At 44.3% G+C, this 144,179-nt stretch overlaps 2 protein-coding genes and 1 long non-coding RNA gene across 6 annotated transcripts; 2 read left to right on the forward strand and 1 right to left on the reverse strand.

The window, feature by feature from the left end:
- The first annotated feature begins 16,625 nt into the window (after positions 1-16,625).
- Positions 16,626-96,773, forward strand: LOC125543430 (uncharacterized). Of its 4 annotated transcripts, XM_087546670.1 has the most exons (5): positions 16,626-17,228; positions 17,315-17,369; positions 18,138-18,956; positions 19,357-19,548; positions 19,879-20,200. In XM_087546670.1, exons 1-3 carry the CDS (start codon positions 17,018-17,020, stop codon positions 18,229-18,231), a joined length of 360 nt encoding a protein of 119 aa, XP_087402796.1. In that variant the 5' UTR covers positions 16,626-17,017; the 3' UTR covers positions 18,232-18,956; positions 19,357-19,548; positions 19,879-20,200. The 4 variants fall into 4 exon arrangements, with proteins under 4 accessions (XP_087402796.1, XP_087402795.1, XP_048562724.2 ...); XM_087546669.1 differs by having other exon boundaries at positions 18,138-19,548; XM_048706767.2 differs by lacking the exon at positions 18,138-18,956.
- Positions 37,969-39,245, reverse strand: LOC147979008 (uncharacterized). Its single transcript, XM_087516696.1, has 2 exons — positions 39,213-39,245; positions 37,969-39,075 (listed from the first exon to the last, which is right to left on the reverse strand). Exons 1-2 carry the CDS (start codon positions 39,243-39,245, stop codon positions 37,969-37,971), a joined length of 1,140 nt encoding a protein of 379 aa, XP_087372822.1.
- Positions 96,774-97,227: 454 nt separating the features above from the next.
- On the forward strand, positions 97,228-98,413 carry LOC147979009 (uncharacterized). Its single transcript, XR_015618447.1, has 2 exons — positions 97,228-97,761; positions 98,092-98,413. It is a non-coding gene; the product is annotated as an uncharacterized LOC147979009 (long non-coding RNA).
- The last annotated feature ends 45,766 nt before the right edge of the window (positions 98,414-144,179 follow it).

The raw sequence follows: 144,179 nt of genomic DNA on the forward strand, positions 1-144,179 counted from the left end.
AGCCGAAAGCTAGCATTCTTAAGGGAATATTCGGTCGATGACCTAAAAGATGATCTTTTCACTTATCTATTTATGCGCCCCCAGATGCTTTTTCCCGCGTCTTTTTCGCAAAATGGGCATGCACTTTAGGGCATGCCTCCCAGGGAAAGGGACCCCTAACGGAACTATTCTCCCTGGAAGATGTTTCTTACTAACCATGTAATATAACATAACTAGTCAAGCACTTGTCTGTTCACGCACTAATGACCCCTACGCCTGGTCTCCATGCATTCCCCGGTTCTTATATAACCGCATGGGAATTCGGACACACTCCGGACCGTCAGGTCCCGAGGCTGAAGCGAAAAGGTCGGCCATGACAAACGATCTACAATCCGGCTAGAAGGCATTATAAATGTCAATTAAATTACATAGTCATCCTGACTGATTGTATTCCTCTTCAATACCATCTAACGGGCTGTCTAATTTACAGTCCTACTGGGAATACTTTGCGGCCAATTCTACTTGGCCGTATACTAAGCTTACAGGGATCTCCTTCCCATCGGGCCCCACAGGACCGACTCGGCCATGTGGTTGGGGTCAGCCTTTGTGTACCGAGTCTTCACCATGGCCCAGGCCTCCCTAGCGCCTTGATGGCAGGCCGATATCTTCCACAATCGGAAGCGCCGCCGTGCTCCCTTTAGCTTCTCCGCAAGCTCTCCAAGACCTTCGGGCATGGAGATGGATGGCCACAAGGCCTGGGCGATGCCTTGCATCGCCTGCCGAACTCGCTTGAGCAGTTGCGAGAGCTCAGGAAGAAGGTCACCCGTCGAACCGGGCATCTCCTCTGCAGGACGACCTGTTAGCACACCTACAAACATTACTCTATTAGTCGACTTCCCCGCCGGACTTCTTTTCAAAGGTTCGATCAAGCACTTACTAAATATGCCGCGCCGAAGCCGTTGATTCTCCTTAACAGAGTCTGACAGCTGGGCACGAACAACTTTCAGGTCGACGCCCAGCTTGGTGTTGGCATCTTGGAGATCGTTCTTCTCCCGCCTCACCTTTGTCAGCACCTTCTCACCAGCCTTCAGCTGGCGTAGGAGGTGTTGCCTTTCCGGATTCAATCCGGCGCCATCTGCAATTTCATTTGTCAGATTCGCACCCATGCTGTGCTTCGCAAAATACTTATCTTTCGAAGTGTATATTACCAGAGGGGGTCTCCTTGGGCTCCCCTGCTGCGGCTAGTGCGGCCTCAAGTTGGGCTTTGCACTCTTCCAGCTCCTGGGACAGTAGGGAATTCTTTTGTGTAAGAACCTGCATAATAAATGATCCTTAAATCAGTTATTCTAACTGTTTCAAGTCTCGGGGGCTACTGGTATATATATATAATTACCAAAATTTTCTTACCCGTATGTCTTTTACATATTGCTCCGTGGCTCTGGCTAGACCATTTTGAGCGGCACGGAGGTACGCATCTCCCGAATTGAAGGCATCTAATGCCTCTTGGGAGAAACAAGCGTCGCGAAGAATTGTCCGGCGACGCCTGTGGTTCATGGCACTCTCCACCTCAGAGTTGGTGGCAGACAACCTGTCCACACCCTCCGTCGGAGGAGCGTCCGATGCGCGCCTTGTGCTCGCCTCCGCCTCCGGACCAGGCTTTGGAGCCTGGCTGGTGGAGGCGCGATTGGCAGCCTTTCCGGATATAGTCCGGCGAGGTTTCTTTGTCCTGAAGAGATCACGAGTGTTAATATGCCTTGAAGGTATAACACCTGGGATAAGGGGGCGCGCCATACCTTTGCGCTGACGCCTCGGTCCGGACTGCACCTCTTTTCTGCCCACGGGGCCCTGCGGCCCCTCATTGGCTTGTCACCGCAGGTTCGGCCTCCCGTCTCAAAAACCTCCCCTGCAAAGCTCGGTTGTAATCAGGAAACTGAAAACACGAGACGGTGGACTCCTATTCGGGGTATGGGGACTTCGTTCTCAGTTACTTCGGAGGCCGGGATTAGTCCTGGGTAATCGGCCGTAATGGCCACCAAGGCGTTGTCCTTGCTCAATTGATGGAACACTCCATCAATCAGCTCCACAGATAAGTCCGGATCCTCTTGAGAGGCCGGGTCGAGGGACCGTCCTAGGTCCTCGGGTTGTGGAGGAGGGCTGTTTATTTCTTTAACAGCCTGGCGCAGTTCCTGCGTTAAAGTCGTTAGACTGAATATTTAACAATGGGAATATAAAACGGATGGGCAAGTAAACCACTTACCCAGCTTGGGGGATTGTACATAGAAAATCCACCCTGTGGGTTGACACGGAGAAATTCCTCCTCTTCTCCCTTGTACAAAGCGGACAAGGTCTTTGTTAGGGCCGCAGCCGAATCCGGTCCCTTACGGCCGTAGCGGGTGGCGTCGTCCTCCCCATTGAAATCCCACATGGGGTGGCCTCTGTACTGTAGCGGCTGCACCCCTCGCATGATGCATGCGGCCATGACCCCGATCATGGTCAGTCCGGAATGAGCTAACAATCTTATCCGGCCCATCAGGTAACGGACGTCCTTGTCACTTTCCCTCTGAGGGCTCCGTGGATGCCAACTTAGGCGCTTCTTTAGTGGAGCACTGTCGAACTCAGGGAGGCCGATCCGGACAGGATCCGGCAGCGGGACGTCCTCTATGTAAAACCATTCCGAAGGCCAGTCCTCGGACGTCATCTTTGGGGTTCCGGATAGATATCCGGTCCCGGCGATGCGCCACACTTCGGCTCCGCCCACTCGATATATTGACCCCTTCTGAGAACGGGGCACAAAGCAGAATAGCTCTTTCCATAGCCCGAAATGAGCCTCAACACCCAAAAACAGCTCGCAGAGGGCTATGAAGCCCGCGATATGCAATACGGAGGCAGGCGTGAGATTGTGTAGCTGGAGGCCATAGAACTCCAGGAGCCCCCAGAGAAACGGATGGATTGGAAATCCGAGCCCTCTTATTAAATAAGGGACGAGGCATACCCGCTCTCCTTTGGAGGGATTAGGGGCACTCTCAACTTGCTCTCCGCCATTATAGATGGCAAGACCGGCTCGAACCGGGACCATATAGGCCGGGGGGGAGAAATCCCTTGGTCTGGAGCATCACTAGCTCGCTATGCGGGATGGAGCCTCTCTCCCAATATCTAGGCTGAGGGCTGGAAGGGCGAAAGGAGGAGTTGCGACGGCTGGCCATGGTGGTATGGACCTTTGTCGGATGCGCTCTGATGAACACTCGCGAAGGGGAGAAGGTGTGGTTTGGATCTAAATCCTCGTCCCCTTAAATGGGCGGCTCATTTACGCGGCTAGGGGTGTGGATGTAAAAACACTCAGACTTTTCATATTCGTTTGACACGTGGGAGACGGCCATTATTGGGCGTAGAAGCCGAGGAGCGCAACATTTACAAGAAACCAGACTTTATTCAACAGGTACACGGAATTTGGAGGAGAACCCGCCTTGTAATGCCGAAGATAATCTGCGCGTCAGACTCATCGTCATTGAAGCCTGGTTCGGGGGCTACTGAGGGAGTCCTGGATTAGGGGGTGTCCGGATGGCCGGACTATACCTTCAGCCAGACTCCTGGACTATGAAGATACAAGATTGAAGACTTCATCCCGTGTCCGGAAGGGACTTTCCTTGGCGTGGAAGGCAATCTTGGCGATACGGATATGTAGATCTCTTACCATTGTAACCAACTTTGTGTAATCCGAACCCTCTCCGGTGTCTATATAAACCGGAGGGTTTTAGTCCGTAGGATGACATACAAAACAACAATCATACCATAGGCTAGCTTCTAGGGTTTAGCCTCTCCGATCTCATGGTAGATCTACTCTTGTACTACCCATATCATCAATATTAATCAAGCAGGACGTAGGGTTTTACCTCCATCAAGAGGGCCCGAACCTGGGTAAAACTTCGTGTCCCTTGCGTCCTGTTACCATCTGGCCTAGACGCACAGTTCGGGACCCCCTACCCGAGATCCGCCGGTTTTGACACCGACAATGGCATTTTACTATAGAGATCTAAAGGCCTAGGGACCAAAGGCGGATTAGGGCCCGTAGAATAAACCGCCATATGGTGTGTAACTTGTGATGTAAGATAGGAAAGGGTAGAAACCGAGCCGGACACGTTTATGAGTCGGCCGGGATTCTGCAAACCACCGGGCGTCAACCTGTATATATAAAGGGACGACCCGGCGGTGGTTCAAGGACAGAAAAAACAACAACTCGAGAGCCAGGCAAAGCTTATTCGCTCCCTGGTCATCGAAACCCTAGAAATCCCATCACAACTGGAGTAGGATTTTACCTTCACCGCAAGGGGCCGAACCAGTATAACTCCTTGTGTCCTTTGTCCGCTTTAACCCCTTTAAGCTAACTACGTTGCAATGGATCCATGACTAAGTCCTCACACTAGGACATCTACCGTGACAAAACCACGACAATGCCCATACCCGATACTCAGTTCTCCTTTGCTGGTAGTGATGGAGTTGTTGATGGCGTAGTCTTGTCGTCCAACATCGAGCGTAGGAGGTGCTCCAACGTACAAACAATGCCCTTAAGTGCGGTGATATGCTCTTGCAACAGAATATTTTCACGAGTTAGATACTTGTTCTGCACCTGAACTATTTCAATCATCTTGAAAGCATCAGTTTCAGTAGGGGTAAGAAGATTGTAATGAGGTTGAAGGATGTCTTCTTCTTCTGCTGGCGGAGCTTGATCCTCCGTGGCCTTATTGATCCTATCATCCTTGTTGATCTCCCCGGGTTCTTTTCTCTTCAGATCTATCTTCATTAGCCAAGCATCATCGCCCTCATTGTTGGAGGAGGGAGACGACATGATGCCTGGCCTTGACAATTCTGGCAGAAAACAGCTTGAAACAAAAGCAGAGGATATTTGTGTTGTATGGTGGTCAAAACCTTCAGGAGGTTATATAATGAATTTTTACCGACCAAAAGAAGTATCGTGCAAGAAAACAGAGTCTGGAGGGCACACGAGGTGCCCACGAGGGCGCGCCCAGGGGGGTAAGGTGCGCTCTCCACCCTCGTGGACGCCTTGTGTCCTTCCCGGACTACTTCTTATTTTCCTATTTTCTTAAATATTCCAAAACGGAGAAAAAATGCTATTAGAACTATTTTGGAGTCGGTTTACTTACCGTACCACATGCCTATTCCTTTTTGGAGTATGAAACGTTCTGGAAGGTGTCCCTTATGTACTCCTCCGGGATTACGGTTTCAATAACATTGGTTTCAACATTTATGGGATTACCAGAGATATAATGGTTGATTCTTTGACCGTTCACCACCTTCGGGTTTGTGCCTTCGAAGTTGTTGATTTTTATAGCACCGGAACGATATACCTCCTCGATAACGTAAGGACCCTCCCATTTAGAGAGGAGTTTTCTTGTAAAAAATCTTAAACGAGAGTTGTATAGCAAAACATAACCACCTACATTAAACTCACATTTTTGTATCCTTCTGTCATGCCATCTTTTAACTTTTTCTTTAAATAGTTTGGCATTCTCATAGGCCTGGGTTCTCCACTCATCAAGTGAGCTAATGTCAAATAGTCTCTTCTCACCGGGAAGTTTGAAATCATAATTGATCTCTTTAATGGACCAATATGCCTTATGTTCTAGTTCGAGAGGTAAGTGACATGCTTTTCCATGAACCATCTTATACGGAGACGTACCCATAGGATTTTTATATGCAGTTCTATAGGCCCATAATGCATCATCAAGTTTCTTGGACCAATTCTTTCTAGACCTATTAACAGTCTTTTGCAAAATTAATTTAAGCTCTCTATTACTCAGTTCTACTTGACCACTAGACTGTGGGTGGTATGGAGATGCAATTCTATGATTAACGTCATACTTAGCAAGCATCTTACGAAAAGCACCATGAATAAAATGTGAACCACCATCAGTCATTAAATATCTAGGGACTCCAAACCTCAGAAAAATAACTTCTTTAACCATCTTAATAGAGGTGCTGTGATCAGCACTACTAGTTGGAATAGCTTCTACCCACTTAGTGATGTAATCAACAACAACTAAAATATGTGTATACCCATTAGAGGAAGGAAACAGTCCCATATAATCAAAGCCCCAAACATCAAATGGTTCAATAACAAGTGAATATTTCATAGGCATTTCTTGACGTCTACTAATATTACCAATTCATTGACATTCATCACAAGACAAAACAAACTTACGGGCATCCTTGAAGAGAGTAGGCCAATAAAAACCGGATTGCAATACCTTATGTGCAGTTCTATCTCCAGCGTGCTGTCCCCCATAAGCCTCAGAGTGACACTTGCATAGGATCTATTCCTGTTCATGCTCAGTTACACAACGTCTAATAACACCATCTACTCCTTCTTTATAAAGGTGTGGGTCATCCTAGAAGTAATGTCTTAAGTCATAGAAAAATGTTTTCTTTTGCTGGTATGTGAAACTAGGTGGTATAAATTTAGCAACAATGTAATTAGCATAATCAACATACCATGGAGCAGTATGAGAAGCATTTATGACAGCTAATTGTTCATCAGGAAAGCTATCATCTATAGGTAGTGGGTCATCAAGAACATTTTCTAACCTAGACAAGTTGTCTGCAATGGGGTTCTCAGCTCCCTTTCTATCAATAATATGTAAATCAAATTCTTGTAGTAGGAGAACCCATATAATGAGTCTACATTTAGCATCTTTCTTTTCCATAAGATATTTAATAGCAGCATGATCAGTGTGAACAGTTACTTTAGAATCGATAATATAAGGTTTGAACTTATCACAAGCAAATACAACTGCTAAAAATTCTTTTTTAGTAGTAGCATAATTTCTCTGGGCACTGTCTAGAGTTTTACTAGCATATTGGATAACATTTAATTTCTTATCAACTCTTTGTCCTAGAACAACACCTACAGCATAATCACTAGCATCACACATAATTTCAAAGGGTAAATTCCAATCATGTGGCTGAACAATAGGTGCAGAAATCAAGGCTTTCTTAAGTATTTCAAATGCTTCTACACAATCATCATCAAAGACAAAAGGAACATCTTTTTGTAAAATATTAGTCAGAGGCCTAGAAATTTTTGAGAAGTCTTTAATGAACCTCCTATTAAAACCGGCATGACCAAGGAAACTTCTTATACCTTTAATGTCCTTAGGACACTGCATCTTTTCAATAGCATCAACTTTAGCTTTATCAACTTCAATACCTCTTTCAGAAACTTTATGCCCCAAGACAATACCTTCATTAACCATAAAGTGGCACTTCTCCCAATTCAATACAAGATTAGTTTCTTCACATCTTTGCAAAACTCGATCGAGGTTGCTTAAGCAATCATCAAAAGAAGTTCCGTAAACGGAGAAATCATCCATGAAAACCTCAACAATCTTTTCACAAAAGTCAGAGAATATAGCAGTCATACATCTTTGAAAGGTAGCAGGTGCATTACATAAATAGATAGGCATACGTCTATAAGCACAGGTACCGAAAGGGCAAGTAAAAGTGGTCCTTTCTTGATCCTCTTTTGACACAGGTATTTGAGAGAAACCAGAATAACCATCTAGAAAGCAAAAATGTGTATGTTTGGATAATCTTTATAGCATTTGATCAATCAAAGGTAAAGGGTAATGATCTTTTCTAGTAGATATATTCAATTTGCAGAAATCAATTACCATTCTATAACCTGTAACAATTCTTTGTGGGATCAATTCATCTTTATCATTAGGAACAACAGTAATACCTCTCTTCTTAGGGACACAATGGACAAGACTTACCCACTGACTATCAACAACATGATAAATTATACCTACCTCCAGAAGCTTTAGTATTTCGTTTCTTACCACTTCTTTCATCTTAGGATTTAGCCGCCATTGGTGATCAACAACCGGTTTAGCATCTTTCTCCAATTTTATTTTGTGCTAGCATAGAGTGGGACTAATGCCCTTAAGATCATCAAGAGTATATCCAATAGTAGCACGGTGCTTTTTCTGAGTTTTCCATAATCTCACTTCTTCCTGCACTGAAAGGTTAGCACTAATAATGACATGATATCTCTTCTTCTCATCAAGATAAGCATATCTAAGAGTATCAGGTAATGGTTTAAGCTCAAACATGGGTTCACCCTTGGGTGGAGGAGGATCCCATAGAATTTCAACAGGCAAGTTGTGTTTTAAAATAGGTCGCTGCTTAAAGAATACTTCATCTATTTCCCTTCTTTGATTCATAAACATATCATTTTCATGGTCTAGCAAATATTGTTCTAAAGGATCGTTAGGAGGCACGGCAATAGAAGCAAGAACAATAATTTCATCTTTACGAGGCAATTCTTTATCATGGGGTTGTCTACGCAATTTAGCAAAATTAAAATCATGAGATATATCCCCTAAACTAATAATGACAACATCCTTTTTGCAATCTATCTTAGCATTAACAGTATTCAAGAAGGGTCTACCAAATATAATGGGACAAAAGTCATCTTGTGGGGAACCAAGAACAAGAAAATCAGTAGGATATTTAACTTTCCCACACAAGACTTCAACATCTCTAACAATCCCCACTGGTGAAATAGTATCTCTATTGGCAAGCTTAATAGCAACATCAATATCTTCTATCTCAGGAGGTGCAATATCATGCATAATTTCTTTGTATAAGGAATGAGGTATTGCACCCGCACTAGCACCCATATCACATAAGCCATGATAACAATGATCTCCTATTTTAACAAAAATAACAGGCATGCCTACAACTGGTCTATGTTTATTTTTAGTATCGGGTCTAGCAATTCAAGCAGCTTAATCACAGAAGTAAGTAACATGCCCATCAATATTATCGACCAAGAGATCTTTAACCATAGCAATACTAGGTTCAATTTTAATTTGCTCAAGGGGTGTAGGTTTTCTAGTATTACTCTTACGAACCACAGATGAAGCTTTAGCATGATCCTTTATTCTAGAAGGGAAAGGTGGTTTCTCAATATAAGCGGTAGGAACAACAGGATCAAAATTATAAGTGATAGTCCTTTCTTCAACTTTAATAGGTTCAACTACTTTTACTTCAATGGGAGGATGATATTTAAGCCACTTCTCCTTAGGGAGATCAACATGAGTAGCAAATGATTCACAGAAAGAAGCTACTATCTCATATTCAAGTCCATATTTAGTGCTAAATTCACGAAAAGCATCAATATCCATAAAAGATTTAACACAATCAAACTTAGGTGTTATACCTGACTCCTTACCTTCGTTGAGTTCCCAATCTTCAGAGTTGTGTTTAATTCTTTCCAATAAATCCCATATGAATTAATAGTCTTCATCATAAAAGAACCAGTACGAGAAGTATCAAGCATGGAGCGATTATTCAGAGAAAGCCGAGCATAAAAATTTTCAATAATAATTTCTCTTGAGAGCTCATGATTGGGGCATGAATATAACATTGAATTAAGCCTCCCCCAAGCTTGAGCGATGCTTTCTCCTTTGCGAGGCCAAAAATTATGTATATAATTACGATCATGATGAACCAGATGCATAGGATAAAACTTCTGATGAAATTCCAATTTCAATCGGTTGTAGTTCCATGATCCAATATCATCACATAGCATAAACCATGTCAATTCCTTTCCCTTGAAAGATAAAGGGAATACCTTCTTCTTGATAACATCCTCGGGCATACCTGCAAGCTTAAATAATCCACAAACTTCATCCACACATATTAGGTGCAAATCAGGATGTAATGTTCCATCTCCTGTAAAAGGATTAGCTAGCAGTTTCTGTATCATACCCGAAGGAATTTCAAAGTAAACATTTTCAGTAGGTTCAGTAGGTTGAGGAGCAACTCTTTGCTCTACTGGTCGGGGTGAAGATACCCCGAACAAGCCCCATAAAGGATTACTTTCCATAGTAACAACTGACAGTAAATTTCAGCACACTATATAAATTTTTCCTTACCAAAGGCACTTCAATCCCCGGAAACGGTGCCAGAAAAGAGTCTTGATGACCCACAAGTATAGGGTATCTATCGTAGTCCTTTCGATAAGTAAGAGTGTCGAACCCAATGAGGAGCAGAAGGATATGATAAGAAGTTTTCAGTAAGGTATTCTCTGCAAGCACTGAAATTATCGGTAATAGATAGTTTTGTGATAAGGTAATTCGTAATGGGTAACAAGTAACAAAAGTAAACAAGGTGCAGAAAGGTGGTCCAATCCTTTTTGTAGCAAATTACAAGCATGGACAAACTCTTATATAAAGGAAAACGCTCCCGAGGACACATGGGAATTATCATCAAGCTAGTTTTCATCATGCTCATCTGATTCGTGTTCGTTACTATGATAATTTGGTATGTGGGTGGACCGGTGCTTGGGTACTGCCCTTACATGGACAAGCATCCCACTTATGATTAACCCCTCTTGCAAGCATCTGCAACTACAAAAAAAGTATTAAGGTAAACCTAACCATAGCATGAAACATGTGGATCCAAATCAGCCCCTTACGAAGCAACGCATAAACTAGGGTTTAAGCTTCTGTCACTCTAGCAACCCATCATCTACTTATTACTTCCCAATGCCTTCCCCTAGGCCCAAATAATGGTGAAGTGTCATGTAGTCGACATTCACATAACACCACTAGAGGAAAGACAACATACATCTCATCAAAATATCGAACGAATACCAAATTCACATGACTACTTATAGTTATAGCAAGACTTCTCCCATGTCCTCAGGAACAAAAGTAACTACTCACAAATCATATTCATGTTCATAATCAGAGGGGTATTGATATGCATAAAGGATCTGAACATATGATCTTTCACCGAATAAACCGACTAGCATCAACTACAAGGAGTAATCAACACTACTAGCAACCCACAGGTACCAATCTGAGGTTTTGAGACAAAGATCGGATACAAGAGATGAACTAGGGTTTGAGAGGAGATGGTGCTGGTGAAGATGTTGATGGAGATTGAACCCCTCCCGGTGAGAGGATTAATGGTGATGACGATGGTGACGATTTCCCCCTCCCGGAGGGATGTTTCCCTCGCAGGACAGCTCCGTCGGAGCCCTAGATCGGTTCCGCCTCGAGACGGCAGCGCTTCATCCCGAAAGCTTCCTCTTTATTTTTTCTAGGGCGAAAGACTTCATATAGCAAAAGATGGGCACCGGAGGCCTGCCAGGGGGCCCACGAGGCAGGGGGCGTGCCCCCCCACCCTCGTGGACGGTGGGTGGCCTCCCTCTGGTGCTTTCTTCGCCCAATATTTTTATATATTCCAAAACTGACTTCCTGGAGTTTCAGGACTTTTGGAGTTGTGCAGAATAGGTCTATAATATTTGCTCCTTTTCCAGCCCAGAATTCCAGTTGCCAGCATTCTCCCTCTTCATGTAAACCATGTAAAATAAGAGAGAAAAGGCATAAGTATTGTGACATAATGTGTAATAACAGTCCATAATGCAATAAATATCGATATAAAAATATGATGCAAAATGGAAATATCAAGAGTCATATATTGGTAGCACTATTTTGACCTTCATATGCAATGGTCTTAGATTTTATTAACCATTCTCTAACCCGTTTACCTTGTCGATCTCATAGCACACGATCTATATAGCTAACTCGACTGCGATCTTTGACATTATTGCACACGGTTGGTTTCTTCAATCGTGTGCCCTATAGAGCGCAGAATTAATAATCGCACTCGAGTGTCCATCATCGCCCTTCTGTGTAACTTTGACATCATCACCACGGGTAAACTTATGACCAAAGTCTTTCCACACACTTCATTTTTACAAAGCTTTTTGCCAATAAACGCCCACGATTTGTTCCTCTTCTAGCCGACGTGTGGCCAAACTAGTTGGGAGGGAAGCTTGCGCGATAAACTGTGCAGTAAACTGCGCGGTAGCGCGGGAATAGGCTCACCGATGATACATTTGGCGCCTCTTCAAGCCCATGCGTGGTCAAACAGAACACGTGCGGTGCGGTGTTGTCAAGCGTGCACTAGAATCTTCTGCTATGAACGTCGTGACAAGACATGACGATTACAGGTCGGCCGGCCCCCATTTATTACAGTGGCCATTTAACCCTTGTGTCTCTTCAACCTTTCGTTCGCGACCCACCATTGCAAGAAGCACACCCACCATGACAAATTCTTAGAGGGTATCTTGCGCAGCTCCAATGGCGCTCCAAGCGGTTGCCCATAACGAGTAGTGATGTCTTCTTGAACTACGTCGGTATTTGCTCAAAGAGGAAGGGATGATGCAACACAACTACAGTAGGTATTTCCCTCCATGATGAGACCAAGGTTATCGAACCAGTAGGAGAACCAAGCAACACTACGTAAACAACACCTGCACACAAATAACAAATACTCGCAACCCGACGTGTTAAAGGGGTTGTCAATCCCTTTCGGGTAACGGCGTCAGAAATTGACAAACGGACGCGAGTAAGTTGTAATAATAGATAGATAAAACGCCAAATAAAATAAAGTGCAGCAAGGTATTTTTGTATTTTTGGTTTAGTAGATATAAAAATAAAAGTAAATAAAAGTAGATCACAAAGGCAAATATATTAAAGAAGAGACCCACGGGCCGTAGATTTCACTAGTGGCTTCTCTTGAGAAAAATAGCAAACGGTGGGTAAACAAGTTACTGTTGAGCAATTGACAGAACTTCAAATAATCGTGACTATATCCAGGGAATGATCATTACGTAGGCAACACGTGCAAGATTAGTAGAACGACTCCTGCCTGCATCTACTACTATTACTTCACACATCGACCGTTAACCAGCATGCATCTAGTGTATTAAGTTCATGGAGAAATGGAGTAATGCAATAAGAACGATGACATGATGTAGACAAGAGCTATTTATGTAGAAATAGACCCCATCTTGTTATCCTTAATGGCAATGATACATACGTGTCGGTTCCCCTTCTGTCACTGGGATCAAGCACCGTAAGATCGAACCCATCACAAAGCACCTCTTCCCATTGCAAGATAAGTAGATCAAGTTGGCTAAACAAAACCCAAATATCGGAGAAGAAATATGAGGCTATAAGCAATCATGCATATAAGAGATCAAAGAAGACTCAAATAACTTTCATGGATAAAAAGATAGATCTGATCATAAACTCAAAGTTCATCCGATCACAACAAACACACCGCAAAAATAGTTACATCATACGGCTCTCCAAGAGACCATTGTATTGAGAATCAAACGAGAGAGAGGAAGCCATCTAGATACTAACTACGGACCCGTAGGTCTAAAAAGAACTACTCAAGCATCATCGGAGAGGCACCAATGGACATGATGCACCCCCTCCGAGATGGTGTCTAGATTGGATCTGGTGGCACTACAAGAAATATGTCAACTAGTGACCTCCTCTTAGTGACCCTAGCTGAATTGGTCGTAAATCCACGGCCATTTCGCTTGGAAGGGCTCAAACCCTGAAATTGCTTACACCAAATGGTCACAAAGCAGACAAGAGGCACCAATGACCTTATTTCTACCTGATTACGACCAATATAAATGGTCATGAGGTTGTGAACGTGGATGCATTGGTACTTATTTCTATGACTAGGCGCCACCTCATCAGTTTTGCCTATGTGTCATGTCCATGTGTCAATTTTTGCCCTACGTTGTGAAGCAATCTATATTTCTGTCATTCCCAAAATTCCCAAAAAAAATTGGCATTCTTTACTATCCAAATCATTGCCTCATGACAATATTCAACTCCATTTGCCTGGTAAATCTTCCTCGGCAAATTTTCAAAGTTTTTGTTCAACTCGAACTGTTGTGAAGGAAGTACTAGCTAGGCATATGCTAATGAGCTGAATTTTTGCCACATCTTCTATATTCCCAAATCATTGCTCTCCACAAAATTTGAGCCCCATCTAATAATACATGTGAGTGTGGCTTCAACATTCATATTTCTGTCCAGTGTGGTACATTGCAAAGCAAGTGACACCTAGGATCCTCCATTTGAGCTTCAAATTTTCCAATATAGTGTTCTTAGTAGATGATCATCCTCGGCCAAAACTCAGGCCCATTGGCCATGTGCATTTCCTGTACCACTAATCACACACTTGGGGTGCTAATTCATGTTTGAGCATTGTTCGGTCTCCTCGTGAGATTCTTCGGTTGTTATTTTCTTCCAAGCATCTACCTGGGGAGTGCCAAACCTACTAGACATGCCTAGGCTTCCCAGAACGCATGGCAACACCACAGTCACGCAGTGACCACACGGCGGGCATGCGAGTCTACGCGCTTTGGAGTTGGGGCCCTGGGCCACCGTCCAAACCTCAACGTATCACCACCAAACCATGTATTTATGCTTAAATATATACTTATGTACCTAGAAATGATTTTTGGAAAAAATAAATAGCAAACTATGAGGCAGCTACAGTTCAAATTTGACCCGCTTCCTACTAAATCGGCGGGAATTTGTCTTTTTCACCAGAGATGGATCAAAGCTTTTGACACCCAACCATTTTTTCAATTGTGCATTAAACATGGCCTAGTATTTTAGAAAAATGATTTGGTCCAATTTTGCAACAAATATATGGTAGTTCCTTCACACAAAAAACTCATTTCGGGCACTCAAAAAATAGAAAATGATTTTTCCATGCAAAGAAAATGAAAAATGCCTTAGGCAACATTGTTCGGAATTCCAAGATGCACCCTTGTGCACAATATGAGATCATTTGAACAAACTATGCCATGAATGTGGCCATAAGATTGATCATTTGGCTTGAAAGCCATGAATCTTCACGCATGATAGCTCATTTCTGAGAACACTTTTTAAAAATAATTGCCGTGTTACAAGTTTATTATTTTTCCTGGAAACTTGGTCACATGTGATGACACAATGCGAAGGTTTTCCATTTTTTTAATTTTTTTTTGATTTTTTTATGCCCGTTTCAAAATGCGGGCAAAACGACGGGCTTGACCGTTCCTAGCTAGTTGTTGAATCTTGGAAACCTTTTGTTGTTTATCTGATTAAATAGATAGTTATGTACCTAGAAATGATTTTTGGAAAAAATAAAGAGCAAACTATGAGGCAGCTACAGATCAAATTTGACCCGCTTCCTGCTGAATCGGCGGGAATTTGTCTTTTTCACTAGAGATGGATCAAAGCTTTTGACACCCAACCATTTTGTCAATTGTGCATTAAACATGGCCTAGTATTTTATAAAAATGATTTGGTCCAATTTTGCAACAAATATATGGTAGTTCCTTCACAAAAAACTCATTTCGGGCACTCGAAAAATAGAAAATGAATTTTCCGTGCAAAGAAAATGAAAACTCCCTTAGGAAACATTGTTTGGAATTACAAGATGCACTCTTGTGCACAATATGAGATCATTTGAACAAACTATGCCATGAATGTGGCCATAAGATTGATCATTTGGCTTGAAAGCCATGAATCTTCACGCATGATAGCTCATTTCTGAGAACACTTTTTAAAAATAATTGCCGTGTTACAAGTTTATTATTTTTCCTGGAAACTTGGTCACATGTGATGACACAATGCGAAGGTTTTCCATTTTTTTAATTTTTTTTTAATTTTTTTATGCCCGTTTCAAAATGCGGGCAAAACGACGGGCTTGACCGTTCCTAGCTAGTTGTTGAATCTTGGAAACCTTTTGTTGTTTATCTGATTAAATAGATAGTTATGTACCTAGAAATGATTTTTGGAAAAAATAAAGAGCAAACTATGAGGCAGCTACAGATCAAATTTGACCCGCTTCCTGCTGAATCGGCGGGAATTTGTCTTTTTCACTAGAGATGGATCAAAGCTTTTGACACCCAACCATTTTGTCAATTGTGCATTAAACATGGCCTAGTATTTTATAAAAATGATTTGGTCCAATTTTGCAACAAATATATGGTAGTTCCTTCACAAAAAACTCATTTCGGGCACTCGAAAAATAGAAAATGAATTTTCCGTGCAAAGAAAATGAAAACTCCCTTAGGAAACATTGTTTGGAATTACAAGATGCACTCTTGTGCACAATATGAGATCATTTGAACAAACTATGCCATGAATGTGGCCATAAGATTGATCATTTGGCTTGAAATCCATGAATCTTCACGCATGATAGCTCATTTCTGAGAACACTTTTTTTAAATAATTGCCGTATTTCAAAATTATTATTTTTCCTGGAAACTTGGTCACATATGATGACACAATGCGAAGGTTTTCCAAATTTTTAATTTTTTTAATTTTTTATGCCCGTTTCAAAATGCGGGCAAAACGGCGGGCTTGACCGTTCCTAGCTAGTTGTTGAATCTTGGAAACCTTTTGATGTTTCTATGATAAAATAGATAGTTATGTACCTAGAAATGATTTTTTGAAAAAATAAAGAGCAAACTATGAGGCGGCTACAGTTCAAATTTGACCCGCTTCCTACTGAATCGATGGAAATTTGTCTTTTTCACCAGAGGTGAATCAAGGCTTTTGACACCCAACCATTTGGTCAATTGTGAATTAACTATGGCCTAGTATTTTAGAAAAATGATTCGGTCCAATTTTGCAACAAATATATGGTAGTTCCTTCACACAAAAAAACTCATTTCAGCCACTCGAAAAATAATTAAAAATAGATAGAAAGATCAGAAATGCATACGAATTGGTGATACCCCCCCACAGCCCAAACCCTAGATCAGATCCCCCCATCGCACCCCTCTCCCTGCTCCCAATCTCCCCGCCGCCGCCGCCTCCTCCCCGTACCCGCGCCCCTCCCGATCTCGGCGTCCTCTCCCACCCACCGCCGACCTCGCCATCCTCCTCACCCACCGCCGCCGACCGCGTCCCTCCCTCCCCGCATCTCCGGGCCTTGCAGCGCGCCGCCCCGATGCCAAGTCCCTCCTCGCCGTTCCTGCGCCGCCGCTGCTCCAATCCAACCCCGATTCGATTCCGGCCACCGCCACCCTCTCCTCTACTCTCCTCTATGGACCACTACGAGCGGCGATGCGCGGAGGGCGCTCGGGGGGAGGCAGTGGGGGGCTGCGGAACCCCTGCCTGACGATGCACTAGTCATGGGCATCGCTGCTGGTGCACGGCACCAAGCGCGTGGAGGGCCGCTCCTGGCCGTCGCCGGTCATCGGCTGCCCTGGATCCACGCCGCCTCCAAGGTGCCCGACCCCGACACCGTCGCCGCCATGGAGGACTTCTACCAGGAGATCTACGCCATCGACGGGGTCCACCACATCGACTTCCCACAGCACTACCCCGTCTCCTGCCTCCTCGGTCCGTATCCATCGTCTTCCTTGCTAGTTACCGCCGCCGCCGCTGTTCCTCTCAGCTTGCTGATGCCATTGCCGATTATTGCTTAGGATGCTTCGAGGTGGTCGGCTGCGTCCGGTCTGCTGGGAGGATGTGCCTCAATCAGTAAGACAACCTCATTCCTCTCCTATCCATGGCCTAGATTTCTACAGCTTGTCATGTCATGCCACTCAAAACATTGGTTAGGGCCTGTTTGGAATAGAGCCTTGTAAAACAGAGGAAAGCAAAAAAGTAGAGGAACATGATTAGCAGCTAGTGGCAAAACAGAGGAATAAAAACAATGGAAAGAAATGAAGGTCGCATGTTTGGTTATGCATGGAAACTTTTCCAGCGAGAGATATCTTACTAGAATATTTTATATGGCTTTGCGAGAATCCACATGTTAAACCCCCCAAGACCACCGATTGTATCTGTCAGTCGCAATTAGTATGCTGTCATTGGTTAGTTTCACATCCCACCTTGTCAAAACGCCGCTGATCATTGCATCCACCATATGCGCCTGAGACTTTGATGCCTGCTGTTTTTCTTCTTAAGTTGTCATTTAGTTCCTGATTGGTGATTTTAATCAGTAAATTGTTGGTCATACGAGTCAAGCTTGTGCTCAATGAAATGTTATATTTTGCTAAGCTTGTTATTTTCATACTAAATGAATGGTATTTTAGTAGGAGCAATATTATCTTATTGTGGATGACACCACCATCCTATCTACAACACTTGCTCTGGCAATTAGCAGAGAATGAATTAATTTGACAACTTCCAGCGGATGTTTATTATACTATTGAGTTGAATTCATGTACTGCTAGCTACAAGATTCTATAGTCTAGATACATGATGCAAAGTATGTTGTATTTACACACTTACATCCAACTGCAGTAGCGGCATGGGTGAGTTGAGGTGGGGGACAGAGAGGTTGTGTCATGCGGGTTCTGATCAAGCTTTAGCAGCACACTTTCTAGTGTTGATCTGAGCAAAGGATGATGCAAGGCTGCTCCTCCTTGTACTGCATGCCTTCATTGACTTGATTCTTTGACAGGGAGATATTTAAAGCCTTCACTTGTTCATTGTGTCATCTGCTGATTACTTTTTCTATTATTTTCTTGCAAAGCATGTAATGGTTTGGAGTAGTTGATCATGGCCTGATGGAACATTCATGTTGTTAGAATGTACATATATACACACACACACACACACACACACTATTACAGCAGCTTGTTGATCAAGCGCTTCTTTCTATCTAAATGTGTGCACAGAAGTTCAGTTACCTTCTAAAAAATTATTGGTGCACTATCTATCTATATATACACACTATTACAGCAGCTTGTTGATCAAGCGCTTCTTTCTATCTATATATATACACTATCTAAATTGTTTGCAACGGCATTATGCACATGAGGCAGGACTATACAAGTGAATTGTCACAGTAAGGTCCTTCCATGGATTTCATGTGGCTCCTTGAGTTGTAAGATGCAGCTCCAACATTGAATATATTTTGAATGTTTCCAAAGATACTCTCTGTTACGTTTACTTCAATATATACATGCATGTTACTGATAGAAGCTGGCTGCAGGAATCCGTATACATATATACTCTCTTGTACAGTACATTGCTAGATCACTCACTAGGCATTATGTAATACTACTAGGAGATATGGGTGAGGGACTAAAAGGATGATACGCTTCCATGAATTTATTTGTAAGAAGTTTTTCTTGGCTATGTACAAATCAGCCCAAATGAATTTATGTTCTTTTTTACTTCCAGAGTTATAGTGCACTCATAGTGTCATCACATTGCGTGTTCTTGCTGCATATACCTCTCTATTTGCTTAGGCAGACAACTACTTATGTAATATGCAAACAACAGCAACAGAGCTAGTGATGCTAATTCTACCTCTTGTTACAGAATCAGAATTCCTCTTGTTGCACAGGACAACTCCGTTTCCTCTTGTTATAGAATCAGAATTCCTCTGCTTCTTATGCTACTCTGCTAGAACTCTGCTTTTCTACTTGTCATATTGAATATACATGTTCTAAACATTATACAGTACTTTCGTTGTTAACTCCAAACAACTTGGGATCTTCTCTTCTGCATGCAGAAACTAGCTTACCAGTACACCGCCAAGGGGGCATGCCTTGCCCTGGTAGCAAAGAGGAGTGGAGCCTGTGGCAGGCCGCCAACCATGCCTTCGAGCTCGGCGCGCCGAACGTGATCATTCTCCCCGGGGACGTCGCATACCCCGACGACTACAACAGATTTGTTCAGGCCACAATCGACCACTACGGCCAATGTAAGTCAGCCCCTCTCCGTTACAACTAACCTGGTTTAACATATTTCTTCCACAAGCAGTCATTCATTTGGGTGTAAGATAGTTGACATTTACACTTGCATATGTTTGTCAGAATATTAATACTTTGCATGCTATGAGTAAAATGCTCTATTTTCTTTCATCACCTTCTTGTATGAATGATTATCTCATTTTAACTTGCTGGAGAATGAAAGCATTGTACTAGCTGAATTTGTCTTATCATTCTAAAGAAATTGTTTGTTTTTTGATTGGTTTGTTCATAATATATTGGCCCCAAAAGTTTTGATTCTTCTCTTCTGGTTCATGTAACAGGGCGACCGCGGAAGGCATGATGACAGTTCATATTGTCATTCTGTTAGTCCAGTGTAATGAAGGTCATGGCCTAGTCAAGTATGGTTGCCCATTGAGTCGTGCATATGTTTCATATGATTGGAGCAGGGGCCCAGTTTGTGCCAATTGTCACTGCATATGTTTAACAGTGATTCTACTTGTATAAGTGTTATTACACTAGTAGAATTTGTACCTGTGCGATGTCTGGAGCAGGATCCCAATATTTGTAGAGATTGTAACATTGATTGTCACTGTATACAGATTGATTCTGGTTGCTGTTACTTGAAGTATTCCTTATGTTTTATGTTTGTTGATTTAAATGTTGATTATTTATTTACTATCAAATCAAAATCAGAAGAAAAATGCATTGAAAAAAAGGGGCCCACTTACTAGAATTTGACCAATGGGACCCATCTAACTAGAGGATTTTTTTGAAAAAAGAAAAATAAAACTGTCTAGCCGAAAAGGCCATGGCCCAAAAATGAGAAGGCTTAATTTTTGGGCTTGGCCCATCTACCTGACCAAAATTAATATGAGAAAAAACAAATAGGCTGAATTGTTGGGCTCGGCCCATGTAAAACACCGAATCGGACCGGGCTGATTCTTGTGCCACATCAGCTTGCCACGCTGGATGCCTACGTGGTCTGGGGAGGTTGCTAGTGACCAAAAATTTGGTCATGGAACCAACGACCTTTTACATATCACAAAGAAGGTCACTAATTTCAGTTTAAGACCGCCAGCTTTTGACCTTCTGTTTTTGGTCACAAAAAGGTCGCAAATGAAAAACTATGACCTTTCAGCGGCCAATAGTGAGGGTCACAAGTTGACATATTTCTTGTAGTGTGGTTCTGGACTCTGCGGCGGCTGGAATTGATTTTCGTCAACTCCCCTGGGGTTTCTAGAATATTGGGGTATTTATAGAGAAAAGAGTCAGTTCGGGAGGCACCCAAGGTTGTGCTCCCCTCGGAGCACCCCCCAGGCGCTTCTCCGACCCACTGGATGTCTTCTGGTCCAAATATCCACAAAAAGTTTCGCTGCGTTTGGACTCCGTTTGGTATTGATTTCCTACGATGTAAAAAACATGTAGAAAAAAGCAACTAGCACTTGGCACTATGTCAATAGGTTAGTACCAAAAATGATATAAAATTACTATAAAATGGTTATAAAACATCCAAGAATGATAATATAACATCATGGAACAATAAAAAATTATAGATACGTTGGAGACGTATCAGCATGCCCAAGATTAATTCCTGCTCGTCCTCGAGTAGGTAAATGATAAAAACAGAATTTTTGATGTGGAATGCTGCCTAACATGTCATCTCATATTCTTTTCTTTGTAGCATGGAGATTTAGACTTTTATATTTTTCAAATCAATAGTCTAGTTTTGACATGAGACTTAAATACTCAAGCATATCAACAAGCAACCATGTCTTTCAAAATATCAATGCTAAAATAAGTTATCCCTAGTCCATCATGCTCAATCATTGATCCATTCATGAAACACACTCGCATATTAGCTACACCCAATGCTCAAGTACGATCATAGTGCCCCCTAGTTGGTGCTTTATAAGAGAAGATGGAGACTCAAATTAAAAATAAAAATTGCATAAAGTAAAATAAAGGCCCTTCCCAGAGGGAAGTAGGTAGAGGTGCCAGAGCTCAGAGTGAAAATTGAGAGATAAAAACATTTTGAGAGGCATACTTTTCCCACCAACAAAAACGACTTAGAGCTCCCAACACTTTCCATGCTAGATATATCATAGGCGGTTCCCAAATAGAAAATAAAGTTTATTCCTTTTTCAACCATACTTTCACTTTCCATGGCTAACCGTATCTACAGGTGCCTTCCATAACAACACTTTCTAGGGAATTTATTATTGGAAAACATATAGTAAATTCATGTTTCATTTTGGGACTGGGCATCCCTAATACCTTTGCCTTACTCTCGTGCAATGACAAGTGAATAAACATTCATCGTGAGAATAACACATCTAGCATGGAAAATATTGGCCACCCCCCACCGCCTCGCGAGCGGTACGAGCACACAAAAGAGAAATTTATTTTGAAAATTAGAGATGGCACATACAAATTTGCTTAGAATGACAAAAGAATACCTCATATAGGTAGATATAGTGAACTCATGTGGAAAAACTGGTTTAAAGGATTTTGGATGCACAAGTAGTGATCATACTTAGTGCAAAATGAAGGCTAGCAAAAGATTGAGAAGCGACCAACCAAGAAACGAATAATCTCATAAGCGAACATTAAGCATAATTAACACCGAATAATGCACCACAAGTAGGATCTAATTTCATTGCATAACTATTGACTTTCATGCTTGCATAGGGAATCACAAACCTTAACACCAATATTATTACCAAATCATAATTACTCATCAACATGACTCATATATCACATCATCATATCTCAAAACTATTACTAACAATCAAGTTTATTTTGTCCAATGATCTTAATAAAAGTTTTTATTATATCCTTCTTGGATATCTACCACTTTGGAACTGATTTTCATGTGTTGGTTTTGATAAGCTCAAACAAATATAAGTGAAGATCACGAGCATAATTTTTTTCTTTCTCTCAAATTAATTTAAGTGAATCAAGAGAGAATTTCTTGAAAATGTCACTAACTCTCAATTAAATCTAAGTGGAGCAAGAGAGCATTTCTTCAAAAATACTAAAGCACACCGTGATAAAAAAGATATAAGTGAAGCATTAGAGGAAATCCATAGCTCATAAAAATTTAAGTGAAGCATAGAGAGCAATTCTAACAAGTCATGGCATAATTTTGGTTCTCTCAAACAAGTGTGTCTAGCAAGGATTCACGACTTAAAACACCAAGAAAAACAAGCAAAGACTCAAATCATACAAGACGCTCCAAGCAAAACACATAGTATGTGACAAATAAAAATATAGCTTCTAGTAAAATACCGATGGTCGTTATAAGAAAGACGGGATGCCACACGGGGCATCCCCAAGCTTAGTTGCTTGCTTCTCTTTGGCTAATAGCTTGGGATGCCATGGTCATCCCCAAGCTTAGGCTCTTCTTACTCCTTATTCCTTCATCCATCGTAACATCACCCAAAACTTGAAAACTTCAATCACACAAAACTCAACAAAACCTTCGTGAGATCCGTTAGTATAAGAAAGCAAATCACTACTATAATTACTGTTGCAACCCATTCATATTTTATTCTTGCATTATATCTACTATATTCCAAATTTTCTATGGCAAAAACTCTTGAAATAAAACCATGGAATCATCAAAACAAGGGCACAATGCAAAGAAAACAGAATCTATCAAAAACAGAACAGTCTGTAGTAATCTGGATATCTCAAATACTTCTGTAACTCCAAAAATCCTGAAACATTAGGACAACCTAAGAAATTTGTATATTAATCTACTTAAAAAAGAATTGGCATTTTATCATGCTCTGGATAAAAATGAAAATTATTTTCATGAGCGTGAAAGTTTCTATTTTTCGGCAAGATCAAACAACTATCACCCAAGAAGATCTAAAGGCTTTACGTGGCACAAACACTAATTAAAACACACAAAACACAATCATAAAAGTAGCATAATTGTGCAAACACTCAAGAACAGAAAGCAAAAAGAAAAATAAATTTTATTCATTGGGTAGCCTCCCAACAAGCGCTATTGTTCCACGCCCCCTAGCTAGGCATAAGGCAGAGGATCTAAGTTTTGTCATCCTTCTCCAACTCTTTAATCAAACACTTAGAATTCTTCAAAAATTTAGCATAAAGTTTTTCAATGACAATACTCCTAGGAAAAAATTTAAAGAATTCATTTTTGCCCAAGGGATCTCTTATAACTTCAACAAAATCAGGGTGAATACCAATCATCTTAAGATCCTCTTTATTGTTATTACTAGAAGTTGCACCCCTATTCTTAGTAACTTGAGTAGTCTTGCCAATCTTTACGGCAGTTTTTTCAATAGTTTTAGCGGAAGCAAAATCCGTGCTTAAATTACTAAAGATTTCTTCCATTTTATCAATCCGGGACGGGCTTTCTTCAATTCGTTCATGAATTATGGTCCCCTTTTCTTTTAACAACTTAAAAACTTCTCCCGCTTTTGACCCAATCTTAGTAGAAAAATTATGCATCTTTTTATCCAAGTTTTCAATATGCTCTTCAGTAAGCATTTTCTTTTCAATATCATCTAATCTTTCCATGACATGCACAAGAGTCGAAGTTGTTTTATTAATCATAAGAGGTGGTGAGCCTACCAAATTTCCCATAGCATTAAAACCATCAAGAAAGGGACACATCAAGAAATTTCCATCGGTAATCATATCAAGGACGAATCAATACCAAGTGGTGATGCCTACATAAAAACAACGAAGAAGAACAACGGTAGATTGCTTACAGATAGATCTATTATGTGCATTGCAAATTCTATACCAAGCATCTTTTAAATTTTCTCCTCCCCTTTGTTTAAAGTTGAGAACCTCGTTCTCGGGGGTGCATGCAATAGAGGAAGAACTATCCATAATGACAATAATGGCAAACAAGATTGCACACAAAAACAGATCCGGCAAGAAAACGACGAACGAAAAAGAGGGCGAATAAAACGGCAAATTTTTGTGAAGTGGGGGTGTTGGGGATATAGCTATCAGCTATGACCCGCCCAGGAGGGGCCGGGTCAGCCCCAATGGCGGGTCACAAAGGAAGCCTAATAAACATTCACGACGATAGTTTATTAAAGATTATAGAAGGCCTAAGGCCTAGAGGCGGCTTAAGGCCCAATATTGTAAACCGCCGTATGTAAGGAAAGGCTTGTAAAGAAAGTCATGTAAAAGAAGTCACTGAGCCGGACACGTTTTATGAGCCGGCCGGGACTCTGTAGGCCACCAGGCCTCAACCCGTGTATATAAGGGGACGACCCAGTGGCGGCTTAGGGCAAGAAACAAGAGATCGATAACCAAGCCGGCGAACTAGCCTCTTGGTGTTCGAAACCCCAGCAATATTAACACAACTAGACATAGGCTTTTACCTTCATCGTAAGGGGTTGAACTAGTATAAAACCTCTCGTGTCCTTTGTCCCGATTAACCCCTTTAAGCTTCCTAGTTGTGATGGCCCTACGACTAAGTCCTTTTGCTAGGACATCTGCCATGACAATTCCATGACAGTTGGCGCCCACCGTGGGGCCAACGCACGGTGGATTTGAGTTCTTGAAGGGCAACTTCGAAGGTCTCAAGGGATACGTTGTGGGCCGGATGACCAAGAGTCGTCGCGGCAAGCTCTACATCGACGACGAAGGCTGGGGCCCCGAGGCCGGCTCAATAGAGTACGGGTACCGGGTCCCCTTCGGCGGGATTCATGTCTTCATTGGCCGGATCGGTGAATCGGGCCCTGAGCCGGACGTCTGCACCAACATCATCGAGACGGCTCAGCTCGCGAGGCCCGCCCAGGCCCGACCCGCTGTAAGGCGTGTTTTTGTGGGTTGCATCCATGGAGGTGAATACTCGGAGGAATCGGTGGATGGTGGTGAGACGACCATCTGTTCCAACGCTACATCATCAACAGGTGAGACAAATTCTTTGTATCAGCTGGAGGATGGCATGCTCGGGGGCTGTGCTGATGGCAGCAGTATTCCGGACCCCTTTGAGCTGCCGAATCGAGACGGAGTCTTCATGGCAAGCACTCAGCCCGGACAGAACTCTACAGCTGCAGCAGCAACAACCACCGGGTCGGCAGCGGCCGGGTCAGGAGACCCTGCGCGCCCCCCGGCACAGATACTAATGGATCTCACGGATAAGTTGACAGCTCTGTTGACTGTCGTGGTGGAGCCGGCGGATAAAGTTCAGCATGACGCGGAGGTTGCACGGGTACGCGAAGAGATGGTATAAGCCAAAGACAATTTAGCAGCAGAAGAAGTCAGGATGGCCGCGGAACGGGCGGCGTTGGACGCCCGTGCTCAGCAGCTTCAAGTAGAGACCTTCCGGTTGTCAGTGGATCTGAACGCGTCAAACGAAGTCATGAGGAGAAGGCATCAGAAAACTCAGTCACGTCTACCTCTGACGCTCGATCCTAGGAACCTTTTTAATATACTGGGGCCGGGACAAGTAACCTGCCGGAGGCAAATAGAATCGCGACGTCCGGAGCACCGGTTCAGCCGTAGACCGTGGAGCCGCCTCGCATATACACTGCTCCGCCTCATTATACGCCGACACCACCGGGTCACTTCTCCAATCCTTTGGAAAATCTCATTGCTGCGTCGGCTTGTTTGGCGACTCTCCCGATGGAAGGTGACTCCCCGACGGCAATCGAAACACGCAGGGTGAGAGAACTTCTTCAGACGGCTCTGGCGCAGCAGGACGCGTACTCTTACAGTCGAGACAGAATCCATTCAACACCTCGCCCGAGCCGAAGCCCAAGCTACAGTAGGCATATGGACTCAACTAATATGTCAAGCAATGCTCAACGCTGCAACCGGCCGCGTAGGCATGAGACGGTATAGGCTAGAGCCCTTAACTTAGCGGATCAGGAGAGGATCCGACAAGAAGTTGAGCGCGCGGTTCAACTAGCAGCAGAGCAGGCGGCTCATCAGATGTTTCCGGCTTATCCAGCAACCTCGGTTGAGGCAGGAGTGGCCACGAAAACCGGAGGTGACGGCCATACGTAATGAGCGCTTGCCAAAAGACTTCAAGGGGCCTCGTAAGGTGCCTAATTACACGGCTGACTTACAGCCTGGGGCCTGGATTGAGAGTTATGAGATGGCAATTGAGTTGTTGGAGGTCAATGACGCGGCAATGGCTAAGTATTTCACTATGATGTTGGATGGAACAGCTCGCACTTGGCTAAAAGGATTGCCCCCCAATTCCATCGGCTCATGGGCGGAGTTAAAAGCCCGGTTCATTCAGAACTTCAAGGACACATGCAAACAACCTATGTCAATCGTGGACCTGACTAATTGTAAACAAGAGGAAGGTGACTCCACAACCCATTGGGTGCGCCGGGTCAAGGAGATAATTCATTCATCTGATAAGATGGATGCCGGCTCGGCAGTCTTAATGTTGGAGAAAAATTTCCGTTTTGAACCTGTGAAGCAGAAGCTGGGGCGGCTTAAACGTGACTGCAATGACATGTGCCAGTTGATGGCGGCTCTCATCAAGTATGCTGATTCTGATAGTACTAAGGACCCTGTGTCTGATGAAGAAAAGACAGGGAAGGGAAAGAAGAACGGCAACGGCAAGTGTCACCAGCATAACCCGACAAATCAAGGAGGTAATAAATGTAAGGCTGACGAATTTGTGGCTAACACCAATGCGCAGGGAAACAATCAACGGCGCAAGGTTAGGCAACCCCCTCAGTCGGGCGGGTCAGGTCCCACCCTTGAGCAACTATTGAATGAACCTTGTCCAAGACACGGCACTCGGGAGAAGCCGGCCACCCATCTGTGGAAGGACTGTACAATCATGAAGGCGTTTAAAAATTCAAATGCATTTGATGGAAGTCACGGCCCTGGCGGCGGTTCAGGTGGAGGCAGCTTTCATGGCCCGGGCGCCGGCTCAGGTGGAGGCGGCTTTCACGGTCAGGGACATGTAGGTAACCAGGGAGGTTATAATCCACAACCCGACCAAGGTAATCAGCAGCAATCCGGATATCAGAGCAACCCAAAACAACCGAATATTGGGCAATATCTTGTATTTACCACTAGCTTGTGCAAGAGGGACCAGAAGCTTCACAAGAGGGCGGTCAATGCCGTTGAGCCGGCGATTCCGTGTTACTTACGGTGGTCAGAACAGCCTATTGTGTGGAGTAGAGAGGATCATCCTCCCCGGGTTGATAATCCGGGTCACATGGCCTTGGTAGTAGTGCCTCAGGTTGGTGGATATAAATTCACTAAAGTTATCATGGATGGAGGCAGTAGCATCAACATCCTCTACTATGAGAGATTTCATCGGATGGGGTTGACTGATAAGAGTCTTAAGCAATCCAACACTGTTTTTCATGGTGTGGTACCTGGCAAGTCGGCATACCCAGTTGGGAAGATTGAACTGGAAGTAGCCTTTGGGGATGAATATGATTCCAGAGCGGAGAAATTAACCTTTGAGGTGGTTAAGATCAAAAGCCCATATCATGCTTTGTTTGGACGGCCGGCTTACGCCAAGTTCATGGCTCGACCGTGTTATGTGTATCTGCAGCTCAAGATGCCGGGTTATAAGGGCACCATTACAGTACATGGAAGCCGGAAAATAGCCCTGGAGTGTGAAGAAGGAGATGCTGCATATGTTGAGTCTGTTTGTGCAATAGAGGAGCTAAAGTTTTATAAAGATAATGTTGCCCGGCAGACATGACGTCTTTAAAGAAGCCAACAACGGAGCATGAACCGGTGTTGAAATTCAAGTCAGCTAATGACACCAAGATGGTTGATTTTGTGCCCGGCGACTCATCCAAGCAGTTCATCATCAGTGCCAACTTGGATCCAAAATAGGAAAGCGCGCTCATCGAGTTCATCCATGAGAACCGGGACATCTTTGCATGGAAACCTTCTGACATGCCGGGTGTCCCGAGAGAACTCGCTGAGCACACTCTCAATATTGATCCAAGGTTTAAGCCGGTCAGGCAATTTCTTCGATGGTTCAACGAGGAAAGGCGCAAGGCCATTGGAGAAGAGGTGGCCCGGCTCTTGGCGGCCAGGTTCATTGTGGAAGTTTTTCACCCGGAGTGGTTGGCCAACCCGGTGCTTGTACTAAAAAAGAACGGCACCTGGCGTATGTGTGTGGATTACACCGATTTAAACAAAGCTTGTCCAGCTGACCCTTTTGCTCTCCCCCGTATTGATCAGATCATCGATGCTACGGCGGGTTGAGCGCGTTTGAGTTTTCTGGATGCTTATTCAGGTTATCATCAGATCAAGATGGCAGTCAAGGACCAGGAGAAGACAGCTTTCATCACTCCATTTGGAGCCTTCTGCTATGTGTCTATGCCCTTCGGGCTTAAGAGTGCCCAGGCAACTTATCAACAGTGTATGTGAAGGAAATATGCCCTAGAGGCAATAATAAAGTTATTGTTTATTTCCTTATATCATGATAAATGTTTATTATTCATGCTAGAATTGTATTAACCAAAAACATGATACATGTGTGAATACATAGACAAACAGAGTGTCACTAGTATGACTCTACTTGACTAGCTCGTTGATCAAAGATGGTTATGTTTCCTAGCCATCGACAAAGAGTTGTCATTTGATTAACGGGATCACATCATTAGGATAATGATGTGATTGACTTGACCCATTCCGTAAGCTTAGCACTTGATCGTCTAGTTTGTGGCTATTGCTTTCTTCATGACTTATACATGTTCCTATGACTATGAGATTATGCAACTCCCGTTTACCAGAGGAACACTTTGTGTGCCACCAAACGTCACAACATAACTGGGTGATTATAAAGGTGCTCTACAGGTGTCTCCGAAGGTACTTGTTGGGTTGGCGTATTTCGAGATTAGGATTTGTCACTCCGATTGTCGGAGAGGTATCTCTAGGCCCTCTCGGTAATGCACATCACTTAAGCCTTGCAAGCATTGCAACTAATGAGTTAGTTGCGGGATGATGTATTACGGAACGAGTAAAGAGACTTGTCGGTAATGAGATTGAACTAGTTATTGAGATACCGACGACCGAATCTCGGGCAAGTAACATACCAATGACAAAGGGAACAACGTATGTTGTTGTGCGGTTTGACCGATAAAGGTCTTCTTAGAATATGTGGGAGCCAATATGAGCATCCAGGTTCCGCTATTGGTTATTGACCGGAGATGTGTCTCGGTCATGTCTACATAGTTCTCGAACCCATAGGGTCTGCACGCTTAACGTTACGATGACGGTTATATTATGAGTTTATATGTTTTGATGTACCGAAGGTTCCCGGATGTGACCAAGGACATGACGAGGAGTCTCGAAATGGTCGAGACATGAAGATTGATATATTGGAAGCCTATGTTTGGATGTCGGAAGTGTTCCGGGTGAAATCAGGATTTTACCGGAGTACCGGGAGGTTACCGGAACCCCCCGGGAGCTTAATGGGCCTATACGGGCCTTAGTGGAAATAGAGGGAAGCAAGGGGAGTGTGGGGCGCGCGCCCCCAAGGCCCAAACCGAATTGGTTTAGGGCAAGGGGGGCCGGCCCCCTCTTTCCTTCTTCTCCTCTCTCTTTCCTTCTCCCGAATCCTATTTCAACTAGGAAGGGGGGAGTCCTACTCCCGGTGGGAGTAGGACTCCTCCTGACGTGCCCTCTCCCTGGCCGGCCGCACCCCCCTTTGCTCCTTTATACACGGGGGAAAGGGGGCACCCCATAGACACAACAATTGATCGTTTGATCCTTTAGCCGTGTGCGGTGCCCCCCTCCATCATAGTCCACCTTGATATTACTGTAGCGGTGCTTAGGCGAAGCCCTGCGTCGGTAGAACATCAACATCGTCACCACACCGTCATGCTGACGAAACTCTCCCTCAACACTTGGCTGGATCGGAGTTCGAGGGACGTCATCGGGCTGAACGTGTGCTGAACTCGGAGGTGTCCTACGTTCGGTACTTGATAGGTCGGATCGTGAAGACGTACGACTACATCAACCGCATTGTGCTAACGCTTCCTTTGGTTGTTCCATGGTTGTTAAAGCGCTAGTCAGCTCTTCTTTAGCCTTGGAAGTTTCTGCTTGCTAGGACTTGATATTTTCCTGAAGGTCGGCGACTTGAGATTCCTTTTTGCTCAGATCAGCCTGCAAGAGACATTTAATGAGTTGGTAGGGCATATTAACAAGTTATATACTTGGCACTTGGGGGCTAATGCATATTGCTTTTTATCAGCTGACATTTTAAAGTCCCAAGCACATAACAGATTATACACTTGGCACTTGGGGGCTAATGCATATTTGCTCAAGTCAAGGTTATGGATTTGTTCCTCCTCAATCGGATTACAACGATGATTATCAAGAATTTTGGAAGCTTCATGATAGAAAGATACCGATTCATCCTAAAGGTATAAACCGGTCCCTGGGGCTACACAAGCAAAAATTGCAAGATTCATACTCTAAAGTCCCGGTTCATCCTGGAAAGATAAACCGACCCTTGGGGGCTACGCAGGAAAAGTTGAAGTATTACAAAGTCCTGGTTTACGTTGATATCATAAACCGACCCTTGGGGGCTACTGGAATTGATATTGGAAATTAAACACAAGAGAAACTATTATGCAGAGTTAACAGTATTTACCACATATCGCTCTTTCACCAGGTTCACTAAACCGGCTTCATAGTCGCGGCTTGTGTACAAGCGGTTTAAAAACCCAGAGTGGATATCTTGGGCGCTGAGGTGGGCATAGCTTTCCAAATATGTTTTCCACTTGCCTTTATCCATAGCAGCAAATTCTTTCTTGGCACTATGTTTGGATAAAGTAGTGGGGTTGCCAGGAGTTGTGTAGCCTAAACCAGTAACGATGACATCGTCCGATTGTTCATCAGCCGCTTTGACTGGGCTTTACGGTTTATCTACAGCTTTGGCTGGACTTGGCGGGTTAGTAGCATGGCCGGTCAGATCATCTTCCATCTGTTCAACAAAGGTTTCATGATGTTCCGGTGGCGGATCATCAAGAATAGCATCAACATTCGCCTCAAACTGTTATGGGGTCTGTTCCGGTTTAGTGGCCGGGTTATCATCAGCCGGTGTAGTCCATTTGGCCTTTTTACTAGGCCTAGTTTTGGCTCTAAAATGAATGGAAATAAAGGTTAGTATATTCAACAGGTGCAAGGGATAAAAAGTTAAGGGTAGTATGCTTACCCAGGAACAATCTTAAGAGGTGGAAGTTGTGTCCCTATCGATTCGCCAGAGGATGAATGGGAAGTTCCCTGGTAGTTTGAGTCAGACGGATTAAGAGGTTGCCGAAAATAACCAGCCTTGGGATAAGATATGTCAGGAATGGATGAAACCTCTGGCCGGCATTTTCGAACCGGCGTGTTTGGTAAACCGGATGAAGTAACCACCTGGCCACTATGCCAGGTTGTGCGACAAGCTTCACGCTGCTGTTTCTTCAAAAGAAAACTGGGATCCAGATAAGCTAGAGGGTGTGAAAATTTTACTTTCCGGTTTGCTTGATGGGTTTTCTATGTTGGCTGAGGATCTGAACCGGAGGAAAGAATAATTACCTCTACATCATCAGCCCGGCTAGCTTCAGCGTCATTGCTACCTCTTGAGCACCGCGTTGGTTTTCCCTTGAAGAGGAAAGGGTGATGCAGCAAAGTAGCGTAAGTATTTCCCTCAGTATTTGAGAACCAAGGTATCAATCCAGTAGGAGGCTACGCGAGTCCCTTGCACGTACACAAAACAAATAAATCCTCGCAACCAACGCGATAAGGGGTTGTCAATCCCTACACGGTCACTTACGAGAGTGAGATCTGATAGATATGATAAGATAATATTTTTAGTATTTTTATGATAAATATGCAAAGTAAAATAAAAGGCAATGAAAATAACTAAGTGTTGGAAGATTAATATGATGGAAAATAGACCCGGGAGCCATAGGTTTCACTAGTGGCTTCTCTCAAGAGCATAAGTATATTATGGTGGGAGAACAAATTACTGTTGAGCAATTGACAGAAGTGAGCATAGTTATGAGAATATCTAGGTAAGATCATTTATATAGGCATCACGTCCGAGACAAGTAGACCGACTCCTGCCTGCATCTACTACTATTACTCCACACATCGACCGCTATCCAGCATGCATCTAGAGTATTAAGTTCATAAGAATAGAGTAACGCTTTAAGTAAGATGACATGATGTAGAGGGATAAATTTATGCAATATGATAAAAACCCCATCTTGTTATCCTTGATGGCAACAATACAATACGTGCCTTGCTGCCCCTACTGTCACTGGGAAAGGACACCGCAAGATTGAACCCAAAGCTAAGCACTTCTCCCATTGCAATAAAGATCAATCTAGTAGGCCAAACCAAACTGATAATTCGAAGAGACTTGCAAAGATAACCAATCATACATAAAAGAATTCAAAAAAGATTCAAATATTGTTCATAGATAAACTTGATCTTAAACCCACAATTCATCAATCTCAACAAACACACCGCAAAAGAAGATTACATCGAATAGATCTCCATGAGAGAGGGGGAGAACATTGTATTGAGATCCAAAAAGAGAGAAGAAGCCATCTAGCTAATAACTATGGACCCGAAGGTCTGAGGTAAAGTACTCACACATCATCGGAGAGGCTATGGTGTTGATGTAGAAGCCCTCCGTGATCAATGCCCCTTCCGGCGGAGCTCCGGAACAGGCCCCAAGATGGGATCTCGTGGATACAGAAAGTTACGGCGGTGTATTTAGGGTTTTGGCTCCGTATCTGGTCGTTTGGGGGTACGTAGGTATATATAGGAGGAAGAAGTACGTCGGTGGAGCAACAGGTGGCCCACGTGGGTGGAGGGTGCGCCTTGGGGGGTAGGCGCGCCCCCTACCTCGTGGCTTCCCTGTTGGTTGCTTGACGTAGGGTCCAAGTCTCTTGGATCATGTTCGTTCCAAAAATCACGTTCCCGAAGGTTTCATTCCGTTTGGACTCCGTTTGATATTCTTTTTCTGTGAAACTCTGAAATAGGCAAAAAACAGCAATTCTGGGCTGGGCCTCCTTTTAATAGGTTAGTCCCAAAAATCTTTACGTAATAATAAAGTAAATTGGGTTTCTTTCGTCCATCATGACATTTTTCATAAAAGTCCCTCTATTTCAGAGAAGTCAACCCGCAGTTCTGTTTTAAGTTAAAACGAACTATTATTTTCATATTTTACACAAAAGTCCATGTCTTTTCTTGAAATCAACCCGCCGTCCAGATTTAAGTCACACCCGAACCGTTATTTTACATTTTTCGAAAACCTCCCTGATGTTTTAGGTAATTCATCCGTGGATCATATTTAAGTCAAACAAATGCTTTTTAAAATCATCCATATCGTTTAAACCGTAACTCCGATTTGAACATGTTATATATGATATTTGATTAAAAAATATGTAGAATATGAATATGAGATTATTTTTACCTGTTAAGTATTTTTAAATATTATTTTGGAATATATTTGAGTCAAACCAAATGATTTTCTAAATTATCTATATCTTTTAAACCGTAACTTCGATTTTAACATATTATATATGAAATTTTATTAGAAAAATGTGTGGAATATAAATACAATGTTAATTTTACCTATTAAATATTTTTAAAATATTGTTATGGAAGCAAACTTATAATTTATAGCGCAAGATCCGTTTTTTTCATACCGGCGGTGATCCAGATTGCAAATAAACACCCCACCATAAAATATCGATAACTACACATGCAGACCTCTGAAAAATGTCACATGGGAAAACAACAGATTTCTCATCGCGAGAGTGAGAGAAAGCGAGAGAGAGAGAGAGAGGGAGGAGAGGGGGAGAGAGAGACGCCTTAGGATTAACCATATTCAACACATGTTTTTTTGTTTTGTGTGAACACCGAGGCCATCGCGGGCGAGAGTTAGTAGGAGGATAAGCGGCAACACAAATATGATGCCTCGCAAAAATAAAGGAGATGGACCTATTGTGGTCTTGAGTGATGGTTGTTGAGTTAAGAGCGTGTAGTGACCAGACCTCAAACAGTCTGATCTCTGTGCTCCGGTGTCATCCCTGGATCAGTAATGCTGACACCACACAGTACTCGGAGGATTTATAGCAGAGTAGCAATCACACACTTATTACATCGAGTGTCTCAAAAGAGAACTTATTACAATAAATATGGCTTAAGGCCATCTAATAATAATAACAGCGGAAGGCTTGGAAGATAAGTGAGTCCATCAACTCCAACGGCATCACTGAGTATAGAACCATGACCTAAAAACTCCTTAATCGTCGTCTGAAAAGTCTGCAACATTAACGTTGCAGCCCGAAAACGGGTCAGCACATGGAATATGCTGGCAAGGTAACACATAGAGAGTAATGGAATGCAACAGCTATACTATATGCATATTTGGCTGGTGGAAAGCTCTATGGTTACAGTTTTGCATAAAGCCAATTTTTCCCTACTTCAAAAGGAATAAATTTAATTACTATCATGGTGGTTGTTAAACATTGAGAATGGTTGACGGCATTCTCAATCCCAATTAAGCATCACCATTAACCCAACAACATTAATTTTAGAGTAACATGTTGAGATTCACATGATAATCCAGATACTAGATACTCAAGATGTCCATAACCAGGGACACGGCTAATCATGATTAGTTTGTTACACTCTGCAGAGGTTTGCGCACTTTTCCCCACAAGACTCGATCGCCTCCGTTGGATTTCTCGCACTACATGGTGTTTGAGAAATGGATGACCGAGACACAGTCTTTCAGAAGCGCTAGCACCTTACGATGGATAGACCGGTACACCTACTTTCCCCTACATCTGCTAGTCTACCCTGTAAGAGTTCGCACGACTTAATCAACTATGCCAGAGCCCATAATGGCTTGTGGCTGCACACGGAAGTTTCTAGTTTGAAAAATCTCATGATCCCTTTGAGCCTGGGTGGCGGTCCAAAATAAAACAGGCATGTACTGGACTACCCAGGTGCCTCAATCCACCCAGATGTGTATTTAAGTTGCCACCTAGGTAAACCATTAATTATCAATCTCACATCTATCATGGATTTCACTCACCCAATCCACGTCTACTAGCATAGCATGGCATAATAAGCAAACGTAGAAGTAACTCCCAAAGGTTTGATAATAAACAGGTAATAGGTACTACCTCATCTACTTCCCATCCCACAGTTTAATTAGATCCTAATCATGCAATGAGTGAAGATTGATCTAATGCAAAAAAAACTAGGTTGTAGAAAAGGTATGATCAAAGTGTTACTTGCCTTGCTGATGATCCGTGAAACCTAACAATTCGAAGTAACAGGCGGCGCACTCCGGGTACTCTATCGCAGGCAAACAAACAAGCATACAATAAATACTCATCTAATGCACAGGTAAAACTCAAATAAGAGATCTAACCAGAAGGTTCAACTTAAGAACTCCGGTTGGCAAAAAGAATCAAATCGAACGAAGCAAAGAAAGTCAAACGGCGAAAGAAAACAACTTCGTTCTAGTAATCTGAACCTAAGTCAAATTTTACAGTAGTAAAAACTTGTTTAAGTTGATTATTCGGGTAGAGGGTTTCGAGACGAAACTCCAGGCGCTTGAATCGTCTGATTCCGATAAACGAGCGAAAAGAAAAACTAAAACGAAAATCAGATCAGAAATCGCGATCAAAAAATAACCGCGGAAAAATCCAACGAAAAAGAAAAATGACGAATGGATTTTTTTTAAAAAAACGGCACGGATTTCGAGGTGCGGCAAACCTCGGGCGACGCGCGGCTCCGACGGATCGGTGGTGGGGCGGCAGCGGCTGGCGGCTAGGGTTAGGGTTCGGGCGGCGGCTGCTGGTGGGCTGGCTCGGGCCCGAGGCGCGGCTTATAAAGCCCCCCGGCCGGCAGAGTTCTGGCCGGTTACGGCCCGTAGTCGGTTGCGTTTTTTTCGCTCGAAAGAAAAATAAAAAGAAATACTAAACGGACTCCAAAAATCCCGAAATAAATTTTCCCGGGCTTCTAAAATCAAGCCCGACAAAGTGAACATTTATTTGGGCCCTAAATGCAATTTTGAAAAACGCGCATTTTTCCTAATTCAAATAAAAACAACAAAACAAAAAAACTCCGAAATAAAACTATTTGATTTTTTATTAAATCCTCAATATTTCTATATTTTGGGAAAGTCATTTTATTCCCTCTCTCATATTTTTGTAATAGAAATAATTGATGATAAAATAAATAAAATCAAATGATCCTATTCTCAAAATTTGAGAAAACTCAAATATGAAAATAACGAAATCCCCAACTCTCTCCGTGGGTCCTTGAGTTGCTTAGAATTTTCTAGGATCAAAACCCAAAGCAAATAAAATATGATATTGTTCGCACACGAACACGTCACCGTGTACGTCCAACGCCGAGGGTGATGCACCGCAGCTCACGTCGAAGGAGACCCGTCCGGAAGCGCGGTACGCAAGCAATCCGGCGGGTGCTTTTCAGGACCCAAAACCCCACGCGCCCGGGAGGGACCCCGTCTGGACGTGCGGTAGCTATGGGCTGCCCTAGGTCGGTTCGCCCGCCCCTAGAGCCTCGAGGATCGCTGCCCTTCAACATGAAGAACGAACGAAGAACGAGATAGAAAGAACAAGGGAGGGATGTAAAACTAGGGTAAAAAGTAGATGTGTTTTGCGATTGTGTGTTCTTTCAACGGCCGTCGCCCCCAACATATATAAGAGGCGGCTGGACTTCCCGTACAAGAAAAGGACTAAAAATTCCGTCCAAAACATCAAAAACCCTAACCTAACTCGGACAGGAATCTTTGGCAATTTTCGGATCAATCTTGGTCTCACCGATTAGTTGTTTTCGGTCCTACCGAGTGAACGTTGCAAACTTTCTGTAACTTTCTGTAATTTTTCGGATCAACTCGGTCTCACCGAGTTAATCAACTCGGTCAGTCCGAAATGACTCTGCAGCTTCTATTTCTGACCTTGTTTTGTCTCCACAGGCTGCATACGACCTCCGATCTAGACGTTCTTTATATCAAAATCGATCGTTTCGACGATACGAAGACAATCTGTCTAGAAACTTTTCCCATATAAGGCCATCTTGGGGGCGTAATCAGCCGAATAGTATTCTGAATACAAAATCTGAGTACTTCGAACACAACTTCAGCCTTAGAGATGAGACCGGATGACTATGGCCCAAATATCAAAGTTTTCCCTTTTGACGATACGGAACTTTCTCACTTTGAGCACTTCTCTATTTGAGGCCATCTTAATTAAGTTCTTGGCCGTGCCAAAATCTGGTGTCAACACATGCCCCCCTGTTTTTCGGCAAACTTGTGTGCCGAAAAATAACTTGCATGATGATTTTCCTAAGGACGATGTCAACACTCCATCAGCCATTCTATGTGCTTAGGGCGATAATTTCTATATCGGCCATGTTTAATTTCTTGTTTACATCATACCCTGGAACCGATTACCACCAATCGGCTTTAAAGAGATGGGAATGAACCCGTTCCTCGTAGCACTAAGGAAATCAAACTCCGAGAAGTCACGCCCTGTTAAGCAAGTAACATCCGGATGATTCCAATCCACCGATGTATCAGCCAAAGCAACACAAGCCGAATTATCCGCGTGAATGACTTCTACCTCATCATCGACCCATTGTATTAAGAATTGATGCATGGTAGATGGCACACACTGGTTAGCATGAAGCCAATCGTGGCCTAATATAACATTATAGTTATCTTGCACCTCGGCGATGAAGAATGTGGTGGCCAAAGTCTTGCTTCCCACGGTGAGTTCCATACACATCACGCCTTTGGCCTCTGTCTTTTCTTTACCCTCAAATCCATTAAGTACCATATTGGTCTTCATCAATGCATCATCATCTAACCCCAACTTCTTGAAGACCGAGTAGGGCATAAGATTTACCACAGCACCACCATCAACGAGCATCCTAGCAACCGGCGATCCGTTAATATGACCTTTGAGGTACAATGGCTTCAAGTGTTTCACCGGTTCTTTTGGCTTCTCGAAGATAGCGTTCTTTGGACCAAAATCCAGTTGAGCCACCTCCCCTTCTTCACCTATAGCACGAAACTCGACAGGTAAGTAATACACCATATTAATATCCATACCTTCCCGAACCGGCATAGAGTCATAATCCACCATCTCATCTTCATCCCCCAATGTGAATATTGGGCTCAAAGATTCCTCAACTGAAGGGGATGTTTCAGATGGTGTGGACGATGTAATAGGGGTTGCATCATCCTCTTTTGGTGGTGAATGTGTTGCTGTAGCTAATGTAAAAGCATCTGTGTTTTCTTTTTGTTTAGGCCTCCACACTTGTTTTGTGAGTGCCATGGGCCGAATTTCACTTAACAATTCGTCCCTTTGCCTCTCCTCTTTGTGCTCTACCTTCTCGTGGTTCCTCATGCGTTGTAATCTCCTTTTCATGGTCTTGGTTAAACCGGGAGGACACCACTTAGGTTGAGTATATTTGGGATCCCTTGGTTTGGCCTTGCTTGTGCTTGCCTCATGATCACTAACCATGGAACCCTGCTGAACAATAACAATATCACCATTAGAAGTAGCCAGATTACCAACAATCGGCCTTTTGATCTCCTTTTGCTTGTCGCATTCTGAAATTTCCGCATTAGATGACTTAACACGCCACACTTTTTTATTGGCCTTACTTGGAGAAATTTTTGTTGGCCGATTAGCACCATAGCTCAAACGGCCTTGTGTGGGATAATAAAGCCTCTCGCGAGCAGGCCTTCTAGGTGCTGCCCACCCCATATGGAAAGGATAAGGAGCCATTGGGGGCTGCCCCCATCCTCCACTAAAGCCTCTCATGTAATATGGCGCATAGAAGGGTTGTGACATCCATGGTGTCGGTGCCCATGACCCATATGTCCTTGCATATCGTCGAAACTCTTGCTCTGGAGGCAATCTTGAACGCTTTGAATGTGATGGCCGATTAGAGCTAGAACCGGCTGCTTGACTTGCATATTTGGAGAGCAACATATCAAAAGTTGGCTTGATTCTCTTGTTCTTAGTTTCATTCTTTTTCCACTTGCCAACTTCTGAATTCTTGGGCTTGATCAATTTAACATGAGCATCCTCTTGTACTTGTGGTTGCCCCCCGAGTGTGGCATTTTTTATAGTGATCTTCAACACTTCCTTGCCATCGGGTTGCTTCTCAAGCACAATCTTTCTTCCCAAGACCTTGTCACCCTCCTTGCTATTCCTGGGTTCACCAATAACAACATTATCTTTATTAGCAGATTCGGCTATGCTAGGCCGAATCAACATTTTCTTTCCCTCCAAGTCTATGGTGTTTATCGGGAAGGGCTGTTTATCAACTTGCATCTCAGCAAAATTCAATCGTCCGTCATTAATGGCCGATTGTATCTGTCGTCGGAAAACATTGCAATCGTTAGTAGCATGAGAAAATGAATTATGGTACTTGCAATAAGCACGCCGTTTCAGCTCCTCAAACGGCGGTATGGTGTGTGATATTCTAATCATCTTATCTTGCAAGAGTGCATCAAATATTTTATCACACTTTGATATATCAAAAGTAAACCTCATCTCCTCATCACGATTCTTGCGAATCGGCTTAAGAGCATTTCACATATAGGGTTTGGCCTTTGAGGACCAAACAAATTCAGTAGTATAGACATCAACCTCATCGTCTGAATTATCATCATTGTGTTCAACCATATGCATTCTAGGACGATCGGTTGCAGACCTATGGACCTCTTTACTTCGACTCTCTTGGGCCAAAGCTTTTTGTAAGACTTGATTAATGCTCGAAAACTCATAACTTTCTAGCCTTTCTTTAATGTGAGTTTTCAAACCATTAAGAACAAGATCTGCCAAGTCTCTCTCAGTTATCACTAAGCTATAACATCGGTTTTTTATATCTCTAAACCTCTTGACATAATCGGTGACCGATTCATCATGTTTCTGCCTAACCGATGTAAGATGTGACAACTTTAGCTCATTATCACCGCTATAAAAGTGATCATGAAACTTTTGCTCTAATTGCGACCATAAGAGAATTGAGCCATGTGGTAAAGCAGCAAACCATGAAAATGCGGTACCAGTTAAAGATAATGGAAATAAACGCACTTTCAATTCTTCTATGGAACCTGCTTCACCCAACTGTGCTAGATACTGACTCACATGCTCCCAAGTTGTTTTCGTACCCTCACCACTAAATTTAACAAAATCAGGAACCTTATAACCTTGAGGGTAAGAAATTGCATCGAAGTGTTCAGGATAAGGCTTTTGGTACACACGACTCTTTACTTTCGGCTCGTTTCCGAAAGTTTCTAGAAACAACTTATGCAAATCCTCCCTTAATTTAGCTAAAATTGGATCCGAGGTAGATGAAGATGTTTGTGGTAATGACATAGAAGCAACCTGAGTACTAGCTATTGGTGCAACTTGTGGGATGGGCGTCGAACCATAATTCGGCGGAAGACCAAACATGCCTACGCCTATGGGTGGTGTGACAAAGTGATTCGGCGTTGACGCCGTATTGGGCACACTCATAATAGGATTAGAGTATGTAGGTGCAGCCACAAGCTGGTTGGTTTGAGTAGGGTAAAAATTCAACGGCATATTATATTGTTGTTGCATAGGTGGTGCCGATGAAATAGGTAAAATTGGACTAGGGTTTTCAGATATACCAACAGTACCACTAGATGATGGAGGCATATTTTTCTGAGCATTAGCACTAGCCACAAAAGAATTGTATGCCATCACATTACCCTTACTAACAAGACTTTCAATCACAGCCACTTGCTCTGGAGAAAAAACTTTACTCACAGTGATTAGATCTTGTTCATCGATGAGGGGAGGAAAATTGGTGTTTCCAACCGGAGTGATGTTGCCTTGACGGTCCTTCTTGAAACTTGAAAGAAACGCTTCCAAATCCTCCTCCTCGCGCTTCTTCTTGAGCGCCTCAAAAGCCTCTTCACGCTGCTTCTTGCGCGCTTCGTAGGCTTGGCGATGTTCATCCGATAGTTCATCAAGACCGGGCTTAATGATGTTATCAGCGTCAACTTCTGAGGGCTTGGGGAGATTAAACATGGTTGATGATGATTCTTGATCTTTCGTCCCCAGCGGAGTCGCCAAAAAGTGTGTTCGCACACGAACACGTCACGGTGTACCTCCAACGCCGAGGGTGATGCACCGCAGCTCACGTCAAAGGAGACCCGTCCGGAAGCGCGGTACGCAAGCAATCCGGCGGGTGCTTTTCAGGACCCGAAACCCCACGCGCCCGGGAGGGACCCCGTCTGGACGTGCGGTAGCTATGGGCTGCCCTAGGTCGGTTCGCCCGCCCCTAGAGCCTCGAGGATCGCTGCCCTTCAACACGAAGAACGAACGAAGAACGAGATAGAAAGAACAAGGGAGGGATGTAAAACTAGGGTAAAAAGTAGATGTGTTTTGCGATTGTGTGTTCTTTCAATCGGCCGTCACCCCCAACATATATAAGAGGCGTCTGGACTTCCCGTACAAGAAAAGGACTAAAAATTCCGTCCAAAACATCAAAAACCCTAACCTAACTCGGACAGGAATCTTTGGCAATTTCCGGATCAATCTCGGTCTCACCGATTAGTTGTTTTCGGTCCTACCGAGTGAACGTTGCAAACTTTCTGTAACTTTCTGTAATTTTTGGGATCAACTCGGTCTCACCGAGTCAATCAACTTGGTCGGTCCGAAATGACTCTGCAGCTTCTATTTCTGACCTTGTTTTGTCTCCACAGGTTGCATATGACCTCCGATTTAGACATTCTTTATATCAAAATCGATCGTTTCAACGATACGAAGACAATCCGTCTAGAAACTTTTCCCATATAAGGCCATCTTGGGGGCGTAATCAGCCGAATAGTATTCTGAATACAAAATCTGAGTACTTCGAACACAACTTCAGCCTTAGAGATGAGACCGGATGACTATGGCCCAAATATCAAAGTTTTCCCTTTTGACGATACGGAACTTTCTCACTTTGAGCACTTCTCTATTTGAGGCCATCTTAATTAAGTTCTTGGTCGTGCCAAAATCTGGTGTCAACAGATATGCATGATGATCTAATGTATAATATTCCAAATTGAAAATTTGGGATGTTACAGACCTACCCCCCTTAAGATGAATCTCGCCCTCGAGATTCAGGTTGGCTAGAAAATAGGTGAGGGTGGTCTTTGAGCAAATCTTCCTCTCGTTCCCAGGTGGCTTCATCCTCCGTGTGGTGACTCCACTGAACCTTGCAAAACTTGATAACTTTGCTGCGGGTAACTCGGCTGGCAAACTCGAGGATCTTCACTGGTTTCTCCTCGTAGGTCAAATCGTTATCCAACTGAATAGTTTCCAAAGGCACTGTGTCTCTCAATGGTATGTCAGCCATCTCCGCGTGACACTTCTTTAACTGAGAAACGTGGAACACATCATGAATTCCTGACAATCCTTCGGGCAATTTCAACTTGTAGGCCACTTCTCCCATACGCTCCAAAATTCGATATGGTCCTATAAATCGTGGCGCTAACTTCCCTTTAACTCCAAAATGCTTTGTTCCCCGAAGTGGAGATACTCGAAGATAAGCTCTGTCTCCAACTTCGTAAACTGTCTCCTTGTGTTTAGAATCTGCATAACTCTTCTGTCTGGACTGGGCTACCTTGAGCCTATCGCGAATCAACTTCACTTTCTGTTCAGACTCCTTAATCAAGTCAGGTCCAAACAACTGACGGTCTCCAATTTCGTCCCACGACAACGGTGTCCTACACCTTCTTCCGTACAAAGCTTCGAAAGGGGCCATCTTCAAACTGGTTTGGTAACTGTTGTTGTAAGAGAACTCTGCATATGGCAAATTATCGTCCCAACTAGATCTATAATCTAGCGCACAAGCTCTCAGCATATCCTCCAAAATCTGATTGACTCTCTCGGTCTGTCCATCTGTCTGCGGATGAAAAGCTGTACTGAATTCTAGCCTGGTTCCCAAAGTTTCGTGCAACTGCTTCCAGAACTTTGAGGTAAACTGGGTTCCTCTATCTGATACGATACTCCTCGGAACTCCATGCAGACATACTATTCTGGTCATGTATATTTTTGCCAACTTAGCACTGGTATAAGTGGTCTTTACTGGGATGAAATGAGCTACTTTCGTCAATCGATCGACTACAACCCAAATCGAGTCATATCCTGAACGAGTCCTGGGCAATCCCGTGATAAAATCCATGCCTAACTTATCCCACTTCCATTCGGGTATCGGCAATGGTTGTAACAATCCTGCTGGCTTCTGATGCTCTGCCTTTACTCTCTGGCATACATCACAAACTGCTACATACTCTGCTATTTCTTTCTTCATTCCGGTCCACCAGAAAATATCCTTCAAATTCAGATACATCTTGGTATTCCCTGGGTGAATCGAATAGGGTGAATCATGGGCCTCTTGTAGAATTAACTTCCTGATCTCTGGGTCATTGGGCACATAGACACGGTCTTCAAACCATAGGGTATCGTGCTCATCCTCACGAAATCCTTTAGCTTTTCCTTCTTTCATTTTCTCCTTTATGGAAGCAATCTCCTTGTCAGTCTTCTGAGCTTCCCTGATTCTGTCCATCAAAGTTGACTGAATTTCCAACGTTGCTACATAGCCTCTCGGAACTATTTCCAAACATAGTTCACAAAGATTTTCTGCTAACTCCTTGGGTATTTCTCCCGTCATTAACGTATTGACATGGCTCTTGCGGCTTATGCATCAGCTACTACATTAGCCTTCCCGGGATGATAATGCAATCTCATATCATAATCCTTGATGAGCTCCAACCATCTCCTTTGTCTGAGATTCAACTCCTTCTGTGTGAAAATGTACTTCAAACTCTTATGATCCGTGTACACCTCACAATGATTTCCGATGAGGAAATGTCTCCATGTCTTCAAGGCATGCACTACGGCTGCTAACTCCAAATCATGCGTAGCGTAATTCAACTCATGGGGCTTCAGTTGTCTTGAGGCATATGAAACAACTCTCCCTTCCTGCATAAGCACTGCTCCAAGTCCTCGACGTGAAGCGTCGCAATACACCTCATAATCCTTGGTCTGATCTAGCAAAACCAACACTGGTGAGGTAACCAAGCGTTTCTTCAACTCCTGGAAACTAGCTCACACTGCTCAGTCCATTTGAACTTGGTATCTTTATTCAACAACTCCGTCATAGGCTTCGAAATCTTTGAAAAAATTTCAATAAACCTCCGGTAGTATCCTGCGAGTCCAAGAAAACTCCGGATCTCTCCAACGGTAGTTGGGACTTCCCACTTGGTCACGGTATCAACTTTAGTGGAATCAACAGCTATACCTTCTCCAGATATAACGTGTCCGAGGAATCCTACTTCCTTCAACCAAAACTCACATTTGCTGAACTTGGCATATAATTTATGTTCTCTGAGCTTTCCAAGTACCAAACGCAAATGCTCCTTATGTTCCTCTTCATTCTTTGAATAAAACAGGATATCATCAATGAACACTATGACGAACTTATCCAAAAACTCCATAAACACTTTGTTCATCATGTTCATAAAATAGGCAGGCGTGTTAGTCAGACCAAATGACATAACGGTATACTCATACAGCCCATACCTGGTGGTAAAAGCTGTCTTCGGAATATCCTGTTCTCGAATCTTCAACTGGTGGTACCCTGATCGCAAATCGATCTTGGAAAACACTTTAGCTCCTTGCAATCGATCAAACAGATCATTGATCATTGGTAGCGGGTACTTGTTCTTGATTGTTACTTCATTCAATCCTCAATAATCAACAACCATCCTTAACGATCCATCCTTCTTCTCTACTAATAGTACTGGTGATCCCCAAGGTGAAGAACTTGGGCGAATGTAACCTTTATCCAGTAACTCCTTAATCTGTTTCTTAATTTCCACCAAATCCTTTGCTGGCATCCTATATGGTCTCTTTGATATTGGCCCTGTGCCTGGCAATAGCTCAATCAAGAACTCAATATCTCTATCCGGTGGCATGCCTGGCAACTCCTCTGGAAATACATCAGGGAATTCCCTTACCACTGGTACTTCCTCCTGCACAACTCCTGTTAATGAATTTACTTGTGTCTTGTTTGGCGCATGCCGGGATACATACTTGATCCTTCTCCCTTCTGGGGTGGTAAGAAAAATTGACTTACTAGCACAATCGATGTTTCCTCCATACATCGACAGCCAATCCATACCAAGAATCACATCCAGACCTTGGGATTCCAGAATAATTAAATCTGTTGGGAAAACATGTCGTCCTATACTTAATGGCACTTGAAAACATCCTTGACTGGCCATGTACTCTGCTCCTAGTGAGCTTACTAGCATAGGTGTTTTGAGAACCCTAGTGGGTAGGCTATACTTTTCCACAAATCCCTTTGATATGTATGAATGCGATGCACCAGTATCAAAAAGAACGAGTGCAGTAAATGACTTACCCAAAAACTTACCTATTACTGCATCGGGCTGAGCTTCAACCTCCTCCACATTAACGTGGTTCACCTGTCCCCTGTTGAAAGGGTTCGGCTTCTTTCCAGAGCTTCCATTGCCGTTTTGGCCTTCAGGACATTCATTGGCATAATGTCCGGTCTTGGAACACTTGAAACAGGTGACTTGACTCAGATCTCTCTTGGCTAGGGTTGATGGGGTGCTGCGGTTCTGGCCATTGCTTCCTCCATTCCCATTACCATTCTTGGTTCCATTGTGATTGTGCGAGCTACCTACTCCATGGGTATGCTGAAAATGTCCTCCCGGTCTTGGGGTAAAACATGGCTTCTGCTGAGCTCCTGAATTATACTTTCCTTGTCCATACTTCCTCTTGCGGTTCTCAATTTGCTGCTGCTTCCCTTTAATCATAAGAGCACGGTCTACCAACTCCTGGTAGTTGTTGAAGGTGGCTACCATCAACTGCATACTCAACTCATCATTCAGTCCTTCCAGGAACTTCTCCTGCTTAGTTGCATCCGTAGCAACGTCATCTGGGGCATAACGTGCTAGCTTACTAAACTCCTCCACATACTGGCCAACTGTCCGTCCTCCTTGGCGCAAGTTACAAAACTCACGCTTCTTCATGGCCATAGCTCCTGCTGAAACATGGGCAGTACGGAAAGCCTGCTGAAACTGGTCCCATGTGACAGTGTCGACTGGGAAGGTGGCTGTAAAATTCTCCCACCATGATGCTGCGGGTCCTTCTAACTGATGTGCGGCAAACTTAACCTTCTCCGCATCTGTGCATCCTACTGTGGTCAACTCCCTAGCTGTCTTGCGGAGCCAATCATCTGCTACTATCGGCTCGGTGCTACTGGAAAACACCGGCGGGTTCAGCCTAAGAAAACGGGCTAAGTGGTCACAGGTGGTGGGGGGGTGGTGGGTTGTTGTTGTTGTTCCCCTGATTCTGATTCTGGACTAGCAACTGCATCAAGGTGTTCTGCTGCTGGATCAACTGGGTGAGCTCCGGCGGAAAGGCAAATCTGGGGTCACGTCTCGGAGGCATCTGAGGTTTAGAAGAGATGAGATATAAGAATAGAGGGGGTCTAAAGAGAAAACACTACCCATATGCACACAAGTCAAAAGCAAACAATTCACTTCATTCAATCAAACAAAGGCATACAATCGATCTAACTATCGCAAAGTGCTCGGACTACTATATTTACATGGTGGACTACTACTACTGATGAGGTGGCCTACTAGAAATATTCTACGGTTGTAGACTCCATGATATCTGCTCCTGCTTCATCAACATAGTCATCATCGCTACTATCTGCTTCCGAGTCGGTGCCGTCAATGATGATGTAGTCTTCCAGGCTAATCTCCTTGGGTTCTTCGTCTTCATCTACTGGTGTCGGGCCTCCCATAAATACTGCTAGCTTCATAGTTAGGTCGGCATTCTTATCCACCAATACTTCAATTTCTTCTTCATAACCTTCGCGTGTAGCCTTGAGTTCTTCCTCCAGTTCCTTGATTCTAGTCTTAGCCTTCTTCAGATCTATCATGTCAGCGCACATCTGATTCTCCTGTCGTCGAATGTGCTGGTTTAACTCCTGGATAAAAGCTGCGATTGATCTATCCTTCATGGTGCTAATCATCTCCCAGTGTTCATCTCGGCGCCCACAAATCTGGTATATAGTATCCTTAAGATCCTTGCGGTAGACTTCTCCAATGCGTCCCATGGCGATGTGAGCTGCCATGCTCTTTCCTAGACTCCAAGTTGGTGCATCAAAAGAAAACTCTATGGGCTCAGTGACTGGCATGAACGTCCTTCCTGGGATTTTAACTTGAATCATCCAGCGCTCTTCTTCAGGTAAAGTGGCATTGTAGGTTCCCATGAAGCTTGGTACTCCTATGTTCAGGTATCTAGTGACTTCCTTCAAGTGGCGTCCAAAGGGTGTATCTTCATCCGGTTGGGTGAACTTGTTCCTTGCATCCGCCATCCTAAAGAGTAGAAAAGATGAGAGGTCAGAAGAGAAGAGAGTGAGTAGTGATCTAGGTCTTTAGCTTAGTGTTCGTGTCCTACAGTCAGCGTGTGCTCTGATACCATCTCTGTAGCGACCAGACCTCAAACAGTCTGATCTCTGTGCTCCGGTGTCATCCCTGGATCGGTAATGCTGACACCACACAGTACTCAGAGGATTTATAGCAGAGTAGCAATCACACACTTATTACATCGAGTGTCTCAAAAGAGAACTTATTACAATAAATATGGCTTAAGGCCATCTAATAATAATAACAGCGGAAGGCTTGGAAGATAAGTGAGTCCATCAACTCCAACGGCATCACTGAGTATAGAACCACGACCTAAAAACTCCTTAGTCGTCGTCTGAAAAGTCTGCAACATTAACGTTGCAGCCCGAAAACGGGTCAGCACATGGAATATGCTGGCAAGGTAACGCATAGAGAGTAATGGAATGCAACAGCTATACTATATGCATATTTTGCTGGTGGAAAGCTCTATGGTTATAGTTTCGCATAAAGCCAATTTTTCCCTACTTCAAAAGGAATAAATTTAATTACTATCATGGTGGTTGTTAAACATTGAGAATGGTTGACAGCATTCTCAATCCCAATTAAGCATCATCATTAACCCAACAACATTAATTTTAGAGTAACATGTTGAGATTCACATGATAATCCAGATACTAGATACTCAAGATGTCCATAACCGGGGACACGGCTAATCATGATTAGTTTGTTACACTCTGCAGAGGTTTGCGCACTTTTCCCCACAAGACTCGATCGCCTCCGTTGGATTTCTCGCACTACATGGTGTTTGAGAAACGGATGACCGAGACATAGTCTTTCAGAAGCACTAGCACCTTACGATGGATAGACCGGTACACCTACTTTCCCCTACATCTGCTAGTCTACCCTGTAAGAGTTCACACGACTTAATCAACTATGCCAGATCCCATAATGGCGTGGCTGCACACGGAAGTTTCTAGTTTGAAAAATCTCATGATCCCTTTGAGCCTGGGTGGCGGTCCAAATTAAAACAGGCATGTCCTGGACTACCCAGGTGCCTCAATCCACCCAGAGTGTATTTAAGTTGCCACCTTAGATAAACCATTAATTATCAATCTCACATCTGTCATGGATTTCACTCACCCAATCCACGTCTACTAGCATAGCATGGCATAATAAGCAAACGTAGAAGTAACTCCCAAAGGTTTGATAATAAACAGGTAATAGGTACTACCTCATCTACTTCCCATCGCACAGTTTAATTAGATCCTAATCATGCAATGAGTGAAGATTGATCTAATGCAAAAAAACTGGGTTGTAGAAAAGGTATGATCAAAGTGTTACTTGCCTTGCTGATGATCCGTGAAACCTAACGATTCGAAGTAACAGGCGGCGCACTCTGGGTACTCTTTCGCAGGCAAACAAACAAGCATACAATAAGTACTCATCTAATGCACAGGTAAAACTCAAATAAGAGATCTAACTAGAAGGTTCAACTTAAGAACTCCGGTTGGCAAAAAGAATCAAATCGAACGAAGCAAAGAAAGTCAAACGGCGAAAGAAAACAACTTCTTTCTAGTAATCTGAACCTAAGTCAAATTTTACAGTAGCAAAAACTTGTTTAAGTTGATTATTCGGATAGAGGGTTTCGAGACGAAACTCCAGGCGCTTGAATCGCCTGATTCCGATAAACGAGCGAAAAGAAAAACTAAAACGAAAATCGGATCAGAAATCACGATCAGAAAATAACCGCGGAAAAATCCGACGAAAATGAAAAACGACGAACGGATTTTTTTAAAAAAAACGGCACGGATTTTGAGGTGCGGCGAACCTCGGGCGACGCGCGGCTCCGGCGGATCGGCGGCGGGGCGGCGGCTGGCGGCGGGGCGGCGGCGGCTTGCGGCTAGGGTTAGGGTTCGGGCGGCGGCTGCTGGTGGGCTGGCTCGGGCCCGATGCGCGGCTTATAAAGCCCCCCGGCCGGCAGAGTTCTGGCCGGTTACGGCCCGTAGTCGGTTGCGTTTTTTTTTTCGCTCGGAAGAAAAATAAAAAGAAATACTAAACGGACTCCAAAAATCCCGAAATAAATTTTCCCGGGCTTCTAAAATCAAGCCCGACAAAGTGAACATTTATTTGGGCCCTAAATGCAATTTTGAAAAACGCGCATTTTTCCTAATTCAAATAAAAACAACAAAACAAAAAAAACTCCGAAATAAAACTATTTGATTTTTTATTAAATCCTCAATATTTCTATATTTTGGGAAAGTTATTTTATTCCCTCTCTCATATTTTTGTAATAGAAATAATTGATGATAAAATAAATAAAATCAAATGATCCTATTCTCAAAATTTGAGAAAACTCAAATATGAAAATAACGAAATCCCCAACTCTCTCAGTGGGTCCTTGAGTTGCTTAGAATTTTCTAGGATCAAAACCCAAAGCAAATAAAATATGATATGCATGACGATCTAATGTATAACATTCCAAATTGAAAATTTGGGATGTTACAGAGCGTGTGTTATGTTTTCTCTCCCATTGCAACGCACGGGTTCTTTTGCTAGTAATATAAAAGTGAATAATAAAGCCCAATAATGTCCAAAACAGAAGATAATATAGCATGGAGCAATAAAAAATTATAGATACGTTGGAGATGGATCAAGCATCCCCAAGCTTAATTCCTGCTCGTCCTCGAGTTGGTAAATGATAAAAACAGAATTTTTGATGTGGAATGCTACTAGGCATAATTTCAATGTAATTCTTCTTAATTGTGGCATGAATATTCAGATCCGAAAGATTCAAGATAAAAGTTTAATATTGACATAGAAATAATAATAGTTCAAGCATACTAACTAAGCAATTATGTCTTCTCAAAATAACATGGCCAAAGAAAGTTCATCCCTACAAAATCATATAGTTTAGTCATGCTCCATTTTCGTCACACAAGAATGCTCTCATCATGCACAACCCCAATGACAAGCCAATCAAGTGTTTCATACTTTAGTAATCTCAAACTTTATAAACCTTCATGCAATACATGAGCGTGAGCCATGGATATAGCACTATGGATGGAATAGAATATAATGATGGGGGTTATGTGGAGAAGACAAAAAAAGGAGAAAGTCTCACATCAACGAGGCTAATCAATGAGCTATGGAGATGCCCATCGATTGATGTTAATGCAAGCAGTTGGGATTGCCATGCAACGGATGCACTAGAGCTATAAATGTACGAAAGCTCAACAAAAGAAACTAAGTGGGTGTGCATCCAACTTGCTTGCTCATGAAGACCTAGGGCACTTGAAGAGGCCCATTATTGGAATATACAAGCCAAGTTCTATAACGAAAAATTCCCACTAGTATATGAAAGTGAAAAAGCAAAAGACTCTCTATCATGAAGATTATGGTGCTACTTTGAAGCACAAGTGTGGCAAAGCATAGTAGCATTGTCCCTTCTCTCTTTTTCTCTCATTTTTTATTTGGGCCTTCTCTTTTTTACGGCCTTTCTCTTTTTTTATATATATTCCTCACTTGGGACAATGCTTTAGAAAATGATGATCATCACACTTCTATTTATTTACAACTCAATCATTACAACTCGATGCTAGAACAAAAGATGACTCTATATGAATGCCTCTGGCGGTGTACCAGGATATGCAATGAATCAAGAGTGACATGTATGAAAATTATGAACGGTGGCTGTGCCACAAATACTATGTCAACTACATGATCATGTTAAGCAATATGACAATGATGAATGTGTCATGATAAAAGGAATGGTGGAAAGTTGCATGGCAATATATCTCGGAATGGCTATGGAAATGCCATAATAGGTAGGTATGGTGGCTGTTTTGAGGAAGATATAAGGAGGTTTATGTGTGAAAGAGCATATCATATCACGGGGTTTGGATGCACCGGCGAAGTTTGTACCAACTCTCAATGTGAGAAATGGCAATGCATGGTACCAAAGAGGCTAGCGATGATGGAAGGGTGAGAGTGCGTATAATCCATGGACTCAACATTAGTCATAAAGAACTCACATACTTATTGCAAAAATCTACAAGTCATCAAAAACCAAAGCACTACGTGCATGCTCCTAGGGGGATAGATTGGTAAGAAAAGACCATCGCTCGTCCCCGACCGACACTCATAAGGAAGACAATCAAAGAACACCTCATGTTTCAAATTTGTTACACAACGTTTGCCATACGTGCATGCTATGGGACTTGCAAACTTCAACACAAGAACTTCTCAAATTCACAACTACTCAACTAGCACGACTTTGATATTATTACCTCCATATCTCAAAACAATCATCAAGCATCAAACTTCTCTTAGTATTTAAAACACTCATAGGAAATTTTTTACTAATCTTGAATACCTAGCATATTAGGATTATTTAAGCAAATTTCCATGCTATTTAAGACTCTAAAAATAATCTAAGTTAAGCATGAGATATCAATAGTTTCTATAAAACAAATCCACCACTGTGCTCTAAAAGATATAAGTGAAGTACTAGAGCAAAACTATATAACTCAAAAGATATAAGCGAAGCACATAGACTATTCTAACAAATTCCAAATCATGTATGGCTCTCTCAAAAGGTGTGTACAGAAAGGATGATTGTGGTAAACTAAAAGGCAAAGACTCAAATCATAGAAGACGCTCCAAGCAAAACACATATCATGTGGTGAATAAAAATATAGCTCCAAGTAAAGTTACCGATAGAAGTAGACGAAAGAGGGGATGCCTTCTGGGGCATCCCCAAGCTTTGGCTTTTAGGTGTCCTTATATTATCTTGGGGGTTCCATGGGCATCCCAAAGCTTAGGCTCTTGCAACTCCTTGTTCCATAATCCATCAAATCTTCACCCAAAACATGAAAACTTCACAACACAAAACTCAAAGTAGAAAATCTCGTGAGCTCCGTTAGCGAAAGAAAACAAAAGACCACTTCAAGGAACTGTAATGAACTCATTATTTCTTTATATTGGTTTTAAACCTACTGTATTCCAACTTCTCTATGGTTTGTAAACTATTTTACTAGCCATAGATTCATCAAAATAAGCAAACAACACACGAAAAACAGAATCTGTCAAAAACAGAACAGTCTGTAGTAATCTGTAGCTAGCACAAGATCTGGAACCCAAAAATTCTAAAATAAATTGCTGGACGTGAGGAATTTATCTATTAATCATCTGTAAAAAGAATTAACTAAATTGCACTTCCCAAATAAAAATGGCAGCAGTTCTCGTGAGTGCTAAAGTTTCTGTTTTTTATAGCAATTATGTCTTCTCAAAATAACATGGCTATAGCAAGTTCATCCCTACAAAATCATATTGTTTAGTCATGCTCCATTTTCGTCACACAAGAATAATCTCATCATGCACAACCCCGATGACAAGCCAAGCAATTGTTTCATACTTTAGCAATCTCAAACCTATAAACTTTCACGCAATATATGAGCACGAGCCATGGACATAGCACTATGGGTGGAATAGAATATAATGATGGGGGTTATGTGGAGAAGACAAAAAGGAGAAAGTCTCGCATCAACGAGGCTAATCAATGGGCTATGGAGATGCCCATCGATTGATGTTAATGCAAGGAGTAGGGATTGCCATGCAACGGATGCACTAGAGCTATAAATGTATGAAAGCTCAACAAAAGAAACTAGTGGGTGTGCATCCAACTTGCTTGCTCACGAAGACCTAGTGCACTTGAGGAGTTCCATTGTTGGAATATAGAAGCCAAGTTCTATAATGAAAAATTCCCACTTGTATATGAAAGTGACAAAACAAGAGACTCTCTATCATGAAGATAATGGTGCTACTTTGAAGCACAAGTGTGGTAAAAGGATAGTAGCATTGTCCCTTTTCATTTTTTGGGGGGGGTGGCTTCTTTTTTTGGCATTTCTCTTTTTTTTCTTTTTTTATTGGGACAATGCTCTATTAAATGATGATCATCACACTTCTATTTATTTACATCTCAATGATTACAACTCGATACTAGAACAAGGTATGACTCTATATGAATGCCTCCGACGGTTTACTGGGATATGCAATGAACCAAGGGTGACATGTATGAAAGAATTATGAATGGTGGCTTTGCCACAAATACTATGTCAACTACATGATCATGTTAAGCAATATGACAATGATGAACGTGTCATGATAAACGGGGTGGTGGAAAGTTGCATGGCAATATATCTCGGAATGGCTATGGAAATGCCATAATAGGTAGGTATGGTGGCTGTTCTGAGGAAGATATAAGGAGGTTTATGTGTGAAAGAGTGTATCATATCATGGGGTTTGGATGCACCGGCGAAGTTTGCACCAACTCTCAATGTGAGAAAGGGCAATGCACGGTACCGAAGAGGCTAGCAATGATGGAAAGGTGAGAGTGCGTATAATCCATGGACTCAACATTAGTCATAAAGAACTCACATACTTATTGCAAAAATCTACAAGTCATCAAAAACCAAGCACTACGCGCATGCTCCTAGGGAGATAGATTGGTAGGAAAAGACCATCGCTCGTCCCCGACCGCCACTCATAAGAAGGACAATCAAAGAACACCTCATGTTTCAAATTTGTTACATAACGTTTACCATACGTGCGTGCTACAGGACTTGCAAACTTCAACACAAGTATTTCTCAAATTCACAACTACTCAACTAGCACAACTTTAATATCACTACCTCCATATCTCAAAACAATCATCAAGCATCAAACTTCTCTTAGTATTCAGAACACTCATAAGAAAGTTTTTACTAATCATGAATACCTAGCATATTAGGATTATTTAAGAAAATTACCATGATATTTAGGACTCTCAAAATAATCTAAGTGAATCATGAGATATCAATAGTTTCTATAAAACAAATCCACCACCGTGCTCTAAAAGATATAAGTGAAGTACTAGAGTAAAACTATATAACTCAAAAGATATAAGTGAAGCACATAGAGTATTCTAATAATTTCCGAATCATGTGTGTCTCTCTCAAAAGGTGTGTACGGCAAAGATGATTGTGGTAAACTAAAAAGCAAAGACTCAAATCATACAAGACGCTCCAAGCAAAACACATATCATGTGGTGAATAAAAATATAGCTCCAAGTAAAGTTACCGATGGAAGTAGACGAAAGAGGGGATGCCTTCCAGGGCATCCCCAAGCTTTGGCTTTTTGGTGTCCTTCGATTATCTTTGTGGTTCCATGGGCATCCCCAAGCTTAGGTTCTTGCCACTCCTTGTTCCATAATCCATCAAATCCTTACCCAAAACTTGAAAACTTCACAACACAAAACTTAAAGTAGAAAATCTCGTGAGCTCTGTTAGCGAAAGAAAACAAAACACCACTTCAAGGTACTGTAATGAACTCATTCTTTATTTATATTGGTGTTAAACCTACTGTATTACAACTTCTCTATGGTTTATAAACTATTTTACTAGCCATAGATTCATCAAAATAAGCAAACAACACACGAAAAACAGAATCTGTCAAAAACAGAACAGTCTCTAGTAATCTGTAGCTAGCGCAAGATCTGGAAACCCAAAAATTCTAAAATAAATTTCTGGACGTGAGGAATTTAGCTATTAATCATCTGCAAAAATAATTAGCTGAATATAACTTTGCAAATAAAAATGGCAGCAGTTCTCATGAGCGTTAAAGTTTCTGTTTTTTACAGCAAGATTAACAAGAATTTCCCCAAGTCTTCCCAACGGTTCTACTTGGCACAAACACTAATTAAACACAAAAAACACAACCAAAACAGAGGCTAGATAAATTATTTATTACTAAACTGGAGCAAAACGCAAGGAATAAAAATAAAATTGGGTTGCCTCCCAACAAGTGCTATCGTTTAACGCCCCTAGCAAGGCATAAAAAGCAAGGATAGATCTAGGTATTGCCATCTTTGGTAGGCAATCCATAAGTGGCTCTCATAATAGATTCATAAGGTAATTTAATTTTATTTCTAGGAAAGTTTTCCATGTTTTTCTTTAACGGAAATTGGAATCCAATATTTCCTTCCTTCATATCAATAATTGCACCAATCGTTCTAAGGAAATGTCTACCAAGAATAATAGGACATGAAGGATTGCAATCTATGTCAAGAACAATAAAATATACGGGCACATAGTTCCTATTTGCAACAATAAGAACATCATTAATTCTTCCCATAGGTTTCTTAATAGTGGAATCCGCAAGGTGCAAGTTTAAAGAGCAATCATCAAAATCATGGAAACCTAACAAATCACACAAAGTCTTTGGAATCGTGGAAACACTAGCACCCAAATCACACAAAGCATAGCATTCATGATCTTTAGTTTTAATTTCAATAGTTGGTTCCCACTCATCATAAAGTTTTCTAGGGATAGAAACTTCCAACTCAAGTTTTTCTTCATAAGATTGCATCAAAGCATCAACGATATGTTTGGTAAAAGCTTTATTTTGACTATAACCATGGGGAGAATTTAGCATGGATTGCAAAAAGTAAATACAATCTATCAAAGAGCAGCTATCATAATTAAATTCCTTGAAATCCAAAATAGTAGGTTCGTTAACATCTAGAGTTTTGATCTCTTCAAGCCCACTTTTATCAAATTTAGCATCAAGATCTAAAAACTCCGAATTTTTGGAACGCCTTCTAGGTAAAGGTGGATCATATTCAGTCCCATCATTATCAAGATTCATATTGCAAAACAAGATTTAATTGGGGACACATCAATAACTTTGAGATCTTCATCTTTATTATCATGGAAACTAGAAGACCACGCTCTTGTAAAGGAATCTTTCTTAGCACGCATCCTAGCGGTTCTTTCTTTGCACTCATCAATGGAAATTCTCATGGCTTTGAGAGACTCATTGATATCATGCTTATGAGGAATAGATCTAAGTTTTAAAGAATCAACATCAAGAGAGATTCTATCAACGTTCCTAGCCAAATCATCAACTTTAAGCAATTTCTCTTCAAGCAAAGCATTGAAATTCTTTTGTGAATTCATAAATTCCTTAACACTAGTCTCAAATTCAGAGGGCATCTTATTAAAATTTCCATAAGAATTGTTGTAGGAATTACCATAATTATTAGAGGAATTACTAGGATAAGGCCTAGGATTAAAGTTTCCTCTATACGCGTTGTTACCAAAATTATTCCTACCAACAAAATTCACATCCATAGATTCATTATTATTCTCAATCAAAGTAGACAAAGGCATATCATTAGGATCAGAAGAAACACTCTTAGTAGCAAATAATTTCATAAGTTCATCCAACTTTCCACTCAAAACATTAATTTCTTCTATCGCATGCACTTTTTTATTAGTAGATCTTTCAGTGTGCCATTGAGAATAATTAACCATAATATTATCTAGTAGTTTAGTAGCTTCTCCTAAAGTGATTTCCGTAAAAGTGCCTCCCGCGGCCGAATCTAAAAGATTTCTAGAAGAAAATTTCAATCCGGCATAAAATTTTTGTATAATCATCCACAAATTCAAACCATGTTTTGGGCAATTACGTATCATTAATTTCATCCTCTCCCAAGCTTGTGCAACATGTTCATGATCAAGTTGCTTAAAATTCATAATATCATTTCTAAGAGAGATGATCTTAGCGGGAGGAAAATACTTAGAGATAAAAGCATCTTTGCACTTATTCCAAGAATCAATACTATTTTTAGGCAAAGACGAAAACCAAGCTTTAGTACGATCTCTAAGCGAAAAAGGAAATAGCTTCAATTTAACAATATCATTGTCCACATCTTTATTCTTTTGCATATCACATGAATCAACAAAGCTATTTAGATGGGTAGCGGCATCTTCACTAGGAAGGCCGGAAAACGGATCTTTCATGACAAGATTCGGCAAGGCAGCATTAATTTCACAAGATTCAGCATCGGTAAGAGGAGCAATCAGAGTGCTAATAAAATCATTGTTGTTGGTATTGGTAAAGACACACAATTTAGAGTTATCTTGAGCCATCATGACAAGCAAGCAATCCAACACACAAGCAAACGAGGAACGGGCAAAAAAGAGGCAAATAGAGAAAGAGAGGGAGGATAGAGAGAGAGGGCGAATAAAACAGCAAGGGTGAAGTGGGGGGAGGAAAATGAGAGGCAAATGGAAAATAATGTAATGCGGGAGATAAGGGTTTGTGATGGGTACGTGGTATCTTGACTTTTGCGTAGACCTCCCCGGCAACGGCGCATGAAATCCTTCTTGCTACCTCTTGAGCACTGCGTTGGTTTTCCCTTGAAGAGGAAAGGGTGATGCAGCAAAGTAGCGTAAGTATTTCCCTCAGTTTTTGAGAACCAAGGTATCAATCTAGTAGGAGGTTACGCGCGAGTCCCTCACACCTACACAAAACAAATAAATCCTCGCAACCAACACGATAAGGGGTTGTCAATCCCTACACGGTCACTTACTAGAGTGAGATCTGATAGATATGATAAGATAATATTTTTGGTGTTTTTATGATAAAGATGTAAAGTAAAATAAAAGGCAATGAAAATAACTAAGTGTTAGAAGATTAATATGATGGAAAATAGACCCGGGGGCCATAGGTTTCACTAGTGGCTTCTCTCAAGAGCATAAGTATTTTACGGTGGGTGAACAAATTACTGTTGAGCAATTGACAGAATTGAGCATAGTTATGAGAATATCTAGGTATGATCATGTATATAGGCATCACGTTCGAGACAAGTAGACCGAGTCCTGCCTGCATCTACTACTATTACTCCACACATCGACCGCTATCCAGCATGCATCTCGAGTATTAAGTTCATAAGAATAGAGTAACACTTTAAGCAAGATGACATGATGTAGAGGGATAAATTCATGCAGTACGATAAAAACCCCATCTCGTTATCCTCGATGGCAACAATACAATACATGCCTTGCTGCCCCTACTGTCACTTGGAAAGGACACCGCAAGATTGAATCCAAAGCTAAGCACTTCTCCCATTGCAAGAAAGATCAATCTAGTAGGCTAAACCAAACTGATAATTCGAAGAGACTTGCAAAGATAACCAATCATACATAAAAGAATTCAGAAAAGATTCAAATATTGTTCATAGATAAACTTGATCATAAACCCACAATTCATCGGTCCCAACAAACACACCGCAAAAGAAGATTACCTTGAATAGATCTCCACGAGAGAGGGGGAGAACATTGTATTGAGATCCAAAAAGAGATAAGAAGCCATCTAGCTAATAACTATGGACCCAAAGGTCTGAGGTAAACTACTCACACATCATCAGAGAGGCTATGTTGTTGATGTAGAAGCCCTCTGTGATCGATGCCCCCTCCGGCGGAGCTCCGGAACAGGCCCCAAGATGGGATCTCGTGGATACAGAAAGTTATGGCGGTGGAATTAGGGTTTTGGCTCCGTATCTGATCGTTTGGGGGTACGTAGGTATATACAGGAGGAAGGAGTACGTCGATGGAGCAATATGGGGGCCACGAGGGTGGAGGGCGCGCCTGGGGGGGTAGGCGCGCCCCCCTACCTCCTGGATTCCCTGTTGGTTGCTTGAGTAGGTTCCAAGTCTCTTGGATCATGTTCGTTCCGAAAATCACGTTCCTGAAGGTTTCATTCCGTTTGGACTCCGTTTGATATTCTTTTTCTGCGAAACTCTGAAATAGGCAAAAAACTGCAATTCTGGGCTGGGCCTCCGGTTAATAGGTTATTCCAAAAAATAATATAAAAGTGAATAATAAAGCCCAATAATGTGCAAAACAGAAGATAATATAGCATGGAGCAATCAAAAATTATAGATACGTTGGAGACGTATCAGTCATCCTGATAAGGTTCATTGTCAATGAGGTGTATGAAAAATGAACCAAGAGAATCAAGTTCTACCTTTGAGTCCGGATTATCAAGATCCTTGTCGAGGTTCAGCCCGGTGGGTTCGGATGCTTTCTTCTTGGCAGATTTTTTGACGACCTTTGTTTTGGGTCGAGGGGTCTTGGTCGGTTTATCCTAAGGTTTCTTCTTCCAAAATGGGTCGTCACCCTGTTAAAAGATTGGCAAAGGTTATAAGGAAGAGTTAAGAATGTCTGGTTTAAATTGGAGTTAAGCAATTCTTACAGCTGGCGGTTTATTCAAAACGCAGAAGGGACTTAGCCCTGTTTTGCTACAGACAGCCACCGATTCATCCAGTATCTTTTTAACAGCTTCAGTGATTTCAGCGTCAGTTAACTAAATGTCAGTCTGCCGTTGAGGATCTTTTGAGTCCCCTGTGTACTTGCACATTAAACCGGGGCGACGGCTTAAAGGAAAAATACTCCAAGATATCCACCACCGAACAAAGTCAATTCCTGTTAAACCGTTAGCCATAAAGGCTCTGAGCTTTGCAAGTTGTGGTGCATATTTGGCCCGTTCTTTTGCAGTCAACCTTTGGGGAAATGGATGTGTATTGGTAAGTCGGTGAGCACGATAACCCGGCAGAGGATTCTCATCATTAGGGGGAGTATCATTGCAATAGAACCAAGTCTGGTTCCAATCCTTAGGGTGACTATGATGCTTGGCGTGAGGGAAGCTGGCGTCTTTCCTTTCCTGAATTGAAATGCCGCCAAGTTCAGTATTGGTCCCGTCTACAAATTCGGTATGGCGGTTTAAATAGAAAAAGTCCCTGAATAGTTCAACGGTCGGTTCTTCTTATAGATAAGCCTCGCAAAACACTTGAAAATTACAAATATTGGACACAGAGTTAGGTCCAATATCTTGTGGGTGGATCTGGAAGCTAGCAAGCACATCACGAAAAAACTTTGATCCAGGAGGTTTAAAACCACGGTTCAGATGATCAACAAACAGAACTATCTCGCCATCCATGGGCTCAGGAGGATTTTCTGGGTCGGGGGCTCGTCAGTGGATTTCACTCTATTTTGGTAAAGCGCCAGTTATAACACATCCTTTCAGATCTTCTTCTGTAATCCGGGATGGAACCCAGTTACAAGCATAAAAAGTCTTGGCCATTTTTTGGACAACCTAAAGGAAGGTTTGTGCCGGGTTAAGATTCATGGTTAACAAGCATAAAGCATTGCAGGTTAAGAGACAAAAGGTATTCAGGCATGCAAAATTGTTAAACTGGAGGTTGATGCTATTATAAATGATAAAGCGGTTGGCGGTTTACAAGGGGACTAATGGTATATGGCAGGTTATTTTCTAAAAGATAAACCGCCTACACGGACAATGAGAGTATAGATCTGAAGCAAAAAAATGATTAAGTGAGGAAGAACAAGTTTCACAGTTTCACATTAGAATTTCAGATCTACCGCATGTCAGCAAAAGGAAGACATTTAGACCTAAAATTTGGTGCTGGAGCAGTTCATGAAGTTCTAGATCGGGCTTTTCTACATAAAAGAGATAATCTGATGGCAAAAGAAGGACTATCATTGTTATCGCACAAGGATATATCAGGTTTGGAATCTATCATGTAGGCTATGATGAAGAACAAGGGAAAAAACCACGAAAACTTCCATGAGCCCGTATGAACCCTAAACAGATCTATAGAAAGAAGAAGAAGAACTTACCAAAACTATTGAATGGCGGAGGTGCGTGAGCAGGGTCTGGTCCGAACAGGTCGATGCAGTGGCCAAAGTTGAAGCAGAGGTGAAGTCCGACGGCGGCGGCGGAGCTTGAGAGCTCGAACGACGCAAGGAAGATGACGAGACGAAGAGGCACGAGGGGAAAATGAAAATGACCCTCGGCCCTATTTATAAGATGAATGGATAAGTGGCAGGCACGAGAATCGAGGAGGTTGAAAAATGGATATGCAGACATGCAGACGCCTCGATTTTCGGAGATCCATTAAAGAAGATGCATTAAAAGATTTGGGTTCTGTGTAAAGTTAATAGCGGATGATGTCACGACAGGTTATCATGGTCTTGGAAGGTGACGTCACGGTGGTTTACAAGATTTTTGTGAAGATATTGAAGGCGGAATTTTCCTAAGTGTTGAAGATTGACATGAACAGGTTCAAATCAATCTGGGGCTTAATGTTGGGGATATAACTACTGAGTATAAACCACCCAGGAGGGGCCGGGTTATACCTATAAGGAGTTATCCATATTGAAGCCCATGAAGACAAGGAGCATGGCTGAGGGAGTCCTGGATTAGGGGGTGTCTGGATGGCCGGACTATACCTTCAGCCGGACTCCTGGACTATGAAGATACAAGATTGAAGTCTTCGTCCCGTGTCCGGAAGGGACTTTCCTTGGCGTGGAAGGCAAGCTTGGCGATATGGATATGTAGATCTCCTACCATTGTAACCGACTTTGTGTAACCCTAACCCTCTCCGGTGTCTATAAAAACCGGAGGGTTTTAGTCTGTAGGACGACATATAGAACAACAATCATACCATAGGCTAGCTTCTAGGGTTTAGCCTCTCTGATCTTGTGGTAGATCTACTCTTGTACTACCCATATCATCAATATTAATCAAGCAAGACGTAGGGTTTTACCTCCATCAAGAGGGCATGAACCTGGGTAAAACTTCGTGTCCCTTGCCTCCTGTTACCATCCGGCCTAGACGCACAGTTCGGGACCCCCTACCTGAGATCCGCCGGTTTTGACACCGACATTGGTGCTTTCATTGAGAGTTCCTCTGTGTCGTCGCCATCAGGAAGGATGCCCCGCCCCGTCTTTAAAGACGGCACCGTTGCTAAGGGAGCTTTGGCTGTCGGCCAAACCCTCCAACTAGGTGGTTTTCTTATGACCGCATGTTCGGCTTCTGCGCCGACGATGACCTCTCGATCCATCGAAAACAATCTTCATGTCAGCTCGGAACTCGCCGAGCAGTTAGATCCAATGGAGCTCTCCTCCATAAACGAGCTCTTGGGTCGCATCGCCGCCCTGGGAGTCGCTACGGATTACGACCAGATTGGGCCTAAACCCGATATGAGAGAGATTAACTCTCCCCAAGTCACCCATCACGTTGCCGTGGTAGAGGGACAGTTTGGCGACCCTTCATCTATCTTAAGGACTAGCTACGTCCGGACTCCCGATCCCTCCAAGCCGGATACCCGCGGAGGGGAGGATATCACTCAAGACCTGAACTTAGAGTCAGGCGACGGGCTGGATTCATTGGACAACATCCAGGAATCCAAATTTTCGAGTTCGGAAATTCCTCGGCCTCTGAGCCTCAGATTAGGTCAGGCTTTGGATTTAATTCCACCCACCCACCCAAACATAAGCGATCTATCCCAAATCAGGCAAGAGCCCGATGAAATAGTACATCATTACTGGGCCAGTTTCCTCCTGGTTAGGAACAGGATAAGGGACTACCGCGAGGAAGACACAATCTCAATCTTCGGCAATAATTGCACGGATAAGGGAATCCTCAATGCCATAAGTCACCGTGATATTACACGCTTCGCTGACTTAGCGTCCATTGTATGAAAGTACAGTGCGATGGAAAGCGCCTAGAAAACCAAAATAAAATTTTGGGACGATCCGGCCCTGAATACAAACCCAGTCCGAAATAAAAGGGTGCATCATCGCCATACACCCGGGTCAAACACCAAAAAGCAAAAACCCTCTACAGGGCATGGAACCGTACTGGAAGGATGGCTTAATGGACCCTGTAAAATTCACAGTACAGAGGACGCCACACCAACTCACAGCCTTAGAGCATGTTGGATACTCCGGCAGGTGGCCAAAATTGGCGAAGATCTCCTAATTCCGGAGGCCACAGAAAGCCACCCCAGAGACACCAATACGGTATTAACAGTCTTCGAGACTTTCACATCAAATAATATGCGAAAAAGGACACTCCGCAGCCTTGCCGAAGTCTACAAAGTAGCAACAATAAACCCAAGGAGTGACACGGCTATTACCTTTAACGCCAGTGATGAACCTAAATTTCGAACAGCCCGAGCACCGGCCGCATTGGTCCTCAGTCCAATAGTGGACGGCTTTCATCTTACCAAGGTACTCATGGACGGCGGCAGCGGATTGAACCTCATTTATGAGGAAACCCTTCAAAAAAGGGAAATAGACTGGAACCGCATTGAGCGAAGCAGCACAACCTTTAGACGAATAATCCCAAGTCGGGAAGCACGTTGTACAGGAAAAATCACACTAGATGTGGTGTTCGGCACGCCGGATAATTACAGGTCCGAAGAGGTCACGTTCCACGTGGCTCCGTTCAGCAGCGGTTATCACGCTCTGCTAGGGCGGGAAGCGTTTACAATCTTCCAAGCAATACCCCATTACGGGTACATGAAGCTCAAGATGCCCGGGCCTAACGGGATCATCACTCTCGCTAGTGATCCGGACATAGCACTCCGCGCCGAAAACAAGACAGCCGCACTGGCCCTCGAGGCACTATCCGAAGCCCTAGCAGCTGAGGAACTGACTGTGCTGCGCTCCACAGTGAATAGGGATGATGTGGTACTCGACAAAAGAACCAAGTCCACCTCCTTTAAACGGGCGGACGAAATAGTCAAATTCTAGGTCCATCCAACGGACCCCAATAAAACAGCTTCCATCGGGGCACAGTTAAACCCTGATGTAGACGCCGCACTGTGAGAGTTCCTACGAGAGAACTGGGACATTTTCTCCTGGCACCCTTGAAAGTGCAACTATCCCTAGGTGGTTTTGGTAATTCATAACAACATATAGCTCATTGAGCTAATGCTATTCCAAGATGATTATTTCAGGAAAGCTCAATGATTGGCATGGCATGGATACGAAAGTGGAACCCTCAAAATGCTAAGGACAATGGTTTGGCTCAAGCTCAAAAGCTCAAGACTCCTCATTTCATATTTTAGTGATCCAAGATCACATTGAGTCCATAGGAAAAGCCAATACTATCAAGGAGGGATGAGGTGTTGCTTAATGAGCCTCTTGCTTCATGTGCTTAATGATATGCTCCAAAACCCTCAACTACTTTCCCATATCCACATATGACCTAAACTCTAAGCCAAACTCGGTCCTACCGATTTTTCCTATCCGGCGCCACCGAGTTTCAATTGTCATTAGCCACTGCCAAACCCTAGCAATTCGGTCCTACCGATAAGGATCTCGGTCTCACCGAGATGGGGTTGCAAACTCTCTGTTTCCCTTTCGTAACTTTTCGGTCCCACCAAAAGAGCGAATCGGTCCCACCAAGATTGCAATGTAAACTCAGTGTTTCCCCTTTGTAACTTTTCGGTCTCACCGAGTTCCACTCGGTCCCACCGAAAGAGCAAATCGGTCCCACCGAGTTTGCCTGACCAACTCTCTGGCTAGCTAATTACCAAACTCGGTCTCACCGAGTTTGTGTAATCGGTCTCACCGAGATTATGTTATGCCCAAACCCTAACCGAATCGGTCCTACTGAGTTGCATGTCAGTCCCACCGAAATTCCTAACGGTCACTAGGTTTACATTTTTGGTCCGACCGAGTTTTATGATTCGGTCCCACCGAGATTGGAAAACTGTGTAACGGTTGGATTTTGTGTGGAGGCTATATATACCCCTCCACCTCTTTCTCATTCCAAGAGAGAGCCATCAAGACACACACATCATTCCAACTCATTTGTTCTGAGAGAGAACCACCTACTCATGTGTTGAGACCAAGACATTCCATTCCTACCATATGAATCTTGATCTCTAGCCTTCCCAAGTTGCTTTCCACTCAAATCTTATTTCCACCAAATCCAAATCCTATGAGAGAGAGTTGAGTGTTGGGGAGACTATCATTTGAAGCACAAGAGCAAGGAGTTCATTACCTACACACCATTTGTTACTTCTTGGAGAGTGGTGTCTCCTAGATTGGCTAGGTGTCACTTGGGAGCCTCCGACAAGATTGTGGAGTTGAACCAAGGAGTTTGTAAGGGCAAGGAGATCGCCTACTTCGTGAAGATCTACCGCTAGTGAGGCAAGTCCTTCGTGGGCGATGGCCATGGTGGGATAGACAAGGTTGCTTCTTCGTGGACCCTTTGTGGGTGGTTGCTTCTTCGTGGACCCTTCGTGGGTGGAGCCCTCCGTGGACTCGCGCAACCGTTGCCCTTGGGTGGAGCCCTGTGTGGACTCGCGCAACCGTTAACCTTCGTGGGTTGAAGTCTCCATCAACGTGGATGTAGGATAGCACCACCTATCCGAACCACGGGAAAAACATCCGTGTATCCAATTGCGTTTGAAATCTCCAAACCCTTCCCTTTACATTCTTGCAAGTTGCATGCTTTACTTTCCGCTGCCCATATACTCTTTGCATGCTTGCTTGAATTGTGTGATGATTGCTTGACTTGTTCCAAAATAGCTAAAATCTGCCAAGAACTAAAATTGGGAAAAGGTTAAATTTTTATTTGGTCAAGTAGTCTAATCACCCCCCCTCTAGACATACTTTCGATCCTACAACCCTTCAGACATGCCAGGAATCCCACGCAGGCTGGCCGAGCACAGCTTAAATATCCTAAAAGGATTCAAACCTATCAAACAAGCTCTTCGGCGTTTTTCCGAACCTAAGAGACAGGCCATGGGAGAGGAGCTAGCAAAGCTATTGGAGGCCGGATTCATCAGAGATATAAAACATCCGGACTGGCTAGCAAACCTGGTGATGGTACCAAAGAAGGACAAATCCTGGCACCTGTGCGTTGATTTTAAAGACCTTAACAAGGCTTGCCCAAAGGATCCCTTCCCCCTCCCCCGCATCGATCAAATTATCGATGCTACTGCAGGACATGATTCATTGTGTTTCCTTGACGCATATTCTGGCTACCATCAAATCAAGATGGCAGAATCAGACCAAGCCGCAACGGCATTTATCACACTATACGGCCCATTCTGCTTCAACACAATGCCCTTCGGGCTCAAAAATGTCGGCGCAACATATCAGCGCATGATTCAGACATGCCTGGCAAACCAGATCGGCAAAATAGTGGAGGCATATGTAGATGATGTGGTCGTCACAACAAGACATGTCAAATCTCTAGTAGACGACTTGAGGCTCACATTTGATAACCTCCGAACATACGACATCAAGCTCAACCCGGAAAAATGCATTTTCGGTGTTCGAGCCAGAAAGCTCTTGGGCTTCATTGTATCCGATAGAGGAATTGAAGCAAATCCAGCCGAGATCCGAGCTCTGTCGCAACTGGATATCCCAAAGGACCTCAAACAAATACAAAAGTTAACCGGATGCGTGGTGGCTCTAAGACGCTTTATCTCCCACTTGGGAGAAAAGGCCCTACCCCTTTACTGCCTCCTTCGGCGCACCGAACACTTCGAATGGACGGATGCAGCCACGGCCGGACTCGACGAAATAAAAGCCATATTGGCAACAAACCCAGTCCTGGCCGCGCCAAACATTGGCGAACCAATGCTATTGTACATTGCAGCAACACATCAGGTTGTAAGTGCAGTGCTCGTCGTCGAACGAGAAATGGACGGACACAAATTCCCCCTTCAAAAGTCGGTCTATTATGTGTCAACTGTTCTCACTCTGTGCAAATCACGGTACCCGCATTATCAAAAGATTGCTTACGTGGTATTCATGGCATCCCGGAAGCTACGACATTACTTTCAAGAGTGTTCAATAACAGTAGCCTCGGAAGTACCACTTAACGATATTATAAAAAACCATGACGCAACGGGCCGGATTGCAAAATGGGCCATTGAGCTCCTCCCGTTCGACATAACTTATAAGCCACGGCGAGCCATCAAGTCGCAAGTCTTGGCCGACTTTGTCACAGAATGGACGGAGGACGAACTCCCTAAAGAGTATGACACATATTCAAATTGGATCATGCATTTCGACGGCTCCAAGATGTTGGCCGGATTAGGGGCTGGCGTCGTTTTGACGTCCCCCATAGGAGACATAGTTCAATACGTACTCCAGATTATGTACACAGACTCCAACAATGCAGCCGAATATGAGGCCCTTTTACATGGTCTCCGGATGGCAGTATCCATGGGCATTCAACGCGTAGAGGTGCACGGGGACTCAAACCTCGCAATATCCCAAATAAATGGAGACTTCGATGCTAAGGATCCAAAAATGGCAGCTTACCGCAACGCCGTCCTAAAAATGTCACCTCGGTTCGAAGGGCTTGAATTTCACCATATAGCCCAGGAAAATAACCAGGCGGCAGATGTCCTGGCATGCATCGGCACAAAACGCGATATAGTCCCCCCCAACATCTTCTTGGAAAGGCTGTTCAAGACATCCGTAGTATGGGAAGGGGAGCCGAACAATAACAGCCCGGACCCAACCGCACTGCCCGACACCGAACATTCTGACACAATCGGAGGCTCTGCCAATGAAATAACACCTTCAGCCCACGTAATAATGGTCGTCATCGCCCCATGGACAGAACCATTCCTCGCCTACCTTACTAGGCAGGAATTCCCCGAGGACCAAAATGAGGCACGCTGCATAGTGCGATGATCCAAAGCCTACAAAGTCCACGAGTGAGAGCTTTATAAGAAAAGCACTACCGGAGTCCTTCAAAGGTGCATCTCCGAAGAGGAAGGGCGGAACCTCCTGGCTGAAATTCATGCCAGACTCGGCGGTCATCACGCTGCAGCTTGGTCCCTTGTAAGCAAGGCCTTCCGTACAGGCTTTTATTGGCCGATGGCCCGGGCAGACGCCCAGGACTTAGTCCAACGATGCGTCGGTTGCCAGCTCTTTGCAAACCAAAGCCATATGCCACCCACCGCCCTCCAAACTATCCCCATCACTTGGCCCTTCATGGTCTGGGGGCTTTACATGGTTGGACCCCTTAAAGGCGGAACCCACAAGCAAAAATACTTACTGGTCATGGTGGATAACTTCACCAAATGGATAGAAGCCAAGCCTGTTAAGACGGCTGAATCCGGACCGGTGATAGACTTTATATCCGGGGTTGTACACCGTTACGGCGTCCCCCACAGCATCATCACTGATAACGGCACGAACTTCACGGCCGACAAGGTAAAACTCTGGTGCAAACACATGGGCATCAAGCTCGATTATGCTTCCGTCTATCACCCATAAACTAACGGCCAGGCCGAACGTGCACATGGTCTTATCATGAGCGGCATCAAACCCAGATTAGTGCGGTCCCTCAAGGAATCTAACACGCACTAGGTAGAGGAGCTCGACTCCGTACTCTGGGGGCTGCGGACCATGCCGAATCGCACCACTGGATACACACCATTCTTTATGGTGTACGGCGCAGAGGCAGTTTTGCCTTGCGACGTAATCCATGACTCACCTCGAGTACGCATGTATGAAGAAAGAGAAGCCGAGCTCGATCAGCAGGACAGTTTGGACGCATTGGAGGAGGAGCGTGACGTGGCAAAATCCCGTTCCGCATTCTATCAACAGCAGGCTCAAAGATACCAAAGCAGAGAAGTACGGCCCAAAAATTACAACGTTGGCGAATTAGTTCTACGCCTGCCGGACAAGAAAAAGGACAAACTCAAGCCCAAGTGGGAAGGTCCCTTCATAATTGACCAAGTCCTGACTGGTGGAGCGTACCGCCTGTGAGATGCATCGGATAACCGACTCGAGCCGAACCCATGGAACGCAGCCCGTCTCCGAAGATTCTATGCCTAGCGCCGGACTCTGTGTTCGTCTCCTTCCTCTGTCCATTTTTTATATACTGTCTGTCTTACATTTCTCGCCTTATCCCCTTCCTTTCTCTTATAGCCTTTAAAAGCTCATCAAATGACGTGCTATTCGCACTCATTAAACCTGGGGGCTTCTTTTAACAGAAGCTTATTTATACGGGCTTCATGCCCAACACATGTGTTACGCTTCCGCATGTACCTTTTATTTCACCATTATATGCATCGATATGACTTAAGTTTTGGCCAAGCTGGGTTGCCTGGCTCCTGTGCTTACCCCTACGTTCCCGATTATTTGGCTAGGCGGTAAAGGGAGCACCTCTGTGATTGTTACTGCCGGATCAGCCGGATGTGTACCTCAGACTGGGTGAAGCCGAAAGCTAGCATTCTTCAGGGAATATTCGGTCGATGACCTAAAAGATGATCTTTTCACTTATCTATTTATGCGCCCCCAGATGCTTTTTCCCGCGTCTTTTTCGCAGAATGGGCATGCACTTTAGGGCATGCCTCCCAGGGAAAGGAACCCCTAACGGAACTATTCTCCCTGGAAGATGTTTCTTACTAACCATGTAATATAACATAACTAGTCAAGCACTTGTCTGTTCACGCACTAATGACCCCTATGCCTGGTCTCCATGCATTCCCCGGTTCTTATATAACCGCATGGGAATTCGGACACACTCCGGACCGTCAGGTCCCGAGGCTGAAGCGAAAAGGTCGGCCATGACAAACGATCTACAATCCGGCTAGAAGGCATTATAAATGTCAATTAAATTACATAGTCATTCTGACTGATTGTATTCCTCTTCAATACCATCTAACAGGCTGTCTAATTTACAGTCCTGCTGGGAATACTTTGCGGCCAATTCTACTTGGCCGTATACTAAGCTTACAGGGATCTCCTTCCCATCGGGCCCCACAGGACCGACCTCGGCCATGTGGTTGGGGTCAGCCTTTGTGTACCGAGTCTTCACCATTGCCCAGGCCTCCCTAGCGCCTTGATGGCAGGCCGATATCTTCCACAATCAGAAGCGCCGCCATGCTCCCTTTAGCTTCTCTGCAAGCTCTCCAAGACCTTCGGGCATGGAGATGGATGGCCACAAGGCCTGGGCGACGCCTTGCATCGCCTGCCGAACTCGCTCGAGCAGTTGCGAGAGCTCGGGAAGAAGGTCACCCGTTGAACCGGGCATCTCCTCTGCAGGACGACCTGTTAGCACACCTACAGACATTAATCTGTTAGTCGACTTCCCCGCCGAACTTTTTTTCAAAGGTTCGATCAAGCACTTACTAAATATGCCGCGCCGAAGCCGCTGATTCTCCTTAACGGAGTCTGACAGCTGGGCACGAGCATCTTTCAGGTCGACGCCCAGCTTGGTGTTGGCATCTTGGAGATCGTTCTTCTTCCGCCTCACCTTTGTCAGCACCTTCTCACCAGCCTTCAGTTGGCGTAGGAGGTGTTGCCTTTCCGGATTCAATCCGGCGCCATCTGCAATTTCATTTGTCAGATTCGCACCCATGCTGTGCTTCGCAAAATACTTATCTTTCGAAGTGTATATTACCAGAGGGGGTCTCCTTGGGCTCCCCTGCTGCGGCTAGTGCGGCCTCAAGTTGGGCTTTGCACTCTTCCAGCTCCTGGGACAGTAGGGAATTCTTTTGTGTAAGAACCTGCATAATAAATGATCCTTAAATCAGTTATTCTAACTGTTTCAAGTCTCAGGGGCTACTGGTATATATATAATTACCAAAATTTTCTTACCCGTATGTCTTTTACATATTGCTCCGTGGCTCTGGCTAGACCATTTTGAGCGACACGGAGGTACGCATCTCCCGAATTGAAGGCATCTAATGCCTCTTGGGAGAAACAAGCGTCGCGAAGAATTGTCCGGCGACGCCTGTGGTTCATGGCACTCTCCACCTCAGAGTTGGTGGTAGACAACCTGTCCACACCCTCCGTCGGAGGAGCGTCCGGTGCACGCCTTGTGCTCGCCTCCGCCTCCGGACCAGGCTTTGGAGCCTGGCTGGTGGAGGCGCGATTGGCAGCCTCTCTGGATATAGTCCGGCGAGGTCTCTTTGTCCTTAAGAGAGCACGAGTGTTAATATGCCTTGAAGGTATAACACCTGGGATAAGGGGGAGCGCCATACCTTTGCGCTGACGCCTCGGTCCGGACTGCACCTCTTTTCTGCCCACGGGTCCCTGCGGCCCCTCATTGGCTTGTCGCCGCAGGTTCGGCCTCCCGTCTCAAAAACCTCCCCTACAAAGCTCGGTTGTAATCAGGAAACTGAAAACACGAGAGGGCGGACTCCTATTCGGGGTACGGGGACTTCGTTCTCAGTTACTTGGGAGGCCGGGATTAGTCCTGGGTAATCGGCCGTAATGGCCACCAAGGCGTTGTCCTTGCTCAATTGATGGAACACTCCATCAATCAGCTCCACAGATAAGTCCGGATCCTCTTGAGAGGCCGGGTCGAGGGACCGTCCTGGGTCCTCGGGTTGTGGAGGAGGGCTGTTTATTTCTTTAATAGCCTGGCGCAGTTCCTGCGTTAAAGTCGTTAGACTGAATATTTAACATTGGGAATATAAAACGGATGGGCAAGTAAACCACTTACCCAGCTTGGGGGATTGTACATAGAAAATCCACCCTGTGGGTTGACACGGAGAAATTCCTCCTCTTCTCCCTTGTACAAAGCGGACAAGGTCTTTGTTAGGGCCGCAGCCGAATCCGGTCCCTTATGGCCGTAGCGGGTGGCGTTGTCCTCCCCGTTGAAATCCCACATGGGGTGGCCTCTGTACTGTAGCGGCTGCACCCCTCGCATGATGCATGCGGCCATGACCCCGATCATGGTCAGTCCGGAATGAGCTAACAATCTTATCCGGCCCATCAGGTAACGGACGTCCTTGTCACTTTCCCTCTGAGGGCTCCATGGACGCCAACTTAGGCGCTTCTTTAGTGGAGCACTGTCGAACTCAGGGAGGCTGATCTGGACAGGATCCAGCAGCGGGACGTCCTCTATGTAAAACCATTCCGAAGGCCAGTCCTCGGACGCCATCTTTGGGGTTCCGGATAGATATCCGGTCCCGGCGATGCGCCACACTTCGGCTCCGCCCACTTGATATATTGACCCCTTCTGAGAATGGGGCACAAGGCAGAATAGCTCTTTTCACAGCCCGAAATGAGCCTCAACACCCAAAAACAGCTCGCAGAGGGCTATGAAGCCCGCGATATGCAATACAGAGGCAGGCGTGAGATTGTGTAGCTGGAGGCCATAGAACTCCAGGAGCCCCCGGAGAAACGGATGGATTGGAAATCCGAGCCCTCTTATTAAATAAGGGACGAGGCATACCCGCTGTCCTTTGGAGGGATTAGGGGCACTCTCCGCTTGCTCTCCGCCATTATAGATGGCAAGACCGGATCGAACCGGGACCATATAGGCCGGGGGGAGAAATCGCTTGGTCTGGAGCGTCACTAGCTTGCTATGCGGGATGGAGCCTCTCTCCCAATATCTAGGCTGAGGGCTGGAAGGGCGAAAGGAGGAGTTGCGACAGCTGGCCATGGTGGTATGGACCTTTGTCGGATGCGCTCTGATGAACACTCGCGAAGGGGAGAAGGTGTGGTTTGGATCTAAATCCTCGTCCCCTTAAATGGGTGGCTCATTTACGCGGCTATGGGTGTGGATGTAAAAACACTCAGACTTTTCATATTCGTTTGACACGTGGGAGACGGCCATTATTGGGCGTAGAAGCCGAGGAGCGCAACATTTACAAGAAACCAGACTATATTCAACAGGTACACAGAATTTGGAGGAGAACCCTCCTTGCAATGCCGAAGATAATCTGCATGTCAGACTCATCGTCATTGAAGCCTGGTTCGGGGGCTACTGAGGGAGTCCTGGATTAGGGGGTGTCCGGATGGCCGAACTATACCTTCAGCCGGACTCCTGGACTATGAAGATACAAGATTGAAGACTTCGTCCCGTGTCCGGAAGGGACTTTCCTTGGCGTGGAAGGCAAGCTTGGCGATACGGATTTGTAGATCTCTTACCATTGTAACCGACTTTGTGTAACCCTAACCCTCTTCGGTGTCTATATAAACCGGAGGGTTTTAGTCCATAGGACGACATACAAAACAACAATCATACCATAGGCTAGCTTCTAGGGTTTAGCCTCTCCAATCTCGTGGTAGATCTACTCTTGTACTACCCATATCATCAATATTAATCAAGCAGGACGTAGGGTTTTACCTCCATTAAGAGGGCCCGAACCTGGGTAAAACTTCGTGTCCCTTGCCTCCTGTTACCATCCGGCCTAGACGCATAGTTCGGGACCCCCTACCCGAGATCCGCTAGTTTTGACACCGACAATGGCGTTTTACTATAGAGATCTAAAGGCCTAGGGCCCAAAGGCGGATTAGGGCCTGTAGAATAAACCGCCATATGGTGTGTAACTTGTGATGTAAGATAGGAAAGGGTAGAAACCGAGCCGGACACGTTTATGAGTCAGCCGGGATTCTGCAAACCACCGGGCATCAACCTGTGTATATAAAGGGACGACCCGGCGGCGGTTCAAGGACAGAAAAAACAACAACTCGAGAGCCAGGCATAGCGTATTCGCTCCCTGGTCATCGAAACCCTAGAAATCCCATCACAACTGGAGTAGGCTTTTACCTTCACCGCAAGGGGCCGAACCAGTATAACTCCTTGTGTCCTTTGTCCGCTTTAACCCCTTTAAGCTAACTACGTTGCAATGGATCCATGACTAAGTCCTCACACTAGGACATCTACCGTGACAAAACCACGACAATGCCCATACTCGATACTCAGTTCTCCTTTGCTGGTAGTGATGATGGAGTTGTTGATGGCGTAGTCTTGTCGTCCAACATCGAGCGTAGGAGGTGCTCCAACGTACAAACAATGCCCTTAAGTGCAGTGATATGCTCTTGCAACAGAATATTTTCACGAGTTAGATACTTGTTCTGCACCCGAACTATTTCAATCATCTTGAAAGCATCAGTTTCAGTAGGGGTAAGAAGATTGTAATGAGGTTGAAGGATGTCTTCTTCTTCTGCTGCCGGAGCTTGATCCTCCATGGCCTTATTGATCCTATCATCCTTGTTGATCTCCCCGGGTTCTTTTCTCTTCAGATCTATCTTCATTAGCCAAGCATCATCGCCCTCATTGTTGGAGGAGGGAGACGACATGATGCCTGGCCTTGACAATTCTGGCAGAAAACAACTTGAAACAAAAGCATAGGATATTTGTGTTGTATGGTGGTCAAAACCTTCAGGAGGTTATATAATGAATTTTTACCGACCAAAAGAAGTATCGTGCAAGAAAACAGAGTCTGGAGGGCACACGAGGTGCCCACGAGGGCGCGCCCATGGGGGTAAGGCGCGCTCTCCACCCTCGTGGACGCCTTGTGTCCTTCCCGGACTACTTCTTATTTTCCTATTTTCTTAAATATTCCAAAACGGAGAAAAAATGCTATTAGAACTATTTTGGAGTCGTTTTACTTACCGTACCACATGCCTATTCCTTTTTGGAGTATGAAACGTTCTGGAAGGTGTCCCTTATGTACTCCTCCGGGGTTACGGTTTCAATAACATTGGTTTCAACATTTATGGGATTACCAGAGATATAATGTTTGATTCTTTGACCGTTCACCACCTTCGGGTTTGTGCCTTCGAAGTTGTTGATTTTTATAGCACCGGAACGATATACCTCCTCGATAACGTAAGGACCCTCCCATTTAGAGAGGAGTTTTCTTGTAAAAAATCTTAAACGAGAGTTGTATAGCAAAACATAACCACCTACATTAAACTCACATTTTTGTATCCTTCTGTCATGCCATCTTTTAACTTTTTCTTTAAATAGTTTGGCATTCTCATAGGCCTGGGTTCTCCACTCATCAAGTGAGCTAATGTCAAATAGTCTCTTCTCACCAGGAAGTTTGAAATCATAATTGATCTCTTTAATGGACCAATATGCCTTATGTTCTAGTTCGAGAGGTAAGTGACATGCTTTTCCATGAACCATCTTATACGGAGACGTACCCGTAGGATTTTTATATGCAGTTCTATAGGCCCATAATGCATCATCAAGTTTCTTGGACCAATTCTTTCTAGACCTATTAACAGTCTTTTGCAAAATTAATTTAAGCTCTCTATTACTCCGTTCTACTTGACCACTAGACTGTGGGTGGTATGGAGATGCACTTCTATGATTAACGTCATACTTAGCAAGCATCTTACGAAAAGCACCATGAATAAAATGTGAACCGCCATCAGTCATTAAATATCTAGGGACTCCAAACCTCAGAAAAATAACTTCTTTAACCATCTTAATAGAGGTGCTGTGATCAGCACTACTAGTTGGAATAGCTTCTACCCACTTAGTGATGTAATCAACAACAACTAAAATATGTGTATACCCATTAGAGGAAGGAAACAGTCCCATATAATCAAAGCCCCAAACATCAAATGGTTCAATAACAAGTGAATATTTCATAGGCATTTCTTGACGTCTACTAATATTACCAATTCATTGACATTCATTACAAGACAAGACAAACTTACGGGCATCCTTGAAGAGAGTAGGCCAATAAAAACCGGATTGCAATACCTTATGTGCAGTTCTATCTCCAGCGTGCTGTCCCCCATAAGCCTCAGAGTGACACTTGCATAGGATCTATTCCTGTTCATGCTCAGTTACACAACGTCTAATAACACCATCTACTCCTTCTTTATAAAGGTGTGGGTCATCCTAGAAGTAATGTCTTAAGTCATAGAAAAATGTTTTCTTTTGCTGGTATGTGAAACTAGGTGGTATAAATTTAGCAACAATGTAATTAGCATAATCAACATACCATGGAGCAGTATGAGAAGCATTTATGACAGCTAATTGTTCATCAGGAAAGCTATCATCTATAGGTAGTGGGTCATCAAGAACATTTTCTAACCTAGACAAGTTGTCTGCAATGGGGTTCTCAGCTCCCTTTCTATCAATAATATGTAAATCAAATTCTTGTAGTAGGAGAACCCATATAATGAGTCTACATTTAGCATCTTTCTTTTCCATAAGATATTTAATAGCAGCATGATCAGTGTGAACAGTTACTTTAGAATCGATAATATAAGGTTTGAACTTATCACAAGCAAATACAACTGCTAAAAATTCTTTTTTAGTAGTAGCATAATTTCTCTGGGCACTGTCTAGAGTTTTACTAGCATATTGGATAACATTTAATTTCTTATCAACTCTTTGTCCTAGAACAACACCTACAGCATAATCACTAGCATCACACATAATTTCAAAGGGTAAATTCCAATCATGTGGCTGAACAATAGGTGCAGAAATCAAGGCTTTCTTAAGTATTTCAAATGCTTCTACACAATCATCATCAAAGACAAAAGGAACATCTTTTTGTAAAATATTAGTCAGAGGCCTAGAAAATTTTGGGAAGTCTTTAATGAACCTCCTATTAAAACCGGCATGACCAAGGAAACTTCTTATACCTTTAATGTCCTTAGGACACTGCATCTTTTCAATAGCATCAACTTTAGCTTTATCAACTTCAATACCTCTTTCAGAAACTTTATGCCCCAAGACAATACCTTCATTAACCATAAAGTGGCACTTCTCCCAATTCAATACAAGATTAGTTTCTTCACATCTTTGCAAAACTCGATCGAGGTTGCTTAAGCAATCATCAAAAGAAGTTCCGTAAACGGAGAAATCATCCATGAAAACCTCAACAATCTTTTCACAAAAGTCAGAGAATATAGCAGTCATACATCTTTGAAAGGTAGCAGGTGCATTACATAAATAGATAGGCATACGTCTATAAGCACAAGTACCAAAAGGGCAAGTAAAAGTGGTCCTTTCTTGATCCTCTTTTGACACAGGTATTTGAGAGAAACCAGAATAACCATCTAGAAAGCAAAAATGTGTATGTTTGGATAATCTTTCTAGCATTTGATCAATCAAAGGTAAAGGGTAATGATCTTTTCTAGTAGATATATTCAATTTGCAGAAATCAATTACCATTCTATAACCTGTAACAATTCTTTGTGGGATCAATTCATCTTTATCATTAGGAACAACAGTAATACCTCTCTTCTTAGGGACACAATGGACAAGACTTACCCACTGACTATCAGCAACATGATAAATTATACCTACCTCTAGAAGCTTTAGTATTTCGTTTCTTACCACTTCTTTCATCTTAGGATTTAGCCGCCATTGGTGATCAACAACCGGTTTAGCATCTTTCTCCAATTTTATTTTGTGCTAGCATAGAGTGGGACTAATGCCCTTAAGATCATCAAGAGTATATCCAATAGTAGCACAGTGCTTTTTCAGAGTTTTCCATAATCTCACTTCTTCCTGCACTGAAAGGTTAGCACTAATAATGACATGATATCTCTTCTTCTCATCAAGATAAGCATATCTAAGAGTATCAGGTAATGGTTTAAGCTCAAACATGGGTTCACCCTTGGGTGGAGGAGGATCCCATAGAATTTCAACAGGCAAGTTGTGTTTTAAAATAGGTCGCTGCTTAAAGAATACTTCATCTATTTCCCTTCTTTGATTCATAAACATATCATTTTCATGGTCTAGCAAATATTGTTCTAAAGGATCGTTAGGAGGCACGGCAATAGAAGCAAGAACAATAATTTCATCTTTACTAGGCAATTCTTTATCATGGGGTTGTCTACGCAATTTAGCAAAATTAAAATCATGAGATATATCCCCTAAACTAATAATGACAACATCCTTTTTGCAATCTATCTTAGCATTAACAGTATTCAAGAAGGGTCTACCAAATATAATGGGACAAAAGTCATCTTGTGGGGAACCAAGAACAAGAAAATCAGTAGGATATTTAACTTTCCCACACAAGACTTCAACATCTCTAACAATCCCAACTGGTGAAATAGTATCTCTATTGGCAAGCTTAATAGCAACATCAATATCTTCTATCTCAGCAGGTGCAATATCATGCATAATTTCTTTGTATAAGGAATGAGGTATTGCACCCGCACTAGCACCCATATTACATAAGCCATGATAACAGTGATCTCCTATTTTAACAGAAATAACAGGCATGCCTACAACAGGTCTATGTTTATTTTTAGTATCGGGTCTAGCAATTCAAGCAGCTTCATCACAGAAGTAAATAACATGCCCATCAATATTATCGACCAAGAGATCTTTAACCCTAGCAATACTAGGTTCAATTTTAATTTGATCAGGGGGTGTAGGTTTTCTAGTATTACTCTTACGAACCACAGATGAAGCTTTAGCATGATCCTTTATTCTAGAAGGGAAAGGTGGTTTCTCAATATAAGCGGTAGGAACAACAGGATCAACATTATAAGTGATAGTCCTTTCTTCAACTTTAATAGGTTCAACTACTTTTACTTCAATGGGAGGATGATATTTAAGCCACTTCTCCTTAGGGAGATCAACATGAGTAGCAAATGATTCACAGAAAGAAGCTACTATCTCATATTCAAGTCCATATTTAGTGCTAAATTCACGAAAAGCATCGATATCCATAAAAGATTTAACACAATCAAACTTAGGTGTTATACCTGACTCCTTACCTTCATTGAGGTCCCAACCTTCAGAGTTGTGTTTAATTCTTTCCAATAAATCCCATCTGAATTAATAGTCTTCATCATAAAAGAACCAGTACGAGAAGTATCAAGCATGGAGCGATTATTGAGAGAAAGCCGAGCATAAAAATTTTCAATAATAATTTCTCTTGAGAGCTCATGATTGGGGCATGAATATAACATTGACTTAAGCCTCCCCCAAGCTTGAGCGATGCTTTCTCCTTTGTGAGGCCAAAAATTATGTATATAATTACGATCACGATGAACCAGATGCATAGGATAAAACTTTTGATGAAATTCCAATTTCAATCGGTTGTAGTTCCATGATCCAATATCATCACATAGCATAAACCATGTCAATTCGTTTCCCTTGAAAGATAAAGGGAATACCTTCTTCTTGATAACATCCTCGGGCATACCTGCAAGCTTAAATAATCCACAAACTTCATCCACATAGATTAGGTGCAAATCAGGATGTAATGTTCCATCTCCTGTAAAAGGATTAGCTAGCAGTTTCTGTATCATACCCGAAGGAATTTCAAAGTAAACATTTTCAGTAGGTTCAGTAGGTTGAGGAGAAACTCTTTGCTCTACTGGTCGGGGTGAAGATACCCCGAACAAGCCCCACAAAGGATTACTTTCCATAGTAACAACTGACAGTAAATTTCAGCACACTATATAAATTTTTCTTTTCCAAAGGCACTTCAATCCCCGGAAACGGTGCCAGAAAAGAGTCTTGATGACCCACAAGTATAGGGTATCTATCATAGTCCTTTCGATAAGTAAGAGTGTCGAACCCAATGAGGAGCAGAAGGATATGATAAGCAGTTTTCAGTAAGGTATTCTCTGCAAGCACTGAAATTATCGGTAATAGATAGTTTTGTGATAAGGTAATTTGTAATGGGTAACAAGTAACAAAAGTAAACAAGGTGTAGAAAGGTGGTCCAATCCTTTTTGTAGCAAATTACAAGCATGGACAAACTCTTATATAAAGGAAAACGCTCCCGAGGACACATGGGAATTATCATCAAGCTAGTTTTCATCATGCTCATATGATTCGTGTTCGTTACTATGATAATTTGGTATGTGGGTGGACCAGTGCTTGGGTACTGCCCTTACATGGACAAGCATCCCACTTATGATTAACCCCTCTTGCAAGTATCTGCAACTACAAAAAAAGTATTAAGGTAAACCTAACCATAGCATGAAACATGTGGATCCAAATCAGCCCCTTACGAAGCAACGCATAAACTATGGTTTAAGCTTCTGTCACTCTAGCAACCCATCATCTACTTATTACTTCCCAATGCCTTCCCCTAGGCCCAAATAATGGTGAAGTGTCATGTAGTCGACATTCACATAACACCACTAGAGGAAAGACAACATACATCTCATCAAAATATCGAACGAATACCAAATTCACATGACTACTTATAGTTATAGCAAGACTTCTCCCATGTCCTCAGGAACAAAAGTAACTACTCACAAATCATATTCATGTTCATAATCAGAGGGGTATTAATATGCATAAAGGATCTGAACATATGATCTTTCACCGAATAAACCGACTAGCATCAACTACAAGGAGTAATCAACACTACTAGCAACCCACAGGTACCAATCTGAGGTTTTGAGACAAAGATCGGATACAAGAGATGAACTAGGGTTTGAGAGGAGATGGTGCTGGTGAAGATGTTGATGGAGATTGAACCCCTCCCGGTGAGAGGATTAATGGTGATGACGATGGTGACGATTTCCCCCTCCCGGAGGGATGTTTCCCTCGCAGAACAGCTCCGTCGGAGCCCTAGATCAGTTCTGCCTCGAGACGGCAGTGCTTCATCCCAAAAGCTTCCTCTTTATTTTTTCTAGGGCGAAAGACTTCATATAGCAAAAGATGGGAACCGGAGGCCTGCCAGGGGGCCCACGAGGCAGGGGGCGTTCCCCCCCACCCTCGTGGACGGTGGGTGGCCTCCCTCTGGTGCTTTCTTCGCCCAATATTTTTATATATTCCAAAACTGACTTCCTGGAGTTTCAGGACTTTTGGAGTTGTGCAGAATAGGTCTATAATATTTGCTCCTTTTCCAACCCAGAATTCCAGTTGCCAGCATTCTCCCTCTTCATGTAAACCATGTAAAATAAGAGAGAAAAGGCATAAGTATTGTGACATAATGTGTAATAACAGTCCATAATGCAATAAATATCGATATAAAAATATGATGCAAAATGGAAATATCAAGAGTCATATATTGGTAGCACTATTTTGACCTTCATATGCAATGGTCTTAGATTTTATTAACCATTCTCTAACCCGTTTACCTTGTCGATCTCATAGCACACGATCTGTATAGCTAACTCGACTACGATCTTCGACATTATTGCACACGGTTGGTTTCTTCAATCGTGTGCCCTATAGAGCGCAGAATTAATAATCGCACTCGAGTGTCCATCATCGCCCTTCTGTGTAACTTTGACATCATCACCCACGGGTAAACTTATGACCAAAGTCTTTCCACACACTTCATTTTTACAAAGCTTTTTGCCAATAAACGCCCATGATTTGTTCCTCTTCTAGCCGACGCGTGGCCAAACTAGTTGGGAGGGAAGCTTGCGTGATAAACTGTGCAGTAAACTGCGCGGTAGCGCGGGAACAGGCTCACCGACGATACATTTGGCGCCTCTTCAAGCCCACGCGTGGTCAAACAAAACACGTGCGGTGCGGTGTTGTCAAGCGTGCACTAGAATCTTCTGCTATGAACGTCGTGACAAGACATGACGATTACAGGTCGGCCGGCCCCCATTTATTACAGTGGCCATTTAACCCTTGTGTCTCTTCAACCTTTCGATCGCGCCCCACCATTGCAAGAAGCACACCCACCATGACAAATTCTTAGAGGGTATCTTGCGCGGCTCCAATGGCGCTCCAAGCGGTTGCCTGTAACGAGTAGTGATGTCTGCTTGAACTACGTCGGTATTTGCCCAAAGAGGAAGGGATGATGCAACACAACAACGGTAGGTATTTCCCTCCGTGATGAGACCAAGGTTAACGAACCAGTAGGAGAACCAAGAAACACTACGTAAACAACACCTGCACACAAATAACAAATACCCGCAACCCGACATGTTAAAGGGGTTGTCAATCCCTTTCGGGTAACGGCGTCAGAAATTGACAAACGGACGCGAGTAAGTTGTAATAATAGATAGATCAAATGCCAAATAAAATAAAGTGCAGCAAGGTATTTTTGTATTTTTGGTTTAGTAGATATAAAAATAAAAGTAAATAAAAGTAGATCACAAAGGCAAATATATTAAAGAAGAGACCCAGGGGCCGTAGATTTCACTAGTGGCTTCTCTTGAGAAAAATAGCAAACAGTGGGTAAACAAATTACTGTTGAGCAATTGACAGAACTTCAAATAATCGTGACTATATCCAGGGAATGATCATTACGTAGGCAACACGTGCAAGATTAGTAGAACGACTCCTGCCTGCATCTACTACTATTACTTCACACATCGACCGTTAACCAGCATGCATCTAGTGTATTAAGTTCATGGAGAAACGGAGTAATGCAATAAGAACGATGACATGATGTAGACAAGAGCTATTTATGTAGAAATAGACCCCATCTTGTTATCCTTAATGGCAATGATACATACGTGTCGGTTCCCCTTCTGTCACTGGGATCAAGCACCGTAAGATCGAACCCATCACAAAGCACCTCTTCCCATTGCAAGATAAGTAGATCAAGTTGGCTAAACAAAACCCAAATATCGGAGAAGAAATATGAGGCTATAAGCAATCATGCATATAAGAGATCAAAGAAGACTCAAATAACTTTCATGGATAAAAAGATAGATCTGATCATAAACTCAAAGTTCATCCGATCACAACAAACACACCGCAAAAATAGTTACATCATATGACTCTCCAGGAGACCATTGTATTGAGAATCAAACGAGAGAGAGGAAGCCATCTAGATACTAACAACGGACCCGAAGGTCTAAAAAGAACTACTCAAGCATCATCGGAGAGGAACCAATGGACATGATGCACCCCCTCCAAGAAGGTGTCTAGATTGGATCTGGTGGCACTACAAGAAATATGTCAACTAGTGACCTTCTCTTAGTGACCCCAGCTGAATTGGTCGTAAATCCACGGCCATTTCGCTTGGAAGGGCTCAAACCCTGAAATTGCTTACACCAAATGGTCACAAAGCAGACAAGAGGCGCCAATGACCTTATTTCTACCTGATTACGACCAATATAAATGGTCATGAGGTTGTGAACGTGGATGCATTGGTACTTATTTCTATGACTAGGCGCCACCTCATCAGTTTTGCCTATGTGTCATGTCCATGTGTCAATTTTTGCCCTAGGTTGTGAAGCAACCTATATTTCTGTCGTTCCCAAAATTCCCAAAAAAATGAAGGAAATATACCCTAGAGGCAATAATAAAGTTATTATTTATTTCCTTATAATCATGATAAAGGTTTATTATTCATGCTAGAATTGTATTAACCGGAAACATAATACATGTGTGAATACATAGACAAACAAAGTGTCACTAGTATGCCTCTACTTGACTAGCTCATTAATCAAAGATGGTTATGTTTCCTAACCATGAACAATGAGTTGTTATTTGATTAACAGGATCACATCATTAAGAGAATGATCTGATTGACATGACCCATTCCATTAGCTTAGCACCCAATCGTTTAGTATGTTGCTATTGCTTTCTTCATGACTTATACATGTTCCTATAACTATGAGATTATGCAACTCCCGTTTACCGGAGGAACACTTTGGGTACTACCAAACATCACAACGTAACTGGGTGATTATAAAGGAGTACTACAGGTGTTTCCAAAGGTACATGTTGGGTTGGCGTATTTCGAGATTAGGTTTTGTCACTCCGATTGTCAGAGAGGTATCTCTGGGCCCTCTCGGTAATGCACATCACATAAGCCTTGCAAGCATTGCAACTAATGAGTTAGTTGCGGGATGATGTATTACAAAACGAGTAAAGAGACTTGTCGGTAACGAGATTGAACTAGGTATTGGATATCGACGATCGAATCTCGGGCAAGTAACATACCGATGACAAAGGGAACAACGTATGTTGTTATGCGGTCTGACCGATAAAGATCTTCGTAGAATATGTAGGAGCCAATATGGGCATCCAGGTCCCGCTATTGGTTATTGACCGGAGACGTGTCTCGGTCATGTCTACATTGTTCTCGAACCCGTAGGGTCCGCACGCTTAAGGTTACGATGACAGTTATATTATGAGTTTATGCATTTTGATGTACCGAAGGTTGTTCGGAGTCCCGGATGTGATCACGGACATGACTAGGAGTATCGAAATGATCGAGACATAAAGATTGATATATTGGAAGCCTATATTTGAACATCGGAAGTGTTCCGGGTGAAATCGGGATTTTACCGGAGTACCGGGAGGTTACCGGAACCCCCCCGGGAGCTATATGGGCCTTAGTGGGCTTTAGTGGAAAGGAGAAAGGGGCAGCCCAAGGTGGCTGTGCGCCTCCCCCTTCCCCTAGTCCTATTAGGACTAGGAGAGGTGGCCGGCCCCCTCTCTCTCTTTCCCCCCTCAAGGAGTCATATTCCAACTAGGATTGGGGGGGGGGGGAATCCTACTCCCAGAGGGAGTAGGACTCTCCTGGCGCGCCACACTTGGCCGGCCAGCCTCCCCCCTCTAGTCCTTTATATACGGAGGTAGGGGCACCCCAGAAAGACACAAGTTGATCCACGTGATCTATTCCTTAGCCGTGTGCGGTGCCCCCAACCACCATAGTCCTCGATAATACTGTTGCGGAGTTTAGGCGAAGCCCTGCTGCTGTAGTACATCAAGATCATCACCACGCCATCGTGCTGACGGAAGTCTTCCCCGACACTTTGCTGGATCGGAGTCCGGGGATCATCATCGAGCTGAACATGTGCTCGAACTCGGAGGTGCCGTAGTTTTGGTGCTTGATCGGTTGGATCGTGAAGACGTACGACTACTTCCTCTACGTTGTGTCATCGCTTCCGCAGTCGGTCTGCGTGGGTACGTAGACAATACTCTCCCCTCTCGTTGCTATGCATCACATGATCTTGCGTGTGCGTAGGAAATTTTTTGAAATTACTACGAAACCCAACAGTGGCATCCGAGCCTAGGTTATTTATGTTGATGTTATATGCACGAGTAGAACACAAGTGAGTTGTGGGCGATATAAGTCATACTGCCTACCAGCATGTCATACTTTGGTTCGGCGGCATTGTTGGACGAGACGACCCGGACCAACATTACGCGTACGCTTACGCGAGACCGGTTCCCCCGACGTGCTTTGCACATAGGTGGCTTGCGGGCGACTGTCTCTCCAACTTTAGTTGAACCAAGTATGGCTACGCCCGGTCCTTGCGAAGGTTAAAACGGGGTCTATTTGACAAACTATCGTTGTGGCTTTGATGCGTAGGTGAGATTGGTTCTTGCTTAAGCCCGTAGCAGCCACGTAAAACTTGCAACAACAAAGTAGAGGACGTCTAACTTGTTTTTGCAGGGCATGTTGTGATGTGATATGGTCAAGACATGATGCTGAATTTTATTGTATGAGATGATCATGTTTTGTAACCGAGTTATCGGCAACTGGCAGGAGCCTTATGGTTGTCGTTTTATTGTATGCAATGCAATCGCGATGTAATGCTTTACTTTTATCACTAAGCGGTAGCGATAGTCGTAGAAGCACAAGCTTGGCGAGACGACAACGATGCTACGATGGAGATCAAGGTGTCACGCCGGTGACGATGGTGATCACGACGGTGCTTCGGAGATGGAGATCACAAGCACAAGATGATGATGGCCATATCATATCACTTATATTGATTGCATGTGATGTTTATCCTTTTATGCATCTTATCTTGCTTTGATTGACGGTAGCATTATAAGATGATCTCTCACTAAATTATCAAGAAGTGTTCTCCCTGAGTATGCACCGTTGCGAAAGTTCTTCGTGCTGAGACACCACGTGATGATCGGGTGTGATAGGTTCTATGTTCAAATACAACGGGTGCAAAACAGTTGCACACGCGGAATACTTAGGTTATACTTGACGAGCCAAGCATATACAGATATGGCCTCGGAACACGGAGACCGAAAGGTCGAGCGTGAATCATATAGTAGATATGATCAACATAACGATGTTCACCATTGAAAACTACTCCATCTCACGTGATGATCGGTTATGGTTTAGTTGATTTGGATCACGTAATCACTTAGAGGATTAGAGGGATGTCTATCTAAGTGGGAGTTGTTTAATTAATTTGATTAACTAAACTTAAATTTATCATGAAACTTAGTACCTGATTAGTATCTTGCTTGTTTATGTTTGATTCTAGATAGATGGCTCGTGCTGTTGTTCCGTTGAATTTTAATGCGTTCCTTGAGAAAGCAAAGTTGAAAGATGATGGTAGCAATTACACGGATTGGGTCCGTAACTTGAGGATTATCCTCATTGTTGCACAGAAGAATTACGTCCTGGAAGCACCGCTGGGTGCCAGGCCTGCTGCAGGAGCAACGCCGGATGTCATGAACGTCTGGCAGAGCAAAGCTGATGACTACTCGATAGTTCAGTGTGCCATGCTTTACGGCTTAGAATCGGGACTTCAACGACATTTTGAACGTCATGGAGCATATGAGATGTTTCAGGAGTTGAATTTAATATTTCAAGAAAATGCCCAGATTGAGAGATATGAAGTCTCCAATAAGTTCTATAGCTGCAAGATGGAGGAGAACCGTTCTGTCAGTGAGCATATACTCAAAATGTTTGGGTATAATAATCACTTGATTCAATTGGGAGTTAATCTCCCAGATGATTGCGTCACTGACAGAATTCTTCAATCACTGCCACCAAGCTACAAGAGCTTCGTGATGAACTACAATATGCAAGGGATGAACAAGACTATTCCCGAGCTCTTCGCGATGCTGAAAGCTGCGGAGGTAGAAATCAAGAAGGAGCATCAAGTGTTGATGGTCAACAAGACCACTAGTTTCAAGAAAAAGGGCAAAAGGAAGAAGAAGGGGAACTTCAAAAAGAACGGCAAGCAAGTTGCTACTCAAGAGAAGAAACCCAAACCTGGACCTAAGCCTGAAACTGAGTGCTTTTATTGCAAGCAGACTGGTCACTGGAAGCGGAACTGTCCCAAGTATTTGGCGGATAAGAAGGATGGCAAGGTGAACAAAGGTATATGTGATATACATGTTATTGATGTGTACCTTACTAATGCTCACAGTAGCACCTGGGTATTTGATACTGGTTCTGTTGCTAATATTTGCAACTCGAAACAGGGACTACGGATCAAGCGAAGATTGGTTAAGGACGAGGTGACGATGCACATGGGAAACGGTTCCAAAGTCGATGTGATCGCAGTCGGCACGCTACCTCTACATCTACCTTCGGGATTAGTATTAGACCTAAATAATTGTTATTTGGTGCCAGCGTTGAGCATGAACATTGTATCTGGATCTTGTTTGATGCGAGACGGTTATTCATTTAAATCAGAGAATAATGGTTGTTCTATTTATATGAGTAATATCTTTTATGGTCATGCACCCTTGAAGAGTGGTCTATTCTTGTTGAATCTCGATAGTAGTAACACACATATTCATAATGTTGAAGCCAAAAGATGCAGAGTTGATAATGAGAGTGCAACTTATTTGTGGCACTGCCGTTTAGGTCATATCGGTGTAAAGCGCATGAAGAAACTCCATTCTGATGGACTTTTGGAACCACTTGATTATGAATCACTTGGTACTTGCGAACCGTGCCTCATGGGCAAGATGACCAAAACGCCGTTCTCTAGTACTATGGAGAGAGCAACAGATTTGTTGGAAATCATACATACAGATGTATGTGGTTCGATGAATATTGAGGCTCGTGGCGGATATCGTTATTTTCTCACCTTCACAGATGATTTAAGCAGATATGGGTATATCTACTTAATGAAACATAAGTCTGAAACATTTGAAAAGTTCAAGGAATTTCAGAGTGAAGTTGAAAATCATCGTAACAAGAAAATAAAGTTTCTACGATCTGATCGTGGAGGAGAATATTTGAGTTACGAGTTTGGTGTACATTTGAAAAATTGTGGAATAGTTTCGCAACTCACGCCACCCGGAACACCACAGCGTAATGGTGTGTCCGAACGTCGTAATCGTACTTTACTAGATATGGTGCGATCTATGATGTCTCTTACTGATTTACCGCTATCGTTTTGGGGATACGCTCTAGAGACGGCCGCATTCACGTTAAATAGGGCACCATCAAAATCCGTGGAGACGACGCCTTATGAACTATGGTTTGGCAAGAAACCAAAGTTGTCGTTTCTGAAAGTTTGGGGCTGCGATGCTTATGTGAAAAAGCTTCAACCTGATAAGCTCGAACCCAAATCAGAGAAATGTGTCTTCATAGGATATCCAAAGGAAACTATTGGATACACCTTCTATCACAGATCCGAAGGCAAGACTTTTGTTGCTAAATTCGGAAACTTTCTAGAGAAGGAGTTTCTCTCGAAAGAAGTGAGTGGGAGGAAAGTAGAACTTGACGAGGTAACTGTACCTGCTCCCTTACTGGAAAGTAGTACATCACAGAAAACTGTTCCAGTGACACCTACACCAGTTAGTGAGGAAGCTAATGATAATGATCATGAAACTTCAGATCAAGATACTACTGAACCTCGTAGATCAACCAGAGTAAGATCCGCGCCAGAGTGGTACGGTAATCCTATTCTGGAAGTCATGCTACTAGATCATGATGAACCTACGAACTATGAAGAAGCGATGGTGAGCCCAGATTCCGCAAAATGGCTTGAAGCCATGAAATCTGAGATGGGATCCATGTATGAGAACAAAGTATGGACTTTGGTTGACTTGCCCAATGATCGGCAAGCAATTGAGAATAAATGGATCTTCAAGAAGAAGACTGACGCTGACGGTAATGTTACTGTCTACAAAGCTCGACTTGTCGCAAAAGGTTTTCGACAAGTTCAAGGGGTTGACTACGATGAGACCTTCTCACCCGTAGCGATGCTTAAGTCTGTCCGAATCATGTTAGCAATTGCCGCATTTTATGATTATGAAATTTGGCAAATGGATGTCAAAACTGCATTCCTGAATGGATTTCTGGAAGAAGAGTTGTATATGATGGAACCAGAAGGTTTTGTCGATCCAAAGGGAGCTAACAAAGTGTGCAAGCTCCAGCGATCCATTTATGGACTGGTGCAAGCCTCTCGGAGTTGGAATAAACGCTTTGATAGTGTGATCAAAGCATTTGGTTTTATACAGACTTTCGGAGAAGCCTGTATTTACAAGAAAGTGAGTGGGAGCTCTGTAGCATTTCTGATATTATATGTGGATGACATATTACTAATTGGAAATGATATAGAATTTCTGGATAGCATAAAGGGATACTTGAATAAGAGTTTTTCAATGAAAGACCTCGGTGAAGCTGCTTACAATTAGGCATAAAGATCTATAGAGATAGATCAAGACGCTTAATTGGACTTTCACAAAGCACATACCTTGACAAGATTTTGAAGAAGTTCAAAATGGATCAAGCAAAGAAAGGATTCTTGCCTGTGTTACAAGGTGTGAAGTTGAGTAAGACTCAATGCCCGACCACTGCAGAAGATAGAGAGAATATGAAAGATGTTCCTTATGCATCAGCCATAGGATCTATCATGTATGCAATGCTGTGTACCAGACCCGATGTGTGCCTTGCTATAAGTCTAGCAGGGAGGTACCAAAGTAATCCAGGAGCTGATCACTGGACAGCGGTCAAGAACATCCTGAAATACCTGAAAAGGACTAAGGATATGTTTCTCGTATATGGAGGTGACAAAGAGCTCGTCGTAAATGGGTACGTTGATGCAAGCTTTGACACTGATCCGGACGATTCTAAATCGCAAACCGGATACGTGTTTACATTAAACGATGGAGCTGTCAGTTGGTGCAGTTCTAAACAAAGCGTCGTAGCGGGATCTACATGTGAAGCGGAGTACATAGTTGCTTCGGAAGCAGCAAACGAAGGAGTCTGGATGAAGGAGTTCATATCCGATCTAGGTGTCATACCTAGTGCGTCGGGTCCAATGAAAATCTTTTGTGACAATACTAGTGCAATTGCCTTGGCAAAGGAATCCAGATTTCACAAGAGAACCAAGCACATCAAGAGACGCTTCAATTCCATCCGGGATCTAGTCCAGGTGGGAGACATAGAGATTTGCAAGATACATACGGATTTGAATGTTGCAGACCCGTTGACTAAGCCACTACCACGAGCAAAACATGATCAGCACCAAGGCTCCATGGGTGTTAGAATCATTACGGTGTAATCTAGATTATTGACTCTAGTGCAAGTGGGAGACTGAAGGAAATATACCCCAGAGGCAATAATAAAGTTATTATTTATTTCCTTATAATCATGATAAAGGTTTATTATTCATGCTAGAATTGTATTAACCGGAAACATAATACATGTGTGAATACATAGACAAACAAAGTGTCACTAGTATGCCTCTACTTGACTAGCTCGTTAATCAAAGATGGTTATGTTTCCTAACCATGAACAATGAGTTGTTATTTGATTAACGGGATCACATCATTAAGAGAATGATCTGATTGACATGACCCATTCCATTAGCTTAGCACCCGATCGTTTAGTATGTTGCTATTGCTTTCTTCATGACTTATACATGTTCCTATAACTATGAGATTATGCAACTCCCGTTTAGCGAAGGAACACTTTGGGTACTACCAAACGTCACAACATAACTGGGTGATTATAAAGGAGTACTACAGGTGTTTCCAAAGGTACATGTTGGGTTGGCGTATTTCGAGATTAGGTTTTGTCACTCTGATTGTCGGAGAGGTATCTCTGGGCCCTCTCGGTAATGCACATCACATAAGCCTTGCAAGCATTGCAACTAATGAGTTAGTTGCGGGATGATGTATTACAGAATGAGTAAAGAGACTTGCCGGTAACGAGATTGAACTAGGTATTGGATACCGACGATCGAATCTCGGGCAAGTAACATACCGATGACAAAGGGAACAACATATGTTGTTATGCGGTCTGACCGATAAAGATCTTCGTAGAATATGTAGGAGCCAATATGGGCATCCAGGTCCCGCTATTGGTTATTGACCGGAGACGTGTCTCGGTCATGTCTACATTGTTCTCGAACCCGTAGGGTCCGCACGCTTAAGGTTACGATGACAGTTATATTATGAGTTTATGCATTTTGATGTACCGAAGGTTGTTCGGAGTCCCGGATGTGATCACGGACATGACGAGGAGTCTCGAAATGATCGAGACATAAAGATTGATATATTGGAAGCCTATATTTGAACATCGGAAGTGTTCCGGGTGAAATCGGGATTTTACCGGAGTACCGGGAGGTTACCGGAACCCCCCCCGAGAGCTATATGGGCCTTAGTGGGCTTTAGTGGAAAGGAGAAAGGGGCAGCCCAAGGTGGCTGTGCGCCTCCCCCCTTCCCCTAGTCCTATTAGGACTAGGAGAGGTGGCCGGCCCCCTCTCTCTTTCCCTCCTCAAGGAGTCCTATTCCAACTAGGATTGGGGGGGGGGATCCTACTCCCAGAGGGAGTAGGACTCTCCTGGCGCGCCACACTTGGCCGGCTAGCCTCCCCCCTCTAGTCCTTTATATACGGAGGCAGGGGCACCCCAGAAAGATACAAATTGATCCACATGATCTATTCCTTAGCCGTGTGCGGTGCCCCCAGCCACCATAGTCCTCGATAATACTGTTGCGGAGTTTAGGCGAAGCCCTGCTGCTGTAGTACATCAAGATCGTCACCACGCCGTCGTGCTGACGGAACTCTTCCCCGACACTTTGCTGGATCGGAGTCCGGGGATCGTCATCAAGCTGAACGTGTGCTCGAACTCGGAGGTGCCGTAGTTTCGGTGCTTGATCGGTTGGATCGTGAAGACGTGCGACTACTTCCTCTACGTTGTGTCATCGCTTCCGCAGTCGGTCTGCGTGGGTACATAGACAATACTCTCCCCTCTCGTTGCTATGCATCACATGATCTTGCGTGTGCGTAGGAAATTTTTTGAAATTACTACGAAACCCAACAAAAAATTGGCATTCTTTACTATCCAAATCATTACCTCATGACAATATTCAACTCCATTTGCCTGGTAAATCTTCCTCGGCAAATTTTCAAAGTTTTTGTTCAACTCGAACTGTTGTGAAGGAAGTACTAGCTAGGCATATGCTAATGAGCTGAATTTTTGCCACATCTTCTATATTCCCAAATCATTGCTCTCCACAAAATTTGAGCCCCATCTAATAATACATGTGAGTGTGGCTTCAACATTCATATTTCTGTCCAGTGTGGTACGTTGCAAAGCAAGTGACACCTAGGATCCTCCATTTGAGCTTCAAATTTTCCAATATAGTGTTCTTAGTAGATGATCATCCTCGGCCAAAACTCAGGCCCATTGGCCATGTGCATTTCCCGTACCACTAATCAAACACTTGGGGTGCTAATTCATGTTTGAGCATTGTTCGGTCTCCTCGTGAGAATCTTCGGTTGTTATTTTCTTCCAAGCATCTACCCGGGGAGTGCCAAACCTACTAGACATGCCTAGGCTTCCCAGAACGCATGGCAACGCCACGGTCACGCTGTGACCACGCGGTGGGCATGCGAGTCTACGCGCTTTGGAGTTGGGGCCCTGGGCCACCGTCCAAACCTCAACATATCACCACCAAACCATGTATTTATGCTTAAATATATACTTATGTACCTAGAAATGATTTTTGGAAAAAATAAATAGCAAACTATGAGGCAGCTACAGTTCAAATTTGACCCGCTTCCTACTAAATCGGCGGGAATTTGTCTTTTTCACCAGAGATGGATCAAAGCTTTTGACACCCAACCATTTTTTCAATTGTGCATTAAACATGGCCTAGTATTTTAGAAAAATGATTTGGTCCAATTTTGCAACAAATATATGGTAGTTCCTTCACACAAAAAACTCATTTCGGGCACTCGAAAAATAGAAAATGATTTTTCCATGCAAAGAAAATGAAAAATGCCTTAGGCAACATTGTTCGGAATTCCAAGATGCACCCTTGTGCACAATATGAGATCATTTGAACAAACTATGCCATGAATGTGGCCATAAGATTGATCATTTGGCTTGAAAGCCATGAATCTTCACGCATGATAGCTCATTTCTGAGAACACTTTTTAAAAATAATTGCCGTGTTACAAGTTTATTGTTTTTCATGGAAACTTGGTCACATATGATGACACAATGCGAAGGTTTTCCATTTTTTGATTTTTTTATGCCCGTTTCAAAATGCAGGCAAAACAACAGGCTTGACCGTTCCTATCTAGTTGTTGAATCTTGGAAACCTTTTGTTGTTTATCTGATTAAATAGATAGTTATGTACCTAGAAATGATTTTTGGAAAAAATAAAGAGCAAACTATGAGGCAGCTACAGTTCAAATTTGACCCGCTTCCTGCTGAATCGGCGGGAATTTGTCTTTTTCACTAGAGATGGATCAAAGCTTTTGACACCCAACCATTTTGTCAATTGTGCATTAAACATGGCCTAGTATTTTATAAAAATGATTTGGTCCAATTTTGCAACAAATATATGGTAGTTCCTTCACAAAAAAACTCATTTCGGGCACTCGAAAAATAGAAAATGAATTTTCCGTGCAAAGAAAATGAAAACTCCCTTAGGAAACATTGTTTGGAATTACAAGATGCACTCTTGTGCACAATATGAGATCATTTGAACAAACTATGCCATGAATGTGGACATAAGATTGATCATTTGGCTTGAAAGCCATAAATCTTCACGCATGATAGCTCATTTCTGAGAACATTTTTTTAAATAATTGTCGTATTACAAGTTTATTATTTTTCCTGAAAACTTGGTCACATATGATGACATAATGCGAAGGTTTTTCAATTTTTTTTTAATTTTTTATGCCCGTTTCAAAATGCGGGCAAAACGACGGGCTTGACCGTTCCTAGCTAGTTGTTGAATCTTGGAAACCTTTTGATGTTTCTATGATAAAATAGATAGTTATGTACCTAGAAATGATTTTTTGAAAAAATAAAGAGCAAACTATGAGGCGGCTACAGTTCAAATTTGACCCGCTTCCTACTGAATCGACGGAAATTTGTCTTTTTCACTAGAGGTGGATCAAGACTTTTGACACCCAACCATTTGGTCAATTGTGAATTAACTATGGCCTAGTATTTTAGAAAAATGATTCGGTCCAATTTTGCAGCAAATATATGGTAGTTCCTTCACACAAAAAAACTCATTTCACGCACTCGAAAAATAATTAAAAATAGATAGAAAGATCAGAAATGCATACGAATTGGTGCTCATCCATAAAATGTAGTCTAACTTGAGTGAAAATTTGTGTGATACCCTTTTGCAAAATAGTTTTGATAGCTACTTCACAAAATCCCTCTATTTTTAGTACTTGAAAACTATTTTAAATCACTGATTTTCTGAACCAATCAATACTCTTCTCACGGATCGATGACATGGTGCCCATCCATCCATCCATCCATATCTCCATTCAACATCCATCCATCCATTCATCTACAGAAAAAAGAAAAGAAAAAGTGATACCCCCCCCACACACACACAACCCAAACCCTAGATCAGATCCCCCCATCGCACCCCTCTCCCTGCTCCCAATCTCCCCGCCGCCGCCACCTCCTCCCCGTACCCACGCCCCTCCCGATCTCGCCGTCCTCTCCCACCCACCGTCGACCTCGCCGTCCTCCTCACCCACCGCCGCCGACCGCGTCCCTCCCTCCCCGCATCTCCGGGCCTTGCAGCGCGCCGCCCCGATGCCAAGTCCCTCCTCGCCGTTCCTGCGCCGCCGCTGCTCCAATCCTACCCCGATTCGATTCTGGCCGCTGCCACCCTCTCCTCTCCTCTCCTCTACGGACCACTACGAGCAGCGATGCGCGGAGGGCGCTCGGGGGGAGGCAGTGGGGGGCTGCGGAACCCCTGCCTGACGATGCACCAGTCATGGGCATCGCTGCTGGTGCACGGCACCAAGCGCGTGGAGGGCCGCTCCTGGCCGTCGCCGGTCATCGGCTGCCCTGGATCCACGCCGCCTCCAAGGTGCCCGACCCCGACACCGTCGCCGCCATGGAGGACTTCTACCGGGAGATCTACGCCGTCGACGGGGTCCACCACATCGACTTCCCACAACACTACCCCGTCTCCTACCTCCTCGGTCCGTATCCATCGTCTTCCTTGCTAGTTACCACCGCCGCTGCTGTTCCTCTTAGCTTGCTAATGCCATTGCCGATTATTTCTTAGGATGCTTCGAGGTGGTCGGCTGCGTCCGATCTGCTGGGAGGATGTGCCTCAATCAGTAAGACAACCTCATTCCTCTCCTGTCCATGGCCTGGATTTCTACAGCTTGTCATGTCATGCCATTCAAAACATTGGTTAGGGCCTGTTCGGAATAGAGCCTTGTAAAACAGAGGAAAGCAAAAAAGTAGAGGAACGTGATTAGCAGCTACTGGCAAAACAGAGGCATAAAAACAATGGAAAGAAATGAAGGTCGCATGTTTGGTTATGCATGGAAAATTTTCCAGCGAGAGATATCTTACTAGAATATTTTATATGGCTTTGCGAGAATCCACATGTTAAACCCCCCAAGACCACCGATTGTATCTGTCAGTCGCAATTAGTATGCTGTCATTGGTTAGTTTCACATCCCACCTTGTCAAAACGCCGCTGATCATTGCATCCACCGTATGCGCCTGAGACTTTGATGCCTGCTGTTTCTCTTCTTAAGTTCCTGATTGGTGATTTTAATCAGTAAATTGTTGGTCATACGAGTCAAGCTTGTGCTCAATGAAATGTTATATTTTGCTAAGCTTGTTATTTTCATACTAAATGAATGGTATTTCAGTAGGAGCAATATTATCTTATTGTGGATGACACCACCATCCTATCTACAACACTTGCTCTGGCAATTAGCAGAGAATGAATTAATTTGACAACTTCCAGCGGATGTTTATTATACTATTGAGTTGAATTCATGTACTGCTAGCTACAAGATTCTATAGTCTAGATACATGATGCAAAGTATGTTGTATTTACACACTTACATCCAACTGCAGTAGCGGCATGGGTGAGTTGAGGTGGGGGACAGAGAGGTTGTGTCGTGCGGGTTCTGATCAAGCTTTAGCAGCACACTTTCTAGTGTTGATCTGAGCAAAGGATGATGCAAGGCTGCTCCTCCTTGTACTGCATGCCTTCATTGACTTGATTCTTTGACAGGGAGATATTTAAAGCCTTCACTTGTTCATTATGTCATCTGCTGATTACTTTTTCTATTATTTTCTTGCAAAGCATGTAATGGTTTGGAGTAGTTGATCATGGCCTGATGGAACATTCATGTTGTTAGAATGTACATATATACACACACACACACACACTATTACAGCAGCTTGTTGATCAAGCGCTTCTTTCTATCTAAATGTGTGCACAGAAGTTCAGTTACCTTCTAAAAAATTATTGGTGCACTATCTATCTATCTATCTATCTATATATACACACTATTACAGCAGCTTGTTGATCAAGCGCTTCTTTCTATCTATATATATACACTATCTAAATTGTTTGCAACGGCATTATGCACATGAGGCAGGACTATACAAGTGAATTGTCACAGTAAGGTCCTTCCATGGATTTCATGTGGCTCCTTGAGTTGTAAGATGCAGCTCCAACATTGAATATATTTTGAATGTTTCCAAAGATACTCTCTGTTACGTTTACTTCAATATATACATGCATGTTACTGATAGAAGCTGGCTGCAGGAATCCGTATACATATATACTCTCTTGTACAGTACATTGCTAGATCACTCACTAGGCATTATGTAATACTACTAGGAGATATGGGTGAGGGACTAAAAGGATGATACGCTTCCATGAATTTATTTGTAAGAAGTTTTTCTTGGCTATGTACAAATCAGCCCAAATGAATTTATGTTCTTTTTGAGTTATAGTGCACTCATAGTGTCATCACATTGCGTGTTCTTGCTGCATATACCTCTCTATTTGCTTAGGCAGACAACTACTTATGTAATATGCAAACAACAGCAACAGAGCTAGTGATGCTAATTCTACCTCTTGTTACAGAATCAGAATTCCTCTTGTTGCACAGGACAACTCCGTTTCCTCTTGTTATAGAATCAGAATTCCTCTGCTTCTTATGCTACTCTGCTAGAACTCTGCTTTTCTACTTGTCATATTGAATATACATGTTCTAAACATTATACAGTACTTTCGTTGTTAACTCCAAACAACTTGGGATCTTCTCTTCTGCATGCAGAAACTAGCTTACCAGTACACCGCCAAGGGGGCATGCCTTGCCCTGGTAGCAAAGAGGAGTGGAGCCTGTGGCAGGCCGCCAACCATGCCTTCGAGCTCGGCGCGCCGAACGTGATCATTCTCCCCGGGGACGTCGCATACCCCGACGACTACAACAGATTTGTTCAGGCCACAATCGACCACTACGGCCAATGTAAGTCAGCCCCTCTCCGTTACAACTAACCTGGTTTAACATATTTCTTCCACAAGCAGTCATTCATTTGGGTGTAAGATAGTTGACATTTACACTTGCATATGTTTGTCAGAATATTAATACTTTGCATGCTATGAGTAAAATGCTCTATTTTCTTTCATCACCTTCTTGTATGAATGATTATCTCATTTTAACTTGCTGGAGAATGAAAGCATTGTACTAGCTGAATTTGTCTTATCATTCTAAAGAACTTGTTTGTTTTTTGATTGGTTTGTTCATAATATATTGGCCCCAAAAGTTTTGATTCTTCTCTTCTGGTTCATGTAACAGGGCGACCGCGGAAGGCATGATGATAGTTCATATTGTCATTCTGTTAGTCCAGTGTAATGAAGGTCATGGCCTAGTCAAGTATGGTTGCCCATTGAGTCGTGCATATGTTTCATATGATTGGAGCAGGGGCCCAGTTTGTGCCAATTGTCACTGCATATGTTTAACAGTGATTCTACTTGTATAAGTGTTATTACACTAGTAGAATTTGTACCTGTGCGATGTCTGGAGCAGGATCCCAATATTTGTAGAGATTGTAACATTGATTGTCACTGTATACAGATTGATTCTGGTTGCTGTTACTTGAAGTATTCCTTATGTTTTATGTTTGTTGATTTAAATGTTGATTATTTATTTACTGTCAAATCAAAATCAGAAGAAAAATGCATTGAAAAAAAGGGGCCCACTTACTAGAATTTGACCAATGGGACCCATCTAACTAGAGGATTTTTTTGAAAAAAGAAAAATAAAACTGTCTAGCCGAAAAGGTCATGGCCCAAAAATGAGAAGGCTTAATTTTTGGGCTTGGCCCATCTACCTGACCAAAATTAATATGAGAAAAAACAAATAGGCTGAATTGTTGGGCTCGGCCCATGTAAAACACCGAATCGGACCGGGCTGATTCTTGTGCCACATTAGCTTGCTACGCTGGATGCCTACGTGGTCTGGGGAGGTTGCTAGTGACCAAAAATTTGGTCATGGAACCAACGACCTTTTACATATCACAAAGAAGGTCACTAATTTCAGTTTAAGACCGCCAGCTTTTGACCTTCTGTTTTTGGTCACAAAAAGGTCGCAAATGAAAAACTATGACCTTTCAGCGGCCAATAGTGAGGGTCACAAGTTGACATATTTCTTGTAGTGTGGTTCTGGACTCTGCGGCGGCTGGAATTGATTTTCGTCAACTCCCCTGGGGTTTCTAGAATATTGGGGTATTTATAGAGAAAAGAGTCAGTTCGGGAGGCACCCAAGGTTGTGCTCCCCTCGGAGCACCCCCAGGCGCTTCTCCGACCCACTGGATGTCTTCTGGTCCAAATATCCACAAAAAGTTTCGCTGCGTTTGGACTCCGTTTGGTATTGATTTCCTGCGATGTAAAAAACATGCAGAAAAAAGCAACTAGCACTTGGCACTATGTCAATAGGTTAGTACCAAAAATGATATAAAATTACTATAAAATGGTTATAAAACATCCAAGAATGATAATATAACATCATGGAACAATAAAAAATTATAGATACGTTGGAGACGTATCAGCATGCCCAAGCTTAATTCCTGCTCGTCCTCGAGTAGGTAAATGATAAAAACAGAATTTTTGATGTGGAATGCTACCTAACATGTCATCTCATATTCTTTTCTTTGTAGTATGGACATTTGGACTTTTATATTTTTCAAATCAATAGTCTAGTTTTGACATGAGACTTAAATACTCAAGCATATCAATAAGCAACCATGTCTTTCAAAATATCAATGCTAAAATAAGTTATCCCTAGTGCATCATGCTCAATCATTGATCCATTCATGAAACACAATTGCATATTAGCTGCACCCAATGCTCAAGTACGATCAAAGTGCCCCCTAGTTGGTGCTTTATAAGAGAAGATGGAGACTCAAATTAAAAATAAAAATTGCATAAAGTAAAATAAAGGCCCTTCCCAGAGGGAAGTAGGTAGAGGTGCTAGAGCTCAAAGTGAAAATTGAGAGATAAAAACATTTTGAGAGGCATACTTTTCCCACCAACAAAAACGACTTAGAGCTCCCAACACTTTCCATGCTAGATATATCATAGGCGGTTCCCAAATAGAAAATAAAGTTTATTCCTTTTTCAACCATACTTTCACTTTCCATGGCTAACCGTATCCACAGGTGCCTTCCATAACAACACTTTTTAGGGAATTTATTATTGGAAAACATATAGTAAATTCATGTTTCATTTTGGGACTGGGCATCCCTAATACCTTTTCCTTACTATTGTGCAATGACAAGTGAATAAACATTCATCGTGAGAATAACACATCTAGCATGGAAAATATTGGCCACCCCTCACCGCCTCGCGAGCGGTACGAGCACACAAACGAGAAATTTATTTTGAAAATTAGAGATGGCACATACAAATTTGCTTAGAATGACAAAAGAATACCTCATATAGGTAGATATAGTGAACTCATGTGGAAAAACTGGTTTAAAGGATTTTGGATGCACAAGTAGTGATCATACTTAGTGCAAAATGAAGGCTAGCAAAAGATTGAGAAGCGACCAACCAAACAATGAATAATCTCATAAGCGAACATTAAGCATAATTAACACCGAATAATGCACCACAAGTAGGATCTAATTTCATTGCATAACTATTGACTTTCTTGCTTGCATAGGGAATCACAAACCTTAACACCAATATTCTTACTAAAGCATAATTACTCATCAACATGACTCATATATCACATCATCATATCTCAAAACTATTACTAACAATCAAGTTTATTTTGTCCAATGATCTTAATAAAAGTTTTTATTATATCCTTCTTGGATATCTACCACTTTGGAACTGATTTTCATGTGTTGCTTTTGATAAGCTCAAACAAATATAAGTGAAGATCACGAGCATAATTTTTTTCTTTCTCTCAAATTAATTTAAGTGAAGCAAGAGAGAATTTCTTGAAAATGTCACTAACTCTCAATTAAATCTAAGTGGATCAAGAGAGCATTTCTTTAAAAATATTAAAGCACACCATGATAAAAAAGATATAAGTGAAGCATTAGAGCAAATCCATAGCTCATAAAAATTTAAGTGAAGCATAGAGAGCAATTCTAACAAGTCATGGCATAATTTTGGTTCTCTCAAACAAGTGTGTCTAGCAAGGATTCACGACTTAAAACACCAAGAAAAACAAGCAAAGACTCAAATCATACAAGACGCTCCAAGCAAAACACATAGTATGTGACAAATAAAAATATAGCTTTTAGTAAAATACCGATGGTCGTTATAAGAAAGACGGGATGCCACACGGGGCATCCCCAAGCTTAGTTGCTTGCTTCTCTTTGGATAATAGCTTGGGATGCCATGGTCATCCCCAAGCTTAGGCTCTTCTTACTCCTTATTCCTTCATCCATCGTAACATCACCCAAAACTTGAAAACTTCAATCACACAAAACTCAACAAAACCTTCGTGAGATCCGTTAGTATAAGAAAGCAAATCACTACTATAAGTACTATTGCAACCCATTCATATTTTATTCTTGCATTATATCTACTATATTCCAACTTTTCTATGGCAAAAACTCTTCAAATAAAACCATAGAATCATCAAAACAAGCGCATAACGCAAAGAAAACAGAATCTATCAAAAACAGAATAGTCTGTAGTAATCTGGATATCTCAAATACTTCTGTAACTCCAAATATCCTGAAACATTAGGACAACCTAAGCAATTTGTATATTAATCTACTGAAAAAAGAATTGGCATTTTATCATGCTCTGGATAAAAATGAAAATTATTTTCATGAGCGTGAAAGTTTCTATTTTTCAGCAAGATGAAACAACTATCACCCAAGAAGATCTAAAGGCTTTACGTGGCACAAACACTAATTAAAACACACAAAACACAATCATAACAGTAGCATAATTGTGCAAACACTCAAGAACAGAAAGCAAAAAGCGAAAATAAATTTTATTCATTGGGTAGCCTCCCAACAAGCGCTATTGTTTCACGCCCCTAGCTAGGCATAAGGCAAAGGATCTAAGTTTTGTCATCCTTCTCCAACTCTTTAATCAAACACTTAGAATTCTTCAAAAATTTAGCATAAAGTTTTTCAATGACAATACTCCTAGGAAATAATTTAAAGAATTCATTTTTGCCCAAGGGATCTCTTATAACTTCAACAAAATCAGGGTGAATACCAATCATCTTAAGTCCTCTTTATTGTTATTACTAGAAGTTGCACCCCTATTCTTAGTAACTTGAGTAGTCTTGCCAATCTTTACGGCAGTTTTTTCAATAGTTTTAGCGGAAGCAAAATCCGTGCTTAAATTACTAAAGATTTCTTCCATTTTATCAATCGGGGCGGGCTTTCTTCAATTGGTTCATGAATTATGGTCCCCTTTTCTTTTAACAACTTAAAAACTTCTCCCGCTTTTGACCCAATCTTAGTAGAAAAATTATGCATCTTTTTATCCAAGTTTTCAATATGCTCTTCAGTAAGCATTTTCTTTTCAATATCATCTAATCTTTCCATGACATGCTCAAGAGTCAAAGTTGTTTTATTAATCATAAGAGGTGGTGAGCCTACCAAATTTCCCATAGCATTAAAACCATCAAGAAAGGGACACATCAAGAAATTTCCATCGGTAATCATATCAAGGACGAATCAATACCAAGTGGTGATGCCTACATAAAAAAAACGAAGAAGAACAACGGTAGATTGCTTAGAGATAGATCTATTATGTGCATTGCAAATTCTATACCAATCATCTTTTAAATTTTCTCCTCCCCTTTGTTTAAAGTTGAGAACCTCGTTCTCGGGGGTGCATGCAATAGAGGAAGAACTATCCATAATGACAATAATGGCAAACAAGATTGCACACAAAAATAGATCTGGCAAGAAAACGATGAACGAAAAAGAGGGCGAATAAAACGGCAAATTTTTGTGAAGTGGGGGTGTTGTGGATATAGCTATCAGCTATGGCCCGCCCAGGAGGGGCCGGTTCAGCCCCAATGGCGGGTCACAAAGGAAGCCTAATAAACATTCAAGACGATAGTTTATTAAAGATTATAGAAGGCCTAAGGCCTAGAGGCGGCTTAAGGCCCAATATTGCAAACTGCCGTATGTAAGGAAAGGCTTGTAAAGAAAGTCATGTAAAAGAAGTCACTGAGCCGGACACGTTTTATGAGCCGGCCGGGACTCTGTAGGCCACCAGGCGTCAACCCGTGTATATAAGGGGACGACCCAGTGGCGGCTTAGGGCAAGAAACAAGAGATCGATAACCAAGCCGGCGAACTAGCCTCTTGGTGATCGAAACCCTAGCAATATCAACACAACTAGACATAGGCTTTTACCTTCATCGTAAGGGGCTGAACTAGTATAAAACCTCTCGTGTCCTTTGTCCCGATTAACCCCTTTAAGCTTCCTAGTTGCGATGGCCCTACGACTAAGTCCTTTTGCTAGGACATTTGCAATGACAATTCCATGACAGTTGGCGCCCACCGTGGGGCCAACGCACGGTGGATTTGAGTTCTTGAAGGGCAACTTCGAAGGGCTCAAGGGATACGTTGTGGGCCGGATGACCAAGAGTCGTCGCGGCAAGCTCTACATCGATGACGAAGGCTGGGGCCCCGAGGCCGGCTCAATAGAGTACGGGTACCGGGTCCCCTTAGGCGGGATTCATGTCTTCATTGGCCGGATCGGTGAATCGGGCCCTGAGCCGGACGTCTTCACCAACATCATCGAGACGGTTCAGCTCGCGAGGCCCGCCCGGGCCCGACCCGCTGTAAGGCGTGTTTTTGTGGGTTGCATCCATGGAGGTGAATACTCGAAGGAATCGGTGGATGGTGGTGAGACGACCATCTGTTTCGATGCTACATCATCAACAGGTGAGACAAATTCTATGTATCAGCTGGAGGATGGCATGCTCGGGGGCTGTTCTGATGGCAGCAGTATTCCGGACCCCTTTGAGCTGCTGAATCGAGCCGGAGTCTTCATGGTAAGCACTCAGCCCGGACAGAACTCTACAGCTGCAGCAGCAACAACCACCGGGTCGGCAGCGGCCGGGTCAGGAGACCCTGCGCGCCCCCGGCACAGATACTAATGGATCTCATGGATAAGTTGACAGCTCTGTTGACTGTCGTGGTGGAGCCGGCGGATAAGGTTCAGCATGACGCGGAGGTTGCACGGGTACGCGAAGAGATGGTACAAGCCAAAGACAATTTAGCAGCAGAAGAAGTCAGGATGGCCGTGGAACGGGCGGCGTTAGACGCCCGTGCTCAGCAGCTTCAAGTAGAGACCTTCCGGTTGTCAGTGGATCTGAACGCGTCAAACGAGGTCATGAGGAGAAGGCATCAGAAAACTCAGTCACGTCTACCTCTGACGCTCGATCCTAGGAACCTTTTTAATATACCCGGGGCCGGGACAAGTAACCTGCCGGAGGCAAATAGAATCGCGACACCCGGAGCACCGGTTCAGCCGCAGACCGTGGAGCCGCCTCGCATATACACCGCTCCGCCTCATTATACGTCGACACCACCGGGTCACTTCTCCAATCCTTTGGAAAACCTCATTGCTGCGTCGGCTTGTTTGGCGACTCTCCCGATGGAAGGTGACTCCCGACGGCAATCGAAACACGCAGGGTGAGAGAACTTCTTCAGACGGCTCTGGTGCAGCAGGACGCGTACTCTTACAGTCGAGACAGAATCCATTCAACACCTCGCCCGAGCCGAAGCCCAAGTTACAGTAGGCATATGGACTCAACTGATATGTCAAGCAATGCTCAACGCTGCAACCGGCCGCACAGGCATGAGCCGGTATAGGCTAGAGCCCTTAACTTAGCGGATCAGGAGAGGATCCGACAAGAAGCTGAGCGCGCGGTTCAACTAGCAGCAGAGCAGGCGGCTCATCAGATGTTTCCAGCTTATCCAACAACCTCGGTTGAGGCAGGAGTGGCCACGAGAACCGGAGGTGTCCCTTGCCTGGTGCCGGCCATACGTAATGAGCGCTTGCCAAAAGACTTCAAGGGGCCTCATAAGGTGCCTAATTACACGGCTGACTTGCAGCCTGGGGCTTGGATTGAGAGTTATGAGATGGAAATTGAGTTGTTGGAGGTCAGTGACGCGGCAATGGCTAAGTATTTCACTATGATGTTGGATGGAACAACTCGCACTTGGCTAAAAGGATTGCCCCCAATTCCATCGGCTCATGGGCGGAGTTAAAAGCCCGGTTCATTCAGAACTTCAAGGACACATGCAAACAACCTATGTCAATCGTGGACCTGACTAATTGTAAACAAGAGGAAGGTGAGTCCACAACCCATTTGGTGCGCCGGGTCAAGGAGATAATTCATTCATCTGATAAGATGGATGCCGGCTCGGCAGTCTTAATGTTGGAGAAAAATTGCCGTTTTGAACCTCTGAAGCAGAAGCTGGGGCGGCATAAACGTGACTGCAATGACATGTGCTAGTTGATGGCGGCTCTCGTCAAGTATGCTGATTCTGATAGTACCAAGGACCCTGTGTCTGATGAAGAAAAGACAGGGAAGGGAAAGAAGAACGGCAACGACAAGCGTCACCAGCATAACCCGGCAAATCAAGGAGGTAATAAACGTAAGGCTGACGAATTTGTGGCTAACACCAATGCGCAGGGAAACAATCAACGACGCAAGGGTAGGCAACCCCCTCGGTCGGGCGGTCAGGTCCCACCCTTGAGCAACTATTGAATGAACCTTGTCCAAGACACGGCACCCGGGAGAAGCCAGCCACCCATATGTGGAAGGACTGTACAATCATGAAGGCGTTTAAAAATTCAAATGCATTTGATGGAAGTCACGGCCCTTGCGGCGGTTCAGGTGGAGGCGGCTTTCATGGCCCGGGTGCCGGCTCAGGTGGAGGCGGCTTTCACGGTCAGGGACATGCAGGTAACCAGGGAGGTTATAATCCACAACCCGACCAAGGTAATCAGCAGCAATCCAGATATCAGAGCAACCCAAAACAGCTGAATATTGGGCAATATCTTGTATTTACCACTAGCTTGTGCAAGAGGGACCAGAAGCTTCACAAGAGGGTGGTCAATGCCGTTGAGCCGGTGATTCCGCGTTACTTACGGTGGTCAGAACAGCCTATTGTGTGGAGTAGAGAGGATCATCCTCCCCGGGTTGATAATCCGGGTCACTTGGCCTTGGTAGTAGTGCCTCGGGTTGGTGGATATAAATTCACTAAAGTTCTCATGGATGGAGGCAGTAGCATCAACATCCTCTACTATGAGACATTTCGTCGGATGGGGTTGACTGATAAGAGTCTTAAGCAATCCAACACTGTTTTTCATGGTGTGGTACCTGGCAAGTCGGCATACCCAGTTGGGAAGATTGAACTGGAAGTAGCCTTTGGGGATGAATATGATTCCAGAGCGGAGAAATTAACCTTTGAGGTGGTTAAGATCAAAAGCCCATATCATGCTTTGTTTGGACGGCCAGCTTACGCCAAGTTCATGGCTCGACCGTGTTATGTGTATCTGCAGCTCAAGATGCCGGGTTATAAGGGCACCATTACAATAGATGGAAGCCGGAAAATAGCCCTGGAGTGTGAAGAAGGAGATGCTGCATATGTTGAGTCTGTTTGTGCAACAGAGGAGCTAAAGTTTTATAAAGATAATGTTGACCCGGCAGACATGACGTCTTTAAAGAAGCCAACAACGGAGCATGAACCGGTGTGGAAATTCAAGTCAGCTAATGACACCAAGATGGTTGATTTTGTGCCCGGCGACTCATCCAAGTAGTTCATCATCAGTGCCAACTTGGATCCAAAATAGGAAAGCGCGCTCATCGAGTTCATCCATGAGAACCGGGACATCTTTGCATGGAAACCTTCTGACATGCCGGGTGTCCCGAGAGAACTCGCTGAGCACACTCTCAATATTGATCCAAGGTTTAAGCCGGTCAGGCAATTTCTTCGATGGTTCAACGAGGAAAGGCGCAAGGCCATTGGAGAAGAGGTGGCCCGGCTCTTGGCGGCCAGGTTCATTGTGGAAGTTTTTCACCCGGAGTGGTTGGCGAACCCGGTGCTTGTACTAAAAAAGAACGGCACCTAGCGTATGTGTGTGGATTACACCGATTTAAACAAAGCTTGTACAGCTGACCCTTTTGCTCTCCCCCGTATTGATCAGATCATCGATGCTACGGTGGGTTGAGCGCGTTTGAGTTTTCTGGATGCTTATTCAGGTTATCATCAGATCAAGATGACAGTCAAGGACCAGGAGAAGTCAGCTTTCATCACTCCATTTGGAGCCTTCTGCTATGTGTCTATGCCCTTTGGGCTTAAGAGTGCCCAGGCAACTTATCAACAGTGTATGTGAAGGAAATATGCCCTAGAGGCAATAATAAAGTTATTGTTTATTTCCTTATATCATGATAAATGTTTATTATTCATGCTAGAATTGTATTAACTGGAAACATGATACATGTGTGAATACATAGACAAACAGAGTGTCACAAGTATGCCTCTACTTGACTAGCTCGTTGATCAAAGATGGTTATGTTTCCTAGCCATAGACAAAGAGTTGTCATTTGATTAATGGGATCACATCATTAGGAGAATGATGTGATTGACTTGACCCATTCCGTTAGCTTAGCACTTGATCGTTTAGTTTGTTGCTATTGCTTTCTTCATGACTTATACATGTTCCTATGACTATGAGATTATGCAACTCCCGTTTACCGGAGGAACACTTTGTGTGCCACCAAACGTCACAATGTAACTGGGTGATTATAAAGGTGCTCTACAGGTGTCTCCGAAGGTACTTGTTGGGTTGGCGTATTTCGAGATTAGGATTTGTCACTCCGATTGTCGGAGAGGTATCTCTAGGCCCTCTCAGTAATGCACATCACTTAAGCCTTGCAAGCATTGCAACTAATGAGTTATTTGCGGGATGATGTATTACGGAATGAGTAAAGAGACTTGTCGGTAACGAGATTGAACTAGGTATTGAGATACCGACGACCGAATCTCGGGCAAGTAACATACCAATGACAAAGGGAACAACGTATGTTGTTGTGCGATTTGACCGATAAAGGTATTCGTAGAATATGTGGGAGCCAATACGAGCATCCAGGTTCCGCTATTGGTTATTGACCGGAGACGTGTCTCGGTCATGTCTACATAGTTCTCGAACCCGTAGGGTCCGCACGCTTAACGTTACGATGACGGTTATATTATGAGTTTATATGTTTTGATGTACCGAAGGTTGTTCGGAGTCCCGGATGTGACCAAGGACATGAAGAGGAGTCTCGAAATGGTCGAGACATGAAGATTGATATATTGGAAGCCTATGTTTGGATGTCAGAAGTGTTCCGGGTGAAATCGGGATTTTACCGGAGTACCGGGAGGTTACCGGAACCCCCCGGGAGCTTAATGGGCCTATACGAGCCTTAGTGGAAATAGAGGGAAGCAAGGGGAGTGTGGGCGCGCGCCCCCAAGGCCCAAACCGAATTGGTTTAGGGCAAGGGGGGCCGGCCCCCTCTTTCCTTCTTCTCCTCTCTCTTTCCTTCTCCTGAATCCTATTTCAACCCCATAGACACAACAATTGATCGTTTGATCCTTTAGCCGTGTGCGGTGCCCCCCTCCATCATAGTCCACCTTGATATCACTGTAGCGGTGCTTAGGCGAAGCCCTGCGTCGGTAGAACATCAACATCATCACCACACCGTCATGCTGACGAAACTCTCCCTCAACACTTGTCTGGATCGGAGTTCGAGGGACGTCATCGGGCTGAACGTGTGCTGAACTCGGAGGTGTCCTATGTTCGGTACTTGATAGGTCTGATCATGAAGACGTACGACTACATCAACCGCGTTGTGCTAACGCTTCCGCTTTCGGTCTATGAGGGTACGTAGACAACACTCTCCCCTCTCGTTGCTATGTACCACCATGATCTTGCATGTGCGTTGGAAATTTTTTGAAATTTCTACTTTCCCCGAAAGTGGCATCCGAGCCAGGTTTTATGCGTTGATGTAATATGCACGAGTAGAACACAAGTGAGTTGTGGGCGATACAAGTCATACTGCTTACCAGTATGTCATACTTTGGTTCAGCGGTATTGTTGGATGAAGCGGCCCAGACCGACATTATGCGTACGCTTACGCGAGACTGGTTCTACCGACGTGCTTTGCACACAGGTGGCTGGCGGGTGTCAGTTTCTCCAACTTTAGTTGAACCGAGTGTGGCTACGCCCGGTCCTTGCGAAGGTTAAAACAGCACCAACTTGACAAACTATCGTTGTGGTTTTGATGCGTAGGTAAGAATGGTTCTTGCTAAGCCCGTAGCAGCCACGTAAAACTTGCAACAACAAAGTAGAGGACGTCTAACTTGTTTTTGCAGGGCATGTTGTGATGTGATATGGTCAAGACATGATGCTAAATTTTATTATATGAGATGATCATGTTTTGTAACCGAGTTATCGGCAACTGGCGGGAGCCATATGGTTGTCACTTTATTGTATGCAATGCAATTGCCCTGTAATGCTTTACTTTATCACTAAGCGGTAGCGATAGTCATGGAAGCATAAGATTGGCGAGACGAAAATGATGCTATGATGGAGATCAAGGTGTCGCGCTGGTGACGATGGTGATCATGACGGTGCTTCAAAGATGGAGATCACAAGCACAAGATGATGATGGCCATATCATATCACTTATATTGATTGCATGTGATGTTTATCTTTTATGCATCTTATCTTGCTTTGATGGACGGTAGCATTATAAGATGATCTCTCACTAAATTTCAAGATAAAAGTGTTCTCCCTGAGTATGCACAGTTGCCAAAGTTCGTCGTGCCCAGACACCACTTGATAATCGGGTGTGATAAGCTCTACATCCATCTACAACGGGTGCAAGCCAGTTTTGCACACGCAGAATACTCAGGTTAAACTTGACGAGCCTAGCATATGCAGATATGGCCTCAGAACACTGAGACCGAAAGGTCGAGCGTGAATCATATAGTAGATATGATCAACATAGTGATGTACACCATTGAAAACTACTCCATTTCATGTGATGATCGGTTATGGTTTAGTTGATTTGGATCACGTGATCACTTAGAAGATTAGAGGTATGTCTATCTAAGTGGGAGTTCTTAAGTAACATGATTAAATTGAACTTAAATTTATCATGAACTTAGTCCTGGTAGTATTTGCATATCTATGTTGTAGATCAATTGCTCACGTTTAGCTCCCTTGTTTTATTTTTGATATGTTCCTAGAGAAAACTAAGTTGAAAGATGTTAGTAGCAATGATGCGGATTGGATCTGTGATCTGAGGTTTATCCTCATTGCTGCACAGAAGAATTATGTCCTTGATGCACCGCTAGGTGACAAACCTATTGCAGGAGCAGATGCAGATGTTATGAATGTTTGGCTAGCTCAATATGATGACTACTTGATAGTTTAGTGCACCATGCTTAAACGACTTAGAATCGGGACTTCAAAGATGTTTTGAACGTCATGCACCATATGAGATGTTCCAGGAGTTGAAGTTAATATTTGAAGCAAATACCCGAGTTGAGAGATATGAAGTCTCCAACAAGTTCTATAGCTAAAATATGGAGGAGAATAGCTCAAGCAGTGAGCATGTGCTCAGATTGTCTGGGTACTACAATCTCTTGAATCAAGTGGGAGTTAATCTTCCAAATGAAATAGTGATTGAAAGAATTCTCTAGTCACCATCACGAAGTTAGTAGAACTTCATGATGAACTATAATATGCAAGGGATAACGGAAACGATTCCCAAGCTCTTCTTGATGCTGAAATCAACGAAGGTAGAAATCAAGAAAAGCATCAAGTGTTGATGGTAAACAAAACCACTAGTTTCAAGTAAAGGGACAAAGAGAAGAAAGAGGAACTTCAAGAAGAATGGCAAACAAGTTGCTGCTCAAGTGAAAAAAACCTAAGTCTGGACCTAAGCCTGAAACTGAGTGCTTCTACTGCAAAGGGACTGGTCACTGGAAGCGGAACTACCCCAAGTAATTGGCGGATAAGAAGGATGCCAAAGTGAACATAGGTATATTTGATATACATGTTACTGATGTGTACTTTATTAATGTTTATAGCAACCCCTCAGTATTTGATACTAGTTCAGTTGCTAAGAATAGTAACTCGAAACGGGAGTTGCAGAATGAACAGAGACTAGTTAAGGGTGAAGTGACAATGTGTATTGGAAATGGTTCCAAGATTGATATGATCATCATCGCACACTCCCTATACTTTCGGGATTAGTGTTAAACCTAAAATAAATGTTATTTAGTGTTTGCGTTGAGCATAAATATGATTGGATCATGTTTATTGCAATACGGTTATTCATGTAAGTTAGAGAATAATTGTTGTTCTGTTTACATGAATAAAACCTTCTATGGTCATACACCCAATGAAAATGGTTTGTTGGATCTCGATCGTGGTGATACATATTTTCATAATATTGAAGCCAAAAGATGCAAAGTTAATAATGATAGTGGAACTTATTTGTGGCACTGCCGTTTAGGTCATATTGGTGTAAAGCGCATGAAGAAAATCCATGCTGATGGGCTTTTGGAATCACTTGATTATGAATCAGTTGATGCTTGCGAACCATGCCTCATGGGCAAGATGACTAAGACTCCGTTCTCCGAAACAATGGAGCGAGCAACAGATTTGTTGGAAATCATACATACTGATGTATGTGGTCCGATGAATATTGAGGCTTGCGGCAGGTATCATTATTTTCTGATCTTCACAGATGATTTGAGCAGATATGAGTATATCAACTTGATGAAACACAAGTCTGAAACATTTGAAAAGTTCAAAGAATTTCAGAGTGAAGTGGAGAATCATCATGACAAAAATAAAAATTTCTACGATATGATCGCAGAAGTAAAATACTTGAGTTACGAGTTTGGCCTTCAGTTAAAACAATGTGAAATAGTTTCACTACTCACGCCACTTGGAACACCACAGTGTAATGGTGTGTCGGAACGTCATAACCATACTTTATTAGATATGGTCCGATCTATGATGTCTCTTACCAATTTACCACTATCATTTTGGGGTTATGCATTAGAGACAGCTACATTCACGTCAAATAGGGCACCATCTAAATATGTTGAGACGACACTGTATGAACTATGGTTTGGCAAGAAACCTAAGCTGTCGTTTCTTAAAGTTTGAGGTTGCAATGCTTATATGAAAAAGTTTCAACCTGGTAAGCTCAAACCCAAATTGGAGAAGTGTGTCTTCATAGGATACCCAAAATAAAATGTTGTGTACACCTTCTATCACAGATCTGAAGGCAAGATATTCATTGCTGAGAATGGATCCTTTCTAGAGAAGCAGTTTCTCTCGAAAGAAGTGAGTGGGAGGAAAGTAGAACTTGATGAGGTAACTGTACCTGCTCCCTTATTGGAAAGTAGTTCATCACAGAAATCTGTTCCTGTGACTACTACACCAATTATTGAGGAAGCTAATGATGATGATCATGTAACTTCAGATCAAGTTACTACCGAAATCTCGTAGGTAAACCAGAGTGAGATCCGCACCAGAGTGATACGGTAATCCTGTTCTGGAGGTCATGTTACTTGACCATGATGAGCCTACGAACTATGAGGAAGCGATGATGAGCCTAGATTCTGCGAAATGGCTTGAGGCCGTGAAATCTGAGATGAGATCCATGTATGAGAACAAAGTATGGACTTTGATTGACTTGCCAATGATCTGCGAGCCATTGAGATTAAATGGATCTTCAAGAGGAAGACAGACGCTGATAGCAGTGTTACTATCTACAAAGCTAGAATTGTCGCAAAAAGGTTTTTGACAAGTTCAAGGTGTTGACTACGATGAGAGTTTCTCACTCGTATCTATGCTTAAGTCTGTCCGAATCATGTTAGCAATTGCCGCATTTTATGAAATTTGGCAAATGGATAAACAAAACTGCATTCCTTAATAGATTTATTAAAGAAGAGTTGTATATGATGCAACCAGAAGGTTTTGTCAATCCTAAAGGTACTGACAAAATATGCAAGCTCCAGTGATCCATCTAGGGACTGGTGCAAGCATCTCGGAGTTGGAATATACACTTTGATAAGTCGATCAAAGCATATAGTTTTATACAGACTTGCGGTGAAGCCTGTATTTACAAGAAAGTGAGTGGGAGCACTACAGCATTTCTGATAAGTATATGTGAATGACATATTGTTGATCGGTGATAATGTAGAATTATTCCGCAAAGCATAAAGGAATGTTTGAAAGGAGTTTTTCAAAGAAAGACCTCGGTGAAGCTGCTTACATATTGAGCATCAAGATCTATAGAGATAGATCAAGACACTTGATAAGTTTTTCAATGAGTACATACCTTGACAAGATTTTGATGTAGTTCAAAATGGAACAGTCAAAGAAGGAGTTCTTGCCTGTGTTACAAGGTGTGAAGTTGAGTAAGACTCAAAACCCGACCATGGCAGAAGATAGAGAGAGAATGAAAGTCATTCCCTATGCCCCAGCCATAGGTTCTATAAAGTATGCCATGCTGTGTACCAGACCTATTGTATACCCTGCCCTGAGTTTGGCAAGGGAGTACAATAGTGATCTAGGAGAAGATCACTGGACATTGGTCAAAATTATCCTTAGTGGAATAAGGATATGTTTCTCGATTATGGAGGTGACAAAAGGTTCGTCGTAAAGGGTTACGTTGATGCAAGTTTTGACACTGATCCAGATGACTCAAAGTCTCAATCTGGATACATATTGAAAGTGGGAGCAATTAGCTAGAGTAGCTCCATGCAGAGCATTGTTGACATAGAAATTTGCAAAATACATACGGATCTGAATGTGGCAGACCCTTGACTAAACTTCCCTTACAAGCAAAACATGATCACACCTTAGTACTCTTTGGGTATTAATCACATAGCGATGTGAACTAGACTATTGACTCTAGTAAACCCTTTGGGTGTTGGTCACACGACGATGTGAACTATGGGTGTTAATCACATGGTGATGTGAACTATTAGTGTTAAATCACATGGCGATGTGAACTAGATTATTGACTATAGTGCAAGTGGGAGACTGAAGGAAATATGCCCTAGAGGCAATAATAAAGTTATTATTTATTTCCTTATATCATGATAAATGTTTATTATTCATGCTAGAATTGTATTAACCGGAAACATGATACATGTGTGAATACATAGACAAACAGAGTGTCACTAGTATGCATCTACTTGACTAGCTCGTTGATCAAAGATGGTTATGTTTCCTAGCCATAGACAAAGAGTTGTCATTTGATTAATGGGATCACATCATTAGGAGAATGATGTGATTGACTTGACCCATTCTGTTAGCTTAGCACTTGATCGTTTAGTTTGTTGCTATTGCTTTCTTCATGACTTATACATGTTCCTATGACTATTAGATTATGCAACTCCCATTTACCGGAGGAACACTTTGTGTGCCACCACATCAGAACGTAACTGGGTGATTATAAAGGTGCTCTACAGGTGTCTCCGAAGGTACTTGTTGGGTTGGCGTATTTCGAGATTAGGATTTGTCACTCCGATTGTCGGAGAGGTATCTCTGGGCCCTCTCGGTAATGCACATCACTTAAGCCTTGCAAGCATTGCAACTAATGAGTTAGTTGCGGGATGATGTATTACGGAATGAGTAAAGAGACTTGCCGGTAATGAGATTGAACTAGGTATTGAGATACCGACGATCGAATCTCGGGCAAGTAACATACCGATGACAAAGGGAACAACGTATGTGGTTGTGCGGTTTGACCGATAAAGATCTATGTAGAATATGTGGGAGCCAATATGAGCATCCAGGTTCCGCTATTGGTTATTGATCGGAGACATGTCTCGGTCATGTCTACATAGTTCTCGAACCCGTAGGGTCCGCATGCTTAACGTTACGATGACGGTTATATTATGAGTTTATATGTTTTGATGTACCGAAGGTTGTTCGGAGTCCCGGATGTGATCAAGGACATGACGAGGAGTCTCGAAATGGTCGAGACATGAAGATTGATATATTGGAAGCCTATGTTTGGATGTCGGAAGTGTTCCGGGTGAAATCGGGATTTTACCGGAATACCGGGAGGTTACCGGAACCCCCCAGGAGCTTAATGGGCCTATATGGGCCTTAGTGGAAATAGAGGGAAGCAAGGGGAGTGTGGGGCGCGCCCCCCAAGGCCCAAACCGAATTGGTTTAGGGCAATGGGGGCCGGCCCCCTCTTTCCTTCATCTCCTCTCTCTTTCCTTCTCCCGGATCCTATTCCAACTAGGAAAGGGGGGAGTCCTACTCCCGGTGGGAGTAGGACTCCTCCTGGTGTGCCCTCTCCCTGGTCGGCCGCACCCGCCTTGCTCCTTTATATACGGGGGAAAGGGGGCACCCCACAGACACAACAATTGATCGTTTGATCCTTTAGCCGTGTGCGGTGCCCCCCTCCACCATAGTCCACCTCGATATTACTGTAGTAGTGCTTAGGCGAAGCCCTGCGTCGGTAGAACATCAACATCGTCACCACACCATCATGCTGACGAAACTCTCCCTCAACACTCGGCTGGATCGGAGTTCGAGGGACGTCATCGGGCCGAACGTGTGCTGAACTCGGAGGTGTTGTACGTTCGGTACTTGATCAGTCAGATCGTGAAGACGCACGACTACATCAACCGCGTTGTGCTAACGCTTCCGCTTTTGGTCCACGAGGGTACGTAGACAACACTCTCCCTCTCGTTGCTATGCATCACCATGATCTTGCGTGTGCATAGGAATTTTTTTGGAATTACTATGTTCCCCAAAAGTATGCAGAATTGCCTTCACAATCAGATTGGGCGTAATGTTCATGCTTATGTGGATGACCTAGTGGTAAAGTCCAGGAAAGAGGAAACTTTGATAACAGATCTGAAGGAGACCTTTGATAACCTCCGGGTCTACAAAATGATGCTTAACCCGGCCAAGTGTGTTTTTGGAGTCCCAGCTGGCAAGCTCTTGGGTTTTTTGGTGTCCAATCGAGGTATTGAAGCTAACCCGGAGAAAATTAAGGCAATCACATCCCTGGCCAAACCAATATGCATGAATGACGTTCAATGGCTGGCGGGTTGTGTTGCTGCTTTGAGCCGATTCATAAGCCGGTTAGGGGAGAAGGCGATGCCTTTGTATCAGATGATGAAGAAAATGGATGACTTCGTTTGGAGCGATGCTGCGAACTCTGCTTTTGAGGATCTGAAGAAATAGCTTGCTGAGCCGCCGGCTCTTGCTGCTTCAATTGAGAACGAGTCGCTATTGTTATACGTAGCCGCTAACTCACGAGTTGTTAGTGTGGCAATTGTGGTGGAGCGCAAGGAGGTTGGCAAGGAACATCCGGTTCAACAGCCGGTTTATTACATCAGTGAGGTGCTGATTGAATCTAAACAAAGATATCCACATTGGCAGAAGCTCGTGTATGGGGTGTTCATGGCAAGTCGGAAACTCAAACATTACTTTCAGGGTCACCCAATCACTGTGGTTAGTTCTGCGCCTTTGGGAGACATCATCCAGAATAGAGAGGCTACTAGACGAGTCGCCAAGTGGGCCATTGAACTTGGGTCTCATGGGTTGAAGTATGTGCCACGTACTGCGATCAAGTCGCAAGCACTGGTTGACTTTATTAATGACTGGACAGAGATGCAGATGCCAGAAGAGAAACCAGACAACACGTATTGGACTATTCACTTCGATGGGTCCACAAAGTTGGAAGGCTCGGGGGCTGGAGTTGTTTTAAGCTCCCCTCGAGGTGACAAGTTTTGTTATGTGCTGCATTTGATATTTCCTTGTACTAACAACACAGCAGAATATGAAGCTTTGCTCCATGGTCTCCGAATGGCGAAAGGAATGAGCCTAAGTGTAACATCCCAAATTTTCAATTTGGAATGTTATACATAGGTCATCCATGCATACCATATTTTATTGCATTTCCGTTCCGCAATCCTCGAAATCCTAAGCAACTCAAGGACCCTCAGAGAGAGTTGGGGATTTCCCGGTTTTCATATTTGATTTTTATCAAATAATGAAATGAGGATTTTTTATTTTAATAATTTTTCTCTCCGAAAAATATTTCATTTTAAAGTAAATGAGAGGAGTTAATATGACTTCTCCAAAATAATTGAAATATTGGAGGAAAAATATTAAAATCAGTTATTTGATTTTATTTGGATTTTATTTGCATTAGAAAAATTGCACGTTTTCAAAATTGCATTTTAGGGCCAAGAAAATGTTCATCTTGTTCTAAATATTTTATTTAGACGGTGAAAATTTGTTTTGGCATTTTTAGATTTTTATTTTATTTCCTAGGATTTTATTTCTATCGACGAAACTGTTTTAGAAAAAAAAGAGGAACTCCCCGAGCCGACTGGGCCGAACCCAGCCGGGCCGCCGGCCCAAGTCGCCGACGCCGCCTCCCCGCGCGCGAGCGCCGCCTCCGCCGCGCCTTGCCCCCTCCTATTTATACGCACCACCCCGCCCCTGTTGGGGAACGTAGCAGAATTTTAAAATTTTCTACGCATCACCAAGATCAATCTATGGAGTCATCTAGCAACCAGGGAGAGGGGAGTGCATCTACATACCCTTGTAGATCGCACGCGGAAGCGTTCAGGAGAACGGGGTTGATGGAGTCGTACTCGTCGTGATCCAAATCACCGATGACCTAGCGCCGAACGGACGACACCTCCGCATTCAACACACGTACGGTTGGGAAGACGTCTTCTCCAACTTGATCCAGCAAGGGGGAAGGAGAGGTTGATGAAGATCCAGCAGCACGACGGCGTGGTGGTGGAAGCAACGGTGATCTCGGCAGGGCTTCGCCAAGCTCAGGGAGAGGGAGGAGTGTCACGGGAGGGAGAGGGAGGCGCCAGGGGCTAGGGTGCGGCTGCCCTCCCTACCCCCACTATATATAGGACCCCTAGGGGGGCGCCTGTCGTGGTTCTAAGTCTGACAGTAATGTAGGGGGGTAAGTATGGAGAGGCAAGATCTTAGCTATGGAGAAGTTGTAAGCACACGAGGTTTACGAGTTCAGGCCCTTCTCGGAGGAACTAAAAGCCCTACGTCTCGGAGCCCGGAGGTGGTCGACTAGATTATGCGCGTATGGTTTACAAGGGTGTGAACCCTTTACACTGAGGAGGGGGGTGGCTTATATAGAGTTCGCCGGACCCCTCCGGCCCTCAGTTATGCAGGGTTTTAAATACATTAAGGTCGGGCGTTACTGGTAACGCCCCTAATAAAGTGCTATGATGACCATAAAGACTACTTAATAACCGACCGTTAGCATGCGGAGTGCCTTTAGGTCTCCTGGCCGTCGAGTGGTTTGGTCTTGGTCGAGTGATTGCTTCTTGGTCGAGTGTCTTCGAGTCTGTCGAGTGGAACACCTCCAAGTCGATTGAAAGGTGATTTCTTCTAGAGATGTCCTTGGGTAGGGCAGTTTGGACAGGTCCATGACCCTACCCTAGGTACATAGCTTCATCATTAGCCCCCGAATGGATCGAGGTTTGAGTGGGGAAGGAGTTGAGAATTTTCCCGACTCATTTTTCATGCCATGAGCATATCTGGTTTCGGATCAATGAATCTTGAGTGATGACAACAACTTTCTTTTCAGTCGCCTTGATCCATTCTTAGCTTTTTGTTGAGTGAGTTTCTTTACTTGAAAGGCTCCGAGTGATGGTGCGGGGGAGATCTTTGGTCTGACAAGTTGTTCTGCTGCCCGCAGATTTTACGGGATCCGAATTTTGGGAAGCGCGCGCGACGGGGGAAGCCGCAGTAATCGGATGGGATAGAGCGCAGCCGCCTCGATCCCCGCGCCACCTTTTTCGCCACGTATCATGCACGCGATCGTTACGGGATTTGACAGGGCCGCCCGGGCCTACCAGTCAGCCACTCGGAAGCGGCCTCATATAAGGCGTCGGACCGGGGTCTCTTCGAGCAGTGCGTCCCCATTATCTCTTCTCCTCTTCACGCTCCCTCGCCGCGCTCGCTCTCGCCCCAGCGCCACCGTTCCATACGCGTTTCGCCGGCGACGATGGGGAAGGAGAAGACGGCGGCTCTAGAGCGGGCGAAGAAGGCGACGGCGAGGTCGAACGGGAAGGCGACCAGTCGGGGCAGATCCTCCTCGCGAACCGGCCTGCCGAAGGGCTGGATCCAGGGCGACTGGATCCGCTCAACGATCACCCAAGAAGACGTCGACGACCTAGCCGAAGGAGGGTTGATCCCCTATGAATCGGCGCGGCTCCCGGGGAAGGAATCCGAGCCGCAACCTCGGGAGGGTGAGCGCGTTCTTCTTGCCACCCACGTCGACCGTGGATTTTCCTTGCCTCCTCACCCTTTCTTTCGGGGATTTCTGAACTTCTTTGGGGCACAACTCCACCACTTCACTCCCAACACAATCGTTTATCTCGCCGCTTTTGTTTCTTTGTGTGAGAATTTCCTGGGTTGTCGGCCTCACTGGGGCCTTTTCAAGCACATTTTCACTTGTCGCTCCCAGACGGTGAAAAAAGCTAATCCGAGTGACGAGAGGACTCAAGTGATTCAGATGTGTGGTGGTCTTGGTGTCCAGATGAGAGGGAAAAGCTCCTTTCCGGCCATGATTCTTCCCGACTCAGTTCGCGGATGGCAGTCGTCCTGGTTTTACTGCAAAGACCAGTCGACGCCAGGGCAGTCGACTGGCCTCCCTCCTGTCACCATGGACCGAGTGAGGAAACTCTCCCCTTTGAAGGTGCTCCCGGAGGAGAAGGCGCAGGTGAGGGTGCTGGTAGAGCGAGTGGTCCAGCTTATCCGTGACGGGGTCACTGGTATGGATCTCTTGGAGGTATTCCTTCAGAGGCGCATCCAGCCTCTCCAAGCCCGAGACCATCCGATGTGGATGTATTCGGGTCTCAAAGGCTCCACTCGGATTCACCCGGAGGAGGTCGATGACGACACACTTGAGAAGTGGTTGTCGGCCATGACCGGAAACAAGGACAACCCCAGGGGAGCCAGGAGAGTTCCTCCACTCGACCAGTCTCATGTGCCAGAGAAGGTCCGATTCTGAGTTTTTGTTTGCAATCTGAATTCACTCACGTAGCTGCCTATACTGAGTCGACTGACTTTGTTCTTCTTGCTTTCTTTCAAGCCATTATTAAAATGTATTCAATGCCCAACGGAGAGAAAGAGCAGGACCCGGAAGGAGAGCGAGCGGTGGCAACAGTGGCGAATGGGAGTCTGACGGTAGAGGAGATGAAGAAAGCGACGATCCAAGTGACGAAGAAGAGGTCGAGTCGCCTCCTCGCAGGGAGAGGCGGTCCAAACTTGACCAAGAACAACCGAGCGCCCGTGAAAAGGCGATTGCTCAAGCTGGTCAGTCTTCAAAGCGTCCTCGGACCTCTTCGCCAACTTCGACTGAAAAAGTGTCAAAGCATCCCAAAGTCGCAGAGCCGAAGTTTCGGAAGGCGTTGCCGAAGATTAAGATTGACATCCCCATCGCTTCCGCGTGAGTGTCTCCCTTCATATTTACTCGACGCCCTGTGTTGTTTGTTTTTCTTGTTTTAACTGGACGAACTTTGGAACTGTCAGCACTGCTACTTCCGGGACCTCAGCTTACAGGGATGATGATGAGGTGATGGAGGATGCGGTCACTTCTAATCTGGGTATGATTTCTGCCATACTGTCTTTATGTTGGTCGATTCAACTGCAATGTGTAGCATTGGGTGATGTGATTTTGTCGATTGAACTTTGAATAGCTCCTAACATTATTGACCTCCCTGATGATGATGATGAAGATCCCGACAGTCCTTTGACGAAGAAAAATAGGCAATCTCCTGCGAGCGAGGTGCCACAATCGACACCGAGGGCGGAGCCAGTCGTTCAGGACGCTGACGATGCCAATCGGGGTTCTGTTAATTTCGCTGTGCCATTGTCGAGTGCCTTGCCTTCCTCGTCGACTGCTCAGGCCCCTGTCGACCCGCCTTCAGTTTTTGCGACCCATCATGTCCCAGAGGATGAGGTAAATGCTGCCAGGGAAGCCATACGCCAGGCGGGATTATGATGGAGAAGATGAAGACGGTGCGGGACGCTAGCCAAGCCGCCTACGATGCCAGCTCGGCTCTCCAGAGCAACGCTTAGGTTAGTTGGTCGCCGCTTGTTCTGTTAGGATATGCTATCTAAAGACTCTTTCCGAAAATCTTTGCATCTGTACACCCACTTGGTGCGTCGATTGAATTTTTGAACTAGTGGGGGCACGCTGAGTGCACCCACTGGGTGTAGTCCCCGAGACTACGGTGGACTGCTGGCAGTCGACTGTAGTCTTTGCATTTTTTTCGAGTGTAAACCGAACTGGTAGTTTGTCTCTTCCACTCGATCTGGTCGAGTGGGATCATCACCGGTGGGGGCACGCCAAGTGCACCCACTGGGTGTAGTCCCCGAGACCGCGGTCGACTGCTGGCAGTCGACTGTGGTCTGAGTTCTACTTTCTCTCCCCCTTTTTTTTACTTCCTGCACTCGACTCCGGCGGGCCGGTCGAGTGGGATCAAAACCGGTGGGGGCACGCAAAATGCACCCACTGGGTGTAGTCCCCGAGACTATGGTGGACCGCGGGCAGTCGACCGTAGTCTTAGTACTTATTGTCTTTGTCGTTTTTCGCTGTAAAATAACTTCTCCCCTTTGATTTCAAAAATCTTGTGATCTTGGAGCTCGCATTGCTGACTTGGAGAAACAGCAGATTCAACTGAACCTTGACTTGGAGCTGGCCAAGACAGAGCTGCAAAAGGTCAAGGACGGCGCCACTGGTAAGACGAGTTTGTCGACTGGTCTGTCTTAGGCTTGAGTACCCTTCCGCTCTTTCTGAATCAAGCACTGTTTCTTTGCAGAAAAACTAAGACAAGCTCTGGCGAAGAAGGATCAGGATTTGGCTGCTGCTGGAAAGGAAGCTGACGACAGAACCGCCCTAGCTGAACAGAAACTGGCTTCGGTCGGCCAGTTGGAAGAAGAGAATACCAAGCTGAAATCTGCTCTGAACGAAGCCAACAAGGAGTGCTCGCGCTGGAAGAAGGAGAACCTCAACCTGGGCGAGAAGATGGAATGCATCGCTCGCAGGAGGGACGATCTGGAGAGCTATCTGAGGAGCCTTGCCAAGAAGTTGTTCATCAAGCTTGAAGGTGCACATTTTGTTCCAACTGATTTTTTTGTGTCGACTCAGCATACGAAAATTGACTTATTCTTGGATCGTGAATGCAGTGTTTTGCCAGAACTTCGAGGAGGAGACTGGGCGGATTGAACCAGGTTTGGATCCAATCAATTCTCCCGTGAAAGATGAAACTGCCATGAATCTGCTCCGACTGGAATCCCGCATCGATGGTGTCGTGGACTACTTGGCTCGACTGAAGGTCGCCATGTCACGGATCGACCCAGCACTTTGGCCAGAGGCCACGCTCCAAAATGATCTTGAGTCCCTGATGACTCGACTTAACGAAATCCCTGACCGAGTGCAGGAGTGGAAGAAGTCTTCTGCCCAGTGTGGCGCTGATGTGGCTCTGTCTTTCGTTCGCGTCCATTGCAAGGAGGTGCGACAAGATAAGCTGGCAGCAATCAAGGTCGCCAACACCCAGAAGCATGACTTCTGATCTTTTATGGAGACTTTCATCGCTGCAGCCACTTGGATCGCCGACGGCGTCGACTTAGATGAGTTCGTCGAGCCTGCTAGTCCTCCTCCCGCGGAGTGAACAAACTTTTATGCCTCACCTTGAATTTGCCTTGGAAGTGGTTTTTGTAACCGTTAAACTCTTTCGGGCTGAATGCCCGAGCACTTTGATTTGTGGTCCAGAACCTTTAGGATTTATCTGAACTTGGTTTCTCGTTGAATATCTTCATGAATCCCCTACTGAGTGAACCCGTTCTTTATTCGAGACAACTTTTGTATTTGTAGTGCATCTCCGAAGGAGAAGGAAGCAGTCGACCCGCGCCTTGTTGTCCTTGCGGTTCGGCGATGGAGTGCGCATTGTATTTGTGGCGAAGCTCCCCAGGAGAAGGTGGCAGTCGACCTGCACCTCGTCGTCCTTGAGGGTTGAGATGTGTTTCATACTTAGGCGAGTACTGGACTGCAGCTAAGCCCCCGAGTGGGAGGTTTGCTCTCCACTCGATGGGATTTTTTAAATACTTAGGCGAGTACCGGACTGCAGCTAAGTCTCCAAGTGAGAAAACTTAGGCGAGTACTGGACTGCAGCTAAGCCCCCGAGTGGGAGGTTTGCTCTCCACTCGATGGGATTTTTTAAAAACTTAGGCGAGTACCGGACTGCAGCTAAGTCTCCGAGTGAGAAAACTTAGGCGAGTACTGGACTGCAGCTAAGCCCCCAAGTGGGAGGATTGCTCTCCACTCGGTAGGATTTTTTCAAACTTAGGCGAGTGCCGGACTGCAGCTAAGTCCCCGAGTGAGAAGACTTAGGCGAGTACTGGACTGCAGCTAAGCCCCCGAGTGGGAGGATTGCTCTCCACTCGGTAGGATTTTTTAAATACTTAGGCGAGTACCGGACTGCAGCTAAGTCTCCGAGTGAGAAAACTTAGGCGAGTACTGGACTGCAGCTAAGCCCCCGAGTGGGAGGATTGCTCTCCACTCGGTAGGATTTTTTTCAAACTTAGGCGAGTGCCGGACTGCAGCTAAGTCTCCGAGTGAGAAGACTTAGGCGAGTACTGGACTGCAGCTAAGCCCCCGAGTGGGAGGATTGCTCTCCACTCGGTAGGATTTTTTAAATACTTAGGCTCATACCAGACTGCAGCTAAGTCTCCGAGTGAGAAAACTTAGGCGAGTACTGGACTGCAGCTAAGCCCCCGAGTGGGAGGATTGCTCTCCACTCGGTAGGATTTTTTCAAACTTAGGCGAGTGCTGGACTGCAGCTAAGTCTCCGAGTGAGAAAACTTAGGCAAGTACTGGACTGCAGCTAAGCCCCCGAGTGGGAGGGTTGCTCTCCACTCGGTAGGATTTTTTTCAAACTTAGGCGAGTACCGGACTGCAGCTAAGTCTCCGAGTGAGAAAACTTAGGCGAGTACTGGACTGCAGCTAAGCCCCCGAGTGGGAGGGTTGCTCTCCACTCGGTAGGATTTTTTTCAAACTTAGGCGAGTACCGGACTGCAGCTAAGTCTCCGAGTGAGAAAACTTAGGCGATTACTGGACTGCAGCTAAGCCCCCGAGTGGGAGGATTGCTCCCCACTCGGTAGGATTTTTTCAAACTTAGGCGAGTGTCGGACTGCAGCTAAGTCTCCGAGTGAGAAAACTTAGGCGAGTACTGGACTGCAGCTAAGCCCCCTAGTGGGAGTGTTGCTCTCCACTCGGTAGGATTTTTTCAAACTTAGGCGAGTGCCGGACTGCAGCTAAGTCTCCGAGTGAGAAAACTTAGGCGAGTACTGGACTGCAGCTAAGCCCCCGAGTGGGAGGGTTGCTCTCCACTCAGTAGGATTTTTTTCAAACTTAGGCGAGTACCGGACTATAGCTAAGTCTCCGAGTGAGAAAACTTAGGCGAGTACTGGACTGCAGCTAAGCCCCCGAGTGGGAGGGTTGCTCTCCACTCGGTAGGATTTTTTTCAAACTTAGGCGAGTACCGGACTGCAGCTAAGTCTCCGAGTGAGAAAACTTAGGCGATTACTGGACTGTAGCTAAGCCCCCGAGTGGGAGGATTGCTCTCCACTCGGTAGGATTTTTAAATACTTAGGAGAAACGGGTTCGCAGCTAAGCCCCCGAGTGGGAGGCTGGCTCACCACTCGGTAGGAGATTATTTTTACAAACTTAGGCAAAGCGGATTCGCAGCTAAGCCACCCACTGGGGGATTTCTTACACAAACAAAAACAATAACAATCGCTGAGAAAATTATAACGCTCTTGTCTTTGATAAATAAACTACAGGAGTTTTTTCTTATTACATCTCATCCGAGTGAGAATTCAAGTATAAAAGGGGCGGAGAAGCTCCGCATTCCAGGCTCGTGGCTCATCAATCTGGCGATCGACATTATAGAGGTGATACGCTCCATTATGGAGGACTCTGGTGACTATGAAGGGCCTTCCAAGTAGGAGCGAGTTTGTGTGGTTTCTGCTGATCCACTCGGAGGACTAAGTCTCCTTCTTGGAAGGCTCGACTCTTCACATTTCTGGCATGGAATCGACGCAAGTCTTGCTGATGGATGGTCGATCGGATCATGGCCATTTCTCTTTCTTCTTCCAGGAGGTCGACTGCGTCCTGCCGGGCTTGTTCTGCTTCTTCTTCAGAGTAGAGCTCGACTCGACGGGCGTTGTGAACCATGTCACTCGGCAAGACTGCTTCGGCTCCATAGACCAGAAAGAATGGGGTTCTTCCGGTCGATCGGTTCGGGGTCGTCCTCAATCCCCAAAGAAATGATGGAAGCTCATCGACCCATGCACCTGCTGCGTGCTTGAGATCGCGCATCAATCGAGGTTTCAGTCCATTGAGAATTAGGCCGCTTACTCTTTCCGCCTGTCCATTCGACTGAGGGTGAGCGACCGAAGCATAGTCGACTCGTGTGCCGTGAGAGGCGCAAAAGGCCCTGAATTTGTCAGAATCGAAGTTTGACCCATTGTCAGTGATGATGCTGTACGGAACTCCATATCTGAATATCAACTCTCTGATGAAACTGATAGCAGTGCAAGCATCAAGATTCTTGATAGGCTTAGCTTCAATCCATTTGGTGAACTTGTCGACTGCTACTAGCACATGAGTGAAGTCGCTCCAGCCCGTTTTCAGTGGTCCAACCATGTCCAGCCCCCAAATAGCAAAGGGCCAGATGAGTGGAATGGTTTTCAGAGCTGACGCGGGCTTGTGCGACATATTGGAGTAATACTAACATCCTTCACATTTGTCGACTATCTCTTTTGCCATTTCATTGGCCCTTGGCCAGTGAAATCCCGCTTGGTATGCTTTAGCCACAATGGTTCGAGAGGATGCATGATGACCACAGGTCCCCAAGTGGATATCGTCAAGGATCATCTGACCTTCTTCTGGTGTTATACACTTCTGACTGACTCCAGTCGTGCTTTCTCTATACAAGTGTCCCTTTATGACTGTAAAGGCTTGGATCGACGGACGATCTGTCGAGCCTCTTCTTCGTCCTCTGGGAGTTCTTTCCTTAGGATGTACGCGATGTAAGGTACTATCCAGTTGGGAGTGATGACCAAGACTTCCATGATCAGGTCGACCACAGCTGGAACTTCAACTTCAGTCGGATCCGTTGCACTTTTTGGCTGCGGGGCCTCTTCAGTGAAGGGATCCTCCTGAACTGATGGCGTGTGGATGTGTTCCAAAAACACATTGCTGGGAATGGCTTCTCTTTTGGAACCTATTTTTGCCAAATCATCAGCTGCTTGATTTTTCAGTCGGGGTATGTGATGAAGCTCTAACCCCTCGAATTTCTTCTCTAGCTTTCTCACTGCATTGCAATAACTAGTCATGGCTGGACTTCTGACGTCCCATTCCTTCATCACCTGATTAACCACCAAATCCGAGTCACCATAGACCATGAGGCAACGGACGCCGAGTGAAATGGCCATGCGCAACCCATATAAAAGTGCTTCATATTCCGCCTCGTTATTGGAGGAATCAAAGTGGATTTGAAGAACATATCTGAGCTTATCTCCTCGGGGGGAGACCAACACCACCCCGGCACCAGAACCATTCAGCATTTTGGAACCATCGAAGAACATGGTCCAATGCTCCGAGTGAACCTGAGTCGGCAGTTGCTGTTCAATCCACTCGGCGACGAAATCTGCTATTGCCTGGGACTTGATAGCTTTCTTTGCCTCGAACTTGATATCTAGAGGAAGGAGTTCAATCGCCCATTTTGCCACTCGACCAGTTGCATCTCTGTTGTGTAGGATCTCTGACAATGGAGCATCGCTGACGACTGTAATGGAATGATCAGAGAAGTAGTGAGCAACTTTCTTTGTGGTCATATAAATCCCATATACAAGCTTCTGATAATGAGGATATCTTTGCTTCGATGGGGTCAAAACTTCAGAAATATAATATACTAGGCGCTGAACTTTGAAGGCTTTTCCTTCTTCTTCCCGCTCGACCATAAGTACTGTACTGACGACTTGTCCCGTGGCTGCGATGTAAAGCAGCAAAGGCTCCTTGCTGATTGGGGCAGCAAGCACCGGATGGGTGGGGAGCAGAGCTTTGAGCTCTGCAAACGCTGCATCAGCTTTAGGAGTCCACTCGAACTTGTCGGACTTCTTCATCAATCGGTAAAGAGGCAATGCCTTTTCACCGAGACGAGATATGAATCGACTTAAAGCGTCCAAGCAACCAGTAAGCTTATGGACGCCGTGCACTCGCACAGGACTTTTCATTCGGAGTATAGTACCGACTTTTTCTGGATTGGAGTCGATTCCCCGTTCGGAAATGAGAAAACCGAGTAATTTTCCGCCAAGAACTCCGAATGTGCACTTTGATGGATTAAGCTTGATATCATACCTCCTGAGGTTGGCAAAGGTTTCAGCCAGGTCAGCCAGCAGGTTGGAACCCTTCCGTGACTTGACCACAATGTCATCCATGTATGCTTCCACATTCCGACTGATTTGAGTGAGCAAACACTTCTGAATCATCCTCATGAATGTGGATCCGGCATTCTTGAGGCCGAACGACATGGTAACATAACAGAAGCACCTGAATGGAGTGATGAAAGCTGTTTTGATCTCGTCAGGTCCATACAGACGGATCTGATGGTACCCTGAATAGGCGTCTAAAAAAGACAGTCGCTCACATCCCGCAGTCGAGTCGACTATTTGATCGATGCGGGGGAGAGGAAAATGATCTTTCGGGCAGGCCCGATTGATATGTTTAAAGTCAATGCACATGCGAAGTGACTTGTCCTTCTTGGGGACCATGACAACGTTGGCGAGCCACTCGGAGTGGTAGATTTCTCGGATGAACTCCGCTGCTAAGAGCCGAGCCACCTCCTCGCCAATAGCCTTTTTCTTCTGGACGGTGGACCGTCGGAGATGTTCCTTGACAGGTTTTACTTTTGAGTCGACTCTTAGGCGGTGCTCAGCCAGCTCCCTGGGAACACCCGGCATGTCAGAAGGCTTCCATGCGAAAATGTCCCAGTTCTCATGGAGGAACTGGATGAGCACTTCTTCCTATTTGGATTCGAGTGCTGTTGAGAAATGAGTTGGAGCAGCGCTGGGATCGGTCGGGTGGATGTGAGCTGTCTTCGTTTCGCCAGACGACTGAAAAGCTAATTCTGTAGCGGGCTTCTTGGCTCGCAACAAATCACTCGGGTCTGCAGTCTTTTGGTATTCTTGCAGTTCCACCACTGCCATCTGAGCATCAGCGATCTTTGAACCTTTCTGAAAACATTCTTCTACTTTCTTCTGATTGCCCGTAATTGTGATCACACCCTTGGGGCCAGGCATCTTCAATTTGAGATACACATAACATGGTCAGGGCATGAAGCGTGCATAAGCCGGCCTGCCCAAAATAGCGTGATAGGCACTCTGGAAGTCTAGAACTTCAAACGTCAACTTTTCTTTGGATAATTCTTGGAATCACCGAAAACCACATCAAGAGCAATCTGGCCGAGTGATTCAGCCTTCTTCCCAGGAATAACTCCATGGAAACTCATGTTGCTAGTACCGAGTCTGGATATCGGAATGCCCATCCCTTTCAACGTCTCAGCATATAATATGTTCAAACCACTGCCACCATCCATCAAGACTTTGGTCAGTCGAGTGCCTTCAACAACTGGGTCGACCACCAAAGCTTGCCTCCCAGGGGTGGCGATGTGCGTTGGGTGATCGGACCGGTCGAATGTTATGGCAGTCTGACACCACCTCAGATAATTGGGTTTCGCCGGGGCAACCATATTCACCTCTCGGTTGATAACTTTCAGTCGACTTTTGCTTTCAACATAAGCAAAAATCATCAGGGTGGAATTGACCTAGGGGTATCCATCGTCACTATCTTCCTTGTCCTCAACTTTGTCCGACTCCTTTTCCTTATCTTTCGGCTGTTTGCCATGGAACTGCTGGATCAAGAGTTGACACTGTCGAGTGGTATGTTTCGGGTAAATGAAATTACCCTCTTCATCTTTCTTTGTGTGGACGAGACATGGCAAATCCAACACATCATTTCCGTCCTGGTCTTTAACTTTCTTGGGGTTCCAAGGTCCTTTGGGTTTCCCTTTAAACTTTCCTTGGGTTACAGCCAAGGCTTCCCCAGGAGCAGCTGGCTCGGCTTTCCACTTCTGTTTCCGACTGGAATTTCCTCCGGTTTCTTGGGCGATTGACTGGAGCTTGCCACTCCTGAGTCGATCCTCATCTTCACCATTAGCGTACTTGGTGGCAATCTCCATCATCCGATTCAGAGACATATCTCCGGTCCGACCGAATTTCAGATTCAATTCTCGGTACTTGACGCCTTCTTTGAAGGCACAGACTGCTTGGTGATCAGGCACATTCTCTACCATGTGATGTAACGTGATCCATCTCTGGATGTAATCCCTCAAAGTTTCATTCGGCTTCTGCACGCAAGACCGCAGTTCCGTCAGCCCTGCCGGTCGCTTGCATGTTCCTTCAAATGTGGTGACAAACACTCGGGCGAGATCTTCCCAAGTGTAAATGCTGCTGGGTGCTAACTGGTTCAGCCACGCTCTGGCCGAGGCCTCCAACATGAGAGGCAGGTGCTTCATGGCCACTTCATCATTGCCGCCGCCAATCTGGACGGCCACTCGGTAGTCTTCAAGCCAAGTATCGGGCTTGGACTCACCAGTGAACTTGCTGACTCCAGTCGCCAACCTGAAGTTGGGAGGAATCACAGCGGCCCTGATGGCTCTACTAAAGCACTCTGGCCCCGAAACATGTGCCCTGCTGCTGGTAGGCGCGTCTCTGTCGTGACCTTCTCGGTGAGCTCTGTTCCTGTCGACCAAACCTTGAACGAGAATGGATCTTGCATCAAAGCCTGGCTCCCTGGAGTCGACTGGAATCCTTCGCCCAACACTACGAGGGGGCCTGTGATCCTGCTGTCGAGGCGCATACGACCCGCTCCTCGGGGGAGGGATGGGCACTCGACGTCGATCATCGCGATCGAATCGGTGATCATATTGCTCACGGTTCCCGTGCTGATTACGCTGGTCTCCACGTCCCTCACGCCTCGGGGGCGATCTTGGGCTATGAGCCGACTGGACTGTGTCTGCAGCAACGGATCTGCTGTGAATCCTGTTCCGCGACTGAGAAACAGCGGAATTCCGGTCTCCTGCTGCCCGGAGTAACGCCCTGATCTGCAGCAAGCCTCTGCCAGCCTCCGACTGGGAAGGCTGAATCGACTCTGCTATACGGGCTGCAGCTGCTAAATTCTGAATCAGAGTTTGATATACCTGTGGGGGCGGGAAGAGCTGACGTTGACTGGATTCGGGAACCCGTTGTCGCGCACGCTCGTCGAGTGCTCGCTGGAGGTTCTCCAGTCGAGTGCGCTCGGCCAAGTTTGCCAGGCGCGCGTCCTCCAAGGCACGAGCCTCGGGGGTTTCTCTGACGATAGGAGTGTGCAGCGCATCCATGTTCCGGCGACGAAGTTCTTCTCTCTACAACGACGTGAGAGGCTCGGGGAGATATTCCTCATGGGGACGCGACGGGTTGCCTCCACCCGCGCCCCCGTCGGCGCGGGGAAAACCGAGAGGACTGGGTGGTCCATCGACCATCAGAACCTCCGCCGCCGGATCACTGCTATCACACTCGGATGTGGTCTCTGTAGAGCCAGTCGACAGATCGAACAGGCCATAGAGGGATTCATCGGGCTCGATCGCCGCGACTTGGGGGGTGGCCGACTGGCGTGCCACCGCGTGTCTCACCCACCGCTGAAGTCTCGACCGACCGGAGTGCTTGCGCCGACGGGAAACAGGGAGGGAGGACAGCACATGAGCCGACCGATAGTGGGTCGACGGTTGCCGCAAAAGGATGCCGCGGGCGCACGCGTGAAAGTGCGTCGCCCCGCGGACAGGGAGCGCGTCCACGTCGAGCGGAGCCTCCTGAAGCCAAGCGGAGTCGTCGGCGATGAACGTGAGCGCGCCGAGACGGATCTCGCGGCCCTCCACCAAAACTCCGCCGGAAACCATGATGATTCGGATCGGAAAAGATTGCAACTCCTCCAACAAATCGCTAAAACACCGGCCCCAAGGTGGGCTCCAACTATCGTGGTTCTAAGTCTGACAGTAATGTAGGGGGGTAAGTATGGACAGGCAAGATCTTAGCTATGGAGAAGTTGTAAGCATACGAGGTTTACGAGTTCAGGCCCTTCTCGGAGGAAGTAAAAGCCCTACGTCTCGGAGCCCGGAGGCGGTCGACTGGATTATGCGCGTATGGTTTACAGGGGTGCGAACCCTTTACACTGTGGAGGGGGTGGCTTATATAGAGTTCGTCGGACCCCTCCGGCCCTCAGTTATGCAGGGTTTTAAATACATTAAGGTCGGGCGTTACTGGTAACGCCCCTAATAAAGTGCTATGATGACCATAAAGACTACTTAATAACCGACCGTTAGCATGCGGAGTGCCTTTAGGTCTCCTGGCCATCGAGTGGTTTGGTCTTGGTTGAGTGATTGCTTCTGGGTCGAGTGTCTTCGAGTCTGTCGAGTGGAACACCTCCAAGTCGATTGAAAGGTGATTTCTTCTAGAGATGTCCTTGCGTAGGGCAGTTTGGACAGGTCCATGACCCTACCCTAGGTACATAGCTTCTTCAGCGCCGACCCTAGGAGATGCAATCTCCAAGGGGGGCGGCGGCCAAGGGGGGTGGAGTGCCCCCCAAGCCAAGTGGGGCGCCCCCACCACTAGGGTTTCCAACCCTAGGCGCAGGGTGAGGCCCAAGGGGGGCGCACCAGCCCACTAGGGGCTGGTTCCCCTCCCACTTTAGCCCATGGGGCCCTCCGGGATAGGTGGCCCCACCCGGTGGACCCCCGGGACCCTTCCGGTGGTCCCGGTAGAATACCGATTACCCCCAAAACTTTCCCGATGGCCCAAACTTGACTTCCTATATATAAATCTTCACCTCCGGACCATTCCGGAACTCCTCGTGACGTCCGGGATCTCATACGGGACTCCGAACAACTTTCGGGTTACCGTATACTAATATCTCAACAACCCTAGCGTCACCGAACCTTAAGTGTGTAGACCCTACGGGTTCAGGAGACACGCAGACATGACCGAGACGACTCCCCGGTCAATAACCAACAGCGGGATCTGGATACCCATGTTGGCTCCCACATGCTCCTCGATGATCTCATCGGATGAACCATGATGTCGAGGATTCGATCAATCCCGTATACAATTCCCTTTGTCAATCGGTACGTTACTTGCCGAGACTCGATCGTCGGTATCCCAATACCTTGTTCAATCTCGTTACCAGCAAGTCACTTTACTCATACCGTAATGCATGATCCCGTGATCAACCACTTTGTCACATTGAGCTCATTATGATGATGCATTACCGAGTGGGCCCAGAGATACCTCTCCATCATACAGAGTGACAAATCCCAGTCTCGATTCGTGCCAACCCAACAGACACTTTCGGAGATACCCGTAGTGTACATTTATAGTCACCTAGTTACGTTGTGACGTTTGGCACACCCAAAGCACTCCTACGGTATCCGGGAGTTGCACAATCTCATGGTCTAAGGAAATGATACTTGACATTCGGAAAAGCTATAGCAAACGAACTACACGATCTTTGAGCTATGCTTAGGATTGGGTCTTGTCCATCACATCATTATCCTAATGATGTGATCCCGTTATCAATGACATCCAATGTCCATAGTCAGGAAACCATGACTATCTTTTGATCAACGAGCTAGTCAACTATAGGCTCACTAGGGACGTGTTGTGGTCTATGTATTCACACATGTATTACAATTTCCGGATAACACAATTATAGCATGAACAATAGACAATTATCATGAACAAAGAAATATAATAATAACCATTTTATTATTGCCTCTAGGGCATATTTCCAACAGTCTCCCACTTGCACTAGAGTCAATAGTCTAGTTACATTGTGATGAATCGAACACCCATGCAGTTTCTGGTGTTGATCATGTTTTGCTCTAGGGAGAGGTTTAGTCAACGGATCTGCCACATTCAGGTCTGTATGTACTTTACAAATATCTATGTCTCCATTTTGAACACTTTCATGAGTGGAGTTGAAGCGACGCTTGATATGCCTGGTCTTCCTGTGAAACCTGAGCTCCTTGGCAAGGGCAATAGCTCCAGTGTTGTCACAGAAGAGAGTCATCGGGACCGATGCATTGGGTATGACTCCTAGGTCGGTAATGAACTCCTTCACCCAGATTGCCTCTTGTGGTGCCTCTGAGGCTGCCATGTACTCCGCTTCACATGTAGATCCCGCCACAACGCTTTGCTTGCAACTGCACCAGCTTACTGCCCCACCATTCAAAATATACACATATCCGGTTTGTGACTTAGAGTCATCCAGATCTGTGTCGAAGCTAGCATCGACGTAACCCTTTATGACGAGCTCTTCGTCACCTCCATAAACGAGAAACATATCCTTAGTCCTCTTCAGGTACTTCAGGATATTCTTGACCGTTGTCCAGTGTTCCATGCCGGGATTACTTTAGTACCTTCCTACCAAACTTATGGTAAGGTTTACATCAGGTCTGGTACACAGCATAGCATACATGGTAGACCCTATGGCCGAGGCATAGGGGACGACACTCATCTTTTCTCTATCTTCTACCGTGGTCGGGCATTGAGCCGTGCTCAATCTCGTACCTTGCAATAGAGGCAAGAACCCCTTCTTTGACTAATCCATATTTAACTTCTTCAATATCTTGTCAAGGTACGTACTCTATGAAAGACCAATGAGGCGTCTCGATCTCTCTCTATAGATCTTGATGCCTAATATGTAAGCAGCTTCTCCAAGATCCTTCATTGAAAAACACTTGTTCAAGTAGGCCTTTATGCTTTACAAGAATTCTATATCATTTCCCATCAACAGTATGTCATCCACATACAATATGAGAAATGCTACAGAGCTCCCACTCACTTTCTTGTAAATGCAGGCTTCTCCATAAGTCTGCGTAAACCCAAACGCTTTGATCATCTCATAAAAATGAATGTTCCAACTCCGAGATGCTTGCACCAGCCCATAGATCGAGCGTTGGAGCTTGCACACCTTGTCAGCATTCTTAGGATCGACAAAACCTTCCGGCTGCATCATATACAATTCTTCCTTAAGGAAACCATTAAGGAATGCCGTTTTGACGTCCATTTACCATATCTCACAATCATAGAATGCGGCAATTGCTAACATGATTCGGACGGACTTCAGCTTCGCTACAGGTGAGAAAGTCTCATCGTAGTCAACCCCTTGAACTTGCCGATAACCCTTAGCGACAAGCCGAGCTTTATAGATGGTTACATTACCATCCGCGTCTGTCTTCTTCTTAAAGATCCATTTATTTTCTATGGCTCGCCGATCATCGGGAAAGTCAGTCAAAGTCCATACTTCGTTTTCATACATGGATCCTATCTCGGATTTCATGGCTTCCAGCCATTTGTCGGAATATGGGCCCGCCATCGCTTCCTCATAGTTCGAAGGTTCACCGTTGTCTAACAACATGATTTCCAAGACAGGGTTGCCATACCACTTTGGTGCAGAACGTGTCCTTGTGGACCTACGAAGTTCAGTAGCAACTTGATCTGAAGTTTCATGATCATCATCATTAACTTCCTCTCTAGTCGGTGCAGGCACCTCAGGAACATTTTCTTGAGCTGGGCCACTTACCGGTTCAAGAGGTAATACTTCATCGAGTTCTACTTTCCTCCCACTTATTTCTTTCGAGAGAAACTCTTTCTCTAGAAAGGATCCATTCTTGGCAACAAAGATCTTGCCTTCGAATCTAAGGTAGAAGGTATACCCAATAGTTTCTTTAGGGTATCCTATGAAGACGCATTTTTCCGATTTGGGTTCGAGCTTTTCAGGTTGAAGTTTCTTGACATAAGCATCGCATCCCCAAACTTTTAGAAATGACAGCTTAGGTTTCTTCCCAAACCATAATTCATACGGTGTCATCTCAACGGATTTCGATGGAGCCCTATTTAAAGTGAATGCGGCAGTCTCTAAAGCATAGGCCCAAAATGATAGCGGTAAATCGGTAAGAGACATCATAGATCGCACCATATCCAATAGAGTGCGATTATGACGTTCGAACACACCATTACGCTGAGGTGTTCCAGGCGGCGTGAGTTGTGAAACTATTCCACATTTCCTTCAGTGTGTGCCAAATTTGTGACTCAAGTATTCTCCCCCACGATCTGATCGCAAGAACTTGATTTTTCTGTCACATCGATTTTCAACCTCACTCTGAAATTCCTTGAACTTTTCAAAGGTCTCAGACTTGTGTTTCATTAAGTAGACATACCCATATCTACTCAAGTCATCAGTGAGGGTGAGAACATAACGATAGCCACCGCGAGCCTCAACGCTCATTGGACAGCACACATCAGTATGTATGATTTCCAATAAGTTGGTTGCTCGCTCCATTGTTCCTGAGAACGGAGTCTTGGTCATTTTACCCATGAGGCATGGTTCGCACATGTCAAATGATTCGTAATCAAGAGACTCCAAAAGTCCATCTGCATGGAGCTTCTTCATGCATTTGACACCTATGTGACCAACGCGGCAGTGCCACAAGTATGTGGGACTATCATTATCAACCTTACAACTTTTGGTATTCACACTATGAATATGTGTAACATTACGCTCGAGATTCATTAAGAATAAACCATTCACCAGCGAAGCATGACCATAAAACATATCTCTCATATAAATAGAACAACCATTATTCTCGGATTTAAATGAGTAGCCATCTCGAATTAAACGAGATCGTGATACAATGTTCATGCTCAAAGCTGGCACTAAATAACAATTATTGAGGTTTAAAACTAATCTTGTAGGTAAATGTAGAGGTAGCGTGCCGACGGCGATCACATCGACCTTGGAACCATTCCCGACGCGCATCGTCACCTCGTCCTTCGCCAGTCTCCGCTTATTCCCCAGCTCCTGCTTTGAGTTACAAATGTGAGCAACCGCACCGGTATCAAATACCCAAGAGCTACTATGAGTACTGGTAAGGTACACATCAATTACATGTATATCACATATACCTTTAGTGTTGCCGGCCTTCTTGTCCGCTAAGTATTTCGGGCAGTTCCGCTTCCAGTGACCACTTCCCTTGCAATAAAAACACTCAGTCTCGGGCTTGGGTCCATTCTTTGGCTTCTTCCCGGCAGCTTGCTTAACGGGCGCGGCAACTCCCTTGCCGTCCTTCTTGAAGTTCTTTTTACCCTTGCCTTTCTTGAACTTAGTGGTTTTATTCACCATCAACACTTGATGTTCCTTTTTGATTTCCACCTCCGCTGATTTCAGCATTGAATATACCTCAGGAATGCTCTTTTCCATCCCCTGCATATTGAAGTTCATCACAAAGCTCTTGTAGCTCGGTGGAAGCGACTGAAGGATTCTGTCAATGACCGCGTCATCCGGGAGATTAACTCCCAGCTGAGTCAAGCGGTTATGCAACCCAGACATTTTGAGTATGTGCTCACTGACAGAACTGTTTTCCTCCATCTTACAACTGAAGAACTTGTCGGAGACTTCATATCTCTCGACCCGGGCATGATCTTGGAAAACCATTTTCAGCTCTTCGAACATCTCATATGCTCCGTGTCTCTCAAAACGCTTTTGGAGCCCCGGTTCTAAGCTGTAAAGCTTGACGCACTGAACGAGGGAGTAATCATCAACATGTGACTGCCAAGCGTTCATAACGTCTTGGTTCTCTGGGATGGGTGCGTCACCTAGCGGTACTTCTAGGACATAATCATTCTTGGCAGCTATGAGGATGATCCTCAGGTTCCGAACCCAGTCTGTATAGTTGTTGCCATCGTCTTTCAGCTTGGTTTTCTCTAGGAACGCATTGAAGTTGAGGGCAACATTAGCGTGGGCCATTTGATCTACAAGACATAGTGTAAAGATTTTAGACAAAGTTCATGATAATTAAGTTCATCTAATCAAATTATTCAATGAACTCCCACTCAGATAGACATCCCTCTAGTCATCTAAGTGAAACATGATCCGAGTCAACTAGGCCGTGTCCGATCATCACGTGAGACGGACTAGTCAACATCGGTGAACATCTTCATGTTGATCGTATCTTCTATACGACTCATGCTCAACCTTTCGGTCTTCCGTGTTCCGAGGCCATGTCTGTACATGCTAGGCTCGTCAAGTCAACCTAAGTGTATTGCGTGTGTAAATCTGGCTTACACCCGTTGTATTCGAACGTTAGAATCTATCACACCCGATCATCACGTGGTGCTTCGAAACAACGAACCTTCGCAACGATGCACAGTTAGGGGGAACACTTTCTTGAAATTATTACAAGGGATCATCTTATTTGAGCTACCGTCGTTCTAAGCAAATAAGATGCAAAACATGATAAACATCACATGCAATCAAATAGTTTCATGATATGGCCAGTATCATTTGCTCCTTTTGATCTCCATCTTCGGGGCTTCATGATCATCGTTGTCACCGGCATGACACCATGATCTCCATCATCGTGTCTTCTTGAAGTTGTCTCGTCATCTATTACTTCTACTACTATGGCTAACGCTTTAGCAATAAAGTAAAGTAATTACATGACGTTTATGTTGACACGCATGTCATAAATATATTAAGACAACTCCTATGGCTCCTGCCGGTTGCATACTCATCGACATGCAAGTCGTGATTCCTATTACAAGAACATGATCAATCTCATACATCACATATATCATTCATCACATCCTTTTGGCCATATCACATCACACGGCACATGCTGCAAAAACAAATTAGATGTCCTCTAATTGTTGTTGCAAGTTTTTACGTGGCTGCTATAGGTTTATAGCAAGAACGTTTCTTACCTACGCCGAAACCACAACGTGATATGCCAATTTCTATTTACCCTTCATAAGGACCCTTTTCATCGAATCCGATCCGACTAAAGTGGGAGAGACAGACACCCGCCAGCCACCTTATGCAACTAGTGCATGTCAATCGGTGGAACCAGTCTCACGTAAGCGTACATGTAAGGTCGGTCCGGGCCACTTCATCCCACGATGCCGCCGAATCATGATAATACTAGTAACGGCAAGCAAATTGACAATATCCACGCCCACAACTGCTTTGTGTTCTACTCGTGCATAGAAACTACGCATAGACCTAGCTCATGATGCCATTGTTGGGGAACGTAGCAGAATTTTAAAATTTTCTACGCATCACCAAGATCAATCTATGGAGTCATCTAGCAACGAGGGAGAGGGGAGTGCATCTACATACCCTTGTAGATCGCGCGCGGAAGCGTTCAAGAGAACGGGGTTGATGGAGTCGTACTCGTCGTGATCCAAATCACCGATAACCTAGCGCCGAACGGATGGCACCTCCGCGTTCAACACACGTACGGTTGGGAAGACGTCTACTCCAACTTGATCTAGCAAGGGGGAGGAGAGGTTGATGAAGATCCAGCAGCACGACGGCGTGGTGGTGGAAGCAACGGTGATCTCGGCAGGGCTTCGCCAAGCTCAGGGAGAGGGAGGAGTGTCACGGGAGGGAGAGGGAGGCGCCAGGGGCTAGGGTGCGGCTGCCCTCACTCCCCCCCACTATATATAGGACCCGTAGGGGGCCGCCGGCCCTAGGAGATGCAATCTCCAAGGGGGGCGGCGGCCAAGGGGGGTGGAGTGCCCCCCAAGCCAAGTGGGGCGCCCCCACCCGTAGGGTTTCCAACCCTAGGCGCAGGGGGAGGCCCAAGGGGGGCGCACCAGCCCACTAGGGGCTGGTTCCCCTCCCACTTTAGCCCATGGGGCCCTCCGGGATAGGTGGTCCCACCCGGTGGTCCCGGTACAATACCGATTACCCCCGAAACTTTCCCGATGGCCGAAACTTGACTTCCCATATATAAATATTCACCTCCGGACCATTCCGGAACTACTCGTGACGTCCGGGATCTCATCTGGGACTCCGAACAACTTTCGGGTTACCGTATACTAATATCTCAACAACCCTGGCGTCACCGAACCTTAAGTGTGTAGACCCTACGGGTTCGGGAGACACGCAGACATGACCGAGACGACTCTACGGTCAATAACCAATAGCGGGATCTGGATATCCATGTTGTCTCCCACATGCTCCTCGATGATCTCATCGGATGAACCACGATGTCGAGGATTCGATCAATACCGTATACAATTCCCTTTGTCAATCCGTACGTTACTTGCCCGAGACTCGATCATCGGTATCCCAATACCTCGTTCAGTCTCGTTACCGGCAAGTCACTTTACTCGTACCGTAATGCATGATCCCGTGATCAACCACTTACTCACATTGAGCTCATTATGATGATGCATTACCGAGTGGGCCCAGAGATACCTCTCCATCATACGGAGTGACAAATCCCAGTCTCGATTCGTGCCAACCCAACAGACACTTTCGGAGATACCCGTAGTGTACCTTTATAGTCACCCAGTTACGTTGTGACGTTTGGCACACCCAAAGCACTCCTACGGTATCCGGGAGTTGCACAATCTCATGGTCTAAGGAAATGATACTTGACATTCGGAAAAGCTATAGCAAACGAACTACACGATCTTTGAGCTATGCTTAGGATTGGGTCTTGTCCATCACATCATTCTCCTAATGATGTGATCCCGTTATCAATGACATCCAATGTCCATAGTCAGGAAACCATGACTATCTTTTGATCAACGAGCTAGTCAACTAGAGGCTCACTAGGGATGTGTTGTGGTCTATGTATTCACACATGTATTACGATTTCCGGATAACACAATTATAGCATGAACAATAGACAATTATCATGAACAAAGAAATATAATAATAACCATTTTATTATTGCCTCTAGGGCATATTTCCAACAGCCCCCCCGCCACCACACCACCGCCGCCCCGCAGCCGCCACCGCCCGCGCCTGCAGCCCCCGCCGCCCGCGCCGCCGAACCCCTTCGCCCCGCCGCCGAACCCCGCCGCCCCGCCGCCCAACTCCACCTCGCCGGAGCCCCTCGCCGGAGATACCGCGCCGGATCCCGAGTCGTCGGTTTTTTTAAAAACCATTCGGTTTTTTTAAAAACCCTAGTTCGTTTTTAAATCGGTTCGCCGGTTTTTCTCGAATCTTCTAATTACCGGACGTTCGTCCGTACGTTTGTTTTAACGAACGGTTTTCGCCCATTAGTTAAAGTTAACGAACGCTCATTCGTTAGTCTGTTCGCCAGTTTTCTTTTTATTGGATTTATCCACGATTATTCTCGATCGTGATTTCTGATCCGATCTTAGTTTCTGTTTATCTTTTCGCTCGTTAGACGGAATCAGGCGATTCAAGCGCCTAGATCTTTGGCTCGAGACCCTCTTTCTGTTTAACCAACTTGCACAAGATTTTGCTACTGTAAAAGTTAACCTAGGTCTAGATTAGTAAACGGATCTTGTTTCTCTCGCCATTTGAGTTTCGTTGCTCCGTGTGATTTGATTCTTTTTGAGTACCGGAGTTCTTAAGTTGAACTTTCTGGTCAACCCCTCTTATTTGAGATTTTCTTGTGCATCTTTGCTTGTTGCTTATGTATGTTATTTTTTGTTTGCGATAGAACACCCAGAGTGCGAAGCGTGTTACTACGAGTCTCTAGGTTTCACGGATCATCAGCAAGGCAAGTAACACATTGATCATATTCTTTTCATTCCCAGTTTTTATGCATTAGTTCCAATCCTCAAACATTGCATGATTAGGATGTCTTTAACTTATGGGTTGGGAAGTAGTTATTGAGTTAGAACCTATTACCCTGTTAATATCAAACCCTTGGGAGTTACTTCTAGGCGTTGCTTATTGCTATGCTATGCTCGTAGACATTGTTTGGGTTTGAGTGAAATCCATGACATATGTGAGATTGTTAATTAATGGTTCAACTTAAGGTGGCAACTTGAATACACATCTAGGTGGACTGAGGCACCTGGGGAACCCAGTGTTGTCTGTTTTTTTGGAAATCCTGGGCTACCCGTGTTATCTTCCTATGGACCGCCACCCAGGCTCAAAGGGAACTGAGATGATTCATGCTAGAAACTTCCGTGTGCAGCCACAAGCTAGTATGGGCTCTAGCATAGTTGAGTAAGTTACGTGAAGCTCTTGAAGAGGTAGATCAGCAGGTAGTGGGTTTTGTAGGTTCGGTATGGTCTACCCGGAGTAAAGAGTTAATGTTTCTGAAAGACTGTGTCTCGGTCATCTGTTTCTCAAACACCCTGCAGCGCGAGAATTCCAACGGAGGCGATCGGGTCTTGTGGGGAAAAGTGCGCAAACCTTTGCAGAGTGTACAATCTAATCATGGTTAGCCGTGTCCCCAGTTATGGACAATCTTGAGTATCTAGTACTTGGGTTATCACATGTATCTCATCACTCTTAATTCAATTTGTTGGGTTATTAAATACTTTAATTGGGATTGAGTTGGGGTTACCTTCTCAATGTTGTTCAACTGCCATGATAGTTAAATAAAATCTATTCCTTTGTTGTAGGAAAAAATTGGCTTTACACAAAACTGTAACCATAGAGCTTTCCACCAGCCCAATATGCATGTAGTGATAGCATTATTCTGTTCTTGCTCTACTGTGTTACTTTGCCAGCATATTCCATGTGCTGACCCGTTCTCGGGCTGCAACGTATTATGTTGTAGACTTTTCAGACGAGGAGTAAGGCTCGTTAGGTCGTTGTCGTGCAGCTCAGCTATGCCGTTGGAGATGATGGACTCACTTATCTTCCAAGCCTTCCGCTGTTATCGCATTAGATGGCCTTAAGCCATGTTATTGTAATAAGTTCTCTTTGGAGACATTCGATGTAGTAAGTGTGTGATTGCTACTCTGTTATAAATCCTCCGAGTACTATGTGTGTCAGCATTACCGATCCAGGGATGACACTGAAGCACAGAGACTTGACCGTTTGAGGTCGGGTCGCTACAAGATGGTATCAGAGCACACGTTGAGTGTAGGACACGACCACTAAGCTAAAGCCATAGATCACTATTCTCTTCTCATTTCTGACTCCTCTCCATTTTCTACTCTTTGGGATGACGGAGATGAAGAACAAGTTTGCACAACCGGATGAAGACACACCTTTTGGACGCCACTTGAAGGAAGTCACTAGGTACTTGAACATTGGAATACCAAGATTCACCGGGACGTACAACGCCACCTTACCAGAGGAGGAGCGCTGTATGATTCAAGTACAAGTTCCAGGAAGGACATTCTCGCCATCTTCCAAACCCATAGAATTTTCTTTCGACGCACCAACCTGGAGTTTAGGAAAGAGCATGGCAGCCCACATTACCATGGGACGCATTGGAGAAGTCTACAACAGGGAACTCAAGGACACTATCTACCAAATATGTGGGCGCCGAGACGAGCAATGGGAAGTAATCAGCACTAAGAAGGATAGATCCATTGCAGCTTTCATCCAGGAGTTAAACCAGCACATTCGATGTCAGGAGAAGCAGATGTGCGCGGACATGATGGACTTGAAGAAGGCGAAGACTAGGATCATCGAGCTGGAGGAAGAACTCAAGTTTACACGAGATGGATATGAGGAGGAAATCAAGACACTACTGGAGAAGAATGACGACCTAGTTAAGAAGATCGGAGTATTCATGGGAGACCCCACACCAGTAGAAGAAGACGAAGAACCCAAGGAGATTCGCCCCGAGGACTACATCATCATCGACGACACCGATTCCGATCCTAGTGTTGATGGCTTTGAAGACGAAGCTGGAGCAGACATCATGGAGTCTTCCACCGATCAAAATTTCTAGATGACCACCATAAGTTATTAGTATTTCCCCCATGTAATTAGTAGTAGTAGAGCACTTTTGCGATAGTTCTAGACTGCTTGTATGCCCTTGCTTGATTGATTGAGTGAAATGATTGTGTTCGTCTCATGTGCATATGGGTAGTGCTTTCTCATTAGACCCCATTCTATTCTGATCTCTCCCCTCTAAACCCATTAGATGCCTCCGAGACGTGACCCCGGTTTTGCTTTCCCACCGGAGCTCACTCAGTTGATCCAGCAGCAGAATACCCTGATGCAGTTGTTAGTTCAGAACCAGGGCAACAACAACAACAACAACAACAACAACGACAACCCGCCACCAGTGGACAACCTAGCCCGCTTTCTAAGGTTACAACCGCCGGTGTTTTCTAGTAGCACCGAGCCCATAGTTGTAGATGATTGGCTCCGCAGGATTGGGAGGGAGTTAACCACTGCAGGATGCACTGATGTTGAGAAGTTGCGTTTTGCCGCACATCAGTTGGATGGACCAGCAGCATCATGGTGGGAGAATTACACTGTCCCCTACCCCATAGCCACAGTGACATGGGACCAGTTTCAGCAAGCTTTCCGCACAGCCCATGTCTCAACTGGAGCTATGCAGATGAAGAAGCGGGAGTTCCGCAACTTACGCCAGGGGAACCGTACTGTGGCTCAGTACGTGGATGAGTTTAGCAAGTTATCTCGCTATGCCCCTGATGATGTGGCCACAGATGCCGCGAAGCAGGAGAAGTTTATGGAAGGGCTGAATGATGAGATGAGCATGCAGTTGATGGTAGCAACCTTCAACCACTACCAGGAGTTGGTAGATAAGGCTCTTATGATTGAAGGGAAGCAGCAGCAGATTGAGAACCGTAAGAGGAAGTACGGACAAGGGAAGTATAACTCAGGAGCCCAGCAGAAGCCTCGCCTAACTCCGAACTCGGGAGGACTTGTTCATAACCATGGAGGTCACAACCACACTGGAGGAGGATCGCATAATCACAATGGTGCTAATAATGGAAATGGGAACGGAGCTGACAACAATCAGAACCGCTCCAACCCCGCCACACCCACCAAAAGAGACCTAAGTAAAGTTACTTGCTTTAAGTGCGGGAAGACAGGGCACTATGCCAATGATTGCCCTGAAGGAAGGAATGGAAACGGAAATGGGAGCACTGGGAAGAAGCCTAACCCATTCAACAAAGGACAACTTAACCATGTTAACATGGAGGAGGTTGAAGAGCTGCCGGACGCGGTAATAGGACCCCTCTTCTAGTGAGTTCACCCAGAGCAGAGTACATGGCTAGCCGATGGTGCGACCAGATACCCCTAACCATTGGCACACATGATTTTCCGTCCGACCTAATTATCTTGGAGTCACAAGGATTGGATGTGATATTAGGGATGGACTGGATGTCAAAGTATGGAGGAAGTATTGACTGTGCTAGTAAGTCGATTTATCTCACCACCCCAGAGGGAAAAAGGATTAAGTATGTA

Source organism: Triticum urartu, chromosome 3A, assembly GCF_056163025.1.
Source record: "Triticum urartu cultivar PI428250 chromosome 3A, HENAU_Tu73, whole genome shotgun sequence".
Classification (NCBI taxonomy): domain Eukaryota; kingdom Viridiplantae; phylum Streptophyta; class Magnoliopsida; order Poales; family Poaceae; genus Triticum; species Triticum urartu.

What these genes read in the sequence shown, in the direction of transcription:
- LOC125543430 (XM_087546671.1), top strand. Translation starts at nt 17,018, where the DNA reads ATGGGCATCGCTGCTGGTGCACGGCACCAAGCGCGTGGAGGGCCGCTC. An exon ending in CCCCGTCTCCTGCCTCCTCG is followed by an intron (nt 17,229 to 17,314) that starts GTCCGTATCCAT and finishes ATTATTGCTTAG; the next exon opens with GATGCTTCGAGGTGGTCGGC. An exon ending in GGGAGGATGTGCCTCAATCA is followed by an intron (nt 17,370 to 96,352) that starts GTAAGACAACCT and finishes ATCCAACTGCAG; the next exon opens with TAGCGGCATGGGTGAGTTGA.
- LOC147979008 (XM_087516696.1), bottom strand. Translation starts at nt 39,245, where the DNA reads ATGGTGCTAATCGGCCAACAAAAATTTCTCCAA. An exon ending in GCCAACAAAAATTTCTCCAA is followed by an intron (nt 39,076 to 39,212) that starts GTAAGGCCAATA and finishes ATTGTTCAGCAG; the next exon opens with GGTTCCATGGTTAGTGATCA.